Below are 144,179 nucleotides of genomic sequence, written 5' to 3' on the forward strand. Positions count from 1 at the left end.
CTTCTGACAACCTTCCATCCCGTCTCACTCCTCCTGCCGACAGTCCTTCCAATCCTGTAAGTATGGTTGCATGAAGGTCAAAATATTTTCCAATTCAGTCCGCTATAGGAGACGGAAATGTCACCCGCACTGTATATGAGCTTTAGGAAAGCTTGGAAATGAGCTGTGGGAACAGTGCAGGCTCAATGTGAGTCCTCAGCGTGTGTGTGTGTGTGTGTGTGTGTGTGTGTGTGTGTGTGTAGCTGAGTATTTCCCTCCTCGCTCTCTGTCATGCACATGGATTGTGTTGTGAACATGAGTTTTGCACCTAATATTCCCCCGGTAAATAAAACAAGCTTAAAACTGTTTTGAATTAAATTCCTTTATTGAAACCCTACTGTGCAGTAAACCTCATTCTTTCTTTGTGTGTGTGTGTGTGTGTGTGTTTGCTTGTATGCAATTGAGTATTGTTTCCCTTAATTACAAGCTAAGACAACAGCCAGATCACTTCAAGTCAATATTAGCATACAGAGGTATCGAGGAAGTGGGACACAGGCTGTTACTCTCTTCCATTTAAATACAAATGAATGAATGTCGAGAATAAGGAAGGAATGAGTGGAGGAAGGAAGAAAAGAGTAAGAACGTAGACAGAGAAAATAGTGGGGAGAAAGAAGTGATATAGCTCCTGTAAGAAAGTGTGAGGAGGGAGAGTTAGACAGGGGGATGTGGAGGATATGATTAGAGGACATAAAAAAGTGAAGCGAAGAAAAACAGAGGGATAAGCTTTATGCTGTAACATGACACACACACACACACACACACACACACAGAGACACGCATGCACACCAACGCAGTCTGTGTTATCAGCCCTCTGAGGGGTTAGAGGCCATTTTATCAGTGTTAGGTTTCTTGACCCATCTTATCAATGATCAGGGACCACTCTGTCTCCGCATTTGTGTGAGTGCTGGTGCTCTGTGTGTGATTAAGCCGTTACTGATAATCCTATCAGTTTGTGTCATCTAAGACAACAAGGGATTCCCCCCGCAAAGAAAAGCACTGTTATTGTGCTTTCCACAGCCCGAGGGATCCGCTCCTCAAAACACAGCCATCTCCCTCAGGCTGTTGTTATTGATAATGTCATTATTAACAGTGAAGGATGTGAGCGCCATTGAAAGCATGTGTGCGTGCACGTGTGCGTGCATGTGTGTGTACTACATACTAGTGACCAGTGACCCGTCCTTCACTGTACTCCCAGTGTTTCAGTTGAGTGACTTGACCGTAAACAGGTCTGCCTTTTGTTTCTCTTTAACAATACCACCATACATGACTGTACTGTCTGCTATTGGAAGGTAGTGGCTCGTGAAAACTATGTATGTGTGTGTGTGTGTGTGTGTGTGTGTGTGTGTGTGTGTGTGTGTGTGTGTGTGTGTGTGTGTGTGTGTGTGCTTCCCATACACTAAAGTACAGTTAGTTCCAATTACTGAAATTCTTTTGCCGGTGCCTTAAATAGAGAATAATGGTGTGACTAATGAACTGATCTGAAGTTAGAATAATAAAAGAGTGAAGAAAACAATAGAGGGGGGTGAAAGGGGAAGAGAGGCGGATGGGTGTGAAGGGGGGTTTCTCTCCTCTCCCCCCTTTCTCTTTACTTTAATTAAGCTGTCTTGTCTTGTCAGACAGTGACTGATGGTGCTAAACACTGTGCCTCGGCTCTCACGCCGAAACCACGTAACTGTAAAATGTCAATTCAAGAGGGAACAGGGAAAACACATTCCCGTAATCACACTTAGTGTGTTTCTAATTTGCATAAAGAGTGTTGTACTGCTTGAATCATAAAAACCTTAAAGCTGCTATTTTTTGATATTCAGGGCATTAATATAGCGACAAACAATTTCCTATTTAAAGATGTAATGTTATATTGTTTACCTTAGCAGAGAATGAAGTCCCTCTCCCTCTGTGAGTGTTGTAATCCCAGCTTCTCCTTGCTTTGTGGACATCGCTGACCGCCGCTCTGCTCTGCTCTCATACGGCGGTTACAGCTGATAACGCTGTTTCAACCGAGGTAAACACTGTCAGCACTTTCGTTGTAGTTTTCACCGTAAGTGCTGTTAGCACCGTTTAGCTGCAAGCCGCCGGCTCAGCTGTAGCGATGTTGAGAGCTATTGAGAGGCATCTATAGCATCTTTAGATAATTAAAGCTGTACACAGTTCATGAAAGGTTTTTGCCCTGTTTGCTTTTCGCACCTCTTAAAGCAACCTGTGTTCAATTAAGGTGGTCAAATACAACAAGATCGGACAAGGCGTCGTACAAAAAGCTGCATGGGGTAGAAGAAAGAACAAGAGATCGATGTTCAGGCTTCAGAAAATAAAGGCTTACATGTACAGGTGCCCCACATGTAGCTGCATGTCCCAGTGTTTAAAAGACAGCTGTATCAGTTCAACATTAAGTGGTGCTGAAAACAGACTCCTGGTATCTGCACTTATCTGCCTCAGTTGTTGTTCAGAACTTTATCCCACCTCCCCTTTGAAAGCACAATGCCTCTCACTGCAGGCAACACTGAGGTGATTGCTGCGGCTCAGTGGTTCACATTGAAAGCTCTGTCTAGTGTCCCACCTCTGCACACCTGGCCCACCGCTAATGACAGTACGTTACTGACAAATTATTTAGCCCCTTTGAACATTGGAAAAAGCTTTTCTCTGCTTGCTGGCAGTTTGAACAGATTGTTAGTAGATATAAACTTTAATATTATATTTAAACTTCATCTTCATCATCAAAAATTCAATAGGAAAAGACCTGACGTAGTGGCCACACAAACTGAATATGATCTCTTGTCTAGTGAAGCGTAAAAACACCGTGCGACAGCTTTGCATGGAAAAACGTTCAGTATAACAATTATATTAATTTGTAACAAGACATACAAGCAACAAACTCTTATGTCGTCACCAGATAGTGGTGTGTATGGGCAGGTGTAAAAAATAACTGATTATAACATAACAACGTAACATAACAACATATAAACACAGGCATAGTCAGGGGCAGCTCTTGATGTCTGGGGTCCTACCACTTCCTGGTTTGTGGCTGGTATTAAGGCATGTGACAGGTATGTTACCGTTGTTCTTAAACTTTGCAACTCAAATTGTGAGGCTTTAAACAGATTTCACATTTTTAGGCTGTAGTTGCAGCCTTTAAATGCCGCTCACATAATACATTTTGCATAGATGAGGCCAGCGGTTGTAGCCTTTGGTTCTCAATGAACAAGTGGCAATCTTGAGGTTTTCACTGTGAGAGACTGCTGCACAAATGAATTGGGATAATCTAGCTTTGGTACTGTACTATATCATTTGCATTTGATCTTTTTGTCTTCTATTTTGTAATGCATATTGGTGCTGACATCATGCTTGAGAACTGAACAGCCTATTATGGAAAAACGCTACTACTGCTCTCCAACCTAGTGTCTTTATTTATGATCTTAAAAAAGACTTGAAGATAGCTCGTGAAAATAGCCCTCCTGCATTAGTGTTGTTTAAAGATGCCTAGGAGGTATGCTTCACTTACAAAGGTAAGTGACAAACTCACAACAAAGCACAATGACCATTCATCTCATAAACTTATAATCATCAGTAAACTGACAGCAATTTAGTTTTAATCAACAGCTGTGATAATGTACATTAAATGGAACATCTAGTCTTATGTAAAGATAATAAACACTTAAGTTATGAGCCCACGTTTAATTGCAGCCCATTTGAATAAGACTTTGATATTGATACCTGCTCCGGAAGATCAGTAACATTTCAATTAGAAGACGCTGATGAGTAGTTACAAAGTCAGTTTGACATCTTTGCAGTGCCTGTCATTTCTCCTCTGAGGAACACTAAGCTGCTAACTGCTGCTGCTGCTGCTGCACTACCAGTGGAGTCAAACATCCAGAGAGGACATCCTTATCTACAACCACACACAGAGAGAGAGAGAGAATAAGAGAGAGACAGAGAGAGAGAGAGAGAAAACAGGCGGGGGGGGGGGGGGGGGGGGGGCAAGGGGAAAAAAAGTAAGAGAGAGCAATAAATGAGAAAGTCAGACAGAGGGGAGACAAGACAATGGTACAGGATGAAAGAGGCTGAGAGAAAACGCAGGACGAAAGCAGAAAACTTGTAAAAGAGAGGGTAAAAGATAGTTCTATGATCGAGGGAACAAAAAGGGAAAAGGGACGTGCAGAAGATACGGAGAGATAGGAGAGAAAGCTCGACAATAAAGTTATTAGAAGGAGCAGACATTTTTCACCGACTCTGCTCAGCTCTGACAGCCCACTGCGATCCCTGGACACTGCTTGTTTGTATGTGTCTATGTATCAGTGTGCCTTGTTTGTGTGTGTGTGTGTGTGTGTGTGTGTGGCTGTGTATATATTTGTCTCTCTCTAGCACCTCTGTGTCCTTGCTAATAGCTGAGTGGACTCCCTGCAGTCTCCACAGGCTGTACTGTGATTATCACTACTTAGTCGTGCACCCACACAGAAACGCACACATGCACATGGATATCCCACGATGGACGCAAAACGCACAAATGTACACACAGCAGGGTAATGCACAGAATGTGTGAACATGTGTGTCATTTGTTCCGTGTGTGTGTGTGTGACTCTCTTCACACGTTCATCTCTGTGGCTGTGCAAGTGTGCGTCTCTGCGTATGTGTCAATCTTCTCAGATGTGTGTGTCTATATCTGTACTCTGCTGTGTGTGTGTGTGTGTGTGTGTAGGTGTGTGTGTGTGTGTGTGTGTGTGTGTGTGTGTGTGTCAGAAGCATGTCTCAGCTCTGCTCCTGCAGTAAATGAGTATGTCAGTGCAGCCCATGTTAACTGTTGACACACTAATTTACTGTGGCTCGCTTCCCGTAAGACCTGCTCAGTAATATGGCTTATTGATGAGGCCACAGGGAGCGTGTGTGTGTGTGTGTGTGTGTGTGTGTGTGTGTTGTGTGTCTGTTTGCATTACTGAGCATTTCCACCGGAGATGAAATATCTGCCGCGCTCCAGATAAATGTGGTCAGTCCACGGGTGATGTATGCACACACATAAATATTGACTCTCTGTGTGCGAATGTGTCTGTTTTTGAGACGCTTGGCTAGCTGTGGGGGGCAGGCGAAGAGTGAAACATATAATTGTTTATTTTGTATATGTATAAAGGGGCATGCTGTTACGTAGAATATTGTTTTTCCAATGATTAGATTTTTCCGAGTCTGCCTTTGCTCAAAATTGATGACACTTGAAGAGAAAAGGAAACGGGATTGGGGAGCTGGGAGAGATCTTGAACAGGAAATTGGACAGTGTTGAAAAAACTGGACAGAATGCAGCTACTGCTGCATCCCTGGAGCCTGGAGGCGCCAACGGGTTGACACATCGCACACCCGTACACAGGTAAAGTACACCAAAGAGAGCTTCCAACTATGCGCTCAGACAGACATCTTTTTTAACTGTCCGACATGGAGACACAGACACAAACATTTATTCACGGAAGTGAGGAGAGGTTGATGGATGCAGAGCTGCTCGTTCCTCTGAGATCCCCACGTTCTCCATGTGCCATTAACCTCGAAGATCGATGGAGGGAGAAGTGGTGATCGGGAGGATCGGGAGGAATCTCGGTGGGCCGGTAACATTTTGGTGATTGCTTTGGATGTACTTACGTTTTTGAGCCTCATTGCAGGCTGAACTGATGAAGTAATGCGTGCACATGCAGACACACACACACACACACATCTACACTTTGTTAACATCAAAACAAAAAGTACAGCGGAGGGGGTTGTAATGTCACATTTCATATTCAGGTTGTCTGTCATTTTGAGCCGTCGTGTCATATTGCTTACGTTATAATTACAGGAATCCTGCTAAAAGCAAATGTTGTGGTGAACAAGGTGAAAGAGACCAGTGACTTCCTGCAGAGACTCCTCACGTTCTAAATGGCACCGTTTCTATTCCTCAAGATTTGATTTGTGGTTACTTTCAATATGAGTAGACCTTGAATTTGAAGTCAATGTTTTCAGTCACTGCAGTAGTTTTTAAGTGTTGTTTTGGAATTGGGTCAAATAGAAGCTTTTTTATTGGTTTGTGGTTTGTTTTACAGTGGCCAGGGCTGACCTTATTTTCAGGGGCTTTTAGAGGAGATTTGCTTTCAGGGACATTTTACAAAAACACTGATATTGCTTTTTTTTTTTTTGCACGGCCTCATGCGTGGGGGGCTCTCAGGTCTCAAGGCAGTTGGTCTGCGTTGCTAAACTCCTGAAAGTGAAACCCAGTTGGCCCCTGGAGGGACAGAAAGGGGTGAAAAGGGAGTGGAGAATGGCAACGTGTGGAGAGAAGAGACGACAGGAAATGAAATGAAATGGACAAATAAATGGGTAAAAGGAAGAAAATAGAAAATGTGGTATGAAATGAAGAGTGAAAAAGGAAGGAAAATGTACACTTGAACAGGTGGCAAAAATGACAGAAACGCAACAGGAACAGTGCTGAAAAATAACAAAACAAATCAAACAAATTTAGAAAGCGACGAAATGAAAGAAATGAGTGCATGAAATCATTCATCAAATCTACTGAACAGGAGAGAGGGATAGAGGATGCAGTTTGTTGGCGAGGTGTGGACAGGGCCAGTAGTGCTTGACGACAGGCCAGCGGACAAGTTCTTCCCCTGACGCAGAGCAAGGATCACCTTACCCTCTACTGGTTTCACAGCTCTGTTGCAACACACACACACAGGCACACTCAAACATCTTTTCATATGAATGCATTCGTGTTTAGCTTTTCTCCATTCAATGACTAGAAACCCAGTAGTGTCAGGTGAGGCTCAATCTAGGAATCCATCGGCTGTCAGTCTGACCACGGTCGAGCCTCTGGAGGCAACGGCCAATATCTCTGTTGCTCCAGCGATCAAGACCTCCTCTCCTGTGCAAGTTGTTTGCAGTCTGATTAGCAACTGTAGACGCACGGCTGGAGTTGGAGTTGTAGCCAGTTTACAAGCTGATTCTAAGCTAATAAAAAGGTAGATAATTATCAGACGATCAGATGGACCGTTTACCTGCATTCAACCAACCAGCTCAAACGTGACTGGTCAATACTACTATACTATATTATACAATAATGCAACTACTACAAACAGAAAGCAGAACTCTTGTCAAAATCTTGTCCTGTTGCCTACAGATTAGGAAATGGTTATTGCCAAGTCAAGATATTTGACAAGCGTGGCATCACATAAACATACAAATTCACCATAACCTGCTATGATGTAAGATTATTTTGTTAGCTAGTTTTCATGGGGTAGAAAGACTATTGTGACCACAAGCAGCTTTTCTGCCCAATCTCCCTAAAATGGAATCTCAGTGATGTCAGTGGTGACTTCTGGGAAAACCCAGTCCACTGCCTGGCGAGCAGAAAAAGGTGTCATGGATTGGCATATCCTAGTTTCGCAACATACTGTTGCAAGTTCTACAGAAGAATGCGTGAAGGGAAGGGCCAGAAGGCTTGTGTCCGTGTGGTGGGTTGGTGTGAATTCAGAATGATTCACAGAAGTTGTTGCAGACTCTCCCTGTCCAAAGTCTGCCTGCTGACTTCTGGATACTGAGATTTAAGATTGTTTTATTTTTGCATTCAGCGTGCTCTCTTCCTCTGTGAGACCAAACCTACAATCTTAAATAAACTATTTTCATTATTTCACTTCAAATGAAGCACTGAAAATCCTTAAATACCATTGTATAAAAACATTTTTTCAACATTTAATGATTTCAAAATAAATAAAAAACTGTACCAACAGCAATTTGCTGGTTTAACATCTCGGGTTACACACATAACGGTGCGTCTACCTGTTCGCCATTGGTAAAAAAAAAGAAGACATTTCCAAGAGCTCAAGTGGAAGCTGTTAGCATGATATTGCTCTGTGCTCTCATCACTTGACACGTTCCAGTTGGCCTGGGTGGGTTTACTTTCAGTGGAAAGACACAGGAAGAGTTGAGCAAGAAGGGTGAGAGAGACAGGTTTCAGAGGTCGAATGACTAAAGAGACCCAAGGAATAAGTAGGGTGACTCTCTTTCATACACACACACACACACACACTCAGACCTGTCATGGAAAAAGAACTTAATACCTTCAGACCTCCAGAGATGTTAACATCTGAGTGACAGTTTGAAGGTATGTATCTGTGCCTGCGTGTGTGTGTGTGTCACATGTCACTGACCTGAGTGAGACCAGTGATTCACCTGCCTACTGGTAATTGGCCTGTTACAGTAAAAGTAAAACTGGTCAGGAAATGAGAATGTAGCCGATCGGTCAGGACTGTGATCAGTGACATAAGACCGCTTGTTCTCAGAAAAGCTTGTGTCAGAGAAGTTCAAGGGGCTATAAATAATTGTCACATGATGAAAAAAAACAAAACAAAAAAAGCATCGTGTGATTTTCTCGTCATGAAAGAAAACGAGTTTTGAAAGGGTTTTTCTTCCCACGAGATAACTCGGTGCGCAACGTGATTTTTGCTGAGCGGTCACTGGTAACTTCAGCTGTATCATTATGGCCTACATGTGTGTGCATCTGTGTGTGAATGTTTGCAGGGTGTGTCCTGGGAAGGCAAAGCGAGAGCCAAGGTTTGGTTAGTTTTTCAGACCACAGCCTTTGGTGTCGCTACAGGCCCTAAAACTCACCTCCCACAGACCTCTTCCCTATATTTCTGTATCCTACTGAGAATGACGGCGGGAAATAAAGCACAGATTTAAACAAAAAGTATTCTCTGAGTGTGTGTCAGCATTGTGTTGCTGTCTGTCTTTCTCCCCTTATTTAGATTCCATTCACCAGTGACCCATGTGCCCTTGGTAAACAGCTTTTTTCTCTGTCCTGCAGACAAGTGTGTGTGTGTGTGTGTGTGTGCACGCAAAGGTGTGTGTGCATTTTTGCAACCAAGTGCTCAGCCATTATTACCCAATGGCTTCTGTTCATGATGAGTAACTGAGTTTTGTACAAAAGAGAACATTCTGTTCTTAATTTTCATAGTAAATCAAAGATTATTAGTAAAGTAATTTGGGTGATCGATAACTAAGTTACTCATCCGATTCCTTTCCATGTTGATTAGTTTATCAGTTTGCACTTGGTCTGTGTTTCCACTGTGATGCTGTAAACCAGCACCAGGATCCATTTAAAGCTCAGCACTACTACAAAGCTCATAAAGCTGTGCTGAGGTCTCTCCTTTCCCTGTTTTCTGCTTTTCTTCTTTCCACCTCCCTCTATTCTCACTTTAATATCAGAGTCAGAGAGAAAGGTAGAGGAATAAATAAGAGGCATGGAGAGAGTATCTAGAGGACAGGACAGTGGAGGGAAATGGGAGAAAAAGTGGGAGACATGTACTGTAATAATGGTAATGAATTAGAGGGAGAGAGTGTGAGAGATATGAAGGTAAGAGAGGGTGAGGCAAAGAAAGAGAGCGAGAGAGAGGGAGAGGAGTGGGAGGGAGATGAAACTGCTCTTTAATCAGTGAGGGGCCATATGGAGGCGGGCCGAGGTGTCTACTGTAATCCGATACAAGCTCGCGCGCATGGCGTGCACGCACGCCGAGACAGGGGACTGAGTGAGCAGTCTTGCTCACTGCCACAAACCCGGCGGAGATCGTAGGGGAAGGAGCGCACTGCCGGAGCTGCCGGGCGAGGGAACGAGAGAGAGAGAGAGAAAGAGAGAGAGAGAGAGACATATACCGAACGTCAAGGGGAGAGAGAGAGAGCAAGAGAGAGAGAGAGAGAGAGAGAGAGAGAGAGAGAGACAGAGAGAGAGAGAGAGAGAGAGAGAGAGAGAGAGAGAGAGAGAGGAGCGGAGCGGGCAGTGGAGAGCGTGTGTCAGCGAAGAAACGCACAGTTTGCAGGAGGAGAGCGGAGAGGCTGCACGTTTATTTTCTCCTGAGCAGTTTTACGCACGCACGCCGGAGCTGCCTTCTCCAAGAGATCTTGTGTTATCTTTTGCGCAAGAACGGACTGCTATCGAAACAGTTTATTAGGAGGATAATCGATGGGAAAATATTTTTTACTTTCCTAATCACGTGTGCTTTTACCAAGTAAATGCTCAGTTGGGAGAGAGAACCAGAGCGAAAGATTTTCGGATATGATTTTCGGAGGAATCACGCTGAAACACATTTTACTTTTTTCAGTTTTTTTTGTCAAACCTAAAAGTCACCGGCAAATGCTTCTCATGGTTCCTGGTGGTTTCAACCAGTGATTTCTACTTTGTTTGTAATTAATGATTTTGTCTTTCCGCGAGGTTTTTATTCCCACGCGCGTTGTGACTGACAGGGGACACTGTGCTGCCGACTGCGCGCACGGCGATGGATTTTGAGGCTTTGAAGATGTGTTTACAGTAGATATTACGCTTGTATCAGCTCAATTTGCGCAAATAAGTTAAACATTTTTTTAAGAAGAAGCACACGTTGACAATTCAATTACAAACAGTAGTGTTTAACCAGGACGATATTCTTGGAGAGCCCAGTGAACGCAACCTGGGGTTTGTGGTGTATTTTGGGCACTACTTGTCTTGCGCTTCTAAGAAATAAAGAACTGTGGAAGAGGAGAGGAAAAGAGGACTCTGGACTGCAGCGTTGTCTCCGATATACAGACAAAAACCACAGAGGAGGAGAAGAGGTGTCCTTTCTCCATATCCGAGGGGAAAAGATGGATTTATTCATATGGCTTTGTGGATCTTTACTGGTTGCTGTCTTGCCTTCAGCGGTCAGAGCAGAGGAAGGAGGTGAGTTTGACACTTTTGCTACCCGCTCAGATCACACAGTCACACGTAGGTGTTAAATTGAAGTTAACCCGCTTTTTTTAAGATAACTTTTTTCCCAATCCACATCACAAGCATGGAGTCCATGAAACACATTCGATATGTTTCGTTTAGGACAATTGTGGTGTTTCCCCGTCAAACCAGAATGCGTAATGAACGTACAAATTTACACAAAATCGCGTTTTTTTTAATACGGGTGCGAGCTCAGCCTTCACTTCCGTTCAAATAATGCGCTGATAATCATCGTGCCGAGAGACACTGAAGAGGGAGATATCCTGTCTTATTCTAACTCTCCAGCATTGAGCCATCTCGCTCGGTCGGCACCAGAGGTAAAGAGGTAAAAGTAAACAACATATAATTAATTACATTTTTTATCCAAAAAAAAAACCTTAATTAATTTACTGACATGTGCGCAATGGTTGATGCTCGGTGTCGCCCGTTTCTAACGTGGACAACTTTCCAAAAAAACGACTTCGTTTGCATCGTCCCACTCCACTGATGGTTTCACTCCGTCATAAAAACAAGTTTATTGATAAGTGAGGGATGCTGGGATGTTGTCTTGGCTTGTGTCGTCTTGAAAAATATCTTAAACACATGTTGTTGATTTTAACTTCAGTTTAATCAACGACTAAAGGACAGCTGTTCAATGATGAAAAATCACGAGTGTTCCTATACTGTTCATATCGGGACTAACGTCAGTGCCAGTGGTCTGTAGCTGCTCGGTAGAGCTAAGTGGGTCTTTATCGCGCTTGTTTTTATCTCACTGTGATGTAGTCTTATTGCGTTCCTTGAAAGATATTTCCCTCGAGGCAGGCAGGCTTCATGCAACAGGGCAACCCTTTTGAATCTCACTGTCGGTTGTGCGAAGAAGTGAATCTGACCGGGCTCCTGTCACCGGCGCAGCGGACGCGCGGAGGTCCGAGGCTGCGGAGGTCTAGGCACTTCCCAAGTCCGTGTGCGCGATGGGGCTCGAAGCTGCATTCTGGCAAGGCAAAAGGCGTGCGCTCATTGCGCTGGTCTAATGCATTTAACGTTGGTCTTTGAATGGGATTTGTGCGTTTAAGAACAATCTGTACGCACGGGGCGAACACTAGAAAACTGCCTTTATGCACCGATCTTCTCTGCTGCACAGAAGAGAGAAGTCTTTCAGTGGTTTTCATTAAAAACAAACCTAACCGTGGCGACTCCTTGTCAGGGCAGCGATACTTAGGTTTGCTGTTAACCGACCACAGGTGTGCAGGGAACCAGAACTATTATAAACCAATCGACCTTTAAGAAAAGACAGTACGTATAATATGTTGTGGTGTGACTCTCCGTCCTTTCATGGATTTAGAAGCAACACATCTATTTAGTCTCTAATGTTTTCTCATAGCGGTCTATGCAACAACAACAAAAAGACTGATAACTTGGTTCAAATCATTTTTTTATAATCTCTCCTCAAGCCCAGCTTCCTGCTTTGAGATAATTTTGTGTGTGTACACAATTTACAAAAGAGGGGATTAAGATAGGGCAGCTGTGGAGAAGTTAGTTGCACTCTAGGTTTTATTGATTTAGGGCTTATTCAAGAGGCTAGCCGGGGCTTTTTGCAGATCTCATGACTTGGATTGAGTGGCCTGTCTGCCAAATGTTGTTTTTGAGAAAAACAGAGTACAGTGGAGGCATTCTTTACTTCACACTTCATCTCTGATAAGAAGATATGCGCCGTGCCACTCTAAATGTTTAGATCTTCACATATAATTGATAACTGCTGACACTGTAAAATCGTGTACATTTCCTGTCAAAGTAGCAAGTATGAGTGAGGTTCTATTGAACAGCACAAATCCAAAGGGAAGTTGTGTTCAGAGTTTAACACCAGAAACAGGTTTCTCTTCCACCTCCATACCACCATCAGTCATCATTGCTTTTTTTAACCATGACCAAAATATTTTCCTGTAACCAAGTAGTTCTGCTTTTAACTATGACTCTGACCAGTTTCCTAAAGATAACCATGTAACTTTACCCCTATGAAACTCTTATATGTGTTGTTTTGAAAGTCACTGGCAAACTAGCTATTTTGAGGACTTTGATATTTTTTCTGGGGACTCGATCAAGCTCCCTTTTGAGTTCTCCCAGCGAGCCACTGGAGCACACAAATGCTCAGCAGTAGGCTGTGCAGGATGAAGCTTCCTCAGCAGTAAACTTTTACAGATGCCTCTGCTCCGCTGTCTCCGGAGATATGAGCAAGGAAAGCATAGTGAGACTAAGAAGTGTGTATATATATAGATGGAGGGAGAGAGAGGGAGAGAGAGAGGTAGAGAGAGAGAGAGAGAGAGGGAGGGGCAGTAGGGAGGGATGGAAGTAAAGGGGAAGGAAGTAGCAGAGACAGAAACAGGCAGAGGGAACGAAACGGAAGAATGGTTTTTTCTAGCCTCGCAGTTTGATCCTGTTTCTTCATTCCGTTTGATCACAGCTGTGCCTGCAAGGGAGATAAACGGACATAATTGGCCACTCAAGACCAGCTGTCTGCCTCTATAGTGTCTCTGCTGAGATGTGCTGGATGATGAAACAGGCTCACTGCGATGCACAGTGTGAGAAGCTAGCAGTGGGGTGACTTGCCCACAGGTACACTGAGGACTGGTTTATAAGACTGTTTTTAGTCTTTGAGTGTGAAACAGAGGGGAAGAAATGACTTGTCCGGTTTTTTGGGGGAGAAAGTCAGTACGAGCCAGAACGGACACAGGGCTGCTTTAATAGTCGGGTCATTGAACTGCAAAATTTACTTTATAGAATAGACTTTTGCTACTCAATAGGTTGATGTTCACCACCGTGTATCCTGACTGAGACCAGGTTTCCTAATGCATTAGTTATTTTCTTGCCTGGAGCTATCGCCCCACATCTAACACAACCAAACCGGTGCCGTGTTGCACCGTGGGGCCGGCTTGTAATAATTAAATGTTACATTGGTGGAGGTCATAATGCTTTGTAAGCTTCAATTGGCCATCAATAAAACAAACCATCCATGTCATTTGTTCACACAGTGGGGTTGTACCCTGTTTTAGCTCACTACATAATGGATTGACTCACTGCCTGTGACACAGTCGTTCTGTGTAATTACTTTGTCTTAGAAAACATTAGTTATTAGCCTGAACTATTAGAGATATATTTTTTTCATTAATTTGAACTTGTTCCTTTCACTGTAATTGTGTGTTTCCATGGGTAATTACTCAGTGCATGTAAAGATTGGCAAGTGTACTTCAGAAAGGCTAAAAATATATCACTTGATTATGGCAGGTAAAAATGAGTGAGTGAACGAACGATATTAGGAGAAACATTTATTTTGCAGCTGACGATAAAAAGAAGCAATACTGAAATCAGCTCATCCATACATCTTTGTGTCTGTATTTCCCATATTTTCTCATAATTTCCTACGATTGTTTGTTCTAAATCTCTGCCGTATTATCAGATTTGTTCAAGAATTCGCTGACACAGAAGGCCAGGAAACGCTTTCCCAATATGGCTTGCGAACTTCCAACCCAGTAAAGCACGTTGAAACAATGGAGCAATAAAAAGAAGAAAAAGTAGAAGAAAAATGGAGAGAGAGCGAGGAGTCATGAGCATTTGGAAGAGCCAAAGAGAGAGGGAAAGGGAGAGAGCATGAGAGGGCATTAGTGAAATAAGAGAAAAGCAGCAGAGTGTGAAGAAGTAGTTGAGTGGAGCCACCTGCAGTAAACCAGCCCAGATTTATTCCTCCCCTCTGTCGAGCACGGGGGGGGGGGGGGGGGGGGTTCTGGCCAAGGTAAAGCATATTATTAATACATACTCTGATTATAGTTTAGGCAAAAGGCTATTTTCTAAATGATTATATTGAAGATGGAATTACATAATAGTTGAAAAGATTATTAGTCATATAGATGTATATCAGATTCCTCTTCAGCTTCCTCTCGCCTGATACGTTTGGAACATTTTATCGAAACCATACAACAAAGCAGACAGTTTTGTTCACAAAGAGGTCATGAAATATATTCAATAATAGCTCAAATTATAACCTCAGCAAACTGCGATGGTTAGATTTAAATCTTTTGTTTGTGACAACCGAGTATGCTAAGCTGTGGCAGGTGACACGTGGCTGCAGACCTTCTTCAGCACTGATTTCATTTGAAGGATCCTGCAGGTAGCAGGTGTTTTCCAGCAGGTTTCAGGATTAAGGCTTATCCTTATTCATCTCGTGGTTCAGACTGCTGTGGTTTTTCATTTCCCTTTTTAAGGAAATTTCCTCAAGAAAATACATTCAAATTAGCTATTCAACTTAAAAAAAAGAAGAAGAAGAAATTTGGGAATCAAACAAGAAGACATTAGCCTTCCCATCATTAGAATAATAGCGGTTGAACAACAGAGGGGCCGGTCCACTGGCTACAACATGGTTTGCAGTAAGCGAAGAAGCATTAAGCAAATTAACCTTCGGCACAGTCTCTCTCTGTCTCTCTCTCGTCTGTAAGAGGGAAAGGACAATTAGTGGGTCCAGCAGGATGTTCTAATTACAGTTATCATGTCATTAGTAAACTGTTAGTATTCTAGTGTCTTCATTGGCCATTGGTAATGACTGGAGTAATTAGAGAGGAAGGGGAGCTCAGTGTGTGAGCGAGCGTGTGTTCTTGTTTTTCTACACTCATGAAGAACAAATGTCCTCGGAGGGAACGAGAGATCATGGGCATCCTTCAAACGGGGACATTTGCCTGTCCTCACTTCTTTTAAAACCGTCACCCACACAAATAAAGAGTGTTTGTGCGTGTAAGCTAAGCCCTGTGTGTGTCTTCAGTAGTCCCTCCAGAGCAGTGCCGTGCCAGGCCACAGGTTGTTTTCCTCTTTCCCTCTCCCTTCACGCTGAATCATCCCGTTGTTTTCCTCTTTTCATGGCACTTCACCTCTCCTTTAGTAGGACGCTCTGTCTCTTTCTCCACACCTCCCCTCTGTCAGTGTTTTCCCTCGCTCCGATTAAGAACCCTCCCTCACCTTCTGTTCGCCCACTTTGCACGGTGGGAAAATCTTTTTACGTTTTCTTCCGCGTTTTTTTACTCTCGTCTATTCTCACTGACTCTTTCAATCTGTGTTTTCTCATCCTTTTTCCTTCCGCCTGGAAGAGAATAAAGCTCAACTGTTTGAAATCCATTCACACGGTTTGTTAGATCAACTTCATTCATACGCTTCTTAAAAGGCTTATTTACGGCGTTAAGTAGGCTGCTTTTCCTTTTCCTTTTACAATCGTTTAAAGGAATATACTAGATTTAGGTTCCACTCATCAACTCAAATTCTACATACGTTACTCTTTAGTATATTAGGATGATGATTCTATTGGTAAAGGTCAGAAGTTTTACTTTTGTGTCATTCACAAACTAAACATTTTCAAACTAAAACTTGTTCTGAACAACACGTTTCAAGTTTCTGCCCGTAACATGCCAAGTGACCATCAATCTAAACTTCCCATGTAGCTTTACTTAGTTTTTAGGTTTTACTTCAGCAACAAAACAACGTGGTTAGGTTTAGTAAAAGATTGTGGTTTGGGTTTGTAAAAGTACGTTTCTTATGTAAAATAACAATGTTTGTTACATAACTGGCATTGCTAATGAACAATGAAATAAGTCAACATTGACTCACACACGGGACATGAAACGGTCTCCTGTGTGAAAGTCAAAAAAAAGAACAGTATGCAACAGGGCTTTAGTATTTTATGAGATAAGAGTCTGAAGAAGACTTTTCTTTGGGTGCCAGGAACCCACTGTACCAGTTCTTGTGTCCATTTAACTTTATAGACTAGATTAGCTGAGCACACACTGGCCATTTTACAGCAAGGCCCTGTTAACTAAAAACTGCGGCATTAACATAAAGAGTTGTAAATTACATACAGCATAGCACTTGACCTCACATTCGACGGCAGGATTAAAGGTAAACTTGAATGGGACTGTATAACCAAGATGTCAACTGAAGTTAATAAGGACCAGATAGGATGGTGACCTTCTGCTCTACAGGGCATCAAAAAACGGATTGTAATGCAGGTGGGGCCTTTAAAGGCTCCTGCGATTATAGTTTAATATGAGAGACTGTCTTCCCAAGAAAAATAACATTTCAGCAAGTGTCCCAAGACGACATGTGTTTACGTTCAAGTCAAAAAGCCCACCAGCGATGGGGAGCAAAGGGGGAACGTTGTGCCGCAGTTCTAGAGGAACAAAGTCTGCGCAGGGAGGAGGTCAGGCCTTACACATGTCACATTGTCACGTCGTAAAACAGATTTTTTTTACAACAGAGATTTGTTATGGTTTCGGAAGGCACAGGCGGATGACGTCATTCTGCCAATAGGGGGATCAGAAAATGCTTCTGTGTGTCGTATTTTGACATTTCATTTGTAGGACTTGTTGGCTGGTGAACCTAAGTGGTGCGTAGTCTACGCACATTTCAATGTATTCTGATCAACATTTATCCCAGCAAACCTGTGGTAGTTTAGATCAGTAATCGAGCCGTGGACATGACAGGACATGTCCCAAACGCATTCATCTAACCTGCAACTCTTCCTCTCTAGTCATACTTTAACATTACATCTACCTTTTCCTACTACACTGTTCTTTTTTGTCTCCTTTTCTCACTCTGTTCTCCTTCAGTTAGCTTTTCACTTCGTCTTGTTATTCTGTTATTGATCTTTGTTTGTATCCTTCTTTGTCCACTGTCATATTCTCCCTCTCTACTCACTAAAGCCCCGTAGATCCGGTATGTCTTTGCTCCTGAGTTGAGAAGCTTCTTCTCATATCAGTTCTTTTTCTGTATCAAACACTCATCCTTCTTTTTTTTGTTTTTTACGACTCCTTGTCTCTCTTCTCTCCATTTTCCCATCACTCTTTTTGTTTCTCAGACCCTTTGTAGTCCTCTGCCATCCCTCTCTCTGTTTTACACATCTCCTTTCTCGCTGTAGTTTTCCACTGTGGCTTAACGCAGGGCACCTGGAGTAAAGCACTAGCCCACCTGTTTGTGCGTCTGTGTGTGTGAGTGAGTGTGTGTGGGAGACAGTTGTATTTTCTGTCCAGTGAGCTTTTCTGAGCTGCTGACTTTCTCTTTTCGGGTGATGAGAGACAGATGTTCTGGCATTGTGCTCGCTTTCTTTCTTTTCTCCTGGTCGGCCTCCTTCTTCCTTTCTTTCTCTCTCTCTCTCTCTCTCTGTCTGTCCATTCCTGAGGTTTCCCAGGTTTCAATGACTAAAAGCTCCTTGGTTCTGATCCAAAGAAGACATTTCAGCCCGTTATTTTCAGTGTTTCTCATATCCCCAAAGACACAGCTACAAATGTGTCTATTTCTACCGTTTAAGGTAACAATGCCTGAAGCGTTTTGTGAGTGCTTCATTGATGCTGGAACTGAATCCATCCTTCTGAAAATGCTTTGTGAACTGTAGGAAATGCATAGAAATCAATGAGGACAATTAGCATTTCCCCCCTCCCCCAGGCTTTGATGCAGATAGAGTATATTGATTGATAAATTCAGGGACCTGTTTGCATCAAGGTCACAATAATGAGAACGTGAGGCTCACTGTGCTGTCTTGAGTGTCTGGGGCCCGTGTTGGTGGATAATAAGGTGATCTGCCAAATACCAGCCTCGTTTCCAACAAGCTCTCTGGTTAGCTGGGTGAGACGCGCTTTCTCACTTTCTTACTCAAACACTTACTAAACCACTAATGCTTTCATTATGCGCTCTGGCCGATGGAAATGAATGCGGTACGGTCCAACAGCAGAGTTCTCACAGACTACCAAATCGATTGCGAAACGCTGAAAAGTGTCTCTTTCGAGTCAGATCCGACTCCCTAATCGGAGGGGAAATTAATCTGCGATAGAGAGCGAAAAAAAAACAAGGTCAGGCAATTTGCATTTGGGGACAACAAACAAGCATCTAGTTCAATTTCTCAAAGCAGTTCCAAGTGGAATCTTGTGCGAGTTTTTCTCCTTGTTTGGGACTGTGTGTGTGATAGTTTGTGTGCCTCCCTGTGTGCATGGTGCTGTGCATGCAAGTTTTTATTACATTTCTGTATGGATGCATCTCTGTTGAGGTATGCGCATGAGGGGAAAAGTTGCTGAATAGGTGTTATCAGGATGCAATACTAAACGTGGTGGAGGGACATAAATAATGCAGTGACCTGTCTTATATCCCTGCTTGACTGCTTAGCACCGTTTACTGCTCTATTCCGTGAGTGTGTGTGTGTGTGTGTGTGTGTGTGTGAGTGTGAGAGTGAGTGTGGTCTGAAGATCGTAATGCGAAGTCTGGGGTCAAGAGGAGGGAAGTGTTTGTGTTTTCTGTGAGGGGCGGACAAACTGAGACAGAGGAAATGTTGATAGCGTCTCTTCTGTTCCGGCAGTTTGTACGCACAGGTGACGTAGTGTAAAGAGGGACAAACTCTGAGTAAGGAGGTTGTGGTGGACGGGTGGATCCAAAAACACCAGACTTCCACCCAGGAGACCAAGAAACCGGAAGTCAACGTTGATTTAACTGTCACCTCACTTCCGTACTTAAGTAACGCTACTTCTGTTGTTATTTTAACCCAAACTTTTACTTAATCTACCCAAGTAGTTTTGTTGCCTAACCTCCCCATATATATATATATATATATATATGTGTGTGTGTGAACCAAATAAACAAAGAATATCAAATTCACTTCAAATGTCTTTCGTGGCGCCTCGTGCAGGAGGATGTGATGTCATCCACACACTCATCACCTCAGTGTGTCTCATTTCCTGCCCTGTTTGGATGTGATAAACGTTGAACGACTTTGTGTGTCTGGAGATTGATGGACCCTCAAAGCAGAGCAGACACAATACTTCACGCACACAAGAGTGTCTGCCGCTCTATCACACCGGCCTTATTCATCAGACACTTGGAGGCGCTGTCTTTATCGGCTGCACGCCAGAGGTGAACGCAGGAGAGGCGCGTGTTGTTGTGTCTGCCCCCTCTACCCACCGGTGTGTTAAAGGAGGCAGAAAGTAGGTTGAACTCTTTCAGAGTTTCATCTGGGGACTGAATCTAATGAAAACAAATTTGCACTCTTCTTATTTTCAGACCTATCCCAACTAACTAACAACAACTAAGTGTGCATTATGAGTTCCCAAGCAATTGGTTATAACCAGTGACATTTCTGTAACAACCCAACATGCTTACCCCTCGCATATGCCAGATTTTAGTGAGCTACGCCGTGTGCTAAAAGTGGTGTTTGGCTGCTGCTGCTGTGAGATTCCAGCGTGGTTAAACACTAATCCAGGTGGTGCTGAGATAAAATGCGTCTGGCCGGGTTACATAGGCCATGTAACTCTACTCCTGTATTACCGTACATCACCAGGGAGATTGGAAACAGATAGGAGGAGATAGACATGACTAGTTGGCTCACAGCATGACGGAGGAGGGAGAGACGGACAGAGGCGGAGCGATACAGAGGGGTGATCGTGAATTGCTTGCAGGCAGAGTGAGGCAGACACCAGATATACATGCCAAAGTGTCAATCACTTTGTTTACTGTGTATTGACCTCCACTCTAATCCTCCCTTCCTGACTCTTGAGTGTGTGTTTGCGTCAGTCAGTTTGCATGTATGCAGACATGATAAAAAAAGAAGAGATTTTAGATGCATGTTTTAATTTGTTTGGAATGTGGTGTCCGATAAAGTGTTTATGCAGCGTGTGTTAATGTTTGCATGTGTGACTCCTCTCAGAGTAGGTTTACAGTAGCCAGTCTATTTATAGTGTTAAAATATGTAGTGTTCTGCTGAGTAGTTTGACTTGGCTATGTCCCCCCACTCAGCGCAGGGGCAATAAATAAAACGGCGTAGCACAGCGGGCTAGGCGGTGGTACGGACCAAGACGTTACACAATGTTTCTTTCTCTCGATGTTATGATGAGGAAGGTTTCCTGAGGGACATTTAGCCCTGATTGAAATAATAATATATAGACCGTCAGGAGCTTGTTTGTGTGTTTGTTTTTTCCTCTCATCAACAGGAAATTATCTCAGGGGTTGCTCACCGGACAAATTCTTCCCAGCAAGAGGCCGACATTCACAGCTGTTTTTATTAGTATAACCTGGTCCACCGTTTGCCCAAAATATTTGTTGAAATTGTATCTGCTATGTTTTTCTACTGACTCTTAAGTGGCTGCAACCTCCGGTCATGCGGTTAAATAATGTGCGTAATTTCTCAAAACCTGCACCGTCTTTGGTGAAAGTGCTTTTTAAAGTTTGTGCGCCCTCATCTTGGTTGGAGCTACGCATCAAAACTAGATTATTTTATAAACAATAAAGTTTAAAAACAGGATTATGGACTATCTGACCACTGATGTCATTTGCTGTTTGTTTTAATTCTGTTTATGCTGCCGTCTTGGCCAGGAAACCCTCAAGAAAGATATTTGTAATCTTAATTGGTGAATAAAAACAAAGATAAAAAACGTACAGTTTGCAGTTTACAAATAAAGTAGTTATTTCAAAGTAATGGTCTCCTTAACAAAGGAAATACCACAAAACATTGGTTTTTATTTGTCTCTCTTTACCAAAACTACACTTGAGATATGTCTAAAATAAGTCATTATATTATTACTTATATTAAATACTTCTATTTGATCGGTGCAGTGTTATTTGAGGATACAAACAACCTTGTTTCTTCAGGGCCTTCTGGCAGATGGTGGCTAGTTAACAAAAATGGTGCTCAGTGTATACACCATGATGATTTAACTTGAGTTCTGCAGATGTTAAACAATGAAGAAGTTTAGCTCATGTTCAAAGTCTGCACAGTCAATCAAACGGGGCGTGGAGGACAATAGATGCCATATCTGTAATACAGTAGAGTTGTGTGTGTGTTATGCTGTCGGGTGTCACTGATACATATGAGTTACCCCGTCTATGTCGGGGTACATCTGCGGCAGTGAATGAGTGGCATTGTTTGTGACACGACACAGACTTATGGCTGCCGACAAGTGGATCCGCTCTGTGACAGTAGCTGTGGCATCTGGAGGACCCGTTCACTGTGTGTCTGTGTCTTGTGTGTCAGTGTGTCAGTCTTCATGGGTCAGAATGGAGTCTTTGTATGTCGTGATGCTGAGTCGACCTTTCAGAACTACATCCACACAGACAACACTCTTCTTTGTTTCTCATATCCTGTCTCTGCAAACACAAATCTTATCTGCATTTTTATCAGTGTTGAATATTTTCCCAAGTGTGAAATCCTGCTTAATGCACAAATATGTGAGAAAAAAAAAACAATAATTTGAAAGAGTTTGTAGAGAATGTTGACGTGCTTCTGGTCAGTCGTGATAAGCATAAGCATTGACCCCGATGGTATTCTACACTTACGTCTGCTGCTGTGAGGGAAGTTATTATTGTTGCATATTGTTATTGGAGGTTTATCTGATCAGTCCTTCTATGTTGTCTCTTTTTGCAATTAAATATTCTCTGTCTTTCGACAGTAATGTATTTCTTCACCCCCTAATAGTTCAGTCAAAAGTCTGCCCTCTATTCTCCCTTCTGTTTGTCGTAGCTGATTTAATCACTTTGGGAAAAACAAATCAATGACCTTTGTCTGATGTGTAAACTTGTGTATTAGCCAATGGAAACATATTAAGCATTCTCAATGATTTTATCAAAGCTTTAGGTACTTTCAGTGCACAGGGAGATTTCCATATTACACAAGGTGATATAGTGCACGGGTTCTAGACCTTTTGTAAGTCAAAGCCCACTTCTGATTGTTGAAAAGATTTCCGAGGATAATAAGTGATCTTAATAAGTGAGAGAAAAAATACACAACATGACATAAAAATGAGAAGAAAATGAACTGGGCTGTAAATATGTGTTAGGCCACTGTCACCTGTAATGACCAAAATAACCAAAAGTTATGTATTCACCGTAACATTTCTTCACCACTTGCTTTGGAGCTTTTACTGGCGCAGGTTGTCTCCAACATTACTTTTTAGATAAAAAAAACATCCATATTGTGTCCCACTGTAAACCTTTTTGTCTCCACCAATGATGTGTCGTGCTGGGTGTGGTGATATTTAAACGTAATTCTTGTTTACATTTAGACTTAAGGTTAACAAGCTTTATAAATGACCGAAAAGGCCCACTGGACTAGCTGATGGATTGGCTGCCGAAAATAAACATGTTTCTGCATTAACTTGACTTTTGTGTGAGACAGTGATGGTGATTTTGCGTTCTCTGTGACTCTCTCCCCTTCCAGCATCTGAGCCATGCGGTGGCTTTCTAGATGCCAGCGATGCCGGCTACATCACCACCCCCGGCTACCCGCTGGAGTACCCACCTCACCAGAACTGTCGCTGGGTCATCACAGCACCTGAGCCCTCACAACGCATCGTCCTCAACTTCAACCCGCACTTTGAGATAGAGAAACTGGACTGCAGGTAAAGACTGGATGGATGGGTGTGTAGATTTTAAAGGCATGGGATGGCAGCAAACTAAGGGTTATGGAGAAGAAAAAAAAGAGAGGTTATGTTACAACTCTGTGAATTTTTACTACAAACTTCTCTTGCTGTCTCTTTGGAGCTTCTGCCTCCACCAGCCTGTCTCTGTGTGAGAGTGAACTTCAGCCCACTCTCCTCCTGTTCCTCTGGCTTTAGCTATCCCGTAATAATCACTCTGGGACCTCCCTCGCCCCCTGTCTCTAATTATCAAAGTCTAATCACAACACATTTACTGTTCCAGGATGGTTTTCACACTTTGGAAGAATTAACACGGATTAGAGGATTTGGTGTCCATCATTGTTTTTGAGCTGTTTGGCTTTGGTTTCATGGTAAAGCTGAAAGAAAGGCCGGCGGTTCTGCTGCATGAAATGAAAATACAGCACACGGACATCAAGAAAAATAGGCATGCTGGGAAATCATGGGGAATGCAGGCAGACTGGCTTTAGAAGTGAATCCTATTTAAGCTTACTGAAAGAGTGATCATAGTAAAAATCTTATTTTTTTATAGCTTACAAGGTACTTTAAAGAGGAATATGAAAGTATTCAAACATTAAAAACATGTGCAACGGCTTCTGATCCAGCACAAGCACTGTCAAAAAAATGTAAGTTAACACATTATGAAAGTGTACAAAATGAAAAATGTGATCCATTTTCCAGAGATGGCCACAGCTGCAGCTTCCAAATTGGCAATTATACCAAAAGTACAACAATATGAAGTCCAACATTCACATAGTAAAACCAATTAGATAAGTTCATCAACAACTGGAGTGCAGAAGGACATTTTTAATTTTCAAAGAAATGTGGGAAGATGCTGAGACGGGGAAGCTAGTTATCGAAGCTGAAGACGTAGGCCTTCACACAAAACACAAAAACATCTGAATGTTTGTTATGAAGTCTTCTGTCTTTCCCATTAAAAGAAACTGCTGGCCTTTCCTCGTCTTTGTAGGACTGTCATGACATGTATGAATGCGTCCTACACATAGAAGCCCAGAGAGGAGACCACTGTCTCTCAGGAATCTAATGGGTACTATGAACGTAAAGAGCCACATACAAACCCACTGACGCAGGAAAGAGGGCAGAAACACACACACACACTTACACTCCCCCCCTTTCTCCTGTTATTTCTCTGTTCCGGTGCTTTCCCGTCCAGTTAGCTGTATCAATTATAGATGGGTGAATTTCCCCACTCAGATGTACCAAAAATCATTCAGACATTTCTTTGTTGGAATTGAAGCATCAATATTTCACTGGCTGGCTGTTTGTTGAAAAGCTGAAAGGTTGAAAAGGCCCGCTGTGCTCTGCTCTGTTTTACTTTACTTTCGTACTGTGCTGTGGAAATGAAAAACATACTTCTCTGTCTCCCTGTCCTCGTCATTTTTCAGTTTTACTCGGCAGTTCTTCTTATCCTCGGATCAGCTTTAGTAGTCTCTCTCTCTTTCTCTCTCTCTCTCTCTGTCCACCCCCGGGTCTTGCTTTCCTCTTTCTCTTTCAATATCTTAAACCCATTTAAAGTCCACTAGTTTCCAAGGAGGAGGAAATCTGGTTTGGCTGCTAGAAACAATAGCCGCTGATTTATTTATTATGCCCATACACACACAGTATGTGTGTGTGTATGGTTGCTCTTAGTTTCAGTTAGCTTCGAGTCACGACAAGTTACATTTTCTGAGAAGTAATTGTTAAACCATGCCACCATGCCAGTAAGAGCGAGATATTTGCAGTGTTGGTGGTAACAACTCAACTCTAATAGGCTGTTATTTACAAGTGTCCTACAGCGCAGTGCTATTTAAGTCTACAGGGGCCCAACGCCTGCAGTGTGTGTGTCTGTGGTAGGCTGAAATTGAGCTGTTGGGTTCAGAGGGCAAAGAGGCCAAGGAGAAGAAGCGGAGGGTGCGTGTGTGTGTCTGCGGGGGGGGGGGGGGGGAGGTACATGGTCACCCAGTGATTGTCAGCAACAACCTAGACATACACGTACCAGTGTCACTGTCTCCATGTCAAGTTTTGACTCATTTGCTCCTCTTTTTATCTCTAGGCTCAAATCATCAGATTGATTTAATATGGCAGTAAGAACATTATCAATATGTTTCTTTTATCAAGTGTCTAAACTACAGCTTCGAGCGATCAGAAAACAGCTGTTAATCCTCAGTTGGTGGAGCGGAGAACACACACACACTCATCTTGTTGAGATGAAGGAGTCATCTGTGTTTGCAGACAAAGACTACATTATGAAGAGGCAATATGGTTCCTCTGTGTCACATAATAAAAACTCATCACACGGTTGCAGCCGTCTTGCGCGTAAACATTTATCAACACACACACAAACAAACAGCGCTGTTAAGAATCTGCATGCCCCGGTCTGGCAGGGGTGGTTTTATTATGTCACTACGTTGGAGCAATCTAATCTATTGTGATCCTGATTGCAATTTAAGATGGTAATCTGTAATCTATAACATATCACATTTTGTCAAGCACTCTGCTGCCTCTGCAGGCAAAAATCGATGTGGAGGTGGTCGGACGGAGAGAGATGTTTTCATTAAGATTCATATACAGTAGCAATTTAAGTGTGACGAGACAGCTGGAGGGAGCGAGAGGGATGAAAAGGAAGGCCGTGCCCCTGCTAAGATCAGTAAAGCCGAGGCCAATCATGACTCACCATGACTTCCCATTTCCCTTCGCATGACAGGCACCGTGGTACCGCATTAGTCCGTCACTGGTGGCGGGTCTCAGTCGTCACCCAACAACTGCAGCTGAGGCGTTTGTGTAGATCTAAACCACATGATGGACCGGTACACAGACAGAGGAGACTCTGTGTGGGTATGCAGTTCACAACCATACTGTTTTTTTGTTTTTGCATCCACCTTTATTTGCAGTCACAGTTGATAAAAGTTCTGAAGTCTGCAACTGTTCAAAGAAATGTGTACCTAATTTAATCTGACTGAGCCTTATGTTTGCTGTCTTTTATTAGTTAACACACCTTAGCCTCCAACTTCAGTGTGCTGAATGGGTTTGCACTGGAAAAGTCTCCCACAACTCCTCTCTGCAGTTATTGTCAACCACCACAATCACGTTCACTTTTAGGTTTAAAGGAATAGTTTGATATTTGGGGAAATATGCTTATTTGCTTTTTTTTGTCAAGAGTTAGATGTGAAGATTGATTCACTCTCATGTGAAAGAATGGTATCGATCCTCTCCTCTAACTCTTGGCAAGAAAGCAAATAACTGTATTTGTCAAAATCTGAAAGTATTTCTTCAACCCTGCAAATTAAACTAAGACGTCAACATCTTAAGTCTCTGCACAGCAACAAGTCCAGTTCTCTGACAAGTTTTATATGTATTCCTTTTCTTTTGGAGTTTTTCCCAAATGTATTGGAGTGAAAAGACAGTTTAGTTAGAATTTAGAAGAGTTAAGCACCTCTCTTAAATCATTTATGAAGCAGATTCATCTTGTCCATGTGGCAACTGCCAAGATAGTTAAGGTCAAAGAACTGCTACAAAATCCTTGTGTTCACTACTTAGCAGTAGTTCGTTGTCTGCTTCACATTTTCCTCTCAGCTCACTGCACTGCTCTGTCTCACAAAGCAAGATCTCTATTTGGAGTGTTTGAAAAGAACATGCACACACACACACACACACACTAACACACACACACACACACACACACAGCTGCAAAGGGAAAAGTGCAGCGTCAGGGTCCGTTGAGGGCAGGCTCAAATCATCCTGACAGCTACCTCCTCTCCTCTTTCCTCCTGGCTCGCTCCCTCTCCTCTCCCCTCCATTCATCTCACCCTTCCTCACCCTCCCGCCCCCTCACCACTGCCCAATAGACCCCATCTATCATATTTCATCTGCTCTTGTGCCTTCCTCTCTCCCACCTCCTTTTCCCTCTGCCTCCCTGCCCGCTTGTTTCTTCGTCGCCTCTCCTCCCGTCTTCCTCTTCTTCAATCTCTTCCATCTAATGTCTCCCCTTCTTTCCTTTCCTTCCCTTCCCTCCTTCGCATCTCCTCACCGTCATCCCCTCTTAGTGTGCCAATCTTTTCATTATTCAGCATTGCATATGAGAAAACACAGGCAGAGAGCCAAATGCCACACTCTGTCTTCCTTCCTCTCTTATTTCCTCATCTCCCTCGCCTCCCCTTGTCTCCCTCTTTAAAATGCACATATTCTTCTCTCTTTATCATTCATAGACTTTTCTTTCCTCAGCATATATCTGTCTTCATCCTCTTTTATCCTCCAGCCTCGGTCTATCCATCACTTAAATCCCCTTTCTATATGTCTCTCTCTTATTGTCATCCCCTCCACATTCTCCACCCTCTCCCGTCTTCCCTTACCTCATATCACACCAAGTCAGATGCTCTCTGTGATATTAACACACACGTACAGTCTAAGGCTCACATATGCGCCTGAATAAACAAGAGTACAGATGCACACACGGAGGTATGATCATTTTGGGGCTCTCAAATAAACTCATGAAAGCACCACAAGCAGACAGGCACGTAGGCAGTTTCACGGTTATGTGGCTTACACAATAAGTGTGGAGTAAAGCAGTGAGTTAAGAAGTGATTTATATGACAGAGAAGCTGCAGTCAACGATAATGGTTTCACTAATGATTTAGACCTTGTCTTTCTTCTCTGCCTCAATCAATCATTTAACTTCATGCTAGATCTATTTTCTGTCCTTAACTCTTCTCCCTTCTCTTCTCTCTTCTCCTTTCTTTTCATCCTCTCTTTTCTTTTTCAATTCTCATCTCTCAGTACACCCGCCTTTGCGCACATATATGTGAACCTTGTAACAACATACCTGTAAAGGACATACATTGTGATGTATTATATTGTGAATACTTGATCATATGCACACATATAGACACACCCGACAGGCAAGGTGGAAGTCTTGGGTACATGGCCAAGAGGAGAGCAAAAGGTAGAGGGATGTGATGTGACAATGGCCTCGGGGCAGAAGGGGAAACTAGAGAAAGTTGGGGGGGGGGGGGGGGATGAAGAGGCTATATGACAGAGAGAGGAACAGCATTTGGTGTGACAGTGTTCGGTTACCAGCTGTGGGCATTTAGCAGCTGCCTGCATGTTTGAATTAGCATCACAGCGACTCTACCAGCAGGAGAGCCACGCGTCCAGACAAGCATCCCGAGCACAACGCTGAGAGACAATGTTATTAGAAAGCTACGGAGAGAGGAGGAAGGAGAACACCTTAGGACCCAGATGTGCCTTACAACACAGTTTAGGTTCATGATAAATCAGAATTCCTTTTAGCTGCCTGAACGGGGCTGCAAACCGTGCTTTTATACAGTCGTGATCACGATCGCATCGCCTCATTTGTTTCAGGGAGAGGCGTCTTGCTGATGTTATGAAACATAAATCAGAGATTACATCACTCGGCGAGCACCGTGTGATAACTTTCAGCAACAATTTCCTTCAGGCAATCAATAACTCAAACAAATGAAACTACAAATGTTAAAGTTCACTTCAAGCGTATGCTTGTGCTACGGTTATTACTGTCTGTGAGATTTAGTAGCTCTGACTGGTCAGCAGCAAGACGTACTAGGTTGTCTTTCAAGTTTGTGGTTGATAGTTAAGTCCAGCAGGCACTTCCTTGAGTTCTTCCAACAGCAGCTTTCATGTGGAGCTTTAGTCAACTTGAGGCGCAGTTTGTTCCTTCAAAAACGCACTCAAAGTGCATGAATGTCAGACATTTACGCGCTATTGGAAGTTAGCAAAAAGGAATCCTCCGCCACTTAAAACTTGTCCAGCGCAGTCGACACCACTCCCCATTTATTAAGAGACCTGGGCTGGGTCCAAAACCACTCATTCACTTTACTCAACTGTGTGCAGTAAAATGGAGAGGTCTGGCACTTGCTAATCATTTTCATTTTGCATTGCACACCGGCAACCTTAACATCAAAAACATGCAGCGCATTGCATTCTGGGTACAGAGTAGTGTACATGACATGGGCACTACCTCGCAAATAGAGAGTGACTTTCACACAAACCTGGGGTTACAGAAAAAGGTTTGAAATATGAAGATTTGTTGATCTCCAAGGTGGATTTTAGGAAATCCTCTCTCTCTCTCTCACACACACACACACACACACACACACACACACACACACACACACACACACACACACTCAGGTAATGATGATAATATCAGTAGTCTGATTTACAGACACTCCCTGAGGCCCTGAAGGTCTGCCTGATCAATGTCTGTTACTGTAATGACTGTGTGTGTGTGTGTGTGTGTGCGTGTGTGTGTGTGTGTGTGTGTGTGTATGTGTGCATGTTTGGAGGACTGACCCTGATCAATGTGTGTTAAAGCCATAATGAGGAATCGATTGGTTGTCCTGGAGACTACAGCCGGACACACGCGCACGAACACGCACACACACACACACTGTCCATCTGTCTGCAGTAATAGGCCTATTACTTGATAACAGTGAAGTCAGTCACTCTCTATTAACTGCTTCAGTGACAGACTGACTACGGCTGCTTTTCCTACACAGGTATATGAATATACTATGAATACAGAGAGGGTGAGCGTGTAGGTCATGTACTCGTAAATTTGAACTAACGCATAGCAAATTAAAACACACAATATTAGTGGTGCAGGGTCCATGCAAACAATTGTTTTTCACTTACTGTGGATTAAATTGGGTACTAATGAAAATGGTAGATTAGTACAGACCACATTCTAGTCTGAGACAATAGCTAGGATGACTGTACGGACTCCTAATTTATAATTCAGTAGTAATATGCAAGAAGCTCCCTTAGCTTGGATTTGGTGTTTAAGCTGTGTCTGTGAACATTTAGAATTCTCTTTCTCTTTCTTTCTGTGTTTCAAATACTGTATAATGGTTACTTATGAATGTGTAGTGTTTGAGACTCTTTGTCTCCAGGGATGTATATAGTATATCGGAGAATATTAGGAGCAAGTGAGAAACATCAGTAGCAGCAGCTGAACTAGAGCCTGTGTCATGCCTTAAGGGAATTATAAGCGCTGCTGGAAGCATCTTTGAACAGTCAGAGAAAACTCGGCTGAATCCACCACCCAGAATTGTTCTTGTCCCGACAGAGATATTTACATCTCTTTCTGCGAAATGTGAATGAGCAGATAGCGAAGTTGAGAAAAAAAACTGTACTAAACATATAATAACTAGAAAGGTGCTGCAGATCTCCACCAGGTGTGTCTGCAACGACCTTAGCTGTATTGTGTGATTGAATGTAATGTATAATACACTTCATAAAATTGTGCCAAAAACACAAAGCTAAACTCACCAAGCTGTCTGCCCGCTTCGCAGCGGCTGAGTGGCACCGAGGTACAACAGTGTGGGCACTGGTAGCTCCCGTTAGCCGTTAGCAGTTTGCCAAACAAGCCGCCCAAAAAAGCGGTTGGGGTTGGGCCATTCATTCAGCCGTGTCATCACTAGTGACCAGAGGAGAGGTGTCTTTCACCATGCAGCCATAACTGGCCCTCTTAAAACATTGTGCAGTTTGCTGCAGCAAAATGCGAGATTAATCGTGGACAAAAGCAGACGCACACAATCACGCACACCACCAAACACTAACCGTAACCTCTCACAAAAACGTAATAATGCAAATTTCTTCCCTCATTTGTCTGAAAAATGAAACCCAGTAATAGTTTGATTAAACATTAGTTTCAAATTCCAGTGACTCTCTTGAACTCATAAATAACTTCATACTGTGTTCTTAGCTGATTGTCGAGCAACTTCAGTTTAATCAGTTCAGTTCAAAGTTGGCTTGGACCTTCACTGTATTTGCTGCACAAGCATAAAGGAAAGTAAGACAAAGAAACACACACAATACATTTTCATTTAGACCAATTCACAATTTATGACATGTTTTTAAGGGACTTTCACTCTTTTTTACAACAGCGTGAAAACACTGACACACACTGGCCTGCTGTCAGCTCTTATTAGTGTGTGTCTGTGTGTGACTGTAGACGCTCTGTCTACCCCTGATGCTTGAAAGAAATGTGCAGGTGTAAGAAGACAACTCCAGACCTAAAGAGAGAGAGAGAGAGAGAGAGAGAACGTGTGAAAAGCAATTAAGACCAAGGCAGAAGGGAGGGGTAGGAGGGAGGAGGGGTGGAAGTGCATCTGTAGCCAAACCTTTTCCTTGGTTCACGTCAGACAGACTTTGAAGAGCTTTCTCGCTCATGAAACAGCCCTACCCCCAAAACACACACACACACACACACACACACACACACACACACACACACACACACACACACACACACACACACACACACACACACAAGCACACCTGTATCATGACGTCAATTGTTTTATTCAGCTTTTAAGTCCTCTTCCTCAATCTGTGCTTACAATCCATAGCAAATGCTTTTTACAGCTGTAACCGCCCATGTAACACATTTTGGAACCAACATTTTTTCATCATTCCCTTCATGTAAGCAAGGAAAAAGCAGCTCGTACACCGTTTGTCAACAAGAGAATTTCGTGAAAAGGGTGGGAGAAACTAATTCAGACTTCTTGTCATTCCCTCTGGCAAGTCTGGAAAAAATCTCTGATTGGCTGCAGTGAAATATGTTGAGGGTGAGAGAGAGAGAGAGAGAGAGAGAGAGAGAGAGAGAGATGATGATGATGGGATTAAACAGTTTGTTAGAAGCTTTTTTCCTCCTACACAGAGACAGATTGTAGGAAACCTCAAACTCCTCCGTATCCATTTGAGTGCATGGCCACAGGCTCTGTGTGTGTGTGTGTGTGTGTGTGTGTGTGTGTGTGAACCAGTGTGTTTATGTGTGAGACAGAAAGTTTGCGTGTTTGTGCAGGTCTCTTGCGTACGTGTGTGTGTGTGTCTGCTGACTTAGAAGTGGCTGTGTACGTCTTTCAGGCTGTAGCGAGGGAGGAAGGGATGGAGGGGACACCTGTCTCTGTCTGTCCGAGGGGAGGAGCTGGCAGGGTGAATGCAGTGTCATGTTCTCTCTCTGACGGAGTCCACACTGTGCCGGCTGAGTTTGAAATCTGTTTCTCTTAGTTTTGCCGCACCCTAAAACAGAGCTATCCTCAACAGCCGGTACAGTGGAGGAATCTGTAAGAAAAAGGCCAGCATCACGTTTTTTTTTTGCGTGGACAAGGAAAACTGAGTTTTAGAAAATGATTTTAGGAGCTCAATAACTCTATGTAACTGTCAAGTTAATATATCCATCCATCCTCTCAGCTTTGTTAATAAAGAGTAGTTTCAAATTCAAATATTCACAAATTCTAACATCCTCGCTCTCTCGCTCACCCCCTCCTCCTCTCACCCACACGTTGGGTCTTGGCCACTGGTTATGCGTCTGACAGCACATAAGAGAAAGCTCAAGAGGAAAAGGGGGACAGAGAGAGAAAAGGAAGAAGTCAAAGAATGATCGGGGAAAAAGACAGCGTTGAAAATTAAAACACTGAAAAATAATTAGGGGAAGAGTGAGCCGGGAGGAGGAAGAAAAGGAGATCTTGTCAGGATACACGAGTAGCCGTTCAAACAAAGTTGTCATTTCACAAAAGAGGAGGAGGAAACTGTCGCCGGGATGAGGCGTTCTCTTGGGAAAATATGACAGGAACTGCGACGCATACACACGTATGCTGGCACACACAAACACTCACACAGATGCACACACACACACACGCGCTCACAGTGCAGTGACAGCTTGCGTCATAACTGTGGTGTTATAGTTCCACGCAAAGCAGACACAAAGCATGATGTGAGAGTGGGAGGTGTATGACCCTCATTATGTCAGGAGCTTGCTCACCTGTCAGCAAAACACAGGAAACGCACACACACAGACTGCAAGCGTATGTACGGTGAGAACCAGAGCAGCACACACACACACATCACATTGTGTCTATGCACAATAGAGTTATCATCTGTGACTTGACAGCCTTTTATAAAGCTATGGGGGTTCTGTTGAATCTGCTGCTTTTGTCTGCGGTGTATCTGTATTACAGGAATCACCATTTTGGGGACACAATTTTATTCACACAGCCACATTAAGGTGAATTACCTCCCGTTTGTGGTCAAAAAGCTAGTCCCTAAAAGTTAAGAAACGAAAATTAGGTTTTAGACTTGTCTTTTGGTTATGGTTATTGGTAATATACAGGATTTAAAGCATTAATATAGCAGCAAACAACAATTTGCTATGTAAAGATGTAGTGGAGTTATGTCCCTCTGTGTGTGTTGTAATATGAGCTTCTCCTTGCTTTGTTGACATAGCCTGGCCGGTCGCGCCTGCTGTTTGTGCATGTTAGTGCACGTGAACGTGCCCCTCTCGCTAGCTCACGGCCTCCACTCTACACGGCTCTCATACGGCGAATAAAGCTTATCACACCGTCCCGACCAAGGCGTCATCACTAGCGTTCACCCTCCAGTTCCCCCTCAGGTAAACACTGTTGGCGTCATTAGCATCGGTAACTGCGAGCTGTTGAGAGGCAATAGAAATGCTCCCAATCCTGTTCATCGCACCTTTAAGGGTTGGGGTTTGGAGTGTCCAGGGAATAAATCCTCGTGCCTGAAATATCCTTTTAAGTGAAAAACCAGTGCGTCTGTATAACGTGTAGTAGTGAAGTGATTAACACCGTTTTTATAGTCTTCTGTAATGAGTTTGTACAGGAGTAGTAGTACGAACATTCTATCATACATGGAACTTCATCTGTCGAGTCGCTGGCCTTCTGTCGCTGGTTTATGGTATTTTTAAAAAGTCAATAAATGTACTTGAAGTATAATATCTCTTAAACTGTATGGAAAAGACGAGATGCTTTGGGTTCCTTAAGGTTGAGGCATGTCTATTTGATTACTTTAGAGAAATGTAGAACGCTCAATATTAGAGCAATTAGAGGCCCTGTGGTCAGAACTGATCAATATGATGGAGGAAGATGTGCAAATAGAGTCCAGCCGTAAGAGAAACCCTAATTGAAATTTAAGTCACTTAACTCGGAGTCAAACAATAGTTGCTCACGGAATTTCTTTCCGGGAAGCTATTTCAGAGCCAGGCAGGTGGTATCCAGACATGGAGGCAACACTCCTTCTGTGGGTCTGGAGACAGGTCCTGACATGTGTGGTCAGAAAACATGAAAGAAATGGGAATAAAAATAGATTCAGAACCTTCCCTTTATGGATGAAAGAAGTCTTTCTGTCTGTAGTTTTAGGTAAATTCTGGTTTGAATCATGGTCTTTGGTATATATGAAAAGAACTAGTTGCCAGGATGACAGGAAAATTGTTACTTTAATGCCAGTTATATTCCCACAAACCTGAGTTCAATCCTTGTGTACGGAGGAATCCATGTTAGTCATAATACATCTATTCCTTCATTTAGTACTAACATGATTAGTTATATTTCAGCACAGCTCTTATAAAAGTCTGCATAAAGTGTGAGAGATATTTCTAAGGAAAGAAGAACCAGGTAAATGCTGAAGTGACCTAAATCCACTGTAAAAAGTGGAATTTCTCTGTGAACTGAAGGCCCCCAGGCTGAGTTACAAACATTATTGAATTAGACCTGGGCAAAGATGTAAACTAGAGTCATTTGTTCCAGGTTAATCCTTTTATAGCATCAAAGGCTGTACGTAGGGTGCATCCGTAGTTCAAAAAGCTCTCACACTCTGACTTTGGCCCTAGTGTGACATGAAGCAAAACTAAGTGATGCACATTTTCTTGTTTTATATATATAATTTTGCGCACAATGCAAGACTTGTTTACCTATCATTCCTTCTTAAAGTATTAGCATTGCCTTGCTTTAAGATCATGAAACTTCTAATTAACTTTTAAAAAATGAGAAACATTTGTTGTGTGAGATTGGGAATCAGTTTCCTTAAGAATTTCTAAAGTTCAGCACACATGTGACACCACTGTTTCCTCATGCAAGCTGAAGGGAAGCACGTCATCTTACATTCACACTCTCCTTTTGATTGTATTATAATATAGTTATAATCCATAAAATGGTGTTCTGTAGACCATGAAGCCTGTAGCAGTTGGGGTATATAATCACTCGATTACAGTGCAGTTATTGAATTTTAAAACGGTTTCTCTTTTTATTTATGCCTCACGCAGGTGGTTCTTTTCTTCCTCCACCATCTGTGAACTGCCGATGTCTTGTGCTGCATTCATTTGAATTGTAATGACGCCCGATGCTTCTGCTGATAGCAACTGTGCTTTCAGAAGTCCCTCTAGCCACTGATGGATGCAAACAAATGTGCTCATTGCTTCCGTTTTGTTGCCAAAACCAATGTGATGTGCCTGCCAGAGGAAAAAACTAATAAAGAAAAATAAACTAATAACATCAGAGGAAAAACAGCTTGAAAAGATTGAACAATTTCCTCCTCCTCAAATTAAAGTCTCGTCTCGCCTTTTCCACTAAACATCTCATCAGTAGATTAATTAAATGTCTGTACATCAAGCATGGACTGGAGTAGATATTTAGCACTGTAGGTTGTTAATGCCCCTGTGTTATTGCATTTCACAGAAAATTATATTTGCGTTCACCGTTTGGACGTGCTGCTAATCTCAGGATTGTAATAAAACGGTGTTAATTTTTTGTATTACGTTAATCACAATGAATGTATGTAGGAGAGAAGGTATTCAATGCTATTTGTTTGTCTTCTTGCAGGTACGACTATGTAGAGATCCATGATGGGAACTTGGAGACGGCCGACCTGCTGGGGAAGCACTGCAGCAACATCGCCCCTGCACCAATCATATCGTCCGGGCCCTCACTCCACATCAAGTTTGTTTCGGACTACGCCCACCAGGGGGCGGGCTTTTCACTGCGCTACGAAATCTTCAAAACCGGTACGTGGATGTTGTTTTTGGTACTTTTGATACAGAGATGGTGATAGTAATGCCCCAGCATGTGACATTTTGGACGTTTAGATTGGTTCCCTATAAGCCTTAATCTGACATGCCAGATAGTTTGTTACATCGAACCATCTGAGAAGGCATCATTGGAAACTGGCAGGTGATTGGATGAACCATCTGTCAATCAAACACTTGCCGAAATCAGTCGGAAGAAGAGCAAAGACATCTTTTCCATTGAGAAAAGCCATTAATGTTGTTCTTTGCTCTTCTTTCAATGAAGAAACGCTCTTCAGTCCTGATACAACTGATGCTTTTGTAGCATCTATGCTAATCTCGTCATTGCTATTTTGAATGAACAGTCGCTTCTCCGCGTCATCTCACACACACCTAAACTACTCGTGTTATCACAGGAATCCAGCTGCAAGGTAATATAAGCCTCGCTTTCACTTTGCAATTCTGTCTGCCACCGGGTACCATCTCCCAGGAAAATTAAGCCTATTGGTTGCATCAACCATTGCGCAACCAAAACAGGAAGAGGCTAGCGTTTCTGTTCTCCCCATAGCTATCGGTAGCTATTCCCAGTTACCAAAGTGTATCAATGTAAGCTCTTTGCAGTTACTATCCCCAGAAACGGAAATGGCAGCCGATGAAACAACTGAAGTAACTGTGGAAAACAAAATGCAGTGTCTTAAGAGGACACACAAAGTTGATTTTATAAGCACCTTCAGATTGCACCTTTACGAAAAGGCCATTAGTAACTGTATTACAAGCTACTCATTGAGGACTCAACATGCTTCATTAGGTGACCAAGCCTCGTTTATCTCCCTGGTGTCATGGGAGACAGAGAGAAAGAGACGAGAGACACAGCAGAGGACCCTTGAGAGCCCTTTAGACTGTCCAGGCGAGACATCTCTCCCCTTTATGGCACTTTGTGTGTGTGTGTGTGTGTGTGTGTGTGTGTATATATATATATGGGTGTGTGTGTGTGTGTGAGCCTGACATGGCTCCCCTTCACGCTGCCATGGGTCAGCCAAAGTGAGACCAATTGAGATCAAGGGCGAGTGAGACAGAGGGGCGCATAGTGTCGGCCCCACAGCCATCTTGTCCCGTTCCCCCTGAAAGCATTCCACACATACCCTCTTAATTGAGTCCTGAGCCCTGTTCCCCTGAGAGACACACACACACACACACACACACACACACACACACACACACACACACGCACACGCACACACAAACACACAGAGGGCTGAGGTTACTAACACAACACGTGCGGTTGTCGGTGTTTCTCACTCTGGCACCAGCCTTTTGGGATTTCCCGTGTGTGTGTGTGTGTGTGTGTTTCTTTTGTGCTTGACACAGTCCACCTGATGGACTTGAAAACAACAAGGGTGTCAGTGTTCACACCCTAGCACCCGAGAGAGAGAAAGACAGAGAGAGATTTGTGAATCAATTAATTGATTTTTAGACGTATGGCATTCTACAACATAGCGTACATAAAAGATGAAACGCTATTACGGCACTTTCATGGGAAGCGTTTAGATGAAGATGTTTACAGTAGTTTGTAATTCATCGCAAACGTTTGGTTCACAATTTTTGTACATTACTGCTGTTTATAAAAAAATGTAAAAAAAAAGGTTATGTCACGTTTTAGAAACAAAGCAAAACATCTTTAATTTCTTTCACAATTTTAAGTTTGTAATTGGTTTTGAAAGGGTTTTGTAAATCCGACACTGGTACGATTTGCTCAAAGAAGAGCATGCAGTCCTTTAAATAGAGATTCAAACTCTAGATATTTCACACTACCACAGCTTTATAACGCCTCTATCGGCATAATTTGTTTCCTGCTGAAAAATAAATCAACTTTTAACACCCTGATTAAGGTCAGGTATAGGTATAGACACAAAAACGACTTGGTTAGGTTGAGAGACACATCATGGTTTGGGTTAGTACATACGTGGTAATGTTAGGGAACGTTGTGGTTTTGGTGAGACTTTGACTATCGGTATGAAATTTAAAATGAACCGCGGTCGCCTGTGTTTAAGTCCGCCGTTTTGTTGAACCCTCCACTTCTGCTACAGGCCACTAGAGGTCTTTGTCACTTGAATGTGAACACATTTTGGGGCCGTGTGCCGAAACAATTCTATTTAGAGGGAGTCCTACCTCGTTACCATCAACTACATACAGACAGGATCTCTGCTTGTAAGGACATCTGCTTTGATTGATAAATTACACATTAGCATGTACTGGACTTCCTCTAGTTTGTCTGTTTGTGTAACTTAGTGTTTGTGTGTATGTGTATATTTGTGTGCCCAGCGTTCCCTGGCAGTAATAATGGAGCTATTTGGAATATTCAAGCTATTGCCATTCTGTTAACACGATCTTGTTATCCTGGAAGGTGCAGCAGAACGTCTGGTTATGTGGGTGACTAGATTTTGCGTGTTTGTCAGGGTGTCTGTATATATATGTGTGTGTGTGTGTGTGTGTGTGTTACACTGTCGAGCCTCACGGTGAACTGTCTGAATATGTATCTACAGTATCTGTGCCACCCATGCACATTCTGTTCTGGTTAACCTAAAAGGAAGTCGAAGAGTCTCTCCTCTCGTGTATTTACACGGCCTCTCACTGCTAGACACAAACAACATGGGGTAAAAACAAGGAGAGAGGCGGTTGAAGAGAATAGTTTTCTGGCACATCAATCTTTTCTGTTTTATATTGTCAAATTTCGTTTTTACAGCTCTTTGTTTTATGTTTCATTTTTGAGAAAATTGGGATATATCAATGTTTTTTTTTACTGGCAATTGTGGCTCTCTGCCACGATCCATTATCCAGTAACGTTTGCAGAACATAAAGAGCAAATAAACAGCTTGTAAAAGGACATTTAATGCATTAGCACATACAGGTGAAAAAAAACCTTCTGCAGGCATAGTAACAGGCATCAAAATGAAGGACTTGGGCGAACCCAAAAAATACTTCAACACAAAAATACATAGACATGCCACACTTGTTTTTGTTTACAGCTCTGTCACTATGGGTACTGTAGTAAAATTCCAGCCAATAGGAACACAGCCACCAGAATGGGGCGACCAATCAACATTCACTGTCTAGGCAGTGTGCCCCCAGCTGTTATGGTGACCCAGAACTCTCCAGACACACACACACACACACACACACACACACACACACGCAGACACACATATGAATGCAGTGAGGCAGGCTGGACGGTTACTCACAAATGCAGGGCAGCTTGTCTGCACGCACATGTTAACTCTCCAACACACACTCCCAGCACCTATTTTTGTCACTTAGGAGGACATTTCATCAACCTTAAAGATACCTTAAAGACATACTTCACCCTCAAAACAAACATTTGTATATCAATTACTCACTTGAATTCTTAAGGAAAATGTTTTTTGCATGCCTTCATGCACAGCGAACGAAGAAATCGTTTAAAAACAGTAAAACTATATCAAAACACCCTTTTATGAATAAATGATACTTGGATTTTTCTGCACGAGTTGTGTGAGAGTTTGAAAATGGATGTTTTTGATATAGTTTTGCTGTTGTTAAACCCTACCTCCATTAACTTCGATTCATCAAGACTCTTCTCTGTTTTCTGATTCTTTGCTGGAGAAAAACAGTTTTCTTTAACAAGTCAAGGTTAATGAGTAATTGGTGAGTAAATAAAACAAATGGTCTTTGTGTGTGTGAGGTATTCCTTTAATTAACCACAACCACTAACCCCAAGCCTGAAACCTAACCGTAACCAAAAAACACATTTTAACCTAAATATTAACAATTTACCTCACCAGTTTATGACCTAAATAATAAGTGAGTCCCCATAAAGCAACTGTGTGAACAGATTTCTGTGAGTAAAAGACAGACACACACTCACACACACACTCCTCAGGCGCTCCAATGTGGAAGCTATCGTGACAATCCTTCCAATAACTGCTGTTGTTTACGTTCTACCAAATACCTTTAGGCACTTCCTCTCTGCCTCTGTCCGACTACCCATCAACTCAGTTTATTACACAGTCTAACCAATCAGATTGCTTGCTCCTCCTTCCTCTGGCTTTTATTGAGGAAAGTGGATCCAGATCTGACCCAGTGAGGAGCGAAAGGTGCTCTGTGGTAGGGCTCATATAAAAACACTAAAAACAGCAGAGGTATGACTTCAAAATGCACAACAACAATTAACCCGGAATAGAAATGTGAGCATTTCTGTGGTCTGCAGTGCAGCATATTGTGCCACTTTTTAAACATCTTGACTAAATAATGGCTACATTGTTGTTTATAGGACGTTTTTCACTATGCTACCTACTAATGGAGATTTTATAATGGGAATAATGTGGCAGATGAATTTGACAGATGTTTCTACCACAGAATATATTTTTTAATTGCTTTGTTTCTAAATATAAGAATAAAGCAGACAGTGTTTGGGTCATGGCAGACGTAAAATGTTCCAAAATGTCAAACTCAATAATAAATCAGAAAATATTTCCCTGATTTACATCATCAAAGTAATGTTGTGTTGGAGCTTTTAGGAAATTGCATTGAATAAAGCTAAAGGGGTGGTTTTCTTGTGACAGCTTGATTTCATATGTCAGCGGTAATTTGGTTGAATCGAAAGTTTATTGTGGAGGGAACTCCCTGCTGTGATTCTGTGACAGAGGCTGAAATTTAATGTCAGAAGAGTTTCAGCACCACAAGCCTCCAACTTAAATGACACCGAGTCGGAATCTAACCATACATACGGAAAAAACAAACTGGTTTTGAAGGTTCCGTGGAGCTGTGTGTGTGGGCCTGCAGTGTGTGTGTGTGTGTGTGTCTGTCAGTGTTTGTGCAAAGTCACCTGTACATGTGCACTAATGTATGTGTTTGTGTGTGTGTGTGTGTGTGTGTGTGTGTGTGTGTGTGTGTGTGTGTGTGTGTGTGTGTGTGTGTGTGTGCGTTAATGCAAAGGTGGAGGGAAGGGGGAATAATTGTGGGTTTGATCCGACTAATAGCCCATTGGTATGAAAGACAGCTTACACAGCTTACCACACACACACACGCACACATTTATATTGGAAATAGACAAAATTGCATGCTCGCCATAAAAACACACCCACACACACACAAACTGACAGACCGTGTCCTGTCTACCCGAAATCAGTGAGCCATAAGCGCCACCGCCAGATCTACCCAGCAACACACACACACACACACACACACACACACACACACACACACACACACACACACACACACACACACACACACACACACACACACACACACACACACACACACACACACACTTCCTCTAACCTTATACCCCACAGTGAAACACGTGTTTCTTTCACATCCAATTCAAACAGATGGGAAGTAAGGAGAAAAGAATAGGAAATGAGGCAGTGGGAGGGAAGGGAATGATGGAGCTGAGGAAGATGAAAAGATTTATGAGGACGAGGGTAGAAAAAAGAACAGCAGGAGAGAAGAGCGTAAGAAAGAACCAAAAAGAAAAGGAGAGAAGCGGGGGATACATGATTCTAAAAAAGGAAGGAGAAATGAATGAGGAGAGAAGTTGAGCGGAACAAAAGTCATAGAAAAAAAAGACAGATGTACTTAGATTTACTACAGAAGAGAGTACAAGCCGTTTCCAATAGTATTAAAGTCATTTCAAATACATTCCTTGTGGGGTTTTAGTGTGATTTAAAAATAAAGAGGAGGGACAAGGTGGAGACAGGCCACTGAGAGAGAATGAGGAGGGACAGAAAGAGAAAGGAGGGCACAAGTGTTTTTGCAATGTTCATGAACATGAAGTAATGAGAAGGGAAAAATTGCTGCAGGCAACAGAACTGGCCAGGCGTTCACTTTGAACACACACACACACACACACACACACACACACACACACACACACACACACACAGTCTCTCAGACCAACGCTATCCAGCTACTGACTCTGCAGGGGGGGCAGACACAAGGGGGAACCCAGCGAGAGACAGCGCGTTGTATCTGAGATCATTGCATGAGGGAGAAGGTCACAATAACAAGCAAATCAGACTAGAAAGTGGGACAGAAAGACTGACAAACGCGGATTTATCAAGACAAACGGACCGTCTCCGTCACACTAAAAATAGATTGCAGGTTGCAGTGGAAAATGTATGATCACATAGATGTCAGGCATTAATATAGATTAGCCAACACAATTGTGAAAATATATTTGGTGTACTTTAATTTTACTATACCATAAATAAAACATAATTTTTGGCGTATTTCTTCACACAGTTGCCGTGCAGGATTAATGAAATTTATAATAAAAGCTGCTACAAGGATTGTTTATTTTGGCGGTCCCTGTGGACTAAAGCGGTAGCGGGAGTCCGGTTAGCAAACCTCTCATTTGACTGCAGAAGGACTGACAGTTTGCCTCGCTCAGTCCTGGTTCTGGTTCTCCCTTGCCTCTCGTTCCTCCAGTGGTCCCACCAATACGACCTGGGCCACCCAGCAGCGTATTGGTGTCAGCTGCCAGCGGAGACTGGCAGAGCAGAGAGGTTGAAGCTATGCTCCTGGCAATAAGAGGAGCCGCTGCTCCGGCGAAACTAGCCAGTTCGTCAATCAAGTTCATTATTGACATCGTGCAAAGCCCAATACAAGTCAGAAGAAAATGCATATACAAATCCTAAAAAGACACTTTCAGTCGCAGTTATGAGCACAAAGCGAAAGCCGTGTAGCAGCCAATGCAGACGGCTGTATTGATTAAAATCATACACATGAGACGAATGAAAACTTGGGCTTAAACATGTCTGATGTAGGCAGCTTGTTACAAACTCACCTAACTGTACATGGACACGCTCACACGTGTCTAAATGCACTTTGCACGCCAGAATACACACACACTCTCTCTCTCTTAATGTGTTCCTATTCACTTTCTCTTCATTTACTCATGCAAGCACGCAAGCACAATAGCAGACACTCAAACAGACTGGTGAGAAATGGGTTACTATAAGAAGCTTAGACAGTGTGTGTGTGTGTGTGTTTGTGTGTGTCTGGGTGTTTGGTCATACATGGCTGGGTTGACTGGAATAATGGTCCAGTTGGTGTGACCACATCCACTCCATATCGTGTGTATGTTTGTGTGTGTCAGTATTAATATAGAGGGTATTACAGTCATTCAGAAATGAAGAGCCCCAGATTACCCCCCCCAGATCACTGTGTGCGCATTGATGTGTGTGTGTGTGTGTGTGTGTGTGTGCACGTATGATGATATCTAAAGCTTCTCATAACTGTTAGCTCACCCAACCGTGACGCTGTCAACAGATTCTACATCTGCCTTTCTTTCTCCTATTTTTCTGTCACTAACACACCTTCAATTTTCTCTTGGTTACTATTGCTTTCTCCAAGCTCAGTTTGATTTCCCGCTTGTTGTCTCTATTTTTCTCTTTTTCTGTCCTTATTTGTTTCAGGAGTATAAAAGTTCCAGGATTCAAATCGCTAGCTTGGAAATACACCTCTTTTCAAAGAAGAAATCATTTTATTAGATTTCTTATATATGAGAAAAAAATCATTTAAATGAAGGATTTGATATTTCTGTCATGTACATGCAATGAAGATATCTGGATAATATGTATGTTCATTTTGTCTAATGTCAAGTCTATTTGATCATGTGACGAGACAATACGATGGTGTGTGTGTGTGCTTTATAACTAGTAACCATCATGCACTGGGGCCCGACGTAACGCCCTTACTACACTGATTTGTTTCCTTCCGTCTCACTTGAATTCCTCAATCTCTTTTTTTTTGCTGAGAGCAATATATATTTTTTGGAGGTTGTGTCTGCATTTTCCCAGGTTGCTAGCAGGGATGCAGCATCTTGCACAAGTGCACTTTATATACACGAGCAGATGCATTTTTCTGTTATAGACATCCAGACAGGCTTTCTGGAACTCAATCCTCTAAAGTGTTGCTCTCACGCTCTTACGCTTCTGTATCTTTGTCTTTACAGATAACACAGTATTAATACAATACTGTGTTACCGCTTTAAAAGCCTGCTTTAGTTAAAATGCATGTTACGTTTTTTTTTAGCTGGTAATCTGCAAATCGTATTCCCTCCATGGTCATTTGGAGGATATATCCCTCTTGGCTTAAGAGATCTACCCACAAGATTCACCTCTACATAAAACTACTGCTACTTAAGTACTCAAGTGAAGACCTAATTGTGCCCAAAATACATCTTCTACATGTTTTCCAACATTCACATCAGCTGCACAACCTATCTGGTCAATAAAGCTGAATTAGCTATACTGGGAGTAATGAAATTGTTATGCAGGTATTCAGTTTGAAAGCACCTTCCTCTGAAAAACAGCACCTCTGAGTGTGTGCCCTGGATAATATCATCCCGTTGAAGTAGAATCACAGTCTATGGTGTCAAACTGCTCTAAATAAATGTGTTTTTTATGTCTATTAACATACATTTTGTGTCTGCGTCTTCATCACAGGCTCAGACTGCTCCCGTAACTTCACCAGTCCCACGGGTCTCATTGAGTCCCCGGGCTTCCCCGACAAATACCCCCACAACCTGGAGTGCTCCTTCATCATCATTGTCCCCCCCAGCATGGATGTGACCCTCACCTTCCTCACCTTTGACCTGGAGAACGACCCCCTGCCGGGCGGAGAGGGGGACTGCAAGTACGACTGGCTGGAAGTGTGGGACGGGCTCCCGGGAGGTGAGACATTGATCAACTGGACGTAGATGATGAGGATTTTATATGACAATGACAATGAAGGTGTAGAGACAATTGTTGGTGATGAGGAGCTTGATGAAGGTGTTCAACAATAATTCAGCCAATTCACTTGTCAATCCACGGAGCAAGTTTAAAATGGTGCGTATTCTGCCCTGCCTACATCATTATTGACTGAGGTGGAGTAGCAACTATTTTAGTAGCTATGCGTTGGATGAAAGCTAAGCTTACAGGCAGGAAGTTGGCACCTGCTGTGGAGAAGCAACATAACGTTTCAAGGGGAAAAGAAAAATAGGAGTTGCTGAGAGGAGGGAGAAAAGAGGGGAGGTGAGAGGAGGAACGGTAGAGGGCTAGGATATTTCTAGACTAGCTCCTGGAAGGAGTGGAAGAGTTTAGAAGAACAAATCTAAGGCACAGAGACCTTGGATCTAGTTTCAAGGGATGGAAGAGGTAGAGAGAAAAAGAAGAGCAGTGGAAGGGCAGGGAGAGGTCCTCCACTTGCTGGGAAGACTGGAACAAAGGAAAGAGAAGTTGAGATGAGTAAATGAAGGCCAGCAGAGCACTGCAAAAAGAGAAATAGGAAGATTTATAGGGAGAACGGAGGAGGAAGGAAGATTCATTTTGGACGATAAATCTTTTCTCCAATATTTTATACTATTCTATTCTAGTTGTGATCATATATTTTTTTGTAGTTTGTTGTGTTATACTTATTATTTACATGCCATATTTAGTTTACAAATTGAACCATTTGATAGAAGAAATGTTTAAAAGACTCAAAGACTGAACAACATTAGTAGCAAAGGAGAGTAAACTGTTTCTTTTCTTCTTATGAATAGCTTTGATGTAAATATATACAGAGAGGAATATAAGGCGGTTAAAGGAGAAAAGCAAAATGCAGCGACATCTTTGCTACTTTTCAGGGGATTAACTAGAAGACAGGAGAGGTTAAGCAAAGTTGAAAGTCAAAATAATAATAATGAAGATGACCAGAAAGGCAAAAACAGAGGGATGGAGGAGAAAGAGAGGATGAAAGGCTTATGCTCTGAGAGAGACTTCAAGAAGGACAGCAGGATGAAAGGAAAGGAAGCAAAGTAAAATGAAGTGGGTGGAGGTTGAAAGGGAAGGAAATATACAGGATGAGATTCAGAGGTGAAGGACTTAGTTTCAACCTTTGTATGAGTGTAGAGTCCGAAGCAGGAAGAAAGGACAAGAAGAAAGACAAACGGGAAAAGAGCACGGCCATCTTTGTTTCCTACAAGGTTGAAATGTGTTGAAGTGTTGATGGTTGTTTTGTGTGTGTCTGTGTCTTTCCAGTTTGCTCCCATATGAGTGTATGAGTGTGATTGTGTTTAATGACAGGGCCAACTCAATGCTTGCACTCATTCCCATCCATCCATAGCCCAAGCATTGGTATCATTGTGTGTGTGTGTGTGTGTGTGTGTGTGTGTGTGTGTGTGTGTGTGTGTGTGTGTTTTACCACATAAAGTTCTGTATCTACCGGGGTCAGGCAAGGGACGATTGTGCCTTCTGTTAATTTTAAACATGCTGAAATTAAATTCATAAACACAGAGGGAGGAAGAGAAATGAAACCATTTTTGCCTGAAAGCCAGAAATATTAAATATTCAATTCTCAAAAAAATATATATTCAATTTGTTGTCCCGGATATTTATGCAAACATGGGTCATTTATTTTTAGATATCATCTCTGTGGATTTAAGATTCTCTTACTCTTTTCTTTTCTTCTTTTTCCTCACCACCAACAAGAAAAGAGTTATTACCGTTATTTGCTCAAGAGCCCTATTTCAAATATCCAACCATTCCAAAAGAGAAAAAGAAAATCAATAGCACTGATCGATCGTCTGCTATTTTCTTCCCCTTCCTCCTCCACAAGCCGCCTTGTGTGTGTACAGTATCTATGTGTGTGTGTTTGTGTGTGTGTGTGTGTGTGTGTGTGTGTGAGAGAGAGAGAGAGAGAGAGAGAGAGATAGAGGAGTCAGGGAGTAGAAGGATGAATCAACTATCTGTGCTCCCACCCATCCACATACACACACACACACAAGCATGCACACACCCCGGGGCTCTAAATCACACTCATCTGTTTGTGTTGACATATACAAGTTGTGGTATTAGAGAAGAGGACAGTAGGATTTATACACACACACACACACACGCACACACACACACACACACATATAGTACACAGTGTAAAACCACGTCCAGTCCAGGGATAGAGTTGATAGATGGAGGGAGGAGAGGTGATGACATGAGAGGGTGGAGTGATGAGCAGATGTCAGCGGAGGCAGGAGTGATGAAGATAACGGCTGAAATAAAAAGACAATGAGAGTAGCAAAGGATAGAGACAAACAAATGTGAGGATTAAGGGATGAAAGGATTGTTAAAGGAATGAAAAAAATGATTAAATCATCTCGACACCTGGATGAGTGAGGTCATCGCAACATCTTGTGTAACCAGCATATCACGAGTCACAAAAATAAACCAGCCGATGACATATATATTAGTTGCAGACAGAATTTTAAGTGATGGCTAATCCTTAACCTCTTGTTTGACCGACAGTGGGCCCTCTGATTGGTCGATACTGCGGGACTAGGGTGCCCCCTGAGATCCAATCATCTACTGGGATTCTCTCTCTGTCCTTTCACACCGACATGGCTGTGGCTAAAGACGGCTTCTCAGCTCGATACAACATGACGCACAAGGAAGTCAGTGAGAGTAAGTAACATAGTAGTGTGGTTCATTTGTATTATTCTTTAATAATAAAACAATTACAAGAACATTGGTGTAAATCTCTCCCTCTCCTCCTCCCGTCCTCTTGTAGCTTTCCACTGTAGTAATGCGTTCGGTCTGGAGTCAGGAAAGATCACAGATGACCAGATCACCGCCTCGTCAAGTTTCTACGATGAACACTGGCTGCCACGACAGGCCCGACTCAACTATCACGACAACGGATGGACGCCCAATGAAGACACCAACAAAGAGTACATACAGGTACGAGTTTTGGAGCCGCGGGTCGGTGAATTCATAGATGGTCTTTTGGGTCCATTGATAAGGTTGCTGTGGACACATCAATGCTTTATGGACCTGAATCAAGGACACTTGCAATGACTCACATGTGAATATGAACAGATATTAAAACGTTTAACTGATCGCTTCATCTCTGGGAAACGTGAATCAAAATCACACCTGCTCCTCAACATTTCCCCCAGAAATATGTTTACATGAAACTCACTTCAAACAGCAAATACATGTTAAGCAAACGAAATGCAGACTGGATTTTCCCATTAACATGATAAGGAATCATTAATTAATGTATCTGTTAAGTCACATGAATGTTGATCAGAATTAGAATCAGAATCGGATTCACCTTTATCCGCTAAAAGTGTGTGGGCACATCCAAGGACTTTTACTGTACTGACACACAAACAGAAATAACAGCTGGGAACAAGGACAACTAAGCCAAATAACACAAGTAGGGAAAAAATAGATGTATATAAACATATTGTGTAATTATATAGTATATATAAAAAGCACAAATTACCCACAAAATGTCTATACAAGTCAAGTGTTCAGTAAGTTCTAAACAATTCAAACATGTACATGTGAATATGTCTATATACTGTATGTACAGCATGTAGGATTTATATTGACAGTGACGGATACACATATAGGAAAAGCAGTTGATATTTTGGTGTTAGATTGTTATTGACGCCACTAATACTGAAAAACAAAAATGATGTAGTAATACAAACTAATTATTTTAAGGAGACTAGATTGATTTGAGAACATCTAAAGCTTATTTTTATTAAAAGTTTTGAGGCGTTTTCCTTTAAAAAAAAAAAAAAAAAAAATCCAACATCCCAACCGTGAAATGCAGAATCTTAGTCTTGAATAACCTTTCTACGCCTAAACTAAAAACACATTGCATCTTTCTTTTTTTTCTTACGTTGACATGTCACACATAATAACTCCACCACAGCTATATTTGTGTCAGCGTATGTGAGTGTGTGGGAGCGAGCGAGTGAGCGAGCGAGCGAGTGGGAGGTGTAGTGATATCAAGGTTTAGCAGCTAGATGCCTGGGTAAGGCATTGTTTCCCGTATTTTATCACAGTGCCAACTTCCTGCCATCCCTGTGCCAAGTGTGAGTTATGAGGCTGTCTGGGTGAGAGGGGAAAGGGAGTGTGAGGTTTACTCACCCCTCAGACAGAAATGAATTCAAACCAGCCTGCGAGGCGCTCTTCGGTGAGACGCCTTCTATAAACAACAGATTATCTTGTTGGGTGTCACCTCCTTGTAGCCTTGCAAAGACTGCCCACAGGTTTTAGCTATACTCGTTGTCGACACGCTTTTTTTTTTTATTAAATAGGTGTAATGTCATGCATGGTTTCCCTTCATTATGCTATCAGTTTGAACCCTTCCTGTACCTAATGTACGATGCAGACTTATCTATTTCTTATGATTTTAAGAGCAAGTTGCGAGAGCCAGAAACTCATCATCGTCGAAATCATTATTCATAGTTTGTGCCAACTGGTCAGGATGCCAGCTGCTTGACTCTCAGTTCTCCTGACTGAAATCCTGCAGCACAATCACCCCACAGAAAAGCTCACAACGAATTGGGCTTTCTTTTGTGCAGCATACATATTCCATCCTCTCTAAAGCCTGTGATTAGACGACCCAAGATGTGCTGATCACAAGTTTGTTCAGTTAACAGTAAAAGGAGCCAGTGAGGGATCCGTGTTTTGCTCGAAGAGACAAGAACCGGGCGAGCACCTCATCTGTTCCTTTGTAGACACGGTGAGACAATCACAGATAGCCACAGAGAGATTTGGAATAGGAGCAGCAGTTCTGATTGTCAGAGCTCTACTGAGGCCAAACTCTGGACCAGCAAACACAGGAAGGGCCTGTGGCCAAGAGGCAGCATGAGGCCAAGGTCCCATCAGTCTCTTCCTTCCTGTTTCACCTCAACTGCAGCTGACAGCTCACTCTCTCCAGCCCCCTCTTAAAATTAGCTGACATTAAAGAATTTGCTCAACATGAATCGCTTGAAAGACTCCATATTTTATTCACGGAATTCCTTTTTTTTTCTTCTTTTTTTTAAAGATTGCCCATATAAAGCTCCTCAACCCATGAAAAGACCTCGGTTTCTGAATTCTTGTTTGTGACATCTCGGCATAGATTTGCTTGTGAAAAGAAGTTTCCACTTGTCCTATGTTGCCTCCCTGCCTCTCTCTCTCTCTCTGGTCACCGGTGTTGTGGTCGGGTCGCCGGCGTTCCACCGAGGCTCTCAGCTGTTCCACTGCGTTAACACTTTGCAGAGAGCAAGACCCCTGCATGTGTGTGTGTGTGTGTGTGTACATAGGTATGTGTTTGTGCATACGTGCGTGTGCAGCCTCCTGTCTTGACAAGCAGCTGTCATGAATGCCAACATGCCTCCCCTTCTTGCATGTAGCACCCCCTGTTCTCTTATAACCGAGTGTGTGCTTGTGTGTTCATGCATGTCTGCGTGAGTGTGTTCGAGTGTGTGTCCCTTGATACGTGTGCCCACGCAGCTTAGGCATGTGTGTGTGTTGCTATGTTGGCTCAAGAGCCACGTGTGTCGTTTAAATCTCTCTCCGAGGCACTTTCTCTGACATTCTGTGATTCTATTCTATTCTATTCTGTTTTATTGTGTTCCATTATGTTCGGTTCTATTCTATTCTATCCTAGTCTAGTCTAGTCTAGTCTAGTCTGTTCTGTTCTGTTCTGTTCTGTTATACTGTATTTTATTCTCTTCTATTCTATACGATTCTGTTCTATTCCGTTCTGTTCTATTCTATTCTATTCTGGGCTGGTCCAGTGAGGTGTGGTGCAGATTGATGATGTGAGTTCTGGTGGCTCCGTTATTCTAACAACTCTGTGATTGATGAGAAACCTTCCCTGGGAAGGCTCACTTAGCATACCCCTCTCTCTTTCTCTCTCTCTCTCATTCGCTTGCTCATTCATTCATTCTTCACCTCCTTCTATTCTCTCGCTCTCTCTCTCCTATTTCCCTTACTCCTCACCCCTCGTCTTCTCCCCTCTCCTCGGTGCCGGACCATCGATTAGTTGTCTTGGTGGATCTCTGCCTGGCCCTAAGCGTGCAGGCATTTCTGTGTGTGTGTGTGTGTGTGTGTGTGTGTGTGTGTTTGTGTGTGTGTGTGTGTGTGTGTGTGTGTGTGTGTGTGTGTGTTGGAAGTAATCTAAAACACCTGTCTCTCTGACAGATAACAAACGCAGCATTTTACCTCCCCCGGTGTTTTGTACTACTGTATACCCCAGTGGGATGTACAGCACACTCACACACACACACACCTACACACACATTGACACACAACAAGTTCTGATTAATCTACAGGTTTCAACAGCTCCATTGGAGGGAAATAAATGTTACAACCTACAGTGGAACCTTTCTCATCTTCTGCTCGTTATTTGTCTGCAGCCTCTCTTTGTCTCAAAACCTTGTTTAATCCAGTAGAGGCTTGGATCTCAACGTATCTTCGAACATAATTCATGAAAACTGAAGGTTCAAAAATGTAAAATATGGATGTTAAACAGTTGCATGTGTGCTATGTTCCTGGTAACTGTAACAACGCTTTGCATGATATCTTATGAAAAGTAATACCTTATTATTTGTGCGAATGTTCAGCAGCACCCGCCAAGCTCCGCTCGTTACATACATACAGTATTTTCTAAATAAACTACAGTTTTTTCAGGAGACAACTTGGTTAGGTTCAGGCAACAAAACTACTTGTTTGCGTTTAGGAAAAGATTGTGGTTTGGGTTAAAATAACTACAGAAGTAGCATCACGATGACTTCTGTTTTCACACTGTACAACAATAGCGGTCTCGAACAATGTATGAGAACAGCCTGTCTAGCCAACCTATGTATGACCCTCAACAAAATCACGTTGAACCCCGGATGTAAGTCCAACATGAGGGACCTTGAAATGAGGGAGTTTGAAGCCTGCAGTCAGCGCACAATGATGTCTATGTATAATGCAACACTGCTCGCAGCATGCCAGACACGTAGCGTAGCATCCACATTCAGGATGGGGAGGTGATTATGGCTATTGTATGGGAGGAAATTAAAATGAGCCCCAGGTCGTTACTATCGATCTGCCAGGAGAGAGGCACAGAGAGAGAGAGTGAGAGAAGGAGAGGAACATAGAGAGGTGAAGTTGAAAGATGGATGCTGATAAGTTCAAGTGTATATTTGTTCTTTAACCAATTTAATGTTGTAAGAGCTTCAGCAGGAGGGGCGTTTTGTCACGTTGGATTCTGACCTGACATTAGAATTTGATTTGGATCAGGGACGGTTGGTGTTGTTTTTTAAAATAATTTGATAAAACTTCCTTTGTCCTCTCTGCCAATAGGTGGACCTCCATACCTTAAAGGTACTTACAGGCATCGCCACCCAGGGCGCCATTTCAAAGGAAACTCAAAAGGCTTACCATGTCACCACCTTCAAGCTGGAGGTCAGCACCAACGGAGAGGACTGGATGGTCTACAGACATGGCAAAAATCATAAGGTAAGCACAAATACACACACAAAGCACATGCACAAACACACGTATTCCTAAAACTCAAAGTAGTCAGGACGGGGGAGAAGGCCGGGATGCTCTCAGGTTGACACACATGCCTGGACATGCACACTCATGGAAGAGGCAGAGAAACGTATGAGACGGGATATATGCAGCAGCACTTGACCACAAGGCCAGAATTCAACTGGTGTCTGCAATTACAGCCGTTCCACCGCCGCTCAGTGGGCTTCATTAAGGGTTTACGACCAAGCCAGAATCGGCACACGTCTCCAGGCTCCAAGCCTTACCTTGCGTCATTGAATGCAGCTACACTTACAGTAGACTGCACAAGTCTGCTTTTCACATCCCATCTGGTTTGTGTTACTCACTGGTCAGAGTTCTGCCGAATGTCGACCTGGTTGGTTGGACAGGTTTCTAAGCCGTTTCTTTCAGTGGTGTTAAAGCATGATGAATCATCAGTGAGTGAGCTGTGGGGGCCCGGGTAGAAATGAAGCAGACGGTACCCAGGGTCTTTAAAATGGTTGCAACTGCAATTAAAGTAGAGGAGCGTTCCAGTGGTTGTGGCTGTTTTTTCCATCAGGGCCGTTCTCCCACTGCTATAGCGGTCACACATGTTTGTCCTGCGGGCTAACGCCACGTCTAGCTTTGTGCTATAAACCCAGTAATACATGCGCACACACTCACAGATGCATACATGCAGTACAGTGCAAATGCTTCTTCTGCTCTGAGAAGGAAACAGGAGATTCAGTCTAACCATCTGGGGTTCCTCTGTGGATTGCAGACTCCATAAGGCTTATAGATGTAGCTAACTCCCAGAGAAATGATTGATGGATAAAACACGGGGAGTTGTGGAGAAAGGCAGTCTGGGAGAAAATAAATACATTTGTTAAGGAATAATAGAAAAATGAGGACAAGGAGGTGAGCGTAAAGCAAGTTTTAAAATCAGGTTTAGAGCTATGAAGCTCGGTTGAGTTAAATAGAAAAATAATAATTTCGGTAGTTTAATTGCTGCAGTATGAACCAATTCAATCAGTCAATTCACCATCATCACTCACTTGTATTGACAATCAAATAGCAATATTCTGCTGACACAAAGCTATTTAACAATAACAATCTAATACTGTTATAACCCTTGATAATATTAAAGATGATGTTTTGAGGTCAGATGTTGGTCTCACCACCCGTAATCACTTTTGATTTCCCCACAACCCTGGAAAGCTGCATTCAGGGCTGAATGCCTGTGGGAGGCACAGTGTGTGCGTGTGTGTCTTTGAAGAGGAGGAGGGGTTTAGAATAAATCTGCAGCAGTTTCTGGTAGAATATCCCTCCCTTGTCACACGAACAGACACACACACACACACACACACACACACAGACACATTATGCGCATCCTCAAACCAACTGGTAACGGCCTATTGAGCCCCCCTGGTGAGACAGTCTGTGCTGTAATCTCATGGTTCAGCTCAGGGTCCTCAGTCGTTTCATTTGATCCTTTTCTGTATATCATAATCTCATCTGTACGATATGGATATTAACCAGATATATTGGGTGTTTTGTCATACTGACACTGTCTTTATACTATGTTGTTCTATTCTGTACACACATCTATTGCATGTCTTTCCTTCGAGGGAGAGGGATTTCTCCATTGTTGCTCTTCCTAAAGAGATTATTCCTATGCATATAGAGGGTCTAAAGACAGAGGGTGTAGTGTACAGGCACATTTTCGATTTTTTGATATTGAGCTATGTGAAAATGAAAATGATTTGTAATTTGGTATACATGTTATGGTGCTTCCATACCTGAGATGAAAGAGGAAGCAGAGTAAAGGTAGAGCAGAGAGAGCTGGAAAAAAAGACAAAGAGCATGATGGTCATTTATGGGGTGATGAAGCGATGGCGTCAGCGTCTTGGGGCCAAATGTCAGCTGACATACCTCAGGCGGCCAATCGGCAACTGCCTTGCCTTCTCCGCCTTTTATGTTAGAAAGACATATAAATAACTCGACGGTCAGTGGCCAAGAGGAGCGTTTTATGGTTTGGGTGTGTAAAATGCCGTGTCTGCATTCACAGGATAATCCAGGGATATATTTTTTTCATAATTGAGAACAGATCCTGGATCATTTCATGCAGGGATCAGCTCTAAGCATGTAAAGTAACTTAAATGTACACAAATGCCACATAGAATGATTTATTTATTATTTTATTTGAAGGTAGAGTAGCTTTTCTACCAATGCAAGGGATATATAGATGTCTCCCAACTCCTCTCTCGTTAACTCGTTGAACCTGCTCTGAACTGTTCATTTATCCATTCATCTCTCACCCGACATTTTCACTCACTCACCTCTTCACTAGTTCTCTCAAAACTCTGTCATCCATCACATCCTCCCTCCTTGCCCACACACTTGCTCTCTTCACATCTTCATTCACCGTATCCCTCCACTCGTGCACTCTTTTCCATCCCTCTTCTCTCCTCTCCACTCCATCACTCGTTCTCCCCCCCCCCCCCCCCCCCCCCCATATGTTTCTGAGAAAGTCATCATGAGCCAGACAGGCAAGTTCATGCTGCTCGAACACATGATTTTTTGTGCTTGACTTCAAGCTTTGGTTTGATGTCTGTGTGTGTGTGTGTGTGCTAATCTGGAGGAATTATTCAATTTATGTTTTATGTGCAACAGTCCTGAAAGGACAGAAATTAATGGTAGCCACATGGATATTAAGAAAGGAAACTTATAGAGCAGAGCACATGTCTGTGCTCATGCAAACACACACTCACAGCAAGAAGACACACATGCCTGCTTGTTGTATATGTTAACATTTGTCTCAGATGAGTAACTCTTAAATAAAACTGCCACTGTGCACACAGAGACACGCACACTGGTTTTAAACATCTGGGAGCCAGCCCATGTCACACAACGTCACGGTGATTTGTGTGATCTGCAATGTATTTGATAATGTTATTAAAGGCCTGTTGTGAACCAGATGGGACATATGGAATATATGTTAAAGTGCAGAAGTATTTTTCACACAGCATTGTACTGATATTTTACTCACACATGACAGGTACTGACTCAAGACATGCACTAGAGAAAGAGGGGAATGAAGCAGACAGAAAGTATAAGACACACGGGGAATGCCAGACGAATGTGATTATATTGGAATCATCATTGCAGAACCAGTATGTTGTGCCGTTTCTCTGGGATTAGTTGTGATTCTTAGCCAATTTGTATTTTATGTTTTCTCAGTTTTCTGTGTCTTTTCATCCGTAAATGTTTCTGTATTCCTCTGTTCCTGTTTTTAATTGGAAGCTGCCATTTTTCATATCCCCTCATGATGATCAGGTCATTCCAGATCATTTTTTACTGCTCATGGGAAATATCATTAGAGCACCAACATGGGAGCATTATACAAAAACAGGAAGAATTAGTATAACTTTAACTATCCTATGATTCAGTGCACACAATGTACCGTGGGCCTGCTCATGGGAGGTTGGAAAAGCATTCATTTTCTGTGACCTGAGGTCTTAAGTGTAGACATGATGTTGTCTTAGTTTAACTCTTTGTCTCGAGAAGTCGGAGACCTTGTGCTGGTAGAGGTACATTTAAGCACGACGTGGTACAAATGTCATTACCTAGCCCTCCTGAATTGCTGCAGGCAGAGCTGTCTGTGGCCATTACAACACTGGACCTCTGCCAAGACCAAAACCTCTTATTCCCACCTTAATCTGTGGGAGAGAGGATGGATGGAGAGAGAGGGATAAAGGTGGAAAACGTGGCTGGAATCAGAGGGAGGGAGAGGGATCGTGTTGACAGAAAAGTGTAGGAGAGTTGGAAAAATTAAGAAAGAAAACATAAGCAAAAGGTCAGCCAGTCAAGCATTGAACTGATAGAGTAAAGAGAAACTGAGCTGTGCAGAGGGAGGATGAGAGGTGGAAACCGAAGGGAGAAAAGCGAGGTTCATAGGGGAGGAAGTGAGTGACAGCGAGAGGCAGAGAGGGGGAGAAGAAGTGTTCACTGGGGAACCACGGAGCAAAAGAAGGAGGGATGGAGGGATGGATGGATGAACGGAGGCATGGAGGAGAGGAGGAATAATGAGAATAACAGACAAGGGTGTTGACCACAAATCCCTCTGGATAGATCAGCAACACAGCCTGTAAGGATGTCAGGAGAGGGGAAATTAAATAAAACGACAGAGTAGTGAGAGGAGGGTGGGGGGGAGGCGAGGTGAGGAAAAGGCAGGAGGGAGGTCGAGGTCAAAGGAGAGAGCGAGGAAAGAGTTTGTGACAAATGAAGAAAGAAAAGCTGAGAGGAAAAAGAGAGCAACGGGACAAAGGGGGATAATATAAGGGTGCCATGTGTCGTTTGGTTTGTGACTTAACTGTCACACACACACACATACCAGGATTTAGCTGTCAAACACAGGTTACCTCCCCGAAGTCTGTGTGTGTATTTGTCCTTGTGTGATAAAATGAGAGGAGATGGGGGGGTGTTTTACTATTTTATAACTCTATCCACACACATACACACAACACACACACACACACGTACCACGGACATTTGAATAATTCAGCGTGTCTGCGCTGGTCCTCACTGGCTGACTGACTGTGGCCCTGAAGGCTCACGACACAGCCACACACACACACACACACACCCACACACACACACACACACACACACACACACACACACACACACACCTGTTCTTTCCTTTCACCTGAGGTGCACATATTCCTCCTCATGCTCTTTTTCTGTCCTGTGGTTATGCGTTTGGGTAGTCACCTTTTGACTATAAACCAGAAGCAGCCACACAATATGTGTCCTTCTGCCCTGCACACTATTGTTATTCAGCAGAGTATGTGTGTGTAAATGAAGGAGAAAACAATATTCACTCCATGTCCATCACCTTTGACCTTCACTGAGAGATGAAAGTACCATTTTAATCGGGAAGATTTCCCTTGCTTTGAATTGCTTTTCTATTGTTGATCTGAAGCATTTATTATTGTTGTATTGGCCTGTGTGTGTGTGTGTGTGTGTGTGTGTGTGTGTGTGTGTGTGTGTGTGTGTGTGTGTGTGTGTGTGTGTGTGTGTGTGTGTGTGTGTGTGTGTGCGTGTGTGTGTGTAAGAGAGAGAGAGACACACACAGGAAAAGAGAGGTGTAAAGTTAAACATCTGTTCCCCCCCAGTGTTCCTGGTGTCAGCTTGCCTTGTCTCATACTGGTGGAAACAGCGGTCCATTTACGAACCTGCACAAAACACCCCCACACACACACACACACACACACACACAAACACAATAACCTGAGCTTGGTTACAGGTGTAGTTCATTAGCTGATTGTTGCGGGGGCCTTTTAGAAAGAGACAAGGTGCTGAATTCCAAAATAAGAGCATATCTTTGATGAAGGGATTGCCTCCGCATGGCTCTCAACATGGCGCCGGTTGAGCTGGTCGGCTAGCAGCTAACAGTCATAACAGCACAAACAGTGCAAACAACGGCAACAGTGCTGGCAGAGCTAACGTTTTTAACCTGGGAGAGAACCGGAGGGTTGGCGCTACGCTTCCGCAACAACAGCGTTATTCGTTGTAACCGCCGTATGAGCGCAGTGCAGAGGGTCAGTGATTAGTCAGTGTGGGCACGCTCACGGGACTCACATGCACTAAAATGCAGTCAGTTTACTGAAGAGATTGTAAAGCAGCAGTTGTAACCGTGAAAGGTTTGCATCAAGCTGAATTACGGTAGCTGCTCTGTTTGGTGACCTTGAGGAACGCTGATCATAGTAAAAACGTACACCAGACATGTCCATAAACTGCATATATACAGAACAGATGGTAAAGGACAGTAGCAAGGTTACCACACAAACACAGACTCACACAGTGTGCACACTCTTATGTACACAGACATAAAAGCACATACAGTACAGTGTGTGTGTGTGTGTGTGTGTGTTTGTGTGTCTGTGCACACATTTGCTGAGGAAAAGTTTCAGTGCGCACCGAGGGAAATCAGAAAGCACCCACCAGCCCCCAACTCCTTAGAGTGAGACTTCATAATTACACTTTTACACACACACACACACACACACATACACACTCAGCTGTAATTACATACCACTGCCACAATCCCATTAAGTCTTTTGGGGCCTTTAGGCATTTTTCCATCATTTAACTGGTCACAGCCATTGTAAGGGCATGAGTTCACTGCATCTGACTTTGTATCACACACCCAGTGGGTCATGGGTTCAATTCCCAGCTGGCCTAGTAGCCCGCTCCTGTTCCTTCAAGTCACAAACCCCTTTCATCCATGTTTTGTCACCCCTGACAGGCCCTGCTGTTTAATGGATTGGGAACAGGAAGAAAATAGAGTGAATTTACACACACTCCGAAAACAAAGCTATATATGAGTACCCAAGCAAGTAATTGCAAGGCCTTTGGCTCTGTTGAACGAGGTTCGCTGCTCTTTGTGATAAACACACTGTGTTGTGTTTTCAGCACTGATGTAACTTAACAGAAAGAGTGTTAAAGACACCGAGGGAAAACAGCCTTTGAGGTTCTGTAATGAAAGAACAGGATAGATTTAGTTTTCTTAAATATACTGCAGTACAGCATCCTGGCAGAGGGGGGGTGTGTGGGGGGGAAGAGATGTTGAAAAGAAAGTCAGAAAGGAGGTGAAATGATGGAGAGAAGGGCTGAAGCCCAGCTGCGTCTTCCTGTGGTGAGAGAGAGAGAGAGAGAGAGAGAGAGAGAGAGAGACACACTTGTCAGACAGACAGAGATATAAAGTCTTGGTTTCAAGAGACAAAAAGAGTGCTTCTGGCCATGTGCGTTTGCATTCTGTTTCCTTTCTATCTGTATTTGTGTGTGTTTTTAGAGGAAATTACTTTGTGTGTGAGTGTGTGTGTGTGTGTGTGTGTGGTGAGGAATGTGGGGGCTCAGAGGGCACTTTGTAAGACAGTGTGTGTTCTGTAGTGTCTGTATGTGTGTGTGTGAGAGAGAGAGAGAGAGAGACGATATCATGTTGTGTGTGTGTGCGTTGAGGGGCGACAGCGTCTGTTTTTCTTTGCTCTCTGTGCGTGAAGGAGTAAAGATGATGTTTTCCTGTGTGTGTCTGTGTGTGTGTGTGTGTGTGTGTGTGTGTGTGTGTGTGTGTGTGTGTGTGTGTGTGTGTGTGTGTGGTTAAGTCAAGAGGATGTGAGAAGAGGATGCTCTCCCACATACTTGCACCCTTGATTTATAACACACTGCATGCCCTCAGACTGTGTGTCTGTGTGTGAGTGTGTCAGAAAACATTTGCGCTCATTTCTTCCTTTTGTGGACAGAAGCAATATATTCACTGTGTGTGTATGTGTGTTTATGTACCGTATGTGTGTGTGCACATGGAAGAGGAACAAGTATGGCCGAGACTGATGGGACTGTCATGACTTTTGCAGGTAGTTAGTCTTGAACCAAATTATTGAAATAATGAAATGAAATGTAAAAAGGATTTCCAAAGTTATTACAATTCATTCAGAGGTAGACATGAATGTCCCATCTTTCATAGCAATCCAACCAAGAGTTGAGGTGACATTTTCACCGAAAAACCTTAAAAGTGAACCTCATGGGGGCACTAGCAGGATGGAGGTTCAAGAAAATTCATTAGGAGACATCGTCTGGGAACCATAAATGTCTAGAAAATGTCCAATCCATCATTTAGTTGTCACTCACTCTGCCCTCTGCCCTTCCTGTACAGGGTAACAAGGGAAAATCCCTTCAGCCATTAATGTAGTATTATTAAATCTCGTCTGTTCCTCTCTCTATGTAGGTTTTCCATGCCAACGCTGACGCCACGGAGGTGGTTCTCAATCGGATCCCACAGCCCGTCCTGGCCCGCTTTGTAAGAATCCGACCTCAGACGTGGAAGAACGGCGTCGCTCTGCGCTTTGAGCTGTACGGCTGTCAAATCACGGGTAAGAAAGATGTAGCGTCTTCTGTAGATTTTCTCAGACTTTTTCTTTTCTCCTCGTGGGACTCACTCTTGTGAAAACACGGTAGCGGTCTTGCCAAACTTTATACCAGTGATATACTGGCTTTTACACCGGGTCAGAAGGTGGGTCAAGGCAAAAATAACTCCCTCAGAAAACATTTCCTGGAAAAGAACAAGCAAGCAAATGGTCTTTTTTTTCTCATTTGTATAACCTAATGATGAACAATTCAGTAATTTGTCCATCCATCAATCCATCCAATGCTTCTATTCAGACCTTCCTCTCCTTATTTCACCTATGCGCACAACACACCCACTCTCATGTGCACTCACACTCTTGCCCTCGCTCTTTCATATACATATCCTCCCTCTCAGTTTCCCACTCGCACACGAAAAGACACACACTCAGTCCTAATAGAATAATACTAGAGTGTGATGTGTGGGTGATAACATCAGAGACAGGCTCTCAGCTTTCATCTGCAGCCCTGGCAAACAAACACGATTTCAACCAGCATAATCAGCTCAATCCTATAAATAGATAAAACTTAATTAGACTGTCTGCGTTTGTGTGTGTGTGTGTGTGTGTGTGTGTGTGTGTGTGTGTGCTTGTGTGTCATAGAAATGGTAAAAGAGAGAGTTTCAATCCATTTGAGTGTGTGTGTGTGTGTGTGTGTGTGTGTGTGTTTCGGTTCCACTGTATCATTATTGGGTTAGAGCCTCTCTGCTGCCATCGTAGTGGCCATTGAGAGGGACAGATATGCTCTTATCTAGGGCGGCTATTTCAGCACCCACACAAATCACAATCACACCAAAACAATATGATACTGTTTGTGTGTGTGTGTGTGTGTGTGTCTGTGTGTTGTGTGCGTGCACATGTGATAGGGACAGGGATGTAGCACAAATCAGGTATCTTTGCCTGTGTTCTTGTCTACCAACAGCCTATTCTTTACCCTTTTTTAACACCTGAAATTGCATTATATATATCACCCTACGTTTGTCATATGCTCTCAGCAGTGAGAACCCATTCAACACCTCTGTTGGCCGTTCCTGTTTCCCTGTGTGTTGCCCATCTCTGCTGCCGTGTAATGTCTCCAATCAATCACTGGCCTGAGGAAAACACTGGGTTTATATGCGGAATCTTGTCACTGCTTCCGTTAAGAGAGATGACAGAGTACGTCACTGGAGACGTAAGCACTTTTCTGCCACGCTTTCAGTAAGACATGCCTATAACCTGCGGAGAAACTTTATAACCAAACATACCCACTAATAGCTATGCAGTATCTTCCATTCTTCTTTCCCTGCACATATTGACGAGCACACACCCGAACACACTGCCAGGGGGATGTGATAATGCCCTACACAGGCCTATAAAGGCCGACATAAAGCACTCAGTCAGTGACATGTCATTAACTTAAATCACACTTTTATGTCTCTCTCTACTTTCTTTCTCGCTTGCTGCCTATCCCTCGTCAATGTCGTTTGTTTTTTTCTTCTCTCTCATTCTACTTTCTCCTCTGTCCTTCTATTGCCTTTTGCTGACAGCTTCCATTCCCACTTTTCTCTCCCTGTCTCTCATTTTCTCCACCCTATTCCTTCCCTTAAATCGTACCCTCTCCCTGCCTCATTCAACTCTTTGTTCCTCCATCTCTCCGTCCTTAATCTCGCTTTATTTTAGCCCTGCAGCACCTATCAATCATTTATTTTTAGCACCTTTATTATTTTTCTCACCAGGCTTATGTAGTGTACGTGTTCGTAAAGCTATATGTGTGTCTCTGTGTGTGTGTGTGTGTGTGTGTGTGTGTGTGTGTGTGTGTGTGTGGTGCGCAGCCGTGTGCATGGGTATCGGCGAGGTAGAGCACTCAATGGTGTACTCTACAGCTTTTGTAGAGACCCTGTTATCAGGAACAGCACAGTGGGAGTGTGTGTGTGGGCTAAACATCAGAGCATGTGTCAATGTGGGAGACCTTGTCTATTCAACTTCTATGTGCTGGTGCATGCATCGCTTTGTGTGTGTGTGTGTGTGTGTCTATGTATATATATGTGTGTGGAGCTTTAAGAGCTCTCATGCTGGTGTGTGATACCTAACTATTTCTGCTCTTGTGATCTCCAGAGATGATACTCTTATCCACTCCCACTGCACTCCTGTATTAAAAATACCTGCTGGAGTGCAGCTGTTCAAAAAAAGATAGATTCAAAAATAAAAAAACTTTGATAAATACAATGATAGAATTTCCTTCTGGCTGATCAGTTTATGTGTCTTTTATAGAGCGTGAGGGAGCTCATCTAGCATGGCTTAGCTGTTGTTGCTTGTTGTTGATTTATTGTTTACCATACTGAGGAGCGCTGGCAGACATCACGGCATTAGACATTCATCTCCATGTGGACCCGACGAATGTCACCATCAATCACCGTCACCCTTCACTGTCAATCTGCTCTCTCTCTCTTTATCTCTCTATTCACTTGCTGTCTCTACTTTTCATCTTTCTATCTGACCTTTTTGTCTCTCTCCTCCTTGTCCTCTAAACTCTTCTTCATCACCTTTCATCCTGCTTCCTCCTCCTTCCTTCATTCCAATCGTTTTGTTTCTACCCGCTACATTTTTGAAATACAAATGGTCACTCTGTTGTGTTCCCTTTGTTGTTTTTTGTGATTATTCGTGGCAATAACAAATATTCTGATGCTTGTTAGACGAAAACATAGTTGTCAGCACAATAAACAGAATCCCTTTGATCTGCAGCACGCCCTCATTTAGTTCTTCCATTTGGGAGTTCTCCGGCTCAATTCCCCATGAAGAATCCCCTTTGGAAGCTTGGTTAAAGTTATGCATCAACTTTGCAGCAGAAGGAAGGAAAAATAATGAAATTGGTTGATGGAAAGCAGCGGAGTGCCGTGTTTTAACAATTCACGTCCCCATCACACAAGCGTTTTGCTCCAAGATGAGATCAAACGGTGATATTAAATCATTCCTGACCTTGGAGTCACATTCATTCAGTTTTTGAATTCTTAGATGCTTAGTAATGCAGCAACCTAGAGAACAGAAAATCCAACAGACTTTAAAGGATGATAATAATACCATGTATTCCCCTTTGACCTTCATCACTCCTGACCTGTTTCCAAAGCAGTTCTTCGATTTCTACTTTCCTGGCAGTCTCTAATTTCATTTCCCCGTTTCGTTTCACAGACTTGAGCTATAAAATCCATCACAGTAAACATTTGGTGAACTTTTTGTCGATCTTATTTTATTACTGTTTGGTAATGCATTTGAATGCAGAGAGACCATTTTGAAAAAAATATATATTCATTCAACAAAGCTCCAACATCAACCCAAGAACGATACAAGAAGCGGTGTCCTTCTCACGTCAGACAACTCATGAATACAACCTTTTTTCGGAAGCTGACTTGCAAGTGTTATATGCTCGACTGATCTTTGAAACACGGAAAGAGAGCAGAGGAACGTTTTCCAGCTCTGCATTAATATGCAATGATTACATTTGTTCAACAATGTTTTTTTGCCATACTTTAGAAAGAGTGTATTAACCCAGTGTTCTCTGTCTGTGTCCTGTTTAGATGCACCCTGCTCAGAGCTGCAAGGCATGTTGTCTGGGCTGCTACCAGACTCCCAGATCTCTGCGTCGTCCATGAGAGACATCCACGGCTCCATGGGGGCGGCCAGGCTGGTGGCCAGTCGGTCGGGCTGGTTTCCCAACCCGACACAGCCCATAGCTGGGGAAGAGTGGCTGCAGGTACGTCACTTCGTCCTTATGAGGGATCTTGTTTGTTTTTTTACACCACAGTATATGTTCTACAGAACTGTTTGTTGTTTTGCATCGCAAAAAGAGTCTGTAGTTTGAGATGAGGGGCCACAGGTGGGGTTCATTTTACTGCATGAGAAAGTAAATGTTGCTACTCGGCTAGCTTTGCATCTCAGTCAGTATCTTTTTGACCCTTTTCCACTACAGGAACCAAATTTGATGAAACACGCAGCCTGCCATTGTCACTGGTTCTGCTTTTATTTCTATTATAATTCCTGAAAAATGTCTCAGAAAGGACTAAAACAAACCCAAACCATTAACCATCATTTGCTGCAGCACCTCCAATGGCAACGACTGTCAAAATCACTTTTGACAAACCATGAAATCAAAGGCCATTTCGGGGGGTGCTGGAATCAGTTCTAAAAAACAAAAGTTGTACAAGAGGATATTGCAACATGTGTGAAAAATGAGAATAAACCACATGACAAAAATCAAGGATCACAATGCATATTGTCCGACTGCAGAACAACCAAGTAATTCGCACAATGGACACCATTTTGAACCACAGACTACCTTGTATTTTTGAACTGAGCCAGTTGATGAATTACAACAGAAATGCAAAAAAAAGAATAGCACTTTTTTCTTCAGCCTTGCACCTCGTTAAAGTTCTGTAATGGAAAAACCAGCATTGATGGACTGTGCCGGCTGTAGGGAAAGTCAGAGCTCTTGTAATAGACAGGGGATCTGGAAAGTGGTGGGCTTCTGCGGTGCAGAGAGTGGGCTAACAATAATGATCATGTTTGTCTGTGTTGCAGACTGACCTCGGTGTGCCCAAGATGGTGCGGGGCATTATTACCCAGGGTGCAAGAGGGCTGGAGGGCAGCACCAGCGCTGAGAACAGAGCATTTGTCAGGAAGTACAAACTGGCGCACAGCTTGAACGGCAAAGACTGGACTTACATCACTGACAGCAAGACAGGGTTTGCTAAGGTAAAGGAGGGGAACGGTGTCTGCCTGACACATACATATGTACCCTGCTCTCCCTGATTGTCACTGTCACTTCTCCCTCATTTGTAGTTCATTTATAGCTGTCTTTCAACTCACTCCCTCTTTGCTCTATATCTGCCTCTCTCTCCCTCTCTCTCCGCGTTGTCATTTCCAAGAAAAAAAGCCATTTAATACAGCCTCAGCTCTGATAATAATTCAATTTAATCACCTCAGTCCTCACTCTCCCTGCTTCTGTCTTTGCCGCTCTCTAAGTCCTCTGTGCTCTCTCTCTCTGCTTTTCTCTGTGTCTCATCCTCCTGTTCACTCATCCTCTGTTTGACTCTCATGGGTGTTAATTAAAAATGTCTTTCCTGCATCAACACTGCCGGCAGTCTAACGCACTGTGAGACAGGGCACTTTAAACTCTCTTCTCTTTTCTGAGACTCAGTCTTAAAACGTTAATAGTACTTCTTAGTGCCGGGCTTTTCTCCTGATGCTAAAATGCTGTTCTCTCTCATCTGCTTGTCTTTTTAAATAAGCATCCTGGGAAATTCATCATACATTTTTTTTTTTTTATTCTAGAAGTGGGGAAGACGGATATATGCATTTCAATTAATGAAACCAATATTACAACTTTCATAGCCCACATTTTGAAAGGATTTTTGCAGTCTAGTCAGTTTTCAGCTTGTAATAATTCTTGTGTTTTTGCCACAGGCTGCTTACTTGAAAATCAAAGAAAACACAGTCTCCATTGTTATTTTTATGTCACATGTCATACTGTGCTTGGAAACGGTGCTGATTAGGAGTGTTATATGACTTTGCAGAGACAGGCTCGTGATTTTGCTGTTGTTTTTCAGTGAGACGTGAACGGTGGAGTGGGGAGAAATGACAATTTTAACTACCTCTGCAGCGAATATGTCTTTCTCCATTGTTTCAGGATGCTCAATGCCGTCTTCACCACAGAACAATGTTTCCGTGCACCCACTCTGACAGATGCCACATATATCAAATAAACACGAAGTCAAGCTTATCACTCATCATGTTAAATCGTAGGCACGTCTCAGACAGCTTTGGCTTTAAAACAAACTCTAGGACAAGCAGTGATACTTGTGACACATTTTCTTTTAAATCACAGCGGGCTCTTCCTGTGCTGAGCTACAGTCAAAAAAAAGCTGCTGTCATCAGTGGAGCAGGCTAAAGAACGTTGCCACGTTTTCACATTGAGTGAATTGAACTTGAATGTCAGAATTGACAGGAAAACATCTTTTAAACCGGAGGGGACATGTTTCATCCTTACTCATTCCTTGTTGTACAATGGAAACAGAACAGCGCTGTCTTATAACTCTAAACAACACAACATCCCTAACGTGCCTTTGCCTCCCTCTTAGATTTTCGAGGGGAACGGCCACTATGATACTCCTGAGGTGCGGAGGTTCGATGAGATAGTGGCCCAGTACATCAGAGTCTTTCCAGAGAGGTGGTCCCCTGCTGGGATCGGCATGAGGATGGAGGTCCTCGGCTGCGACCTGCCTGGTAAGAACATGCAAGATAACAGAAGGCTGCACACACTTCCAAAGAGAGACATTTATGTGCAACACGCACATTGTCATGCACATACACAGAGAAAGTCACAACAATGAGCTTGCAGGAATGTACACACATAAAAACACAAAACTTTGTTTGTGACCACACAGCCTTGAAAAAGTTAAATTCGTTCGTGCCTGCAACTGAAATTTGAATAGAAAAGTGAGTTTTTCTTATCCTACTATATTTAATCTTTGGGCACATGGACTACTGTTTTTACAATACATATTAGGTAAAAACGGCCCCATGTGCCAAAACACGAAATATTGTATCTGGGAAAATGGCTGTATCTCAGAAATTACAATAATTTTAAAGATATGCCCACATTTGAGAAAAATCACACGAAGGACATTTAATGAACACAATGATAGATTTTTACCTCATTTTTTTCAGAAATCCAGATTTTCTGCTCTTAATAGAAATGTGATTTTTCATGTTGAAAGTTGAAAAGTTAAACTGTGAGATACTTGCCCAATGTATTTCTGTATCGGATTCAAGACTTTAGACCAATCAGAACAAGGGTGGCGGCATTTTTTCTTATCATACTAAATATGATCAAAAGCTATCTTTTTCCACATCACACATACTATCAAAATGGCCGTGATACGTCTGCATATAAGTAAACATGATTCATGCAAATAATCACACAAAAAAAAAAATCACACCATTAATCAATTTGACATCTGTAATTAGTGTGTTTTAGGTGCACGGTTGGATGTGTACTTATGAGGATTAAGAGTGTGTCTGCTTTCCTTTTTATTTGAATCTGCCATTGTGAGTGTCTTTGTGTATCTCTGTTTCTGTATGTAAAGTATAGTATTTGTGTACGTGTGTGTGTGTGTGTGTCTGTCTTATTCGCATTCTGCTGGTTGAAGTTAATCATCTTGCTCTATAGGAGGTAATGCAGCATGTCTGGACAGGGATTAACATGTCTAGGTCATGGGACTTACAGTGGCCAGCTGTGTAGTACGATATTGTGTTCTCAGCCTATTATGTTAATAACACATAGCTATGTAGTAAAGGATTAGGTGCACTGCATGTTCTGCTGAACTTTGGTATTCGTTATCAATCCATGATCTGCTCAAGAATTCGTGTAAACGTTGTTGATAAAGAATGATGATTTAGTGTAAAGAGTGACAAATGCAGACCATTAGTCTGTAAGTCTCTTTATTGAGCTGTGTAAGTATTATTTATTACAATACGTTACTATTGTGTGGAGCTTGTTAGCTGGGGATAGCAAATTATTCTCAGCTGCACAATAACTTCAATAATAAAGCAAGCCATTGTACAAATCTCCCCACATGTACTACTTTACTTAAGCAATAATGATGTGCTTCATAAATTTGGCAGCAATATATTTTTCTTAATATGTTATGAAGGCTAAAAACAGGGACTCTACCATATTTGAATGTTTTCATAAGCAGCAGTTGCAAATGGCGCGTTATAACGCTTCTTTTATGGCCTCCTTATTCTCTCCTTCTCCTTCCCTTCTCTTCTCCTCTCCTCTCCTTCTCCTCTCCTTCTCCTTCATGTGCCATCAAATCGTACTGCTTTAGTCAAGTTGTGACATGTGAGAGGTGAAGACAAGAACAGGAAATGACACGTACCTGTTCCCAGTGGATTTGAAGTGGGCTGTTGGCTGCAACTGATGGCCTGCTGCTAGAATTCTGTATTTTCTCTGTGTGTGTGTGTGTGTGTGTGTGTGTGTGTGTGTGTGTGTGTGTGTGTGTGTGTGTGTGTGTGTGTGTGTGTGTGTGTGTGTGTGTGTGTGTGTGTGTGTGTGTGTGTGTGTGTGTGTGTGTGTGTGTGTGTTTGTGTGTGAAAGGCAGGGCGAGAGAGAGCCAAAAGGGAACAATATATCCTAGATGTGTCAGGACTAGCCAAGAGGTTTGCGATGATGGGGAGAGAATGAGGGACATCCTCTACTGTTAACAAACGTTTTAACAGGTTACAATAGAACCTACAATAGAAGACTACAATAGAAATAAAATTCAGGCATAACACAGATATAACAACAATAAAAAATGATTTAAAACAAGGATTGTACTTTGCAGTAGTGAGTACAGTGATTACCATTAAGATAACAAGTCGGGTTATTTATTATAATACGTGTAATACAAAGAGAAAGCGCTCAGTGGAAAAACTGAAAAATCGAGTGAACATTTTTGCAACACCTTTCATGCATTCATCATTCAGGTTGAAACGATGTCTTTACTTGACTGAAAGGAGAATAGGCCTACTGTATTATATGCAATTATTGCCCATTTACCTCTGTCTACATCTATTTTACAGTTTGTCCAATTCAACTTTGTGGTTTCAAACTTGGCTCTTATTTCAGTCCTGCCTCAGTTTAAAGTGTCCGTAATGAGAGGACATAAAAGGTGGAATGTGTATAGAGTTTTTCTTTCCTGGTAGAATCTTCCCCCTTTTTTCTTTCGAGTATCGGGTGACTTTAAAGTGTAAAATATGAATGTTCTGCTCAGACAGAACAAAGTAACAGTGAAATCTTTCCATAAAAAACAGCTTTGTGCTGAACTGATATAACATGACTGGCAGCAACTGATTTCATTCTAATGGAGATAAATGTGTCCTAACCGTCCAATCATGCTGACTGCAACCTCTGGGATTGCACCGGCCATGTTTTATCCTGCCCATACACATTGCTTGTTATTGCTCCTAATGACATCATGCACATCATATCTGCAGCCATCATCTCCATGATCACAGTGTGGATCAACCTCTTGGCTATTGCAGGTTCAGTGATTGTCTGCTGGTCTGTCTGTCTATGTCTGCATGCCAGATGTTTGCCTTCTGGATGTAATCCGTGCATGATAACGGTTCATTCCCACTTTACACCGCAGCAACTGCTCCTGCTGCCATCCCTAAATACCACCCACAATCACACACGGAGATAATTCTACATCTTCTAGGCTTAGGGCAAGTAGATTTTGTGGAAGTTCACTTCGTCTGGTTTTTAATTGTCTCCACGCTAAGTGATTTTAGGATAATAACACTGAACAACACCAGTGATCTCACCAGTCGTGTAGTCACAATCATTTTGCTAGTGCTGTAAAATGAAAACGACAAAACAGAAAAACACATCTGACTCATGACAGAATAGACTTTGTTTCTCTTCTCGCTTGTGTGTTTGTGTGTGCTTGCAAGTGTTTAAATATTCAACAGAGTGCATCAGCTTCAGTCCACTGAACACAGCTGTTTACACATAAGTCACAAGCAGACATGCATTCGACTCTAGTGGCCCTCTCCCATAAATTCAGACACACACAGTCGTAAACACACACGGGGCTACAGATAGGAAGTAAGATATAAAGTCATAGAGGAAAAGGCCCAACAGCACTTTTCCATGTCCGTTCTATAAGAATAAATCCTACGAGGTTGTCTTCCTTCCTCTATCTAATACTCTATTTCTCCAAAAAGGTAGCATTCACAATGATTGAAGCACGAAGCGTGACATCCACGAGATTACCCAACCTTAAGAAGGGAACCCTTCCTCCCTTTAAAAAATCTGAATTGTAGGAATTCCCTCATTCTAACTCACACATGCTCCGCCCTCCAATCACTGCCCACCGAGGAGTCCTGTAGAGGGCTCGGCCAGTGCTCGTAGAACTAGGGTTACAATATCGCAGCCTTCGTTTCCCCAGAGCTACAGCATACGCCTCGAGCCACAACCCCACCTGTGTCAGCGCTGCTCAGGAAGTAAAGTAGTGAATATATGAATTGATGAATAAATAAAAAAAAGACATCAGCAGTGTAAGGCCATCACATGTTCACTGACGCACTCGCAAACACACACACACACGCACACACACGGACCAATCTGCAGTGGATGCAGCAATCGGAATGGCCTTTCCATTGTTTGGTAGTTGGTCTCAGCCCTCTGTTCCGTGACATAAATAACAAACCTGGACCCGTTACAAATGTTTGACATTATTTAATTTACACCCATATTTAGCATTGCAAATGGCTACTGTCATACTTTATTTATTAAAAATAAGGATGAAAGCATCCTTGTCCTCTCATTCACAGTTTCCAAAAGTATTGTGTACAGTATGTGTGTGTCTGTGTGTGTGTGTGTGTGTGTGTGTGTGTGCGTGTGTGTGTGTGTGTCTGTGTGTGTGTAGACAGCATGTTGTTTTGCTTCGCATGTTGTTCAAAAGTAGAGACAAAGCCAATCTGATACAATGCCAATCACAAACCTCATATCCTCAAAACATCAGCTTTAACAAACTCACAAACAAAATTGCTTTTCCATTACTTCCCCAGTATTGTTTTCATATTTAAAATGAAGCGCAGTGACCTGGCTTCAGGACTGTAAAACAATTTCCACCCATGGGAGAGACAATCTCAGCGCCCAATTACAATGAGGAAATCCAAAATTACAGATACAGGGTTCTTAGGTGGCACACAATGATGTAGTTCAGCATCTCATTATTGCAGCAAGCCCTCGGTGCAAAAACAGAGACAAAAGCCAGAATATTATTGCAGGACTCATTCTGATTATACACGCTAGCTGTGGAGGCAACATGTAATTTAGGTCTTGTAACCTCCGACTATTGGATGTGAACTGAGAGCTGCCAGTTTTGTTCATGTTTTAAATGACTGAGCTATCAGAACATCTGCTATGCTCTCATCTCTTTCTCTCCACACCTAGTTATTGGCAAGCAGGAAGAACACACATATACACACACACCACCTGTTTGGCATGAAGAAAAGGTTTATTCATAGTTGTGTAAATACACGCTGGTTCTCATCTCTATTGAAAACGGCCATGTTATGGGTGGAGTAAGAGCGGAAAATAAGAGAGAGACACTTAAATACACAGACGGAGAGAGAAAGCGGCGTTGTGTCCCGTGTCTCAGTGTGGCTTCATTCATCTGCTGGTGTTATTGGTCTTTGGATCATTGATCCTCACTTGTCACGAAACCTTAAACACTACCAAAAACAGCAGCCAGCCCTAGAGAGTGGAGGGCTGTAAACATATACTGTATATAAGAAGTGGACATAGTCACCATTTGTTTGTGGACTACGGCTCTGAAGCCTCGAGTTCGACATGTTGTCCGTCACCATCTTGTTTTTTTTTAGAAACAGAAGTGACACGAGAAGTCCGACCTAAGTACAAAGGATCGCTGAATAAGTCATTTTTAGGTCACCAAAATGCTGTAATGAAGAAGACTTGAAACTAGCGATTGAGACCATAAGCTCCTGTTCAAACAATATTTACTGAGGTAATAAATGAAGTGAGAAAAAGGGTAATTTTCTCATAGACTTCTATACAATCAGACTTCTTTTTAAAACCAGTGGTGGTCATTAGAAATAATTAAAGTTTAAGGCACTTTTGCGATAGCTTCACTTTTCAGAACCGAAGGTTACCGCCTGGTTGTTTGTGAGAAATCCCAGCGCGAATCTATAGATATTCATAAATATTGTTGGAAAAAGCACTGGGTCGAAGCCTAAGTGAAGGTTAAAATAGCAGTGAGTTCATAGCTTATGTTGTGATATGCAGAACAAACCTCCTCTGTGACTGCCTTTCACATGTTGATGATGTTGGACCCGGAAAACACACACACACACACACACACACACACACACACACACACACTTCCATAATGACAGTGGCAGCCAGGAGGAAATGTTTAGAGTTTCTTCTCTAGAACATTCTGGAGGTGTTCCGCTGTTCCAGGTCTCCAGCCAATCCTTCAGGTTTATGTGTGTGTGTGTGTGTGTGTGTGTGTGTGTGTGTGTGTGTGTGTGTGTGTGTGTGTGTGTGTGTGTGTGTGTGTTGTCCTTGTCCAACATTACTGATTGCTTTCACATGTGAGCCGTGGCTCCAGTCCAGATACTTTCATGGGATCGGTGGGATGTGTCCTTAGCTACACCCACTCATCTCTCTGCTCTGCTCCACCTACTTCTGTCTCGTCTAAGACTTTTTATTTATTAAAATTATTAGATTTGATAAAATATATATTTTATTGTCATTGTCATTTTATTGTCATAAATTGAGTGTTTTTATAAAGTTTGGAATACATTAATCTATTTCCACAGAAGTATGCTGTAAATGGGAGTTATTTTAGCTAAACATTTTATATCAAAGCAAATGTTTTTTTACTGGAAATAGCTTTAATACTCTTCAAAAGGGCAAGCAATGGGTGAACATATTATTATATAATTAGAATCAATTATTGTTGTTTTGTTACGTTAAGTTTTGAATTCTAAAGACACCATAACATTACTGGTTAGCAACAGTACGGCTACAATTAAAAAGCCTGCAGCTGGCTCCATTATCCATTATTTAAATTCCTAAAGTTACAGACCTGACTCTGCTCTCACCAATATAATAAACACATTGGAAGAAATGGAAAATAATGTTCGAGAGGGAGGTGTATTGTGCAAATGTTTGTGTCTTCTGCAGTACCCACTCTGTCTCCGCCCATTTGACTCCCTCCCCATCAGAAGAATTTAATCACTCCCGTCTCCTGCCAAGGCTCCTGTAACACCCCCCCCCCCCCCCACACACACACACACACACACACAAACACACTCCATCTCCCCCAAGTCTTCACCTTCTCTTTTCCCCTGACCTCATTACCCTCCTGGATTTGTTTCTGTCTCTTTTCTGTGCTCTCGCTCTTCTCACACTGTTTCTACAGACCCATCTTTCTCTTACATTATCCCTCACCTGTCACATCCTTTCGAATTCAAGGCTAAACAAACCTGTTGCCAGTGCTATCTTTACTTTATAGTGTTTGAAAGCAAAAATTCTCCCACCAGCAGAAAATTGTTCATGAGTCCGGAGCCATGCCAAACCACAGATCAAGTGCTGTGCAATTTCCAAACACATGGGAGTACGAATGGGAACTGACTTGATTGTTTTTAGAATCTTAGTTACTGAAGGGGTAACTGTTTGGAGGACACCAACAGTATGTTCCCATGTGGTTGTCCAGGCAAAACACAGGGGCGCTTGAGTGACGAATAAATCAATTGCCCACCACTGTAGAGGGGATCCAACACACACAATACGCTACAGACAAAGATGTTCCAGTATTGACTGAAAGTCAAGCACACACCCAAAGATGTTCTGAAATCATTTTCATTACTCTGTTCAGTTCAAGAGGACAGTTTAGTTCATCACTTCCATCTTGAGACATCACACATGGAAACACTCAGAATTGAGTACTGGTTCGTTGTGGCTGCATGTGTGTTTATATGTGTCTGTGTGCAAAAATGCTTGTATTTTTTCCAACATAAATATTTAGCTTTGGCTCGCCACCTCTTTCCAGTATTTCCCAGATGTGCCTGCCTCTTTTTCTCCATTTCCTTATCTATTTTTCCATCCATCCATCAAAAAATCCATCCATCAAAAAATCCATCCAACCATCCATCTATCCATAACACAGAATAAGAACCTGCAAAGAACCTTCTCAAGTCTTTAAAACTCATACCTAAACATAAGCTAATATTTTCAGTAATGTTTAAGTAGGTCTGGGATCCCCTTTAACACAAGTTGATACATCGCAAGTTCATCCTGATACAATAGATTTGATTGTATGTGCAGAGAAACACACGTGTTTCATCCATGACCCAAAATGTGCATACAGTCTATCGATACACCTGTAATTTAATATGGCTAAAAAGTACTGATTGGCTCTTGGAAATTGCTTAAACCATATCCTTGTTAACATATTACTGCTTGGTGATCTAGAAAGCTGTCTTTCTTTTGTCCAGCGGAGTTAATGGCATACTTAGCTTAATGGCTTTTGCCACACTTAAACTCATTTCCTTTGTAGCTGACTACTGCTCACTGATGTCTTTAGCTATTCATTGCCAGCAGCTTCTTTTTATCATCCCAGTTGTTGTCGTACTTAGCCTCACACTTAAGGCTAGAGTTGCAGTCACATACCTTGTGGTGCTTTGTTGCACAATGAACTAATGAGCAATTCATTGTCAGTAGTTTCCCGACATGAAGAGCTTTCTCTGCTTTGATTCTTTGCCTTTTTTTTAGCCAAGCTCCGTTATTGGTGCTTGGTCTTATACCACCGATACTTATATATGTTACTGGGTTAGAGACATTCTCCTTCTCCATCTACCAGGCATTACAACTCGTGGTCCAGTGCAGCACTTACCGTAAAAGCAGATATTATTGGTAGCATGCTGTACAATGGGCTAATTAGGCATTTAGTCTCGAAAGAGTTTCCTGCTGTAAAGAACTCATTTTCCCGCCCACTCATCTGCTAAAGAGGGAGCCATAATTAGTCGAGCACTTTAAGCTACATATAAATCAAACCTGCACTTTTGGTATTTAAGTACAGTTGTCTGATTTGCCATTCAGATCACTGGCAATGATTTTCATCTAAAAACGCTCATGTTTTCCACCATCACGTCTCATTTGATGTCATACTTTAACGTTTGACAGTCTCATTCTTGGTAGTGCCATAACTCAAATTTCGTTTCCTTTCCATAAGAAAACATGTTCTACTCCTTCCAAATGTATACACTTTTTTTTGCATTGCATGTAAACGTGTAGTATTTATTGTTTCCCAAATTTGGATGGAAATCTTTTCCAGCAATAATGTTTCTTGCAAGTATACCCTGTTATAGATAGTGCTGCTGGATACAGTTTTAAATCAGGAAATCCTACTAACAGTGAATAGATACCTACAGCAGAGCAGGTCAGCCAGCGGTAAAATAGTTAATGGTCGTTAAAGCTATACACACACACACACACACACACACACACAGTGAGTCTGCCATTCAGTCAGTCAGTCAACCACATACTCATTAAGTAAAGGAAACTCCTACCAACACACACATGCACTGTCACCAATAATTTGAGTAAGGACGACATTCTCTCTTACTCAGACACACACACACACACACACACACACACACACACACACACACACACACACTGTGTCAGTAGTCATTATTCAGGCTGACAGAGGTAGATTTATACCCAGAGCTCTTTCCATAATTGAACAGTTTTTCGTCTCTCTGTTTCCGCCTCGCCCTGCTCAGTCAGCAGCTTTACAATGAGCCCTTGGGCCTATGACAGTGTGCGTGCGTGTGTGTGTGTGTGTGCGTGCGTGTGCGGTTAACCGAACCAAACACCTTCTGTTTCTCGGTTTGAGGTGTGTGCATGTGCGTGTGTGTGTGTGTGTGAGAGAGAGCAACCTGATGGCAGGTTGCTGTATCTCAGTGGTGCTCAGGATGACCCATCTGCAGAATGCAGGTGAAAAGATTCGTGTTTCTTTTACATCCCAGTTTGAATCCTTATGTTTAAAACATACAGAAGTGACTAAACACACTTTAGCGTCTTGTCTGTTAGTCACATTTAGTTCAGCAGACACAAGAAAGCAAGTTGAGAAGTTTATTACATAATAACCACAGTAACACGCTTAAAATGAGCATTAAGTAATTCATTCATATTAGTTTGCTGACCTTTACAGTAGCTACAGAGAGGGCCCTGAAATAGGACGGAGAAAGGGAAGATGAGGAAGAGGATAGGGAGAGGGAGAAATAACAGGAGAGGGGACGATGGACAGAGAGCAAAATTGGATTAGACGGGTTGAGATGAGATGGAGTTAGAAATGGGAGGCTGACAGGAGCTGTGTGTGGTCACTAATTAGGAAAATGGTGGTGAGAGGTTGAAAAGGTTGTGTTCCCTTCTCCATGTCTCTCTCTCTCTCTCTCTCGTGTGTCTATCCCTCCCTCACTCATCTCCATTCCTCCCTCTCTTCCCTCCATATGGGGGGGCTAATTACAGTGGTAAAGGGCACCAAATTAAAACAGCTTAATGTCAGCAGCTGGGAGCTACTTATCCAATGTCGATATCTAATTCTGTATATGAACGTGTGTGTGTGTGTGTGTGTGTGGGTGCGTGCGTGCGTTTGCTTGCTCTGTGTGCGTTGGGACGGCGACATGAGGCCTCTCTGTTTGGGCTTACATAATAATCCTGCATACTTTCACTATGAGCAGACTGTGTTAACAACTCCATAAAGTTATGCACATACACAATGCACATCAGAGCTGTAGCGAACTCAAAGCTATTAGCAAAGGTTTAGAGTTCACGCTAAACAAGATACACACACACATGCAGATCACCAAGCGAGTCAGTCATGGAAACATCTAGAACAACCAAGCAAGCAGTAAATCAACAGTGGTTTTGGATTTACTGAGCTGGCGGTTAGAACCGACATAAAATAACACCACGAGACAGAGTTGCAGCACAGAGAGAAGTGATAAAAAAAGGTTGAAAGCAGAGTGGGAGATCGTAGGAAAAAGAGCAAAAGAAAGAGATGCAATCTTAACAAAGAGAGAGAAAGATCTGCGGGCTGACAAAAGCAAAGGACACGTGGAAATCAAAATATGCTTCAGGGAGAGATGACGAGAGAAAGAGTTATGGAGAAGAAAATTGCGGTTGTGGTAAAAGAGAAACAAGACTAGATAGGGTTTTGCTTCTACGCCGGAGAGGTAGAGAAAAAGAGAGATCAAGTTTGTGTGTGTGTTAGTGTGTGTGTGTGTGTGTGTGTGTGTGTGTGTGTGTGTGTGTGTGTGTGTGTGTGGAAAGAGCTTTTTGTGGTGTTGATAGTGGTTTTGCACAGCAGAACTGAAAGTGGTCAGATTTATTGTGACAAATGACAGAGAGAGGAGAGAAAGAGGGAGGAGATTTGCAGAGCCCGATGACAGATGTAGGGAGGAAAGAAAAATGAAAGACGGAACATGAGATGAATGGCAGAAAATGAGAGAGAAAGCAGTAATTTCTAAGAAAATTTGGCGAGAGGTTTGTGGCGTCAGCCCTGTGCCGCTCAAGCCCGACGATCTACTGTTCCCTTACGTCAACGTATAGGCTTTCTTTCACACGTGAGCGAGAGGGAGCTGGTAAAGCATTCAGGGCCGTTTAAGGAACCTTAACTAACTGTAGAAAACTGCTTATTAAGACCAGAAGGTCTTGAGGTTACGATGACATACCGCACTGCTGACGTGTGTGTGTGTGTGTGTCTGTGTGTGTGTGTGTCTGTGTGTGTGGGTGCCTCTGTTTGATCCATCATACACCGGTCGCATGCTGCTGTGCACCAAGGTCAGTGTGAGTGCAGCATCTATCATCATAGCGGTGTGTGTGTGTGTGTGTGTGTGTGTGTGTGTGTGTGTGTGTGTGTGTGTGTGCCAACCTGCAGTGGGTAAAATGAGCAGTATGGCACATTATTCAGCTGAGTGCCAGCTCACTGCCTCAGCTAACTGTGTCACCGCCTGGATAATGACAAACTTCAGTCTTAATACACAGTCCTGGAAAACACCAGCAAAGTGTGCTCAAACATCATTAATTACTGTGTAATAACTTCATCTTACTTTGCTCAAACATCATTAATTACTGTGTAATAACTTCATCTTACTTTGCTCAAACATAGTTAATTACTGTGTAATATCTTAATCTTACTTTGCTCAAACATAATTAATTGCTGTGTAATATCTTCGTCTTACATCACCACTGCACTGCTAAATGTTACTATTTTCCAGTGTGATGTGAAGTAGCTTGTAGAGCAAATTGTGAATATTTAAAAGCTTAGCTTTGGTTATTGTATATCCAGTATTGCCTCTACTTATTAGACCGTGTGAGTGTGTTGGAGGTTAATCCAACTAAATTAGAGCAGTTTAACTCAGTGCTTGCATTTCACGTGCTATAACATATATATGCGTTAATGCTGTGGTTAATTGTTTAGAGCAGCATGCAACCGGTCACAGCATCATGCTAGTTAGCGTGACATGTTGTTCATGAACATTGTTAGCTATGCTGATAGCTGATGATGATCTTTTGGACAAGAGGGAAACATAACTTGTTATGATCAGCGAACACAAGGCCGAATGTTGGTTTCCATATGAAAGCTCACTCAACATTTGTCATATATCTTCTGCCATGTCATTCTATTCTAACCTTCTTTTCTTTTCATGATGACAGAAATCACCACTATACCGGACACTGTGACCCCCACCCTGCCCAGAGTGGAACAGACCACTGCTGCAATGAGACCGGGTAAACACACACTCACACACACACACACACACACAGCATCTCCACGCGCACTCATGCAGATTTCCTTCAAGCGCACATGCCGTAATGTCGTCTCTGTCTCTCGTCCACACACGCTCACACTCTTAAGGTCAAACGCATGATGTCATCTTACACCCCCGGGGCCTCTGGGCTTTGAAGTCTGTTAGATGCCAGGGTCCCACAGGAGGCTCTGTTTGAAGGAAAAATAAGCTCTCACAGCCAGGATCTCACCTTTCTCACACAAACACATATCGAGAATATGATTTCACAGGTGTATGTCAGTGACTGTCAGGCAGGTTAACGAGAAAAAGGTATCGGGATCTAGTTTAAAATGGTTTGTTGCTACATAACTGAAGGCAGTGACTTAAACTGCAGCAGGGACAGCAAGTGCATCTATGTTAGTTTTTTTTTTTTATCCTCTTCTCAGCTCCTTCTGTCGAGCTCATTCTCTTTCCACATTATCTCTCTGTTACTCTAATATTTGTATTCGCCCTGATACATACTGAGATGACATAATGCATGAAAACTGTCGCCAAAACATCTAAACACAACGGGAATACCTCCAAAAGCATCACGGCAAGGATTCCAAGATGCTGAGGGGAAAAAAAAGTTAATATTTGCTAAAGCAGGCGCTCTATCAAACATTTGTATTCCTAATCTATGCGTCTCTTTCACGACCAACAGCCACCACTCCGTCCCTGTCGGCCGTGTGTGACTTTGAGCAGAGCTTGTGCGGCTGGTCGGCTGATCCCCAGTCAGGTGTGAGCTGGTCTCTGCACACAGCCAGCAGCAGTTCCACCGGACACGGCTCTCATGGAACGAGGCAGGACCTGGCGCTGGGATCAGACAGTGAGTACTGATTTGTTTCCAATTACCCGCAATTACGTTTTACAACGTGGCATTTTTCTAAGTAATATCAAATATTTGGAGAAATCCTTGTCGCTTGTTTTTTTTTTTTATTACACTGTATTACTAGAGTTTCAGCTCGGTCACTCACCGAATTGTATGTCGCCATTAACACAAATGGATCATGGGAGAGTTTAGAGTCTGTGCTGGAAACATGTTTTTTTGGATTGAATCAATATTGCATTTAAATCTCTTCCTCTGCTGTTTCCAGCAATCACATCCAAATAACATTAGCAAAAATACACGTACATTGCTGTGGAAGCCAGCTTAATGAAAAGAATTTAAAGGGATACTCCACCTATTTTCCACATGAAGCCTAAGCCTGAGATTTTAAACACCAGAAACTACCAGAAATACATACATAACACTGAATATGTAACAGAACATAAGTTTGCCAATAAAACAGCAATACATTTATCAAATGAATCATCATTAAACTTTGCGCACACACACACACAATGTAGAAACTTCCCTGTCCAAACGCTATAGGACCCAATAGAAAACTTCAATCTCATCAAACATTCAAACTTTGTGAAAACTTTCACATTTCAAGTTGTCATCCGGCCGGGTGTTCTTCATTTCAAGACATTTCTCATTCTATAAACACAGAAAAGAAAGCACCGTCATATTGGCATGATGGAAGACTTCTGTGGCTAATTAAGAGCAAAGTTGTTGTAAGTTGCAGATCCCAGTGCTGGGAGGAACCACTGACAGCAACTATGATGCAAGGATTTCACTCTGATCTGCTAAAAGGGTGTGCGGCCGTGACTTAATTGGAGTTTCTTCAAAAAAAATGTTTTGTTCAACAGTCTCACTTTCACTAACCTAGTTTGTTACTTAATTCTCTCGTTTCTCTGTCAGCCTTTGCTTTTAATCCACAACTTCCTTTGTCTATTCTTGGAGTTTTACTCCTCGCCCACATTTTCCTCTTTTTCACTTCATTTCTGTTCTTTATTCACTCTTGTAGCATCTTTTTGCTTGCTCCTTTCGTATGCTGTAATAACCTTCTCCTCCTTTCTCTGTTTTCTTTTCCTTCATTTCAGCCTACGTTTTGTTCACCTTTAACGTCACTTCAACTGTATTTACGCTCACATTTCTACTTGTTACCCTCACCATGCTTCTGTCATTGCATTCTTCCTCTATAAGTCATCCAGTCACCCTTTTCAACTCTAACTCATGCTACAGTATATTAAGTTCCTTTCCACTTCCATCCCTCTCACTCCATCACGGTGATCACCTCTTCCGCTCCTCACTGACCTCTTTCCTATTTCCCTCAGTGGTACTTGCCTTTTTCCACATCTGTCTATCTTTAATAAGACAGCAAGAGGATAACCAAGACTGTTTTATCCATCACACACACACACTTTCACTGCCTCACTTACCCCCCCCCCCCCCCCCCCTCTCTCTCGCTCTCTCTCTCTCTCACACACACACACAGACATACTTCCTGTACTTGCACGCCCATAAGGAACACGCATCACCCAAAGCGCTCTGATAAGTCAGATGATGGCTTTGACAGAAGTGCTGCCTTAGCTCTTCAGCCCCTCCTGAGGCGCCCCCCCACCACCACACACACACACACACACACACACACTTACGCAAACCACTCAAGGTGGGACTGCCCGCGTATTAAACACTCAGCATGTGTGGGTTTGTTTCCCACACACACACACACACACACACACACACACACGACCTTGCCATTCACTCAAGGTTTTCTGTGTATGTGCTGAAGCGCTCCAGTTTATGGTTGACTGAGCAGCTCCTTTCTAAGCAGACAGGGCCGTGACATAAGGCGAGGCTCGACATCACACTAGGCTGCTGTATGTGTGTGTCATGAGCGTGTGTGTGTGTGTGTAATTGATATAGCAGCGTCACTGTGTCCGTGTTAGACAGCAACATGACGTTAAGTCTTGTTCTACAGCAACATTAGCGCGGCGCCCTGTCTGGAAGCTGTCTCAATATGCAAATCAAATCCCCATCCCCTGTCGCTGAAAGCCCTTTTTTAGGGCTTTTATTCTGTAAAAGAGAAAATCCGACCTGAACGGAGCTCCTACGTTATTCTTTTGATCTCAGATAGGGGAAGACTGCAATTCTACACCCTGTGGAGATTTTCATCGAAAGAAACCCTTCACACTACTCGTCTTCTGAAATGGTTACGTTATTGATAGACTGGCTAAGTGGAGAGCAGGGCTGTCCTTCAATCATAGGGTCGGCGGTTCGAACCCCTGCTCCGCTAATCGCTTGTCGAGGTGTGCTTGACAAGACACTCTGCCAAGACACTTGACCCCAAAATTGCTCCTGTAGCTGTGCCTGCAGTGTAGAAATTTGATATAATCTAAATTGTAAGTCGCTTTGGATAGAAGCGTCTGCTAAATGACTGTAATGAGAGGAAACGAGAGGGAGGGTAAAGAGAGACAAAATCATAATATATTATTTGATTGTGTCACTTTGAGTTGTTTTGATGTGACAGAGATACAAAATATAAACCAATCAGCTTCTCTTTCTGTGATCTTATCTTCACCACCTGTACACAAAGTTGACTAAGATTAGCTGAATTAATGGTAGAATGCAACACAAGGATCCAAAAGTGAGTCCTTTCCTATTTAAACAAACATTATTACAAATCAAAGACAAACGACAAATGAACAAAAAAGAACACTTAACACAGAGAATATCTATTACCCAAAACACACAAGCAAGCATACAGTTGTAAAAGAAAAGGATTAAAGCTGAAAAACAAGCCCAGATTAAGTAGACTCGTACAACCGACAGTAGCGAGTGAAACATGTTTCAATTGTAATTACCAACATAAACTTGTAATTACATTTATATACTGCAGCTAAAGCATGATTTGTGTGTTTTGGTAGCCTAAACCTAACCACATGCAGGACTCAAGATGCAAAACTTAATCTCCGATGTCAAAGTCTCGTGCAGTGAACATAATCATCCAGGCAGCAATTATTTTTAGGAGACACGGTCGATCCTTAGCGTTGAGGCAGCAAGCATTTTTAAAATGTAACTGAAGTCAAGACGCTGTTAGACAAAAATCTGTGTAACACAAGAAATGTCCCTGTCATGCTTTGTGTGCAGTTATCTCAAGTGTATGGTAGTTTACACATGCACTACTTCTTTGCCCATGCTCACCTTTGTCATTAAAGTGAAGGTACATACGCATAATATAACTCTACATTCAAACTACACACACTCATAATATACACACATAGATACTGCACACATCTACATCAATCCAAAACGATAAACTCACACACAAGGCTCTTACAAATACACACACACACACACACACTGACTGACAGACGAACTCACACACGCGCACACACACACACGCAGATTCGTACAAACAAAGATACCCACAAATGAACTGCAAAAGACTCCCAACGCACACACGTACACACATTTCCCTCCGAGCCAATTCTACATCCCTGCCTATCCCTCCCATGGAGAGTTGTTAATTAATTCCCTCCCTTTGTACGTTCACCAAGATCAAACGAGGAGAAACAGAAAAACACTGCAACTTTCCCTAACTGTACTTAATGAGCAACGGTAATTGAGGTCCCCGTCTTCATCGCCTCGAAGTGAAGAAACAGAGTTACCTCAACCCAAATCCATTATTCATTAAGTGTGATGTGCTGCGAAATCTGTCGAGTGTTTTTTTGTGTGTCTTCGCTGAGGCAGGGAGAACAGAGGTGAAGATAGATAGATGGATGGATAGATAGATAGATAGCTTCTCTTCCCTTTCTCTCTCTCTCTCTCTCTCTCTCCTTATGAGTTGTCACACACAGCGTCTGTTTGTCGATAAAAAGACTATTTGCAGCTCCAGCAAAGCTTTTACTCTGCGGCCATATTAGACAAACTAGACACACAGCCAAAACACAGCAGCAAGCTAATGATTATGGTCTTGTTTGGGATGGGGAAAACATTGTAGCACTGCCTTTTTTCTCTCTCTCTCCCTCCCTTCCCTTTACCATCTTTGCTCTTTGTCCATCAATTCTTTGAGCTGAGAGGAGAGAAAGGAAGTGAATTAGATTTTTTTTTTTTTTTAAATGGATAGAGTGAGTGTGTGTAGAGGAAGCACACACACACACACAGCGATACACTATACGTTCACAAGCATTGTAACTGTATTGGTATGATGGCTGTGCTGACTAAGTAGCAAAATCGGAGAGAGCAACAGAACGAGGTGTCAGCATTCGGAGCGATTAGGGCTGTTTAGCACGATTGTGTGCGTGTGCGTGTGCGTGTGTTTGTGTGTGTATGCATGCGTGTTCATTTGTATCCATAGCCATTAGTGGCCATGATGAAATGGCAGTCTCGTTTGCGGTTTAAGCCTCATACCACAGGATGATGGAGGTAATGGTTTAAACGCTAAGAAACCACATTCCACTGCATTATTACATCATACTGTACGTCAGGCCTGTTTCACCAGCGAGGAGGAGGAATCGGCTTTGTGCTGCAGCACTGTCACAAATCATAAAACTCATTCGAATGGAATCAATTAAAAGAATAAAATGCAAATAGCACAGGCGAAACCATGAACTTACATCCTTACGCTAAAGGGAGGGGTGATGAATCAGTTTAAAGGTCACAAATGTATCATTTGTTACAAGTAATGAATCTATAATACATCACTGATCCTGCAATAATGCAATGATGAAGCATCCACCAACTCTCGGTCTCTTCCTTTCCTCCAGATTTCTCAGGGAACTACCTCCACTTGGACGCAGGCACCCACACCCAGCGCAAGCGAGCCCGGCTGCTCAGCCCCGAGGTGGGGCCGGAGCGAGGCCCGCTCTGCCTCCTCTTCTACTACCAGCTCCAGGGGGAGGCCCAGGGGAGCCTGAGGGTCCTGCTGAGGGACAACGACCAGGAGGAGACGCTGCTGTGGGCTCTAAAGGGAGACCAGGGGCCTCACTGGAGGGAGGGCCGCACCATCCTGCCCCAGAGCCCCAAAGAGTATCATGTAAGTGTTGTTTTTTGGACTCACTGCAGGGAAACCCGACATTTACTACTTTGTGCTATCATTGATTTTTGCAGCACATAACTGGGGACAGAAGCCCACAGCGTGTAGTTAATGTGATGATTAAGTGTATGATTAAGGAACACTTAAAACGCAAGAATGAAAGATGAACGCTCCTATTAAGATATTATAGTTTTACATCTATTGGTGTTTGCAGCAGCTCATCCTTACCTACTGTGGGTTTACCCACCTTTTTACAGACCGCTACATTGTAACCGTTAAAGAAAAGCTTATTGTAATACATCTCTCTTGTTCCATAATCTAGGTGGCATTCGAGGGCTTTTTCGATCACCCGACCAGAGGCCACATCAGAATAGATAACATCCACATGAGCAGCAGCATCGAGCTGGAGCAGTGTACACGTAAGTCCCACAACCTGTCCGTCTACCTGCTTTATCAAGATGTCAGCTTTATTCAGTCAGTCAGTCAGTCATGTCCATACAATTATCTATCTGTCTGATTCCCTCACTCCTTTACACCATGTTCTCACCAGAGACCGGTTGAGCGAGAGAGAGAAGGGATAAAAACTCATAATGTTTCTCCTTTACACACATAGACACACACGCACACATAAAAAAATATATATAAAAAGAAAAGTAGGCCACAAACGGCCTTTGGGCATGGATACTAATCTATCTTTCATATCTCCCTCTCTCTATCTCCTTCAGTGTTTTTCTATACAACCCCACCCCTCCCTTTATGATTCTTCTGGTGCTTTCTCTCCTCTCTCTCTCTCTTTCTCTCTCTGTCCCTAGCCTTGTCCTTCAGTCAATCAGTCTGGGCCATCGCTGAGCCATAGAGCATCAAAAATACATGTGTGCATGTTCATGTAGTTCTTCTGTTTGCCTGTCTCTCTCTCTTACACACAAGCTGATGTTAATACTGACTGGCTTCAGTTAGGGAAGCGTTGTTATTATACTGTTACGGACTAGACACAGGATTAGGTTTTAAATCCTTCACATTTCCTTGTTTGACAAACACGCGGTTTGTTCTCTCTGCCATGGGAAGTAATAAGAATATCATTATTATCATTTTATGTAACGAAGCAGCCCTTCGCTCAGCACAGCAGGACAGTGATGGTTACCATGATGTGACCACACAATATAATGACGTAAAACTACCACCGTTGTATTACATCAATAACCATTACATATGAAGACACACACACACACACACACAAACACTCTTGTAAACCGGCTTCCCACATTTCAAGCTGCTTCACTTTCAACCCGGTTTAGTTGAGCCTGGTGTTAATCCGTCTAATCTCTGCCCAGCTTCTTTTTCATTTAAATCCGTATCCACCACATTAAAATCACGGCGAGGTCTCCAGTTGTTCAGTTGGGCTTATGGTATGTTTTACTGACACCTAGTTGTATGACGTCTTCTGTGGCTTTGGAGAAGCGTCATCAATAACATTGATGATTTCACCAGGGTAATCTCACTTAGGGCTTTTAACAGGCAGGACGGACCTAATAAAACCAGCTATCGTGTTGCATTATGGGAATTGAAGGATCCAGCGTTTTTCGGCTGACTCAGTCTAGGAACTAAAAGTCTGGATATCTTTTGACCATTCTTATTTAAATGTGTCTCTCAAAAGTCCCCCGACTTAATGAAAGTGCAATGCTAAATGTCTGGAGTACCTTTTTAATAATCTTTAATTGTTGTTTTTCCCTCATAATTCTGCGTCAATGGCTATAACGGATTAACGTTTTAAAGAACTTTTTCACTATTTTATATGTGACACGCGACTCATTTTGTAACTAACTCTTTCTGTGGTTTGAGTCTCAGGTGATTGTTACTACATTTTGTGAATGACGCTTCTCGCTATGCCGTTCTATCTGGGCACATGTTTACTCTTACCTCTTTTACTTTTCCCACCAATATGTTTCCACCATTCTCTTTTCATATATATTATTCTCATTATTCCATCAGCCACTCCTTCACACCTTATATTATCTTTTTTTCTTCTTTACATTACTTGTGCTGCCATTCTCTCTTGTTTTCCCCTCTGTGTTTCTCTTTTTTTTTCCCACCCTCTCTCTCACTTTCATAATGGATGTCGTATCCTCCGGCAAATAATAAACAGCAGTACATTTCAGTCCCTGTTCCCATGACCCTTTAACTTACCTCCACCCTTCCTTCCCAGTCCTCTATTTCCCGTCTCTTCGCCCTTCCTTCACTCTTTTCACCCCTATCTTCTTTCCAACCCACTTCTTTCTTCTTCTACCATTGACACCTCTTGTGTCACCTTAGGAAAAGAGAGTTAGAGAGCATTCACAGGAAGGAGAGACATAAATGACACAGCAAAGAAAAGAAAGTGAGAGCAAGTCAAAAATGACGGACACACAAAGAGAGAGAGACATTCAGGGACGACATGCTTCCTGTCTTTCAGCCCATGCAGTCCACTCTTTTGTCTCCCTCTCTTTATTTTCTCTCCATTTTGTAAAAATGACTGTCATCCAGGAAGATTTATGGGCTTTTAGACTCCTATATCATCTCGGAACTCGACAAATCTTTATTGATTTTCTCAAAAAGAGAGAAACACGTGCCTTCGCAAAAAGTGCGGCGTCCTGCAGTTTTGCGATTCAGCTGCATTGAAATGCATTTCTGTTAACAATCATCAGAAATATAGTTTTTCCATGTCAATTTAATCACGGAAATATGCCACCGTACACCAAGACTAAGCAAAATCCTGAATATGATATATTTGGTGCTGTATTTCATTTTAGTAAAGGGCTACTTTAGAATGAAATAAATGTATTCAATCAAAATCACGCCATGCTCATATTGTATGCTGATGGTTTAGCTTATTCATTACAGGACACCAAGGCCTATCCTCTCTCACACTGTACTGTAACCCTTGAAAGTGATAGACAAAGCAGCGTTAATATTACTTTATAATATTACGTATTCATAACGTAAGTATAAAAAATTCTACTTTGAAGCAGACAGTAGAAAACTTAGACTGCAATTGATGATGAAATCCAAAGTCCTGTCCGGGAGCAACTGCAGTGAACTCACACTGCGTACGAATCATCTAAACTTTAATCACCAAATGAGATTTATATCACAGCGGTTCAGAACATCCCTTATCCCTTCAAAGCTTCATCACACATATTAATTCTTAACCATCATCAATAACATTTCTTTTTCTCTCTCTTTCTCCAGAGCCTTTCCCCGCCTTAACTCCTGGCATAACCAGTAAGTCCTACTTCCTGTTCCCTTTGTACTTCCTGTGCCAAATGTCTGTGCTTTCTGCTTGTTGCTAAGCTCAGCTCGCAGCACTGCACTGGCCCCGAGTGACCTCGATAGTGCATAACATATGTTGCAAGCAGACATTGACCACACTTATACTGACAGAAAATTCTGCCATCAAGCTATTACACACATTTAACAAATCTTCTGACATGTATAGTACAATGTGTAATATTTACATATAACTACATACGTATAACATTTCCAACTAGTGAAAGAAAATATCCTTTATTGATGGATTTTGATACGTGGACTTTATCCACATTTATTAAAATAATGGCAACAACGTTGCAACTTGGCGGAATGGATCCACTGCATTGTTTCAGCATGACTCCCTGCATGCTGGGCTGATATTCTTGGTGTAGTTTGGTATGATCCTCAGTAAGAAAATTACTATTTCCTGCTCTCATAAACACATAGTTACACATGAGTATTTACTACAACAACATTGGCAGGCCGCAATATAGCAACATGTGCAATTCCAACAGAGTAACATCAGGGTGTGTTTGCACGTCTATAATGGTGTGCAACACGTTGTGTGTGATCTGTTACTGGTATACATGTATGTGCCTATAGTGTGCACAGCAAATTACTGAAATACTTTTTACTCTTTTTTGCTCGTATGGTAAATTAATTAAAAGGTGACATAGGAGCAGAGGTAAAATCATGAGGTCATGGCTGAACAGTCCCCGTCCAGTGGTTTTGTTTGGTTATTAATGAAACTAAAAGAACTAAGCAGAGCTTGCTTCTGTGCTCTTAACTCAGTCCAACTCTAACTACTTCCTCATCGTAGAGATCGCTCCTCATTCATTCCTCCATCCTGATTTGCTGTCACCATGTAAGCTCTCTCTCTCTCTCTTCATTCAACGCCATACGAGGAGCTTTTTTTGTTTCCTTCTCTTAGTCTCTCTACTTCTTCTTATTACAATTTTCTGCCCTTTTCAATATTTTGCTCCCACTTCTTTCTGCTTCTCTACTTTCATCTCAACCAGTCTTTTTCATTCCCTTTCTTGCCTTTGTTTTTTGTTTTCTCTCCTCTCCTCTCCTCTCCTCTCCACCCCTGTTCACCATTTATCCCCCCCCCCCCCCTTCATCCTTAAATAGGCCAGTCTGAAAACAGATAAAATGGGCTTAGGCAGATTATGCTACTGGATCGCGTGTTTTCAAAGTCTGGGTTGTGACCTAAAATGCCAGACTGCTTTTGTTTAGAGACCCACAACATATTAACACGGGAATTTTTAAAGAGCCAGCGCCTTAGTGACACTGAATTTCTTCAAAGTTGGACCTAAAAAATATAAATATGTACTTTATTTTACGACTCCGTGTAGTATATCAAGACTTTTATGATTTGTGGATATTTTTGTGTGGTTTTTTTGCATTTCGTCATTAGTGTCCACATTGATCATGGATGGTTGTGATCCCATTTATGTCTCTGATTACTTTTTATTACTGTAGAGGCAAGGACACGTGCTTTTAAAGCTGGGGGTTAAAGCACAAAAACAGTTGCAGAACTATGTTTGGCTTGCATCCATATTACTGATGCTGGATGCGTACAGTCATTGAGTCAATTCAGTGTGTGTGTGTGTGTGTGTGTGTGTGCGTGTGTGTGTGTGTGTGTGTGTGTCCATGTGTTCCTGGTGTGTGAATAGATCAAAAACATTCTTTAAATACTGTCAGGTGCTTGAGCAGCACTTTGTTTTTGTTCACCACATTCAATTTAATAATAAACAAGAATAGAAATCCCAAATATAGTAAAAGCCAAGAGCCAAACTCGGAAAACTCTTCTCACCGGAGTCATACGCTACATATTTGACCTAATGCCTGCGGGTGCTTAGAATATTAGATTCAGCAGGTATCATATGACTCGCAGCATGACAACAGTGTCAGCTCTCACACACGTATGTTTTCACGAGACTGAGCCCCGGAGAGACGGATTGAATATCTCCTTTGAGACGCCTGTTGAAAAGTCAGCTCAGAACTAAAGTCTTGAACTCTATTCCAAACCTACTGCATAGATTGTTAATATACTATTTACATATAAATGTTTGAGTTGTTACTTATATCTGTGTGTCTTGATATGGATACTTGATGAGTGTGTGGGTTGTGGCTCTGGGCAGCGGGGTTCTGTAGTTTTTGCAAAATCCTGCAGGTGAGAAGGAGATTTTGAGTGACGAAGGCATAAAGAGGAAATTATTACAAGATAACTTAAATTCAATTCATTTAAATCAAAAAGTCGGATTGACTCCATCCATAGTGAGGCAGTGTGAGGAGGAATACAGTGTCCTTAGGAAGTAATTACGGCAAACAATGTATTTTAATTGTATCCTATTACAATCTTCATCATCTATAAAATGGCGAGTGCGCGGTGGAGAAAAGCTACCAAAAATATATCAAATAAAATTAATTAACTGACCCAAAATCTCACATGAATGGAGAAACTTCAGGAGATCTGTCGATCAAATTTAAAGTGCAATGTGTGATTATCGCCTGATGTGATCCTCGGCTAACAGTACAATGGCAGCTTCACTGTGGTGTGACGTGAACCACTGTGTTGGGTTTTTGTATCCATGGCAAACAAGGAGGCATTTGGCTTCTGAAAAAGGGACGGCTGGCGGCACACTAACCGATCATGCTACACACACACGTGCATACATATATATACACACACACACATACAGAAAAGAAGCTAATTCTGGCTTCAGTTTGACTAGAGAGCTCTCACACTTTCAGCTCCACTTTCTCTAATTTCAGATAAGGAAAGGTTGTTGATGTGTAAAGTGTTAGACCTTGAATGAGAAAAAGATCAGTGATTCAGAAACTCTAGTAACCAAGGTTCCTTGAAAGCCACACTTTTTAGCTCTCGTTAGGAGTGGTGCTCTTGAGAATATTTCCTCTTTGTTCCCCTTTAGATGAAAAAAAAAAAAAAAGCAAAGTAACGGTCAATTTTTGCAGCCCTAGAAATCATCTGTGTCTTAATCCACTGATGCAAAGGCTCTCTGCTCAGGCTGCTTAGAGCTCAGCTTTACAATCAAAGCCAATTTTAAACCCTTAAAGAGTTCGTCTGAAGTTTTTTTTTTTTAAAGGCAAAATTAAGCTCACTGGTTTCCTTGAGGTTCTGTGTCTTTCTCTGCACCTCTTCTGCCTCTGTCCTTTCATTATTGCTCTCTTTTATCTCCGTCTCCATCTACTTCTTGCTTTCCCCGCCCCTATTTCCTCTTTCTTTTGACCTTTCGTTTCTTTTTCACGTTCTATCTTTCTTCCGTTCTCTCCCACTCTTTTTCTCTGTCTTTCTTTCTTCCACAACCTCTCTCTCAGCGGGTTTCTTTCACGGTGAGTTGACAGAGTATTGAAGTTTCAGACAAACCCTCTAATGCAGGATTAAAGATATCATGGCAGGATTAGCTCTCTCCCTTCACTCCCCCTCCCTCCCACCCTCTCTCCTCACTTTCTTCAATCCCTCTCTATTTCACTCCATTCTTTCTTCCTATAATGCCTCCTTTTCCCTTCTGTAATTTCCCTCTGATTTCCCCTCTCCATCTATTTCTCCCTCCACTCGACTCCCTTCAATGTGATCTTGCCCGGATAAAAGCAGCTGCGTCCTGCCGAATACAACCACCTAACACTCCCCACCCTTTGTCCAACTCAGCCAGTCACTGCATAATCAAGGCTTTGCATTCTCCGATCGAATCTGAACGCATCGCATGAGCCTCTTACTGTCAATGTGCAGCTAATTGTTGTGTCGTTTGCATCAGCCAAAAACACAGCATAATCTAAACATACATGCATCAGTATTTCTTTGATAAAGAATGAAGATTGAAGATGACTTGGAGTATGCAGTTGGGTGTTTAAATATTGGGAAAGTGAGCTACATCTGGAAGTTGTTTTTGCCTGCAGTAGATCTTATATTTTGTGTTTAGTTGAATAACAGCAAGGGACATAATTGCAGCTCACTGCTGCAGTAATTGACCATTCCCTGAATCCCACCCCCCTTAGTTACTGTTAGGCCTGTCAAGCATTTCATGTATGCAATTTACATAGAAAACAATGGCAGATTTAACACTTGAAATCCTTAGTACTTTCTGAAACAATAGATTTTTGATTTCAGACGGATGTAGACAAAAGCAGTCTTTTCATTTCCAGCTGGCTGTCATTAGTTCTACCGGCTGAGGTGGCAGATTTTATCAGCTATTGCTAGTTAGCTAATCAAAGCTGCATCCCTGGAGAAGACAATCCTAGTGAGCAAAATGTAAATTCAGACATTCTAACATAACCATACACAGTGTGTTTGAAACCCCACAAACTAAGCTAGTAGTTTTGTTTTAGGTATCTAGGTAATGATGTGCCAGTAAGCTATGCAATCTTGTTGCTACTGTAAGTAGTAAGCTAGTTAGAGAGACACGCTGTGGATTGCATTTTACGATTAAACGCAGATTAAACACTTTGTTTAATCCATTCCTTATACGTTTACTCGTGGGTTTTTGGAAGGGCTACAAAACAACACACTTGGTTCAGCATATGCAGAAATCTAAAGCTTGACAGATGCCTAGTTAAGGTTGCTAAGCTATGATTTGACAAATCACTGTCTGGGGGAGGGGGTTTTGAGAACAGTCAATTAGACAGCTTTTGACTCTCCAGTTGGGTCTGCATGCCTGCCTCCCTCGTCCGTAGTGCCAACCAGTAATGTGTCCTCCTGCCCTCCAGGGGGTGCCATGTCTGGGATGGAGCCCACAGTAGACACAGTGGCGGTGCAGCCTGTTCCTGCCTACTGGTACTATGTGTTGGCGGGAGGTGCTGCCCTCTTGCTGCTGGTCACTGTAACCGTGGTGGTGACACTGTGCTGCCATCGGTACCACTGGGCGCCCAAGAAGACCAGCGCTAGTCATCATCATTCAGTGATGTACCACAACAGCCAGCATCCAAATCAGCCAAGTCACCAAAACTGCTACCAGAACCAAAACCTCAGCTATAATCTGGTCCAGAGCCCGAACCAAAACCACCTGTACCCAGGTGCCGGGCCGATTCTCGACCCCATGCTCACCATCAGACTGGAGAAAGACGACGGCTGTGATTCCCAGTGTTGAAAACAACTGGACTGTATGTGAATGATATCATTTTATTAGAATGCTTTGTTCAAACAAAGCGATGAAAGGGTGTCAAAACTCCCTGAAATACATGATCAACAGCAGTGTTCAGCATGATGAGAATCTACATAGAAGAGACACTGCAGCTCCTGTTGCTGATGACTGATCTAATTAACTGATCAGCATGCACCTTTGCTAAACTTCCGTGTGGGCTGCCACTGGCAGAAGGAAATTGTGAAAACTTCACCATCGCTGGGGAGAGTAGATGAAAGAACTTTAATTGCCAATTGTGAAGGCTGATGCGGGCCTGATAACAACATTACATTGCCACTTTTTTTGATGAACTTAAGAGCCTACTGGCTTCTGCAGCTGCACCCCGACTTGGTAGCCTGGACATGAAGACTGCCTAACAAACTGTGGACAAAACATATGTACATGCAGTGTTGAAACAGCATATTTTCTTCTTCTACAAAGCAGGAAATGTCTGTTCTGCCCTGCTCTGATCTGCAGCTTGGACACTGCCTGCCTCCAAATACTCTGTCCGACAGAGAAGGGATTTACACAGAGGTACAGGGAGATAGAAGTCGCAATGTGTGCTGCATAAAGAAAGAAGTCTATTTCTCTGGGTCTGAATGAAGCTGCTGTGTATTTGTCCACTAGCCTTTGAGAGACCGAGAGTGACAGAGACAGATTAAGAACAGAGAAGGAAGAGGTATGGGGAGAATTAGTGCCACCCGTCCAGCCGTGACGGATAGACGGCTGCACATCCAGTGTGGGTGGCTCCTTTGGTCTGTGAACGGGGAATCAGTGTTGTGCTGTTCTCTGTCTGGTTTACACTGGGGTGGGGTGGGGGGGATAGGATGAGACAGCTTACATTGCATCCTGCAGACCTAGAAACAAAAACACTGTCTCGGCATCAAAACACACAAAGGCTCAAAAGTCTCATACACATATGCACGGACACTTAAAAACTTTTTCAGCGGCTAATAATTGAGTCTCGCGTGTTACCCCGAGTGCATTCTTCAAAACATGCTGATATGCCTTTTCTTAAAAATGTGCTTTAAAACTCTTACCTCTTCGCCTCCAGAACGAGGTGGTGCCTCAGTGTCAAATCGGAGTATGAATGGACTCTATACAGTTTTGCCTTGATGATATAAATAATCCAATGCCTGTCTGTTAATGTTCGAATCAAACATCGTTGTATGTCCCGCACACACAGACTGGATGATTGAAACAAATCAAAAATCATGTGTGTTGAGTATTTAAAGACACAGTTTTACTTTTCTTTCAAGTCTGTGCAAGTTTAAATATTTTCTGTTAGATCTTTTTTGTGTGTCATCCTATGACAAATCAATAATTTGTGAAAATCTGAATGTTTTGCATATTAGCCTGGTGACCTGACAATGTGGTCCACTTGGCTGCTCAGTTTGGCTTCTATTCAACAGGTGAGACCAAACAAATGCTGTGGGGAAAGAGCTGCTTACTTATGAAGGATTGTAGAACAAAAAACACTGATCTAGCATCACTGTTCATTTGTTTTTTATCATTTCATTTCCTATGAAATGTCAAATCAGACGGATTCCAGTGCAGCACTACCGTCACACCCCTCACACAGACGTTTTCTTAATCATCCGTCTCACCTTAAGTGTGTTTTTGTATTACGCAGATGAGTTTACGATAGCACCTTTCCTGCTTCTTAATGATGATTTATTGAAGTATTCGATGATTTGTTACAATTTCTTACATTTACTGTGAATCTTAATAGAAACTATACGTTGAGTACTATACTGGTTTTGAATTAAATAGAACTTCTTTCTTTGCAATTACATGTTACAGGATGGCTACATGTGCTTCTGATGTATAATAGTTATACAATGTTTATTTTTTTCTACTCGCTGACTATTGTTTTAATGCAACAGTTATGTTGATTGTGTTCACTGAGATGATCTTAACAACGTTACTTAGGTTGAAGCCATTTTGCAGCAGCAAATGTTTGTCCCTCATTTAATTAAAGCGTCCAGCTTCAAGCTTAAGTCACACAGGGGCTCAAAATGGATGCAAATCAATATGTTATGGGATATTGATTCAGATGATCTTAAAAAAAGAAGAGTCATTTAATTTGCTTGGTTTTGGTTTTGGTTTGAAAAGCCCCGTATCAACTTCTAGTCAGATCCACGTCTGTAAAACTGTGTGCACCGCTGTGGTGCTTATTTCCTGGAATTCTCAGCAGCTCACCATCTCATGTTGTGTGCTACCCCCCCCCCCCCCTGCACCATTTTGTTCATGCTCAAATCCCCCAGCCTTTTTTTACCAAAACCCGCTTGTTCCTATTCTACTCCTTCCCTTCATTGCAAATCCTCCCAGTAAAAAAAAAACACTGGAGAGAAAATGAGAGGCAGAAAAGGAGGAGAGCAAAATCTCTCAGAGGAGCAGGGCCCATTAAGCGAGCCCCCTTTTCCCTCCAAAGAATGCGCCCAGAGATGGAGGAAGATGAAAGAAGTTTAAAAAAAAAAAAAAAGAAACCTGCTCTCTATACTTTCTAAAGATAGATTTTTTCTATTGCTCCGAGACGAAGGCTGACAGGGAGGCAGGTTGCAGTTTGGATTGAAGGAGGGAAAGACTTGAAGGAGGAGGGCAGGTTGTTTCAAACACAAAAGCAGATGAAAGAAGTCTTTTGGCAGAATGGACAGTGTGATGGGAGACACGCATTAAACTCACTGCACGCACACAATCTAACAAACACAAACCTGCAGCTCTCCGTATTGACTTGTTCCATCAAATTGTGTCTCGTAAAAATGTGGTTTTGTGCTTGAGTCAACAAGTATTTTTGTTATATTATGCTTTCATATCCCTCTCCCTTCCATTTCAATCGACTTGTGTATGATTTACACATCACATGACTCACTGTGGCGGCCCTGCGCTGTAACCCAATCAATGTAGGTCCGAAATTCAAACAGAGAAATGATATATGACTGTATTTATGTTGTGCTACCCGTGCACTTTTCTCTTTCATTCTCTCTTTCTCTCTCTCTCCATCAAACTTTTTGCAAGATTTAAAAAATGTGCTGGCGTCTCTTCACGCAGCGCTTTTAAATCAACCTCCCCTCACCTCCCTCTCCCTTCTCCATCACAGACTACTTTGAAGCCCTTTAATATTTCTAATTAGTTAATGGAGCTTATTGCATTCATAAAACCCTGCGGTAAGCATTTCTAGCCCTCAGGCCTTTCTTTTTTTTTCTGCCTCCTCGTTCTCTGCTCCTGGAGAAATATTACGAGTGAAAGCACTCTAACAGGTCCTCGGGCCCCCACTGGAACAGCGTACGGTGCCAAAGAGCCATCCATGTCTTTTCCTGAATTAAAAAAAAGCCCTCTTTTTATTCCTCTCTTTGCTAATTGGAGAGTGGAGATAAAATGGGGCTACGGGGAGTTTTAATCTCCTTTCAGATCCGCGTGATGATTCTTCTCAGGATCCTAGCCTTCGGGCTTTAAGCCAGGATCATTAGAAAGTGTTCAACAGTCGTCCAAAGAGTGTCCGAGCATCTGTCTTTTCTTTATCCTGCTTCTTTTGCTTTTCTCCCGTTGATTTAATGTTTTCGTCGAGGCCTGTGGTGATTTCAGTTGACTGTGAGAAAGGATAAGTTAGAGCCCTGAGGGTCTGTTGTGAGACCGTACAGACGAGAAGACTGATTAGATGCTTCCATGTGCATGTACTACACTAAGTGCAGTCTTAGATGGAGAGTGCATTTCGGTAAGAGTTACAGTTGATAGTGTAATTTACAGTGTGACTACTGGGATTAGCCATATTCAGCTAAGCAGGTGTTTAAGGGCTAACTGCCCATTCTGCACATACAGCATTTTTAAATATATATAATAACATTACAGCATTATTTATTTAGTTGGGTGGTTCAGACAAACATTTGAAGACATGTTCGTAATCTGCAGGCCATTGGAGTTTTCCAGGCTTTCATGCTTTGAGACGTCAATTTCGGTGACATTTTAGGGGTAAAGTGCGATTTATTTTGTAAAACCTACCTTGATGATGTCATTTTTAATCAAATGAATCGACGATGTTATTGTTCTTTGATTTCTTGTTCAAATAATTGAGTTTTTTTTACTGATCAGAAAGACCTTTCTTCATGTAAATCTGTTGGCTGCAGCACAGACTGGCCTTTCTGGAACATGGCCTCAGCAAGGGATGAACTTGAACTAGTTTTTAAATTCAAACTGTGACTAGTTTAGACTCAAGCTCAACAAAACCAGCCTTGAAGTGGTAAACTGCTTAAACGTTCATCCCTGGCTTCAGCCACCTCATTGATGTATTTCCTCCTGTGCACTTTCTCTGCCTCCGTGAAAGAAAGACCTCAACTTTATGATTGTCTGTTTCACTTGCGCTGGATTTTACGGTTGTGCACTCAAAGCAAATTAAATATTGAACTCCGGAGAAACATACAAAACCCCGAGGCACACATGCTCAATCCCATAATCAAATAATGAAATAATCAAATTCCCAACAACCATCAACATCGGAGAATGAATACACTCCATTCAGCATAGGGTTTGTTGGTTACTGTAATTTATTTTGTTTATTCTCTAATTGGGTTTGGAAGCCAGCTTTGGGTCAATTTTAAACAATTAAAGATTTCATTGATTCACTTTTTTAACTTCAAGGAAATTACCTCATATTTAATACATGAGCAGATATCTTCATTTCACAGATAGCAGGTCTCATTTAAAAGTATTCACTTCTTATTATCATTTACAGACTGGAGAATATTGGAAGTTCGTAAAGGCTGTTTATAGAAGACGTAGTCTGGATGCCACATGTTAAAATTGTCTTCTAGAAAAAATTGACCTTATCTAACTGAGGAAATGAGGCTCCGTATCTTTTTTTCATATCAACTAAATTAGTTTTTCACCTCGAGTCCTTTAAATATCTATTACGGCTTCACTCCATAATACATTTTTGGTTGCTTTGCCTCAGCAATAAATGATTATCAGCTGCTCAGATATTGCTCTTTTTTTCCTGAGGATTGTAATATAATTTTCCTTGAATAAAAACTGAATTGAAGCAGAGTTGAGCTTCCAGACCCTTTAAAGCCTTGCACTTCGGCCTGCCTCAGAAATAGAATGTGGTATTTTAGCTTGTTGAATTTCATGATCTTGGAATAAAAAGAAAATATATTGTGGGGAATGTGAAGGTAATAAAAGTGATATTTTTCTATGAAACGGTTGTGGGTATCTTTTTTTTCACCGTTCAGTCTCTCTCTCTCTCTCTCGCTCTCTCTAAATAAATAAATAAATGAAACGGTTTAATCTGTAGGCGATCTCTTGCCTGATATCTTCACACAGTCTGAACAAGATCACTCAGTCTTTGAACTCTTTCAGCTGTTTGTGTAGTTTGATTTCCATCTACAAATGTAGCTTGTGTGCTGACAACATAAGGGATGGAGTGATGGTATCACAACATGTTGAGGACTCTTGAGTAGCTCTGGCTTGACTGGATGTTTGAGATTAATACGGTTCTGTTCTGATCTTTTTAACAGATCCCAGGCCTATGGATTTTGGAAACGATCCTGTTTACAACCACAAGACCCCCATCAATGGAGGTGAGGTTTGAAGTCCCCTTCTCTCCCTGTCGTCTCAGCCCGAGGGCTGCACTGGCCGTTTTACAAGTCTCACCCAAATAATAGTGGAATAGCTCTTAAAGCAGAGGCATGCCCATGGCTCTTCGTTTTACTTGTGATTCCACAAGAAAAAAGCCTGTGGCAACAGTGACAGACAACCTCTGGTGTGTGTGTGTGTGTGTGTGTGTGAGACAGTGTGCAGAGACAGTAAGAGTGTGCGTTTGTGTGTGCATGTTAGCGTGTGTTTCCTCTCCTCCTCTTTCATGTTCTGTGGCAGACAAAGTGAGACAGACAACTTCCTCCTGGGCACCTAGAAAACATCTGTCTGTAACAATCACGGTTTACTTCCCGCGTATGTATGCGTATGCGTATGCGTGTGTGTGTGTGTGTGTGCCCACATGCATGTGTTATTATCCCTTGTTTCTCCCAGCCCCTTGACAGATACAAGAAGAGTACTCAGCCTTTACCTCACGAAACAAGTCTGTTTACTGTCTGTTTATTGCTTTCCGTTGTGTGTCTCTATGTGTGTGTGTGTGTGTGCGTGTGTACTGTGTTCTGCCATAAAACACTCTAAATGCAGTACCTAATTGCGGATTGGCTTGTTCATGTGTATACATTCATTAAGTGGATTAGCCTGATCGCTTATGCCAGCTAGATGTGCACACTTCAACACACACAAGACACACCGGAGAGCACCTTAAAAGTAATTATTTGCATTATGTTTCCAAACTTATGAAGTCAACAATAACAACTGGGGTAACAGAATTAGCTGTTCTTGAATTAATCAGCCATGACGCGGGATATTTGCCTCCGATACAGTTGAATTCTCAAAGCGAGACTATGCGATTGTTGAAGGAAGAAAAAAAACACAATCCTTCAATCAAACATTGAAAATGTAATCCATGAGCAGTAAGACGCACCCTCGCTCAGTTCATTACACTCCAGGGATTTGCTGCTACAGCCTGACTGAGTGTGGAATAAGCAGTAGCCTGTTGTGGCTAATGTTAGCTAATTTACGATAGATACTGCTGTATAAGTGACATTACTGAGTCAGTTCTGACTTCCTGATTACATTACATTTGAACATTTACCATTATCTCGTAATTGTCACTAGTGCACAAAGTTCACGGTACGATCTAAATTCGATCGGTGTAATTTGATGAGATGTGAAGTAAATGTGATCTGTAGTAAATCACAGTGATTATTATATTGCTCTTGAACTTAATTATGTTTAGATGTTTTTTCTAAAGTTTCCTGTTTTGTCTCCAGACTACGGCTTCCCAGGATGGCCGTCCTCCTTCTCGACCCCCTCCTCCGATGTGGACCCCTCCTCCGTCACCCTGGTGTCAGAGAAAGACAAGGACAACGCCTGGCTGTACACGCTGGACCCCATCCTCCTCACCATCATCGTGATGAGCTCGCTGGGCGTGCTGATGGGCGCCGTTTGCGCCGGACTGCTCCTCTACTGCACGTGCTCCTACAGCGGCCTTTCCTCGCGCTCCTCCACGACACTGGAGAACTACAACTTTGAGTTGTACGACGGGATTAAGCATAAAGTGAAGATAAACCAGCAGAGGTGCTGCTCGGAGGCATGAAGACGAGGAGGAGAATTCTACAGAACGATGGGGGGGAAAGACACGTCCCGTGAGCTCCTGCAGAAGTAAATTTGTTCTGTTCTCGGTTTGGACAAAGAAAACACAAAAAGGAAGCACTATCTGTTATTTCAATCCCCAGTGTCAACTTTCCTAATATCCTTGCTCTGATGTCTAAAAGGGGTAACATTCATCCCAGAGTTTCCCCTATTTGTGTGCCAGTGGGAACTTGTGACATTAATATCCCCCACATGCTATGAGGCCTACACTGGGGGAACACCTGACCCCAGTCCCCCCCCCTTCCCCACAGTACCACATCTCCTCCGCCTGCAGGAGAGAGCCTGCTCGATCAAAAGCCTGTGAATGAATGAAGGAATGAATAAATGAATATGAATGACAGATCTACCATAGAATATAACCCGCCCGCCACTGGAATGAAGCTAGGAGAAAGACTACAGCACCCTGGACAATCTGGACATTTGGACCACAAATGACAGCACAGTCCGGGGTGTTTGGTGAACATGTTGGTAATGGAATTCTTAATGAAGAAGAGAATTTCATTAACCACTTTGCGGAAGGGCAAAGTCATTTTGTCCTCATCGGCTTGAATTTGAATGTGGCCAATAGAGACGGCATGCTGAAATACAAAAAAAAAGAAACTCCAGCTTCAGGCTGTTGGTGAAGACTTCAGCACCAGTGGACCATTTAATGTGGGTACTTTTGACTGAAATCAACACATATCAAGCGAATGCCTATCCCCCCTAAAGAAGTTTAAAAGATATCAAACCACACTACTCTAATGAATCTAGATTTCTAAAGGTGAAGAAGAAAAAGAGGATGAAAAAGGACATTTTCTTTTTGTTTGTTTCTGAGAGTTTTAGATATGAGTTCTGGGACTTTCAAATGTCCATTAGCCTGCCATATGGCACTCGCTCGCTCCTTTGTCTGCCCTTGGTCTGCGCTTTGTGAAACCAGTGGCATAGAAGAGTAATGGTGACTGTTTTTGTTATGTTTTAGACTTGTGTCTGGAAAAAAAAGTTAAAAGAAATGCCAGCTTCAGTTCGTAGCTGCCCTGTAGAGCTCTTACGCCATTTTTAGACTTTCTTTAGCATTGTGTTGGACGTCATGGTCTTAATTGTTACTTCAGCCCTTTTCTATTTTCACACATTTTCAACGATAGATGATCAGTCTTTTCAAAGAGTAGAGGGAAGGTAAAGGAAGATGGAAGACAGAAAATCAGAGATTTATCTAAATCTAACATGCTGTTATGGAGTCGTGCTTTAGATTCAGTATTATAGGGTTTGTCTTTGGTATATATCTATATTTTTTTGCTTTTCAGACTGTATGATGCCCAAATGATGGACAGACACTGTGTGAACAAAATGTCAGTGATTGTTTTATTGCAACCTATGGATTGCCAAAGAGCTGTGTATGTGCACAGGGGGTCAGAGCAAGTGTTAAAAGAGGCAGGGTGGAGAACGGACTGAGTGGTGAATCATCCTGCCTTTTATCCGCCGCTCGTGGCGTCACCCCTCTGAATGAAGCACGCTTAAAAAAAAAACAGAAGAAGAAGAAGAAGAAGGACTGACTAAAGGAGGAGAGTGGAAAATACCGTTGACTTTCTTGGACACACAATCGAGCCTTAAGCTAACTACAGTATACGCTGTATCGGAGGACAGCCATCGAGGAGTGCCAGTGCTGCTGGAGAGACTGATGAACAGGAGGAGACACACATACAGAGAGAGAGAGAGAGAGAGAGAGAGACAAAGAGAGACAGACAGGAAGAAAGAGAGAGAGAGGGAAACAAAATATGGCGGTTATGTTAACATGCAGGAGAAGTCTCATCATTTATCCAACAAACCTCAAAGATGTTGGCATTGTGCAGCTTTCTCCCATCAGTTACATTCATGTGTCACCATTTGGCTTCAGCTTTAACACATTTTGGTGGAAACTTTAAAGGTACCCCGTGGAGTTTTTGACCACTAGTAGCGCTACTGAGCAACATTTCCATTTTGTTTGCATCTCATGCATGCACACAAGCATGCAGCAACATGGCTTCACACTATTCCAGCGTTTAACAGTTGGCAGCGGTTACATGCCGCAAGCTAGCAATAATTTGTATTTATTATTGAGGGGAAAATGGCTTTGCAATTTTTTTTTATGAGGAAGAAAATGCATACACGATGTGTAAATATGACTTTTTGTTTTCTAGAAAACTCCACAGGTTACCTTTAGTGCCTCCCAAATTTTACAAAAAGTTAAATATCAACAAAATGCTGCAGCTAATGTTTTTTCTACATTATACACTTTTGACTACTAAAACATATTTAGAGTTTTTATGGTCATGGTAAGACAACTCAAAGTGGTTTTGTAAAGGTGAAAAATGATAATAAGTCAACACTGACTTAAAAATCAAACTTGAATCCGCTTTAATACTCATTTTGTACGTCTGAATGTAAATCATGGGAGACTGTTGCATTGTGGCTACAATTTTGATGGCAACATAACACGTGGCAGCCGACATTTGAAGTAATCTTTGTGCAGATCAAAGATGTCACTTTTTTGGCTTGCAGACTGTTTAAGCTGTGGTCCTGAACATTTGATAGACTTGTGAACGTAGTCGATTTAAGTCTACAAAAGATGCAAATGTAAAAGTTCATCTAAACACTTGGAGTAGGGCTGGTAGGCAGATGATTCTCTGCATGGAAACATATCCGGTGAGATACTCAGCAGACAGATGGAGGGGACAGACAGCCAATGAGATGAACAAACATCTAATGAGACTGTCAGGTGGGATGTGAAATAGAGAGACACACAACCAGGACTCGGAGTGAACGACAAACAAAGACACAACAATACAAGAGACAGATAGTAAGAGAGAGTCAGTGACCGAGACAGAAATCTTAGAAACTGCAATTGGAGGACCAGATGCTGTCCTGTCGTCTTTGTGTTTTTCTTTCTCACCCTGCTCGGCCACAGCAGATGAAGGTCAATCACAGAAAGTCATTTTTGTGTTTACTGAATCTAAGTTGCTGTCCTCTGTGGGATACATTGAAAGAGCAGAAGGGAGCATGTTTAGGGGTGGGAAAAGCATCAAACATGTCACATTTGTTGTTGCTCCATCTCTCTTTCTGCCTTTCCCTCACCTCTTCTTGTCTGAGGGCAGGCATGGATATAGCCAGGAGAACCATTGGGATGAAATAAAAACATATAATAGGGGGGTTATTAAAAGGTGTTGAAAGATGATCATAGAAGGAGAGATAAGGGAGAGAACAATGGAGAGAGAGAGAGATGGAGGTTTTTTTGTCCATCAAACTGCGTTTTCATTGGACCATTTTCCAAGTGCCTTGGAGCTTATTATGTCTCTCTTTCTCTCTCTCTCTCTCACACTTTTACCTTCTGACCTTCTGGAAGTCAAGATAGCATTACCTCTTCTGTCTCGATGGATACACATATATACACCCTGAAACACACACACACACAGGCAAATGCACACTATATTAAGACATACACACACCTACGGCACTGGCCAGATAACTCAAACTGTTGTTTGTAGACTTTGTACAGAAGAATTTCTTTTTTAATGTTATTATTATTTAATAAAGGCTAAATAATAAGTGATTTGGTTCTGTGTGTTTTTATGTCATTCAAATGTCATAGTATAGTTATATTTAGTTATTCTTAAAAATCAAGGCATAGTATGTCATTATAAAGTGATACGATACTATGTAATTAGAAATGAATAAAAAAGTTACAGTATAGCATGTTGTTAAAAATATCATAGTATAGTATGTGATTGAAATGTCATGCAGAACTCACAGCAGAGTATGTTATAAAACGTTATTGTTGGTATGTCGTAAAAAGTAAAAAAAAGATTTCAATAGATTATTATCTTATGAAAGGTCATTAAAGAAAGTCATGGTAGTATATCATAAAATGTAAAAAAATAAAAGTAATTGTATAGCTCCTCATTAACATGTAATTAATACATTATATTTTTAATTAAAGAATTAATAAAAAGTCATAGTATAGAATGTCACTACAAAGTCATAAAATATAGTATGTCATAAAAAGTGATTAAAAAAACTCTTCAAGAGATATGACTATAACAATAATTTATTGTCAGTATGCATCACAGGGTTGTACAACGAAATGTGGTTAAGAGTGTATTTGCTACACAAGTAAAGCATGACTAAACAAAAGCAGTAGTAGTAGTCGTGCATTTAGTATTTGCATGAGAAGGAATGTAAACAGCAGCAGCAAAACAATTTCTGGGCAGATAATCTTAACATGGAACAATTCAACATCAAGGAAGCATTGTCCATCAACTTTGACTACGTTTGGGCACAAAGCATCATTTCTGCACACAGGGTCCATCTCCTCTCATCCCGCTGGAGTCCTCATCATGCTGTCAAGTGCTGTTCAATCCGGGATGCCAGGATGGAACCAGTTCTTTCCAAAGATTTGGGCGCAACAGTCACCGACTTCTCTTTGCTGGGTTGGCCTGAAGTCATATTTCATTCATCTTATTTTCCTGTCACTGGACATTAACCAGGAACCGACTGGGTACTGGAATAGCCTTTGGTCATGGCTGGGTTAACGTAGTATGTCATAAAAAGTCATAGTATAATGTGTCATAAAAAGTCATAGTGTAGTATATAGTCTCGCTCTCTCTCTCCCTCTCTATCTCAGGGGTGTTCTGGTATTTGTCCCCATGAGAGGCCAAAGCATGAAGGATCAAAGACTCTCTTCATTTAATCGAGCTTGCTTGAAAGCTTGCTCCTAATTAACACGTACCCACTGAAACACACAAACCAAAGCACCCAGCCTGCTGGAGATTAGCTGCAAGATCAAAATAGGAAACGTGTCACCCACTCAACTCATTTATCTTAAAAGTTGAAAAAGTGATGGAGCAAAAATGATGACATGTTGGGATAACTTATGGCCGTTGTTGATGTGTGTGTGTGTGTGTGTGTGTGTGTGTGTGCGTGTGTGTGTGTGCACATATGAATCAACACATTCAAGAAGTAGCTGGAAAGCAGTAATTTATATGAAACCACAGTGAGAAGAATTCATGTTGTTTTTTGCTTTCTAAGGCCTAAATAACTTCAGACTGGCCCACTTTACAATGCATCCTAATTGTCTATAACTGTATGCAGTATATGCTAGTTTGGTGTTAGCCCTCTAATTAGCGTAGAAAGCTCTTATCAGTGATTTCTCTGCATCAGCATTTCTTCACCTCTTTTCTTCATCCCTCCTGCCCTCATTTATTCATCGCTCCTTCATCTCACTGTTACCCTTCTCCCCAGGAGACCGACCCGGTTCTCACGCTTCCTCTGACATGAAAACACACAATTGAACACACAGATGTGGATGCATACACGAACAGATGCAACAACATTTCTGCAACCAGCTTTGTGAGGGAAGGAGTCTCCACACATCAGCCAACTTAAGGCTCAAACCGGTGCCTCAACAGACAAATAGATGCAGGCACAGATGAATTTCAGAGTATAAATTCAGCAGCTTTCTCTGTGTTTTTTCTTCTTTTTTTTTACAATGTCCCCCCTCCTCTAGAGGATGAGGAAATGTTTTCAATATCCCTAGAATTTCAGGGTAGCAGCCATAATTTGCATTCGCACAATGACGTGCTCCAGATCTCATCTTCCCAGATCCCGAATGCACTTTAACGCGGGCTCACACAAACTCAAGCATGTCAGTGTGAACGTTCGTCTGTAGATGCAAACGCACACTTCAGACAGGTCTCTTGTGGTTGACTTTTGCTGAGAGTGTAACCTACTGACACAGATTTCTTAACTCTCTGCTTAGCTGCACAAATCACTCTTCGCTCACACACAGACGAAAAGTTTTAGACATTATATTTTGGGAATTTCCCGGCTTTGGTAAAAACAAAACGGAATGGAAATGTAACGGTAATAATGTGTTTATTCGATCATTTTAAACCAGTTCATCTCAAACTGATTAGCACTTTAATTTAGAAGTTATGAAGGTGAATGCCCTCTTGCAGCCTGCCCGCCACTCTTTCCATTCCTGCCTCTCTGTCTTTCATAACGCACACAACCAGACGCACACAGCTCCCACATTAACCATCAGGCAGCCCCTCGTAAATCTGGTAAGTCTGGTACTCATTAGAAGGCAGTTATAAGCAGTAGCATCGACAGCCAGGTGAACAAATTCTGTGCTGCACAAAGCTGCTACTGCTGTGGCAGAGACTTGGCTTGGTCTGTGTGTGTGTGTGTATGTGTGTGCGTGCGTGTGCTGTATTATGAATCCATACCTGCCTAGGGTCAATAATGCAATGGGAGTGAGGCAACTCCAATAGAAAGTCCCCAAGAGGACTGTGGTTACGGTGCCTTTCTCGCTGTTGCAATAGCATTGACTGTTGAGTTACTCTATTATGAACCATTACTCCTAATATAATGTCAGCTACAAATGTGACATTAGCATAATGGGTGTCACCACACCAACAACAACCCCAATAAAATAAATCCAATGAGTAGAAACTTTGCATTTGCATGAAATATTTGGCCTCACTGAGGATGGAAATAAAATAATGAACATGAGTGTGTGTGTGTGTCTGTGTGTGTGTGTTCACATTCATTTGTGTGAGCAAAGTCGCGCTGTTAGTTTTACAGAAGAACAGTTGATTTGATTATCTGCACTATATTTTCTACCTCGTTGGCAGTGTAGATATGATATTCTGCCTGCAGCTGAGACAGAAACTACCGAATTTGATGCATGCAGCACAATAGCCTCTTTTCCCTCTTCTTTCTTCTCTCCTTCCTTACTTCCCTAGCTACCTTGCTCGTTTACAACTTTTTTCCTTCCCTCCAAAATATTGCATCACTTACTGAAATAATTATTTGTGTAGCAAACAATTTGGTCAAATATTTGATTCACTTCGTCTTTGCACAAATTCCACATTTGCTTTCTCTGCTCCCCTCTAAACTCCCTCAGATTGATACACTTTAAATTATTCTAATATCATTTCCAGGGAACAGAGCAGCTCTGATATCGGCATAGAGGGGACAGGCCTGGAAAGCATTTTTAAAATAATGAGCTACAAATTTAATTTGCATGCTGTGCATCCTCTTACGGAATCTTATTTTTCAATTTGTAGAAAAACATGAAGTAAGCTAAGTGCAAAATGTCTCCTTTACAGACTGTATAAAATCCATTAATGTTTTTTTTTATCTCCCTCTACCTGGGTGGGCGTCTGGGTGAGAGAGCTGTTCGTGGTCTTGGCAGCTTCCAGCACCCTGCTCCCCTAATGTCCTGAACTCACTGGCTGCATGCTGCTAAATCAAATTACATTTTATCAGACAAAAGCTTTTTTTTCTGTTTGTTTTTTTATCACTACACCAGTACAAATAAGATTGTTGTAAATCTAATCACAGTATAAAGGTTTATCGCTTTCTCATTTCTGGGTTTTTTATTTGTTGGCTGTTTTCCAGGTGCTGGCAACCGTCCCTGAATTTTTGCCAAATTAAAAAGTTTCACCTGACAAACTAGTTTGTTTTGCATAATTAACTATTTATTTGCATGTTTTATTCCCCTCTCTCTGCTTTTTATCCGTCCTAACTGTTCCTTTTTTGCCATGTATTGTCCTCGCTCCCATTTTTATTCTCTCTTTTCTTTCGTTCCTCCATTAATACATCACTTTATTCAATATTCTACTCCATGCTTCTCTCTTACTGTGAATAATCTAAAAAATCTCATCTCCCTTTTCTCAATCCTTCATTGCTCTCGTCTCTTATGAAACATTTTGTCATCAGTGTCTTCCTTGTCTGCCACTTCCCTTTTTTCATCCCTCTTATTTATTTGTAAAACATTTCATCAGTCACCGTTACAGCAGGCACATTCTATTGTGATGATATCAGTCTTTCCGTTCGGTAGCCTTTGGCGTATCTAAAACGGCTGCTCAGCCTCAAACACTTGTGCTTTTAGAGGTGGTTGTTGACATTGAGACTCTTAAACTAGGCTGCGGTTTCTCCCCCCTCAGTGGATTCCAAGTGAGCATGTGTGTGTGTGTGTGTGTGTGTGTGTTTTACCCATCTTGTGGGGACAACAATCTGAGGACACAACTTTTTGGGGGGCGACATGGGGACAATTTTGATTTAAGGATAGGGTAAAGTTAAGTTTAGGTTAAGGATAGGGCTAGGAATAGGAATAGGCTTGTAGTTACGGTTAAAGTTAGGGTAAGTCTCCAGGAAAGAATGTCCCCAAAAGTCATGAAAACATGACTGTGTGTGTGCGTTTGTGTGTGGTGTATGTAAAACCAAAGGCCACACAAACACAAAAGCATGCACAACATACTGTACAGTACACACTGGCATGCCTCCTGCTGACTCCTTATACTATTTTTAGCAACAATAACCCTCATCAGGGCCTCTAAGGGCGCCACAGAGTGGACTGCCACAGTGCCAACACTTTCATCTGGGTAGGTGGCAATGTGTGTGTGTGTGTGTGTGTGTGTGTGTGTGTGTGTGTGTGTGTGTGTGTGTGTGTGTGTGTGTGTGTGTGTGTGTGTGTGTGTGTGTGTGTGTGTGTGTGTGTGTGTGTTTCAGCAGATTGTCTGTGTTTCATACTCCCTGTCCTCCCCCATGCAGCCAACTTCACCTCACTGCTGGCTCATGCCAACACATACCTGTCAATATGTGTTGGATCAAACCCGATCTGCTCACCGAGCAACCTCTCACTCAGTGTGCTGTTCAGTGTTACGTGAAGTTATACTTAAATGTGAGATATTTTTAAAAAAATGCCTCAGAGCCTGGCTTCATTTGTGCAAATTTGACCTCTGGATCATTTGTGCTGTCTGTGTTTATTTAAACCAAACAGCTAATAAACTAACTGTGTTCCTGTTGTGGATTCATAAATCCAGAATACGTGCAGGTTTTGCTAAAGTCTGAACATTTGGAATTTCCGTTGACTTTGAATGCAATCTGTTGCCTTTAAGATTCACCTCAGGTTCTGTCTGAACACACAGTTAGTCCCATTGGGCTCAACAGAAAAACAATTTCCCTGCTTTTGTTTGAAAACCACGACGAGGATCAGGACAGTGTGTGGGTCCACACATGCAAACTGGGTCGTGGTTATACATTGCATAAACTGTCGTGTTTTAATGGACTAAATTGAAAATTCAAACCTGAGATCAGTTTATTCATTTGAGATCTGTGATCACCTTGTGCTGGCTGATACACATTAGGAGAGGCTAACCTAAACCTGAGCAGCAAAAGGTGTCAAGAGCTCATAAGAAAAACAATGATGATCATGTGACCAGTGAGATCAATTCACTAGAGCAGAATTATCACTCTCTTTCTCTTGAAGATGATCTGCAGAGAGCACACTGACGAGCCATTACCTTAGGTATTAATGTTAAGTAGCTACATATATATAATCCGCCACCCATGACATTTGTAATTTCAACCAGTAAATGTCAGGTGTGTCTAACAACGGAGAAAAAAAAGGTTTCTGTCTCCATTAATGTTTTAGTTTTTTTGTCTTTGTCAATAAATAAGAGCATGGACAGAAAAAAAAGGTTTACTAACCAGATGCATTCATGCTATCTGAACCCAACCATATTATATCATATCATTTAAAGTTCTTTAAAAACTCTAGTTTTGGTGATTTTAACATCTACTGATGAATACATGCCCTATATACATACATATATATATATATACATACAGAAAAAACATTGATGATCTATAACATAATTACAATACAGCAGGTGAAAGACAATGAAGTACAAATTGCTCAAAAGATAAATACATAACTAGGAGATCCAGTGAGCAGTCTACCATGAGATTTTTTTTTTTAGACAGCACATATGTAGCTCTATTTAAAGTCCACAGATACACATATTCACCAGACATGATGCATCCTCATTGTATGTATTCAAATGTGGCTTTTGAGATTCATTGCACAACCCCAGTATAGCCAAGCACACCTCTCGGTGTTATAGTGTATGTAGGCATATGCATGTTATAGGAATGAAGCCTGAGTAGTCTGAATTTGGAGCGGTGTGAGTCAGGTTGGACACATTTTTTTTCTCCATTCTGTGTGATTACTGACTAGTAACAAGAAACTCTTTAAAACATTCCTGATGAGCCCTAAAATGCATCTGCAGAAAAAAGGCTGATTTTCTTGATGAAGTGACTGTTATCACTTCTTTAATGTGAAAAAAAGGCTTCTGGTGGTGATTTTCTTTTTAAAGTCACATAATAAAACCAAAGAAAAAAATAAGTAATGATGCAAGCCTAGTCTGTCATCATGAGGTTTCTAATAATGCCTCTCTTTTCCTGTGTGTGTGTGTGTGTGTGTGTGTGTGTGTGTGTGTGTTGCACTCTGTACCTCTCTCAGAGATGAAAGTCCTCTATCATTAATTTTCTAATAATGCGCCCATGGCTTCACATGTGAACAGAGCTCCAAACACATCAATCACGGTTTCGAGTGTGTGTGTGAGTGTGTGTGTGTGTGTATTGGGTGTTATTTGTGGTTATTTGTGTGGTTTCCTGTCAGTGCCTGGGAGTGTGTTTCTGCGTTTCACCATGTTGTGCATTTACCAGCGGCTCGGGGCAGTGTGTGCTTATTGGTTTGGTGACAGACTGGTGTATTATTCATCACCTGATGGAGAGTGACAGATGACTCCCTGTGTGAGTCCACGCATGTGCATCGACACGTTCATTTCAACAAGGGATGAAGAGAAGGTGGTGCAGATGTGCTTTTGTGGTTGACGCTCTTACGTCTGTGTGTGTCTCTTTGTAACGTGCGTGTACTTAATGTGGGAATGTTTCTTGACTGTATGTGACTAAAGGCATTTACTCAATCACTGAACTTGTGACTAAACCTTCCTGGTGTGGAAGATGTACTCATCAGCTTCTACATTTAAACAACTCTATCTAGAAATAAGGTTTTCAGGTCTACGACCTATTTGCATTTTCTACATTTTCTAAGTAACCTCATCCCGCCAGTGTTCTGTTAACATAATGAGGAAACATTGTTAACTGACATATCTGCCACGATGCAAAATGTTCACTAACAAAATATTGAATCAGTTTTCACTCTAACATCCGCTCATAGAAACTAAAGCAGGATCAACATTCTTATGGTTATTTAGCCACTCGTCGTCTGAGTTAAATACCCATGGCATGACTTTTTAATTAACATTTAACCAAATCCATGATCTTTAGCTGACGTTAACCTTTTATTACCTTAAGCTAATAACTGGACTTCATATTGAATATATTTTGTGGGTAAAATCAAAATCAAAACCAATATTCAGGAACAAAAAAGACAGAAAGAAGCTTCAGTTCTCCATGGGAAATACATGCAACCACAGCTCTACAAAGCCCCGGTTTATCTGACTACATCCATTCAAAATCCTTAAAGTTCCTGCCACATTTATAGCACTGATCCCTGTACAGCCAAGATTGGATGGAATCATCTATCAATCTGCTAGAGGAGAGAGAGAGAGAGAGAGAGAGAGAGAGAGAGAGAGAGAGAGAGAGAGAGAGAGAGAGAGAGAGAGAGAGAGAGAGAGAGAGAGGTTAATTTCCTGCTGAGTTAAGAGAAGTTACTGGACCCCGAGCGCCTCCTGCACAGCATGACGGTAATGGTATGTGTGTGTGTGTGTGTGTGTGTGTCTGTGTAAGGTGCACATGTAGTGCATTCGTGTGCCTTCAGGTGTGTCTTTGTGTGTGTGTGTGTTTTTTTTTTAGTGTGTCCTTCCCTAGTCTCCTCTCAGCATGCCGTAGCGATTGACAGCTGGTGATTTTGAGCAACAACTGTTCAGACCCGAGGAACCCCAGTGTGCAGCTGTAAATAAAAGCTTATTCTGATTTAAACAGTGGCTCTCAACCAATTTGGCCCCCCATACATAAAGTATGTCCTGCCTACCACACCAAAGCTGCCAGACATAGTGGAGAATTTAGCAACTAATACCTAGTTCATACTACACGACTTTAGCCCTATTTTTACAGCTCTCTAAGCTTTTTGGAGCTCATGGAAAAAAAGCCCCAGATCAGAGGCAAATAGGCGAGGCAGTATTCAATGACTGCAAGCTGCTGCTGCTACATGGGCTTCCCACTGAAAAGCTTGAGACAGAAGCTACGAGCTGCACTTAACCGGCGGTGGTGAAGTTAATATTTGTGTGGATAATAAGCTACACGATGGGGAGATTTAAATCTGATCAGAAGTGTTTTTGGTTCAGTTTCCAGCTCTGAGGAAGAGCAGCGCACAGCTGCTTCCCTGCTAACCTGCTGCCTGAATTTGGTTTTACTTTACATGAATAGACATTTTCGCCTTAAATTGATCCAACAAAATTTGCCAGAATGCAGGAAATTCATTGTTTGACGCTCAGAGTTTCTTGGTTGAGGACGCTTTGACCCGATTGTGAATATTGGACTTACAGTCATCAGCTGGACAGAAACAAGACTCCAAATGAATGCTAATGCTGCTCCACGTCTGCAGGGCGTGTAACAGAAATAAATAATGAGTCACTGTGACAATGTGTTTCTTTGCATGTCAATTAATTCAGCTTTAAACAGTTCTGTAAATCTTACCTTGCTTTTAAATATCCGTGTTGATAGTTTATAAAAACACACATGCAGTATAATTACAACAGGGAAGCCATTCCAGACTACAGCAGTGTACCTGGAGAGTTGTTGGCTCATGATGTTGCACCTGACTGTAATTAGACTGGATACATCCAACAGACCCACCACCTGAGGCTGACACACACACACACACACACACACACACACACACACACACACACACACACTGCTGCATGTACACGTAACCACTAACCGGTATAAATTGCAAACACAAGCATTGTACCTAGAACCTTCACACACACACACACAAAATGGAAGGGGCATTGAGAATAAACAAATAGCTTAACATGGAATAAAATAGATGAAGATCAGACATGAAAAGGGAGGTAGATAAAAATAAAATATATATAGAAACCTTCATTATGTGTTAGTAGCGTGTTCCTCACCAGCTTCATGAAAGGGCTCCGTCTGTGTTCAATGAACTTAAAAAAAAGACATAATTATACATTTCTGCCCCTTTTTCAGTGGCCTGGTGTAGCACACATTCTGTCTCACTCTGCTGAAAGAAAAATTCTACTTAAGATCAGATCAAAAAGATTGAGGACGCATCTCCGCTCAACATGCAAAACAGTGACACTTGTACATCCAAACCTCTACTGCAAACACCTTTCTGAGAGGTTTTGCAGCACAATTACAGCGTCTCTTCTACAAGAGATCACTTCTCTGTAAAACACAAGAGTCTCGTTAAATATTTGAAATGTGCAGTCATTTTTTAAGGTGAGGACAGTCTTGTGCTTACACACGTGTGAATGTGTGTACATTCTTCTTAGTACAAATGCTTTTGGATTACTGTGAACGCCTTTGTGTATCGCTGTGTATGGGATGTCATTATCCCTAATAGAGAACCACAGGTGGCTCTATTAATCAGTCTAAACACTGCAGCAGACAGTGACACAGACTGGCAGATTTGTTTGGCAGATCAAACAGCAGATATTGTTCTGTTTAATTCCAGTCAAGTGATGTATTCTCCCTCAGCTCAGACCTTTGTTGCTGTACATTACAGGCTGTTTTCAGTTTTGCTCTTTCTTTATTTTTTTTACTCACTAGAGGAATAAGACTATTTAGGGCCTTTTGGAAGTGTCTTGAAGTTACTTCAAGGAACTTTTAACTGGTTTTGAAACAGTCTCAATCTAATGCAGATGCCTCCATATGACCTACATAGGCAAACTACAAGCTAGAAAACTGGCTATTTCCACATAGTCATTCTTAATGTCTGGCATCTGGTCAGATTAAAGCAAAAATCGGACAATATCGTGCAGGGTCGAAGGAGGAGGAAATCTCCACGGACAGCAGCAGCAGCTGGGGAGACCCAGGCTGCATTGCTGGTCCCACTGGAGGGAAGGGAGGCAAGGCCGAACCAGAACTTAGACTGAGTGGAGCAGAGTGTCAGACCCGGATGTAATAAAATGAGAGGTTTTCTAAAGGGACTCTGGTGCTCAGGAACACTACTGCTTTTGTCCTCAGGGGCCGCCAAAATCAACACAAAATGAAAGTTCCTCGTAGCAGCTTTAAAGAAAATATTTGTTTTTTACGATGTCATTTACATAGTTTTGGCCATTTATATCCGGTATCATAACATTTTGCTGAGCGGCTCATACTGACATATGGCAGGAAGTCTACAGAGTGTCTTAAACACACGGTGACGTGTCTATTTCTATCACTGAGTCACCGTGTGCTCTTCATCCGTCCCTAAAGATCTTTAATGTCGTGACTGGCTTTAGGTCAAGACAAGCAGAAGAGCTCCATTCAGTAGCAATCGTAAAGAAAGGAAAGCTCAAACTTCACCAAATCGCTGGGTGTGTTAGCATGTAGAATGTTGCATTAATCATAAAACAAACATCTACCATTATGCTACATTGTAATAGAAACAAATTGTCAGACATTTTTTCATTTGCCAAGACAACTAAATTATTCCTGATTATGCAAGAACCAATGAGCCTTGTTTTCTCCAGTCACCCTGCTTCACCCCTTTTCTCTTGCTCCGTATAAATTCTTCTTGTCTTTGCCGTCTCTTTTTCTTCCTCTAACATACTTCTCTCCTCTCCGTCTTTCCCTCCCTACAGGCTACGGAGGCCCTTTTCTTATGAGAACCCTAGATCTCAGTTGCAGCTTACAATGGCTCAATATTGTATCATCTATCACTCTGCATAGGGCTGCGGGCCGCATCAGCCTCAACGGGCAGGAAACAAGATTTATTACAGGGGACGACGCCCTGCATGTGTGGTGGCAGGAGAGACAGAGGGGAAGACTGGAATGTGGCAGAGAGAGACAGACAGAGAGGGAGGAAAGATGGAGACCGGTCAATAGAAAGAGTGAAAGAGACAATGCAAGTAAGAGATGGAAGAGAAATGAATGTAAAAGGAAGAGAAATAAGCAGAGAGAAAGATAGATGAAGCAAAAGAGAAGGCTAATGAGCTTGAGTGATTGAGAGTATAACGTGTGTGTGTGTGTGTGTGTACATGATAGTGCTTAAAGGCCAAAACCTGGCTGCGTGTCCATTAGGTGTTTAGTAATGACTGAGGTTTTGTGTGTGTGTGTGTGTGTGTGTGTGTTCCTTCAGTAATCATCTGTGTCAGTGTGATTGATGACTGACCGCGGTCGCTGTTTAAACATTTAAAAGTCTTGCAGGACAGAGGGAGTAGGAAGGAGAGGAGGAGAGTGATGGTGAAAAGAAGACAAAAGAAGATGGCGGCCAGTTGGGACGCTCCAGTTGAAAACAATGCAATAAAACTGATTTTGTCGATGACGCTCGCTCACGTCGCATCCAGTTAGGACACGGGGTCAACGAAAGGAAACTATCTCTTGATGCCACAGATATCTGAGCCATGCAGTTAAAATATAACATAAATATTTATGGAGGAAGGAGGAGAAGTACAAGATTGCTCTTCAAGGGGAGACACTGCAGGTGTATGGGGTGAAATGATTTAATCGATATCGTCATGAAACGTCTTCAGTTGATTACTTACAAGACAAATCTTTTTTTCGTGTTACAAGTTTACTGAAATGTTATGTTTGAGTGTGTAAATGAGGCATATGCAAATTTGGGGTGAATTGGGGAAAATTCTATGGAGGAAAATAGACAAAGTAGTAAAATAAACACCTGAATGTGTATTTTGGATGTTTGCTTTCCACTAGTCATGTAAAGATTACATGTTATGGAAGCAAAATAGCCCAAAAAAACCTGTCAGGATTTCTGTCCTGTTGTTCTCCAGGTAAAGTAAATCAATTGATTCAGGTCCTAACTGGTTACATTCAGCATGGAATCCATTAAGGAAGTCCTGCCTCGAAGGGGAGATGGTTTTCTGATGAGGCAATGAAACTGCTTTGAAACTAAAAATGCACACATTTCCATTCTGTCCCAAGAGTGAGATTGATGTCATGTGCGCTAAGCAAAGTCAAGTGTATATATATATATATATATATATATATATATCCTAACAGTATAATGAGAATGACTTAGAACATACAGCCGTCCCCGCCCTCGTTGTTGGCTTACGTTGTCAGCGCTCGCACACACATTAATCCACTCTTGGATAGTTTACACTGTTGCATGTGAACCTGTAATGTGTAAATCATCCCATGCAGGCAGGAATGAAAAATGAGTGGATCTACTTTAAGTCAAGTCAAGTATATTTATACATCCCCATCACAGATGTGCCTCAAAGGGCTTCACAATCTGGATAGCATGACCCTCTCCACCCTTCTTTTGGATTAAAAAATGAAACACCCAAAGATCCCTTCAGGGAGAGAATGAAAGACGCCTCGGCAGAGGAGTGATCCAGATATAATAAAAGTAAAATTACAATAAGGAGGAACAGAATGTTAGGTAGATAAGAAAAGAAGTTGAGCAACCTCCAGGTGCTGCCAAAACAGGTAGGACCTGAGCCACGACCTCATCTTCAAGTCCTGGACAAAGGACAAACTGTGAATATTCACAACAGGCGCTTGCAGATAACAAGTTTAAAGAGTCAACTAACCCCTAGTAGAACAGCCAGGCTGATAGTTTTGGTTTCCTTTGTCTAGTAATTGGGATTTAAATGGAATCTGACATTTCTTTCCATGAACAACATCCCAGTTTTTATTTATTATTCTTGTTTGGTAGAGAATAGGAAGAAACATTTATATTTGGTTTTGTTTTATGATTTGGTGAAAAACAAACTTCTGGCAGCACTGCAAGACATTTGCAACAGCTAACATAATTTATTTTAGATAGTGGAGTTTTGAATTTCTTGGCTGACACAAGACTCTAGAACTCTAGTGTTTTTTATGCACTGCGAGGGAGGTGAAACGGTTTTGTCAGGAGAAATGTGATCATTCAGTGTTCAGCCGATAACGGTGTAAGATGTTGGACGTTGCGCAGAGAGCTAACAGGTGTGGGACACGGAGGTGGAAACAGTGGGAGGACTGGAGGGAGGGAAGTGAAGTCACAAATAAAGAAAGAATAAAAGGAAGTAATGCCGTGGATGACAGATGGGTTCGAAATAAATACGTGTTTTAAAGAGACAAGGCACGAAGGACAGAGGCGTGGAGAGGGGGAAATGGAAAGAGGAAAAGGAGACAGACAAGCAGATATTGTGTGTGTGTGTGTGTGTGTGTGTGTGTGTGTGTGTGTGTGTGTGTGTGTGTGTGTGTGTGTGTGTGTGTGTGTGTGTGTGTGTGTGTACCAGCCTCAGACAGACAGTCACTCCACTCCAACAGTCTGGATGCTCGAATGTTCTCAGGCTTTCCAATATAATTCAGCCGTTCCACCATGTCAAGTTCCCCAACACGACCCTGTAGGGCCCCGCCACGCCCCCCTTTCTCCTCGCTTCCATATATGGGCATCCTGTCCCCCCACGGTGCTCAAAGGGATTATTATGTTTATGTTCGCGCCGCTCCAGTGACCCTGTGACAGAAAAGAAGAGAGATTGTTCATGCTATTTTCTACCCGGCTCTCTGTGACGGAAAAAACGTCTCCGGGACTTCAGTGTCGGGACAGATGTATGTGTGTGTGTGTGTGTGTGTGTAGACATTGAGATACTGGAAAGATTAAAACATCAAATATAAGCCCAGATATTTTAAACAAGTTGGACATTTTGGGAAATGCGCTTATTCACTAATTGATAACTCAGGAAGTTACTGCGGCTGACCAGTAAATAGATCGTCACATAAATCCCCATACAAAGGCCAAGAGCTTGTTTTTTAACGAATTAAACCTGCTATATAACGTGTTTATTGGTGAGCTTTAGAGGTGCTTGTGGGCAGATTTTGTTACCTTTTGAACAGACCCAGGGCAGTGTTTGCCCTCTGTTTTTGAGCTAAGCTAAGCTAACTGGCTGCGGCCTTATTCTGACATAAGAAATGTGTTGATCTTTTCTCTCCCTCCAGGAAAGTGAATATGAATATTTCCCAAAATGGCACAAACTTTTTTGTGCTTTTGAGCAGCTTATTTTTACGTAACTATGCTTTTAGACCAAGTAAGTTATTATAGTTATTATCAGCTAATACAGATATTGGTACAATTCCATGATTTCAAACCAAACTATTTGCTGTGTTGATGTGGTTCAACTGCCGTTTGAAAGTAAAACTTTGGCAGAGTTTAGTGTTTTTTTTGGGATGTACAGTCATGCCAGTGCAGCGCATTGAATCTGCGAAAGAAAAGAGCAAGAAATTGAGACAAAGAGCAAAGAAAAGGGGACGCTTGAAAAGCGAAAGAGGAGAAGAAGAAAAAAAACAGGGTCTTTAAATGAGTGTGTAGAAAAGCGGCCTGGCATTGGAGCAGACACGCCCCATCACACAACAGTCGAGACATTAACTTCTCTACTCTCTCTGTTTCCCCCCCTGCCATCACTCTTTCTCTCCCTCCCTCTTGCCTTCCCTCCATCTGCTCTGCCACTGCACCTGGCCTCTTCACTTTCTCTCACTCCATTTCCTCTCTTTTACTCCTTTCTTCCCCTTCTCTCATCATTTCTCTTTCTGCTCTGTTCGCGCCGTCTCACCCTCCTCCTCCTCTTCCTCTCTCCCCTCTTTGCAATTGAATAGTTCTTTCTCTGCTGTGTGTCTTCCTCAAGCTGCCTCTTCTCTGCATCTGACAGCGTCTCCGTCTCCGCTATTGGTGCTCTCGACATCCTCGTCTCCTTCTTCTCTTTCCCTTTTTACGTCATAAAGAATCTCTAAATCTTTCTTGTTTAACTCAGATTCCTCATTTCTCGTCCCTTCAAATATTTAAATGTCCTCAATTCATCTTTATTTGTATAGCCCAATATAACAAATCACAAATTTGCCTCAGAGGGCTTTACAATCGGTGCAACATACTACTTCCTCTGTCCTTGGACCCTCGCATCGGAAATTAAAAACGTACCAAAAGATAAAAACCTTTAAGGGGGGAAAAGAAAGTATAGTGCAATAGATGTCATGTGTACAAAATGAACAACATAGTCAATCCAAGTGACCGAAATATACGTATAATGAGAGTAGTAATAGCAGTAATTCTAGCAGAAATAATAATAGAACAATTATATCCACGGCAGTGGATATAATAGAATAATGATGATAATAAAAGCAGTAATAGTAGCAGTAATATGCGACTAATGTGACTTTTCTTTTTAGACCACTCTTTTCCATTTCCTCCCTCTTCCCTCCCCCATCCAGGGAGCTCACTGTCTCTCCGTTTTTTTTGGCCCAGCATGAGTGAGCCACGTCTGGGCACAGAGAGGAAGGACTCACAGGGTGACTCTCCAAAAAACCCTGGAGGGTTCTGACACAGTGGCCATATGGCAGAGCATTGAGCGAACAGCTCCGCACACTCAGACGGGGAGACACAACACAGTCCCCGACAGACGCCCTGTGTGAAGGAATGAATTGTGTCCCCCCGTGGCCGGTGGGCATGTCCACCACTCATTAGTTTCCCATGGAGAATTGATATTATTCACAAAGCTGCTTGGCTCCTCGGATCACAACCCCGACCGCATGAATAGGTGGATGACATGTGTGTGGCATGGGAGTGCACAAGCTAAGAAGAATTAAGAAGGGGACTTAGGAACGTGATCTCATTTAACGCAGTTATCATTCACAACTTGTCGCACACAGACAAAGTTTTAAGACTCCTGCTCTCCTGTTTGACTTCTGGTGTGACACACAGGACACGAACAGCGGTCTCCTCGGTAAAAGTCCTCAAGGAACCATTGTAAATTTGATGTCCATCTCATAAAAACACTTTTGTATACACCCAAGAACATGCTAAAACCACATAAATGGACATGCAAACTCTATGATTCCAAGGAATAAAGCAAGCTGGAGAGTGGACCGGAGTACCTAGCCTAAGAAAACAAGAGTCTAGACGCAGCTGTGCTTTGAGCCAAATAATGATAATCTTAACAAGCTGATGTTTAGCAGGTAAAATAATTACAATGGTCCCCGTCTTAGTTTTGCATGTTAGCATGCTAACATGTGCTATTTAGCAATAAACATACGTTTTACTGGTATAAATCAAAGTATTGGACGAATTGAGGATAAAAAGGTCGATCCACTGGGGACCACGAATGTCTGTACAAGATGTCCGTCTAATAGCTATCGAGATATTGCAGGGAGGGGTAAGAAACCACAAAATAAGCTTTTCTTGGCCTCAATCTAAATAGTCAAAACTAAATTCTGATGGAGTCAAATATTTCACTTAAATATCAACCAACTCGTAACCGACGTTCTAATTTAACTTATGATTGACACGTCTGTATAAGTGAGAGCTTATGGGTGTTTGCCAAACCAGAACAGTCGCCTGTTATTGTCTTAGGAAATTCTGTTGTTTGCAGATATAAAAAAAACTATATCAAACTGTCCTGTATAATAGAGCGTCAGAGTGTTATTAGAAAAAGTGTCTTCGCACAGCAGAAATTAAACAGGAAAACTGCCAAGGTTAATAGAGGCAGACACTCCTTTATAACCAATTCTATTGTTATTTAATGATGCTTCTGGCGTATAGATCAATGTAAAACTAAATGAAATGTTGTGTTTGATTTATATGTTCTCTTTAGTTTAAAATAAGGGCCCTGGTTCACAAAGAAAACGTTTTTTTAGTTAAAGATTCTTTCCTCTAACTTTTCTATTCTTGTCGCTTTTGCGTTTCTTGCAATCTGATTACAGGCTTGGACATAGCTGGCATTTGTTTTCATAGAGAAAAATGATGCTATATATGCGCATGCATGTGTACTTGTATGCAATAGATTTGAATGTCACTGAATTGTGATGCATTTTGTCGCAGCAAGGGTTAGTGGAAATGTAGAGATTGCCCTTACATTTGGCTTTTTTTTCTAATAAGACAATCATTTTTATTCATGCCACTGATTCTGCCCTATTCCGTGTGTGTTCCTCACCATTACACACACACACCGAAATAAATTAAAAAGATTATTCAATTTTGACATTTTCACTGCCCCTTTTTATGACTGGTCCATCACAGTCAGAGTTCATGTAAAAAGAAAAGATAAAGTCTTCCTCCAACAGAAAGCTTCTTATCTGGTTGTTCTATAATTGACGGCTGGCTCGGCCTCTTGATAAAAGACACATAACACATGTTCTGGAGAGTCAGCTGACCTTAAAACCGTCATACTCTTCACACCTATCATGTCATATTGTGTATTTTCAAACCAAATGAGATGAAAATTGTGTTTCAATGACATGCGTCAGAGTTCTGGTTGGTTGGTAAGTCAATGGCAGAAAGTAATGCAACAGTGATTTTCAGCGGTGTGTGCATGCAGCGAACGTCTCTTCAGTACTGCCCTTGGTGAATAAACTAACTGTGAAATCCCTGACTAACGCTGTTTATGCAACCACATTTGCATATGTAAAATCTGTGTGTATGAGTGTTGTTCTGAGACTTGTGTGAGCTGGTATTAGTTTGAGGTACAAAGCGCTGAGTTTTAACTGGGGCATCTAAACACAAAAACAAAAACATGACAAGGACAACAACACTGTCTAAACACACACACACACACACATTCAAATGACAAATAACAAAAGTTCCATCGGCCTGTATTTCTCTTCATGGGTCTAATGATTAACATCCTATGTCCTCTTTTCTAGGAAAGCCTTTAAAGATTTTCAATGAAATGTTTGGCGACAATGAAAACACGTGTGTTTAAAGAAATGTGTGTGTATAAGGATGAAATGGACAATTACCCCTTTGGAAGACCTTCCATTTCCTGCTCTGTTCCATTTTTTGAGTCTCTCTCAATGTGTCTCAACAAAGTACATTTTCATGGGATCATACTTTGCTCGCCCACTGCACAGCTGCCTGTGATTTTTTGGTTTGATTAGACTTCTGTTCGGGTTAAAGTTGGAGTTGGGTGAGGCCATGCTGGTAATAAAATATATTGTGCCGCCCTTGTTGTTGTTGTTTGTGCAGTCTGACAGGCCTAGTGTTTGTATCCGTGTATGATTTTGATGTGTTTGGACAAATAAAAACTTAAATGAGGAAAAAAAAGCTCATTCCTGCTGCACACGATGAGAACACAAAAGTTCTCACTGTGGTTATTATATTAGTAACATCAGCTTCTATGCTGTTTCAGGAGCTTTCCTTCGTGAGATAAACTTTCTCCATTTCTGTTCATTCAGTTTGAGGTACACTCCACATGTTGAGCTCATAAGATTACTGATTCATTTGACGATATTCGGGCTGTTCTCATGCAGTCTTTGTAGTCTTTGTATACCTGCGAAAATCAGCGTAATTATGAAGCGGGAAGCAAAAAGACTGCAAAACCCTCACTGGGCAGGCAGGAGTGGAGGTGGATGAGTCAAACAGTAAACAGTCTTTCAGCCCGGAGACCACTGTTGGTTTATTTGTCACGTAAGCTTACGGGTCCCTCAGTAACGGCACTTTGAGTTTCTTTTTTGTAAGATATCATGCAAACCTTTAGTGAGGATATGTTGTGATGTCACACTGTAAGAAGACTGACAGCACACGGTATGCGTCGGGTAATTACGTTCTGGCTGCATTATAACGCGTTAGCCTGATTAGCGCTCAACCCGAACTCCAGCTGAGGCTCACTGGAATGTAATTAGTTCTGCAATTTATATGGACTAATTGAGATTCGGACCTAATCGTAGTGAAAGATGAAAAGTTGGGATCAGCAAAGCTGCTACAATTCTTCTTGTAGCTGCGATACTTTGCCATACAAATATAAGAATAAGCCTATATGTCTTATACCTCTACTTACATTTGTTTGCAAAATCCATGATGACAACGCTCTTACTGTGAAATACCATAAACTCCTTTTGAAGCTTACACACGAGTCAAGAGTCACGACCTCTTTTTCTTCTCATGGTCATTCATATTCATTTTGAATTTTGAATTGTTTTACTTCACTGACGCTTTCTGTGAGCAAACACTCGAATATCTATAAACGAGCTGTTTCTGCTCGATGAACCCTTGAGCCCGGTTTCCGTGTCATTGTTATTTTCTCAAGATAAAACCGAGTCAAAAACATATAAATATAATTTGCTGTTGTCTCGGCAGATGGTGTCTCTATGGCACATTCACAGAGAGAGGGACCCTTCTGTATGTAGGCCTGCAGACTGACAGAATTACACGTCGCTAATTAACTTGAATAAGGCAGCTTGACACTCAGATAGTGATGCACTGCTATCAGTCAGTGTGTGTGTGAGAGAGAGAGAGAGAGAGAGAGAGAAAGAGAGAGAGAGAGAGAGAGAGAGGGATGGAGAGATGAAGAAAAAGAGGGATGGAAACGACATGGTAATGAGTAACTAATCATTTCTTTCGGTTTGAATCGGAGGAATAATAAACATCTTCAGTGAAGCAAATGTGACCCATTCTGTCACCGGAGATATTTATGAGTGTGTGTTTGCGTGGACAGTACGTGTGTCCATAGGCGTGTGTCTCTCTCCCTTTTTTTGAGTTAATTGACACTCTGCACGGACTGCGGTTGCCCGTCTCAATAATTGTTGTTATGGAAACGATGTTTGGTGTGACAGATGCGTTTGTGGCAGATCAGGATGCGGCAAACCACGAGGGATGAAGTCTGCAAATAGATAGCCCGAACAATACAAAAAGAAAGGACACAATACAAAAGCATCACAATAGACACAGCGGATGGACACATTCATGAAATAAAAAAGGAATCACTAAATGCCAACTAACCGGTATGAATATTTCAATCTGCATTATTATTCCACCTGATTAAAAAGTCTTAAATATGGGTAAATATTATCGTTCCCAAGCGCAATTAAGAAAAGGTTTCTCCTGTGTTAGTGTAATTACTTTGGGATGATTAGCTGCAACCTTGTCTCCTAAAAATGACGTATACTTATACGACCAAACTGCATTCTCATTTACGTTTTCAGGAAAAAAAACATTTTCGCCCGGATTATTGTTGCAGTTTTAAACATGTGGTTAACGTTGGGGATTGAAACAAAACAAAAGAAAAGAGGAAACAAAACCACTCGGTTCGGTTTGGCAAAAGACGGTTTGTATTTTTGTTATGTAACTTAAAAATAAGTCAACATTGAGTTTGTGCTGACACAAACAGCAGTGAAAGTCCCGTTTGTCGACCTTAGTCCCACGAGGACTCATGCGGACTTTAATAAGAAACATATTTGTGATCCGTTAAAAACATACGTAATCCGTAAACAACACATCCCCCTCGCCTAACAATGTGAGCAACACATCTAACAAGTCACCACCAAGTGCTTTACTTTCCTACAGAGCTGAGCGACCAGGAGACGGTGGACGGTGTGTGGATGGTCAACAAACATTTGGCCACAGCTCGTTTTGGAAAATTGGCTGCAGCTGCATTTTTTGGGGTTGTTGTGCGTTTCTGTGCTTCCTTGCGTCCTTTGATTCTCGGCCCACATTTGATTGGGCCAGACAGGTTTGGTCCCGGTGTACCGGGCCTGATTTCTCCTAATTGCTTTGGGCTTGATCTTGTCAGGTTTTATTTTGTTCTGCAGTTTTGATTTTTGAATTCTTTTTCCCTTTTGTTAACAGTATGAATGTGACCCCCCGCCGGCACATTCAGTGACATTCTCGGAGCTTGTTAGTCCGCTCTGGGCTACACAGTTGACACTAAATCAAAATGTTTTGGCTTAATGATCACTGCAGTGACTCAGGCTTTGATCAGCTTTAAACTGAATCCAGGTCCGTATGAAGCCAGATTTTTAAGGGCCCAAAGAAACTACTACTACTACTCATGTGATTCCCTTCATTAAAAATATATCCAGTTTGGCAATTCTCAACTGAATGTTATTCAAACATCTTTAACAATGTTTCTGGGAGGTCTTTGCTGTCTTTTATTCATTAATTCATAAAAGCATACAATAATTAATTTAAAAAACTGTAGATTAATCATTGAAATATAGTGAAAGCCCTAAAATGAAGGTAGTTATTGTAAAAGTGGATAACATGCAGTGATTATTTGTGTTATGCTGGCATTCTGCAGGAGTTCCCTGTGAAAACTATACGAATTTCAAATCTTGTGTTATTTCTGCCACCCTGCTATTGCACACTTATGACTTGAAAATGTCAATGTGGCTCTGAAATTATTCAGGTTGTGTACACGACTTCAAGGGGACGGTTCTATCGAGGGGAAAACGGGGTAATCTGTCCGTCATCATCTGATACAGTGTGACATCAGTCCAATACTTTCACCAGGTGTGCCGCAACTAATGAGAGCTGAGAGCGCGAGGAGAACGAAAGCTCATTGGCCGGTGCCTGAAATAGATAGCTAGTGAGTATTAGAGTGGGGGGGGGGGCTGTTTCTGCTGTGTGTGTGCAGATGGAGCGAGTCTTTCCATGTGAGTGTGAGGAACACCTGCTACCAGCGTGTGTGTGTGTGTGAGAGAGAGAGGAAATGACAGGAACAGAGAGTGATGGGAACGAGCATGCTACATCACCTACCATATGTGTGTGTATATTCCAGTGTGTGCACTGCTGTAGACTAGGTGCCAGGTGTTTATGCATGCATGGTTTTGTGTGTGTGTGTGTGTGTGTGTGTGTGTGTGTGTGTCTGGTCTGGCTTGGTGGGTAGAAGATGTGCTGTCCCACCGGCATGAGGGGTGATTGGCAGCGCCCGTTTGGGAGTCGCTGATAACACACAAGAGGGCGACTGCCACAGATGAGCTCTGTCAAGCTGTCTGCCCGTCAGACACCCACACACACACACACACACAAACACTCCTTTTCTCTCTGCTTCACACAAGTCAAGTCACGTTTATTCATGGAGCACATTTAAAAATACAACAAACGGTGACCAGAGCGCTTTACAAAGAGATTTGATAAAACACAGACATAAAATAGAAAGGTGCACTCAGTAGAGTGCAGATCTCTGCAAAGGTGTGTCAGTAACCACAAGTGTATCAGACTGTCTTTCACTGGCATGTCTCACGCAACAGATTCGCTCTCATCTTAATCTATGCAGATGTCACAGGCGTATCCGCAACTTGAAGCTTTTATTTAGTTATTAAGTCTATTTTTCTACAATACGCATGCAAATTTGGGGTTGATGCCCAATAAAAAAGGCACAGAATAACTGTGTCAATAGGGTGCAAACTGTTTTTACGGTAGGCGACAGTAAAGAGACAGAGTAGTGAGTGAGGAGTTTAGAAGGCAGTCGATGGCAGTATAAAAGGTGTTTAGAGAAAGTGTGAGTCACTGCAACCACTAGAAGTCCTTGAGCATGCAGCCATAACTGATCCCCCAAAATATGAAGTAGTTTGCTGCAGCAGAATGCGAGATTAGTCGTGGACAGACACAGAGGTGCACTTACGCACACACACACACTCGCGAGCGATCGCAGGATTCCACTGGTAGAAATTATAAGAGAATATGAGTAAAGTAATAAATACATAGAATATCTTGATAAAATCATAGCATACAACGGTATTCCACAAACAACTAAATGAAATAGAAATAAATAAAAACAAGTGCGTATGCCTTCATGCTGATAATTAAGGGGCTAAAGAAAAGAGATTATTTTCTAATTGTTGGTGGCAAACTGTTCCACAGTTTTGGGCCAACAACTGAAAATGCATGTTCATCCAGTGCTAAAAAAAAAATATATATATATATATATATATATATGGTCTCTGTTCCTGGTTTTGCTGCTGCATTTTGAACAAGCTGCTAGCGAGATAGGGCTGACTGACGAAGAAGAAATAAAAGCGTGAGCTTAAACTCCATAAATCTTTAATAGGCAGGAATGATGTTAAATGTGCAGGTGATGTCAGATGGTAGAAGTTGGTTCTGACAACTGAGTTGATTTGCTTATCAAACTTGAAACAAAAATCACAGATCACACCAAGATTTCTTTGTGTGGGAGTTTACTCTGGATAACAGAGGCCCGAGGGCATTGATTACAGGTTGCAGAGTTGTCTGTTGGACCAAAGAATAGGACCTCAGTTTTATTCTGGTTTAGCTTTTCTTTTGCATCCAGGATTTTACAAACTCAATGCAATTTAAAAAGGAGCTAACCCTGCATGGATCACCAGGTTGCAGCGGGAGGTTCAGCTGGGTGTCGTCAGCATAACAATGGTAGGATATATTAAACTCTTTGCTTTCAAAAACAGACTTCTCACAGGCCTAGAATCCCCACTGTATCCTCTCTCTACACACACACACACACACACACATACACTCAACCTGTCAGCCCTGCCTGTGGCCAGCCATTGAACCCGGTATACTGATAACAGCAACAACAGCCTTCTCCTCTGCAGGGAGAGAAAGCCTCATTCATATGTATCTTTTGATGTGTCAGGAAATCTCTGTCACTTGTTTGTGGACGGCTTGAAAAGACCAGGCTGACATTTGGAGCGGCATATTTCAATACAGCAATAGAGAATTGGAAAAAAGGGGAAGTTCTGTTTCAATACTTGCCATGTTCACATTGTGTACGCGGTGTGCAGCCGAGTTTTAGTTTAAAGTGTGAAGAATGATTTCAGTGCCGCTCTCTGCCCGGTTGGTGACATCTCAAACTTTCTTGGAGTGGAGAGGCTTCTGAAGCACTGGTTTGGTATCTTCTATGTAGGAACACAAGACACAAAGCACACCGTCACCTACCAACAATGATACATTTAACCACGACCGTGGTCATTTCATAACACAAGTTATCAATTTAGGTTTCTTTAACTTAACCAAACACTACATTTTCTTGTCATTCGGGGACAGTGGAACCAGTTTCAAACATATTTACATCTGATCACGTCATAAAGCTAATAAGGCAAATGCGATAGCAAACAGTTCCCTATTTACACATCCAGCAGATGTGGAGCAACATCTGCATTGAGGTTGTGGAAAGCGCTGGCAAACAGGGTCGTCGTGTCCGGTTGGCAGCATGCAAATAAAAGTACAGAATCACATGGACCAATGCAAAGTGAAATAATGTTAGAAATGCATTTAAGTAGTTAAAATCATGATCAATAAATATGATTCCCAGGACCAAACCTGTCACATATTGTGTGCTGTTTGCCAATCCATCTTTTTAAATATGCTGGAAAGGGATTTCACCTTTTCTTATGGCATACAGTTACTGTGTATGTGTGTGTGTGTGTGTGTGTAACCTCACCTGGCACACATTCAAATGCATATAATAGACATTTTACTGACACAATGCAGCCCTTTAGGGATCAGTTACCTTCACTCACGTCTTTATCATCTCAAAGCTTTGACTGTGAATACCTCCTCACACCGACCAGACACGCGCTCTCTTACACACACAAACACACACACAGACACACACACACACACACACACACACACACACACACACACACACACATACACATCCGCCAAGGCTATGAAGCCATTTTGATAGTTGAGATGTATAAGCTTCTTTTCAAAATGCCGTCAGAGAATGCTATCTCCTCCAACAGCTCGCCAAACAGCACAATAGCCTTTATTGTAATGACTGACAGAGAGAATCTCATCTGTGTGTGTGTGTGTGTGTGTGTGTGTGTGTGTGTGTGTGTGTGTGTGTGTGTGTGTGTGTGTGTGTGTGTGTGTGTGTGTGTGTAAGGGGAGGGAGGGAGAGAGAGTCTTTTCTTTGTACCAGAGTTTACCTGTTGAATATTTAGGTCCTCTCGATACCCTTTAGACCTGGGGGGTGAACTCCGTCATTCCACTCTTCCCATAAAATGGACCGATCGCGTGCCGTCTACTTCCCCCTATGAAAAATATGAAAACACAAGTTACAGCAAAAAGGTATGAGAAGAATGCTGCTGGCAGATAACAATGGTGTATCTTTGTTAATTAGTATATATATATTTATTTTACCACTCCATGCACTCTCAATACCTACAGTTTATGTTTTTGATGCTTTCATTAATCAACGTATGTGGATTGTCTTGTTTTTTTCGTCTGATTTCTGTCTGTATGTTGCCACACCGTTAATTGTATTTCTATTTTCTTATCTAATCCGCCACTCCTCTGTTGTGATGTATGGATTGTGATAAACGTTGGGATAAACTGCACATTCTACAGCTCTTACGACTTAAAACTTGATGCGGCATTTTTATTCATTTGCATTTAGGTCTGTGCCGTAATGACGGATACGTGGAAATGAATTGTATTAACTGAATATTATCTATGATACTACTAGTAGACTAATCAATTTTCTAATTGTTCAGTTAGCTGCTGTACCAGCAGTGCAAAACAGACTTCAGCAGACCAGGACAAAGCATGAAGAACATGGAAACGTTACGGTTCTAACGGTTTTATACCCTATTTCATATGATTAATGATATAGTGAACTATTAATGTGAGCTACCTGTGATTTTACAGATGGCCTCTTTAAGAGCCAGCGTGGGCAAATGGGAAGGGGAGGCTACAAACGTATTCAGTAGTCCAGTGAGAGACTCATATTTAACACATTCCCTCGGCTTAGAATCTGTGTCGCTCATCTTCAGGAAAAGCCAACGGATCTGTTCGGTCTCTAAAAGCTCTCCCTCCAAAGAAAACCTTCCACACAAACATCGTTAGCTCTCACTTTCTCCCTGCCGTCCAGATGCTCCACCATTTGTTCATCTTTTGCTGGATGAAACTTTTTCACCAAGGTCAGTTTATCCTGCAGCAACAGGAAGCTTCGTCAGGATCTGACAGTCGGAACAGAGAAAACAATGAGAAACAATGGGGACAGATGTGAAGGCAGCTGTAGAGTACGTTTCATCAGCATCTGGGTTTTTACCCAGAGTGTGAAAACTGGTTTTAATTAGGAAGACACAAATCCAGCTCGGTACAGGTTTCTGGTCTAATCTCAGATCTGAGATTTAATGGGAGACTCTGAAGCAATACGGGCTATGAAGTCTCTGCTAAAGGTGTGTTCATATGAAAAAGCAAGCAAATGTGACCACTGAAACATTTGTGCAGTCCAGGTTTATTCACCCCAAACAACCAAAGCACGTACCGAGGTTAGCTGTAAGCTAGCTGGTAACTAGCAGACTGTGTATTGATTGAGAACACTGGCTCCGGCCCCCCATTGTCTTTCCCGCCAGACAACCGCAGTTAGCATGCTAACGTTTGGTGTCAGAGTCAAGACTTCGCCTGACAGATATACAAACACAATAAAACATGTAAATAAATTAAATAGACAGCAGCCAAAGAATAGCTCTATATTTCCCTCTTTCTCTTTTTTAGGGGTTACAGGAAAGATCCAGTTAAAGCAATGAATTTACCGCTAGCGGTTCATTTATGCTACAGAAACATTAACCGTTGGTAAATCACATTACATTGCTAGCTTACCAAAGCAAGCAAAGGCTCTCGGGTGCAAGATGTTAAGATACATAATCAGTACAATCATAGTCACCGTAGTTGTTGATATTGGTCGATCTTTATCGCTCAGGTTAGCGGTGCCGCTGCTGTAATCTGTGCATAATATCGTTGAGATGGAGGATCAAATACACATTATTCTTGGTGTTCAAGTAGTGGGAACAAAAAATAGGTTATACTGACCATAAGTAATAACCATTTTGAGGAATTACAATTTGGAAACACAAAAACAGATATTAATATGTATATGGATAGAAAGTATAACAAGCAATGGCATTTACTTGATGGCACCAAATACCCTGTCTCATGTAAATAACCAACAATTAAGCTACAACAAAGTGTAATTACTAAGATAACAGATGCACTTAAGTTGGTGCAATGCTAACATCTTACCATTTCATTAAGATGTTTAAGCCTGTTGGGTTAAAACCTTGAAGTTCTTCTATTATAGCTTTTTCTGGTCTTAAAACCTTAAATTGAATGAATCCATCTCTAACAGCTGGCCATCAAACTATCAACAAGGCTTATAATCAAAAAAAAAACAGCACCGATATCCATCCTGAACGAATATAAAAATGTAAGAGAGGACTTTATCTTTGCTTTATTTGGATCTGAACTGGTGACATCAGGACACGGGCCCCGCGCCAAATCTCCATGAATCCACCCAGAGCTTTGAGCATGCTTAAGCAATCATGACCTGGCATAAGGTCCATGTACGTAATCAATTATTCATTTGCAAGGTGGGGGGAAAGTCGGCCCATCTGCTGAGGGGAGCAGTCTTGGCTGAGTTATTGAGCTGTATGCTGTCTGCTGTTTAATAATGGTCCAACTATGTATTGCTCTGTAGCATGGGACCGGTCGCAGTCAATCAACTTCAAATCACTGCAGTTTGAAATGTAAACCAATATGGCAATTGACAAATAACAGCAAAAGTCTTTGCTTGTATTCTGGTACTTATTGAGGATTTTCGAGCTGAAAGAACAGTTTTTTTTTTTACTAGGCAACAGTCACTGAACTGTGGTTCAGTATAATGAGTCTTTAAAAGTGTATTCATCTTGCCTCAAAAGCAGATGATGTGTTTGGTTCTTTAAATGAAGCAGCTGAAGAGATGACGGACAGTTCGTTTGTAAAAAAAAAATGAGAAGCGTGCGTAAACATTACTGTTTGTTTTTTTTGTTCACCCCTCTTACACCAATCCACTATCACAAAAACACATCGCTCATCTCGAATCTGATTAACAGACTTCCCTGTGCAAACGAGACACTAATCTTGGACCTGGAGCTATTAGACTGTGATTTATAGCATCTGCAGGGGGAAATATTCAGTGAAAACCTCTTTACTTACACTACTCGGTTCCATTTGTGTCGATTTTTTTTCTAATCTATCAGATAAGAAAATGATTTGTTGATTAAAAAAAAGAAAAAGATCCACTTCTGCTGAGCCAGTACATTCACATAGAGGTTAGCTAGTTCCGTCTATGAGCTACTTTATCTCACCAGAAGGTAAACCACACGCTGCTGTAACTTCTGGTCTTTAAAGAGGTCATACCTATTTAGTACAATAGTCTATGCCTAAATAAATGAGCAAACACAACCTTTAACAGTTGAAAATGAAATGCAAAGGCAGAGTGTGTGTGCTCAGAATGTCATTGTTTACAGTGTGCTGCAGTGTGATAATAAAATGCGAAATGTTGCATCTCGATTATTAATGTAAAATACAATCAACCGTGCCATCTTTAAAGGGTATTTATTCAGCTTGATGACATTCATGGGCATAAATAGGAAGAGTCTACCGTCATAGTCCCAATTGTTGTGTTGCAGTAGCTTAGAGATTAGTTGAGCATGAGGTATGTGCATTTGCAGTTATGAGGTGGAGATCTGAATTGGAGTGGTGGTGATGAGGAAAATAGTACAACAAAATAGTGCTGTGCTGCCATCCAGTGGTGAATTGGCTAACATACATATAGACTGTTAAAATCTGTATAAAACGTGAATCACCGAGACTTGAATTTCTACAGCGCCGACATGTTAACAAAACATTTGGTCCGCTCACCAGGCTGAACGTCCTTTAGATGAACTCTTAGTTTTTTATTTTCATACATGGTCTAAAACGGTCCAGAAATATAAAAACAAATACTCTAATGTGTGATGTCATCCAGTATAAATTGTGGAACTGCTCTATAGACAATACATTTGTAATGTTATGGATGACACAAGTATGTTTTGAGTATGTACAAACTGATTCTGGTGGACCTTTATTTTAGGCGTCTAAAATACATTTAGCTGCTGCCGCCGTCCGCATCAGACCATTGCTTTGCTTCTGAGCTTTAACACCCGTCTGCTTCTCCAAACTGGGGTCGTGCCGACTGTCATCTACTGTATGTAATACACCGACTATGGATAAATAGGCTTATTTAATTCAACCCCACTTTAAAACATCCAAATTATCCCTTTTACTAAGATCTAAGAAGACCATGCAGATGTTTTCGGATGATGCGCTTAAAAAGTTTGAATATATTTAAACCTTGAGGCGGATGAGTCAGTGGTTACTGCTACATTTGTGACAAAGATACGAGACAGATAGTTAAGGGCAAGTCCATTTAAACAGGACTGTTGTGTTTTTTACCTCAGCGTGAACCAGATCATTGTTCCAGAGCTGGTTTGATTCCCATGTGGTTCACAGCAGTAAATGAGATTGTTGCTAAAAAAATCAAACTGTAGGTAAATAATCAATAAGTAGCCAAACAGTAAAAATGAATGAAAAACAATTGACTCCTACTGTAGCAAAGCTTTACTGAATCATGATCAGGTATTCCAGAAAAAAAAAAAAAAGTTTATATAAAATTGCATTTGAAAAGGTCACAATCTGTGTGTTTTCCAGTCAGCTCGATCAGTAATAAGTCTCCTACTTCTTCTTGTAATTAGAGAACACCTCAATGCAGAAACCTTCTCCGTGTGTAGTAACAATACTGCCAACATCATTTTCAAAAAAAATATATATAAATCTACTTCATATCTACAGCCAGCTGATGCCATTACACTGACAATACATTAAAACTGTACGCTACAACACTTTTGGACAACATGTAACATTTGAACAGCGAATCGTAGCATAAATAACCGTCGCGGCTAAGAAGACGTAAAAACAGTCAGCTTCCCTTGTTCAAGACAGATCATGTAAAACCTACAGACATAACTTAAATGAGGGTCTAGACTTAGTGATTATGATGTATTGACTTGTTTTTAAAGCCTATCTTTTAAGAGTCAATGTGATACATTTCATTAATAACTCAGAAAAATGTAGTATTAGGCCTCAATACAACACGTATAAAATCAGCTTTTAAGATATTTCACACATTTTCCTCCAGTTATAAACCATATCAGCATTTGAGAATTTAACAAGTTTTCATAGTGTGGCATCTCCAGCATTCTCAGATGAGACGATTTGAATACATTCATTTCCATAAGGCAGGGTAGTAGCTCCAGCATATTAAGTCCAGGAGCCATGTTCTATAACGGGGGGAGATTACGGTCTTTAAATGAATTCAGATGGACAAAAACGTTGGTTTCAAAAGCAAATGAGCAGCCTCTTGCATTCAACATTGCCAATTTAAAATGGCTGTAAATAAAAAATGGCCGCAGGTAGAGACAGCGATTTCAAGTGAAAACGAAGTATAGGATCACATTTTACACAAACTGTTAAAACTTTTATCTTCACTCAAAGTCATGATAAGAGTTTACAAAGTAACAGAACAAACTGGGTCCAAAAAGAGTTTCATTAGTGATGTTCAACCGCTCATCATGCTGCTACGAAAATGTGTGAATTCAAAAGTCCTGCTATGAGCAAATTAAAAACCGTCAAACAGGAAACGTAAAAGCGGAATAAAAAAAAAAAAAACATTAAAGTGGTCAACTACATTGTCATCCAATGCAAAACGTCAATTTCAAGGTCCAGTGTTGCAAAAATAATCCAGTGACGTTTTCATATCCAGTGGCTGCCAACAGACGAGTTTCACGCGTAGTACCGACTGGATTTAAAGGGTTTGTCGTGTGCTACGAGGACAGTACAGTATCACATCAATACTTCATGTTAAGAGTCCAGGTTTCCATCTCTTAGAGTCAACATTTAAAGTCACTGTCTGTCTTTTTGTAGATTTCTTTTCGTCCTTCATCCAGTGTACTTCAGCACAGCAGCGCTACATTCTGTGTGATCCGTGCGTGTACAGACAAGCTCAGTGTAGCAGTGATCCAGTGGTGTGAATAACCAGAAATAAAACAGCATGATTTAAAAAAAAAAAGAAAGAAAGAAAGAAAGAAAAGAGAGAAACTTCCCTTCGAGTCGGAAGCCGGATGCTTTTACGCATCATACCTTACAGTGTCAAGAGATCTTAATGCGTCAGCCACAACGTGACCTCCGTAGCAAACAAGTTGAGTAAAAAGACTTTTCATCACTTTTTACCGACGAGGAGGTGGTGCCCGTTATGAGAGACAGAGGTTTGGCTGACTGGATGGATTAAGCAAATTGCAGGTCACTGTCAGTGAACTCATACAGGAGATTCACAAGTTAGGTGTTCTTCAGATGTTCATACCGGAGCTAAATGTTTGTTTTAACTAAGCTTTGTGTCTTGTTATCTTGAAAAACTGTCATCATATTCCTATTATTCTCCTGTGCACTATGTTCAGTTTGTCCAATCTGTTTTGTAAGCTGCCTCTTCCCTGGTTCCAACTTTCCTCTGAGCCCTCAGTGTTCAGCACTGTGTGGAGGGGTGAGGGGTGAGGGAGGGGGGTGAGGGGTGAGGGAGGGGAGGTGGGAAGGTGGTAATGGCCGCTCCTCGTTTCTCCATCAGAGCTCAGTGGTTAGGAGACCTCTGGGTTTGGCTCCATCCTCAGAGGCTGGCTGCTGACCCACAGTGCTGCGCGACACAGGGATAGATGGCAGAAGGACTGCATCAGAGACGGAGACCACTTTGCTGCTAAAAGCATCAAACATTCACCACCATGTTGACTGAGAAGTATGGGTCCTGAAACATTATGCTTTAAGAAGAATGAATTCAATACAAATACAACTAAGATAAGGAACAGAGAAAAAGTATCCATCACATGGTGAAGTGCATAACTAACATCATTTAGAAATTCCCTCTGACTTGTAGTGGAGTAGAAGTATAAAGTTGCATAAAATGGAAATACTAAAGTAAAGCACTTCACATTTGTATTTAAGACTCCTCTGCAGTGACTAGCTGTGTTTTACAGACAGATACAGAGCTCATGATTTCTCTAAATAGCAAAACCAAGCAAGAGTTGCAAGTGATTCGGTCCACTTGGAACTCATTTGCGTCGGGATTTCAGCTAAAAAGGGAGGCATTTCCCTGCATGATCAGCAGGGGTCAGCATACTACCAAGCTTGCTTTAAAAGCAAATCTAAAAGAGTTTTACCTGGCGGAGATGGCGTTACGCGTGTGAGCGAGGCGGGGGAGGACTGGGGTGAGAGCTGCTCCCCCATCTGCAGGGAGGAGGCCCTTAGCGGGGGGGTCGAGGTCGAGGAGGCCGTTAGTAAAGACGCCAGGAGGCTGCATTAGACGGGGATGAGGGAGAAGGAAGGAGGTCATTCTCTACATAGCTTCTACATCAGCCAGTGTGAGCAGCAGCTACGCAAGTGCATGAGGAAAACAAACAGTGAGCCTTGCATCATCCGTTTCAGGACAATGGAGACAAATTTAAGTAATTAAATACACATGAAAACCTCCAGGTAGACAGTTGAACGTGAGAATACAGAGATCGATCACTCACAGCGGTTGAAGGAATGATCCAGCGAGGTGTGATGGGAGGTTTGGGCTGCTGCACTGGTGGTAGCTGTGAGACAGAATGATCAGGATGTTTATATTGACCATATTAAATTATGGTGGTGCATTCTACCACCTTCACTCACAGATTCAGGTTTACTTCAATAGATCACTGCTAACTCTCACACTTAGGGCCAATCACAGTTCTTGTTTTATTCTTACTCCTCTTTTTCCACTTGTCTCTCAGAACACAGTTACAAGGTTAGTGGTTGAACTCTTCCCCAATGAGACAATCCTACCAGACCCTTATACGTCATTGGCGTTTACGTAAACAGACCACAGTGGGTCCAGGTGGGTGGTGAGACGGAGATTGTCTTGAGTTAAAAGGTCAGTGGTTTACTCCCTGCAGTGACTAATCGTTCCTCCTCAATAAATCCTGTCCTTTTACAAAAGGTGCTTTCACAAATAGGACTGTGACTGACCACAGGAGTTGGATCAGTGAAATCAATCAGGTTGTCAGACAGTGGGGCGACGTTTTGCAGGTCAACTTCCTCTGCTTTAACCTGCAGAAGGACACAAACGCACCACAACACATAAAAGAAGAAACTTCTCCAATTCTCAACACGACACAAGATAAAAGAGGAGAAACAAAAGCAGCATGCACACATAATAATGACACCATCAGAGTTTAGATTACGCCTCGCTTTCACTGTGCAATTCTGTCTTGACTCTGGGCCGCGATCTAACTGAAGGCTATACAATAATAACAGAGGTTAGCCATGTTGCTGACTGCATTAATGGTCGCGGGTCAGACTCCAAAGAAAAGGGAAGCGATGTGATCGTCTTTGCAACAGCGGCACCAACAATGGTATCACTTGGAAACGCGATGGGGAGAGAAGTTGCAAAGTTATCTTCTGCCACTTTAAACAGAGATCCTTCAGGTTTAAGAGCCGTCACAGTGAGACGGGGTTACGAGTACCCTCATGACGTGGAATAAATCCAATGTTATGACTTACCTTTGGTGCCATGCCTTCGCCGGCAGACTCAGAGGGCATCTTGGGAACAGAGGGGTTTACATCTTCAGCGAGCCTCTCGGCACTGATGAGCAGAGAAAAAGAGAAAGAAACAATTACAGAAATGCATTTCAAGTTCCTCCTCCTTGGTACAAACGTAAGTTCAAGCATATTTCATTGGTACATTTATGATACATATTTCTTGTTCACATGATTAAAGAAATCTCTTTAAAATTGCTCTTGATAGATGTCCTATGATTGACTAATTGATTGATCCATTTATTGTTTCAGCCCAGCATGAGTCTACATTCAGCAGACAGTCGGAGACAAACAGCCTGGATAGCAGAGCATTTACTGCATCAATGAGCCTGAGGCCATGCAGCCTTTGTGGATTGTCTGGTCAAGCGTCTGCATTTTGCGTCATCCTACTGTAAACACTTATTGAGCAGAGACGGCAGAAGTATCCAGGCAGAACTCAAGTCATGTGATTATACACACGCGCACGCACACGCATGGCTAAAACATGCCAACAGATGTCAGCAAAGACCACTAAGAACGAGCAACCCTTCTGTCTTGGACCGATATTGTGAGTATTATATTTGTTTGATGCTCTGTTAGGGGGCGGGTCTCTATAAATAGTACAGTGAGGGTGCAGGAATTAGTTAAGTTAAGTCGATGCTATTGAAGGAACACTAGGTTTGCACCGTAATCTGAATGCTGTTTTTACTCTCCAAATACAATCTTTATATCCTTACTTTTAACTGTTTTCTATCCTCTTTTATTCATTCCTGGTCCAAGCCTTTTGTTTCTTCCTACTCTCAAGGTCCTAACAGCTGAAGTAGGTTAAATTAAATGACAACGATTGTTACATAAGATGTATTTAAAGTTGTAGGCACAGTGAGCAATATCAATTTACTGCATCCTAATCTGGACAGTGTAGTAATCAGTAAATCTATCGTTTGACTTAAAGAATGGAGAAAACAGATATAACGTGTGTGTCTGTCCTTTTTTAGAAGGATTAGGAATCTGCAGCGTCAAAGATTCCCTCCTTAGCTGAGCCTGTCTCCCAGGTTCACACTCTCACATTTCTTCAGCCACAGAGCGAATAATGAATACATATACTCAGAATTTACCAGGTAGACAAATCCCAGTGTGTGCAGTTTTTAACTTTGCATATACAAATATATATTTATATATATTTTAAAGCATTTCGTACATAGAGACACACAGACTGACCTGGCCCCTGCTGATGAGACCAGTGAGGCTGACTTGAGCAGGTCCCAGGAGTCTTGGATTTCGGGTCGAGTGCTGACGGACAGAGACGAGTTACTGCCCATCCGCCCCGTACGCACCTTCAACCTGAAAATAGACACATGCGCTTGTTTTGTGCCAGTGATTTTGTGTTTCTACTCGATGCGCAATTTCGGCATAAAATAGTCAACAAAAAGTCAAACCAATCCTTTCACAGTAAAGTAAAATATTATCACAATAAAATAAGCAAATTCATCATGAATCAATATTTGAATATGGTACACGGAAGAACATTTAAACAGATTTTTTTTAAATAAGAACTGGAGGATAGATTATATATATATATATATATATATATATATATATACACACACACACACACACACACACACACTGCATTTAACAGATCTTAACGTGGCTCATCCCCCCCATCATCCTGAGCCACTTACTGCCTCTGATACAAAGCAGGGATTTGCTTGACAAGCTGTGGAGCCGTGCTTGTAAGAACGAGCTGAAAGGTGATGTAATGTTTTCTGAGCAACGCTAATAATCCTCATGAATATTCAAGCGGCTGATCAGCTCTGGCAGCAGGCAGTGCCCAGATTGGCTGAGACAATGTGTTGACAGTTGGCATGACTCAGGGGAGACGGAGGAGGAGGGAAATAGGCCCACATTTCAAGACAATAGAGCACAAGTGACAATAGCTTCTCTCCTGTCCATGTTTTCTCTGCACTGACTGACTGTAGGCTACTGTACTGTTTTTAAAGGACAGACGATTTGAAGCCGAAAGGACGAAATAAACTAAATGTTTTCCATGGTTGAATACATTTTGGGAGCCTTAGCAGAAACACATTGTTTTATTCATAATTTGAATAACATAAGTGAGCTAAGTTTAAGAAATATCACTTCCCACAATTCATTATAATTATGCATCTACAGACTGTACTTTAACAAATCTAATTATTCCAGTGTGTGGTCATACCTGGCTGAAGCCTCCTGCAAGTTACAGTTTTTATCTCCAACAATTAGGACATGTTCCTCCAAAGATCCCTACACAGCGGAGCAGGGAGAGAGAGAGATTCATCAGGTAGAGGACAAATACAGCCATTCATCTCCGACTCACAGGACAGCAGAATAACATCGCCACTGTGACATTAACATGGATGTTTTGCACATTACTGACATACTGCCGCTATGATGACGACACTGAAGCCCTCATTGTTAGACCATGAAAAGGCAGAAAGGCCCCGGCTGAATGCCATCATTTCAGATACATGAAGGTACACAAATTAGAAGCATTAAAGTGCGATCACTAAAGGATAACATGCAGCCAGTTGTGTGGGGTCTGTTGCTCACCTTCAGGGCAGCCGCCTCAACTTGTGCTTTCAGGATGTTACTCTTCAGATCCTCTGGGACGCACAGTGGAGTGACAGCTGGACTACTACCTGTGCTGCTCAGACCACACTTCTCTGTGAGCTTCACCACGTCCTCCTGGTGGAGCACACACATCCCATACAAAAACATATGGTTATTACTTCTGAACAAACCAAACATAGCGATGCTATCCCTGCTGTAACGTCTCTATGCTGGGGCTGGAAGCAAATAAAACGTGTCTTCTGGTCCTGGGATAAAAGTTACAAAATTAACCTAAATACTATATTATTAACAAAATGCTCACCAGATTGTTCATGGCCATATTAACGTTGACATTTTTCAGAGTACCAAGAAGCGGACTGCTCTCAAACTCCAACTCCAGCTGCTTCAGACGAGCGGCTGCTTCTGGAGAGACACGGCGTTAAAACTTAAAACACAAACCCATAGAACTGCATTTGAATCATTCAGTGCATGCACAATAAAGATGTGAATAAGACGGGAGAGAGTATAAGTGGTGGTGCCAGTAGTGCCAAGTACATGTTCATATATACTATAGGGGTATTCATAGGATTACACCGGTTTATTTTGAGATCGGACTTCTAAATCCGATTACGGAGTTCATTGTTTTTCACTGTGTGGTATTTTAGGGTTTTCTGCGGCCTCACCAGCGAGGCTGAGAGGATCTTCCCCGGTGGCAGCATAGGCGTAGCTCGGTCCGGCCTCGTCTGCAGCGGTCTCGGGGGAAGCGACAGGAGCCCTGAGGACATCATCGATGCACGTCTCCATCAGGTCAGCGGCCGCGGGCGTACTAGAGACAGGAAACAGGAGAGGAGGAGGATATGAAAGAAGTGGCATAATCATATTTAAATATAAACTGAAACACTGGAGGAGATAATGCAAGTGTTATATTAGACAGCTGTACAACTTACCTGCGACACCCATAAGACATGAATGGACTCTGCAAAGATGTCAAAACTGGCCCATGATGACAATTTTCATTAGACAATTTTGGAATAACTTCCAACAAACAAACTTTACAAAAATGTAACAGGACGAATAGAAGGCCATTGTATTTGGAAAAACGTCTGGCAAAAGCAAAACGTAAAAATTCATAGGTGTTTGGCAAGTATAGCCATGCATCCATCGTATTTAAAATAAAAAAAAACATTTTTGTTATCAGGAACTCAAGAAAGTACGAAGACAGTCTGTTACTGTTCCTTCTACCAGAAAGATGAAGGACCTGTGTGTTCAAGAGGGAAGCTCTTTAAATAAATAATTGGTGAAAACGTCTTCTCAAGAGGTAAAGAAGCATGATTCAGTCAGTGGAAATAAGTCAGCAAATCAGACCATAACCTTGGAGGGGAAGATGTGGTGTAATATTGAGAGAATTTGAAGCGACTTGAAGCAGAACATTTGATACATGGATTTTGGTGGAAGCTTTTCCAGCAGCAAAGTAATTACCTCATATTTCTGTAGCCTGAAGACACAGTGAAACATGAGAAGTATATATATTACTTATTATTACTACTTATACTGCCTGAGAACACAGCAGCTTAGGCACAAACACACACACAAAGATATGAAGACACTTTTCCTGAGCACTCACTAACCAAATGTACATAAACACTCCCACATGTTAGGTAATCCATGCAGGAAACAGTGAGGATGCATCCTCGTATGTGGGCAGTAAACACAATGCATTGTATTGTGTATTTATAATAAATGCAGCACATGCACAGTTAAGAGATTTCATTGGGAGGTGATCATCTTTTACAACAACCCAAAGGTTCTGAGCATTAAAGTGATTCTTGTCATGTTCAATCCTAAAAGTCGTGTATAGATTTCCTTTGTTACTCTGCTTCATTTTGATCAAACACACACACACAACTACATAGTCTTCTCAATCAAGAGTGATCCCGTCTTTATTCTCTGAAATGATTTTAAACGCTGTTCAGAAAGATATACAGCCTTTGGTCGGAGCTATGTTGTAAACATTTAACTAAGCAATCACATTATGAAATCATCTTCATTGGTTGAACTGTGCAAGAACACATTGTACAGTGATGTAGTTGAGGTGTAGCTAAAGAAAAACCAACTATCTCCACACTACTGTAGCTGTGTAGATAAACAATTTACATTACATTTCGATTCACTTTTGAACATCTTAATGGGATTGTGCTTGTTGGATTTCTTGCCAAATGTTGGATGAGAAGGTCATTTTCAATTTTAAGTAAGAGTATAGAGTCCAGGGTGTGTTCAGGAACAAAAAGCTAGTTCTTTTTGTGCCAAGTTAACAACTTCTCTACACGACAGACGAGAAAGATATCGACCTTCTTATCAAACTACCTTTTAAAAACAGCAGCAGATTCATAAAATGTGCAGAACAGATTAAATGCAAAATAGATAAAATCATATTTTAAAAATCATTTGATGGAACTAACGCAGCAACAGTGTTTGAAATACTAATTTTGAGAGGCCGACACTGGGAACAAAAGCGGACAGAGTCAAACCCTCCCGGCAGGAACTATGTGACTTATTGTTTCCTGACGGAGTCGAAAGTGGAGTTGAATTCCTAAGCCTCACATTGATACCATCTCCCCCCCCCCCCCCCCCAGCCTGCCAGTTTCACCACAAGGTTAAAAGTGAAGGACAGAGGAAGGAAAGGGGGCGAGGACACAGAATGAGAGAGACAAAGAAAGTGTAGAAGGTGACGGAGAAAAGAGGAAAGAAGCTTCCAGGATTGTCTATGGAGGAAGGGTCGAGGACGAGTGGAGGGAGTTGAGTGAAACATTGAGAAGGGCGGCATCCAGTGTGATGGCACGCTTGGAGCGGCGTCAGTCTGTGACGGAATACGTGATACTTTGAGCGGTTTGTGTGGAGGAACGCTTCAGTTAAAAAAAAGGCACGACTGCATTCACACCAAATGTGTCCTTCCGTGTGGTGCAGCCACTGCCACAGAAGTGTTTCCACGGGCGAGCCACTGCCGAGCCATTCCCCATTTACTAGTGTGCTGTCCAATTCATGTCAGTACAGAGGGCAAGACCGTTGGCAGTTCCTCGGATCTGTCCAGCTCCTTGTGGGGGAGCTTTGACGAGACATGAGCATGAAGGGTGGAGGAGAGGAGACCTGAGGAGAACAGGGTGGAGGACAATGACAAGGGGAAGGGGGGGGGGGGGGGGGGGAGTGAGTGAGGGGGAGTGTAGGTAAACCACAAGCAAGACTGGCGGGAGAGGAAGGGAAGCATTGAATGAAAAACAGCATAGATGAGAAAGAGATTGTATGCAAATGAATGAGAGAGAGAATAAGGAGAAACCGTTTGACAGGTTTAAAGAAGAGGGGAGGAGCAGAAGAGAATTGGAGGCAGCTGATGAGATGAGTCGGAAAGAGGAGGAGCGTCGTCCTTTGAAGTGTAATTCATTGCATGTGGACCGACGTGCAGGTTAACCTTGTCGTCTTGTCCTCGCATTTATGAGAAACAGGATTTCTTGAGGAGGTTCTACTGTCGTGCTAAGAGCTCCATGTTATTTTAAATCAGGGCTTGGCAAGAGAAATCACGCTGCTGATGATTTAAAAAAAAAGATATTTCAGTGAACATTAAACAACATGAATAAATAAATAAGGCCTTCATGGTTGTGTCAGGATACTGAACATGCCATGCAACTTATGGCACATTGCTTCTGGTACACCGTACACTAGCGGGCGTCTAAGTGTGTTGTGACTTGCACACTTGAGTTGAGTGAAGTGGACTGGGTGTCTCTGGAGCTTCCTTGACCTGGCTTTGCACCTCTAGCGGCTGAGGGCTGATGGGTTATGTCAAATCCGTGTTTATATATTCAGCGTTGGAGGCTGCGAGCCGGAAGCCGTTAGTCACGACGACGGCTCCTCTGGGAGCACAGGAGGCGAGGGAGCGCACGGTTTCCCACCGCCACTGTACAACGGTGACTGACTTGATGATCCGACTAGATTTACAGCAGACTGAACTCTTACTGACCTTTCATTATTTTCCATATACTCTCTCTTGATAGCGATGGAAGAATAAAATGCAATGAATTTATTTCAATGGCATTAATCTGTAAGTTATCTACTTATGATGATGTTACAGAGGAGAGAAGAAGAGAAGGGGAGTGGCTTACAGGAACGAGAGGAAAGCGTAAAGAGAGAAGGCAACAGATGCAAACAACGAGAGCGCACACAGGCCATTTACATTACCAATTCATTC

At 42.0% G+C, this 144,179-nt stretch overlaps 2 protein-coding genes across 2 annotated transcripts in view; one reads left to right on the forward strand and one right to left on the reverse strand.

The window, feature by feature from the left end:
- Positions 1 to 10,568: 10,568 nt before the first annotated feature.
- Positions 10,569 to 100,165, forward strand: LOC306704206 (neuropilin-2-like; the record flags this gene model as incomplete). The annotated part of the gene is made up of 18 exons (XM_079170457.1): positions 10,569 to 10,729; positions 22,977 to 23,157; positions 35,847 to 36,028; positions 44,518 to 44,745; positions 47,335 to 47,490; positions 47,597 to 47,766; positions 52,168 to 52,323; positions 60,122 to 60,266; positions 63,848 to 64,023; positions 64,848 to 65,021; positions 66,407 to 66,551; positions 78,574 to 78,648; positions 79,351 to 79,515; positions 84,285 to 84,553; positions 84,876 to 84,972; positions 87,779 to 87,811; positions 98,490 to 98,552; positions 99,840 to 100,165. The coding sequence occupies exons 1-18, from the start codon at positions 10,654 to 10,656 to the stop codon at positions 100,163 to 100,165; spliced, it is 2,817 nt and encodes a 938-aa protein (XP_079026583.1). The 5' UTR covers positions 10,569 to 10,653.
- Positions 100,166 to 133,328: 33,163 nt separating this feature from the next.
- epb41l5 (erythrocyte membrane protein band 4.1 like 5) overlaps positions 133,329 to 144,179 on the reverse strand; it is a 29,599-nt gene continuing 18,748 nt past the window's right edge. The window contains exons 17-26 of the mRNA XM_079170458.1: positions 140,626 to 140,768; positions 140,265 to 140,365; positions 139,943 to 140,077; positions 139,569 to 139,636; positions 138,572 to 138,694; positions 137,339 to 137,420; positions 136,805 to 136,885; positions 136,330 to 136,392; positions 135,976 to 136,109; positions 133,329 to 135,455 (exon numbers count right to left, since the gene is read on the reverse strand). Of these exons, the coding sequence (XP_079026584.1) occupies positions 135,386 to 135,455; positions 135,976 to 136,109; positions 136,330 to 136,392; positions 136,805 to 136,885; positions 137,339 to 137,420; positions 138,572 to 138,694; positions 139,569 to 139,636; positions 139,943 to 140,077; positions 140,265 to 140,365; positions 140,626 to 140,768 (1,000 nt within the window). The 3' untranslated portion in view covers positions 133,329 to 135,385. The remainder of the gene's footprint in view (positions 135,456 to 135,975; positions 136,110 to 136,329; positions 136,393 to 136,804; positions 136,886 to 137,338; positions 137,421 to 138,571; positions 138,695 to 139,568; positions 139,637 to 139,942; positions 140,078 to 140,264; positions 140,366 to 140,625; positions 140,769 to 144,179) is intronic.

This window comes from Pholis gunnellus (genome assembly GCF_910591455.1).
Source record: "Pholis gunnellus genome assembly, chromosome: 12".
Classification (NCBI taxonomy): Eukaryota; Metazoa; Chordata; class Actinopteri; order Perciformes; family Pholidae; genus Pholis; species Pholis gunnellus.